The sequence below is a fragment of the Ranitomeya imitator genome, chromosome 2 (genome assembly GCF_032444005.1).
Source record: "Ranitomeya imitator isolate aRanImi1 chromosome 2, aRanImi1.pri, whole genome shotgun sequence".
Taxonomy (NCBI): Eukaryota; Metazoa; Chordata; class Amphibia; order Anura; family Dendrobatidae; genus Ranitomeya; species Ranitomeya imitator.
Genome location: NC_091283.1, coordinates 556,204,143 through 556,348,321, shown reverse-complemented (window position 1 = coordinate 556,348,321; position 144,179 = coordinate 556,204,143). Strand labels below are relative to the sequence as shown.

At 46.5% G+C, this 144,179-nt stretch overlaps 1 protein-coding gene across 9 annotated transcripts; it reads left to right on the top strand.

The window, feature by feature from the left end:
- The first annotated feature begins 75,539 nt into the window (after positions 1-75,539).
- RBM39 (RNA binding motif protein 39) lies at positions 75,540-127,609 on the top strand. Of its 9 annotated transcripts, none has more exons than XM_069752000.1 (21): positions 75,540-75,639; positions 75,755-75,837; positions 85,363-85,423; positions 85,639-85,711; positions 86,568-86,720; positions 87,083-87,132; positions 90,410-90,604; positions 96,895-96,960; positions 99,219-99,269; positions 100,025-100,142; positions 108,380-108,532; positions 111,860-111,997; positions 112,087-112,152; positions 112,239-112,443; positions 115,460-115,537; positions 115,939-115,995; positions 116,183-116,215; positions 124,082-124,211; positions 124,638-124,743; positions 126,668-126,746; positions 126,827-127,609. In XM_069752000.1, the coding sequence occupies exons 8-21, from the start codon at positions 96,920-96,922 to the stop codon at positions 126,925-126,927; spliced, it is 1,356 nt and encodes a 451-aa protein (XP_069608101.1). In that variant the 5' UTR covers positions 75,540-75,639; positions 75,755-75,837; positions 85,363-85,423; positions 85,639-85,711; positions 86,568-86,720; positions 87,083-87,132; positions 90,410-90,604; positions 96,895-96,919; the 3' UTR covers positions 126,928-127,609. The 9 variants fall into 9 exon arrangements, with proteins under 9 accessions (XP_069608101.1, XP_069608105.1, XP_069608107.1 ...); XM_069752004.1 differs by having other exon boundaries at positions 75,543-75,639; positions 85,639-85,804; XM_069752006.1 differs by lacking the exon at positions 86,568-86,720 and having other exon boundaries at positions 75,543-75,639.
- The last annotated feature ends 16,570 nt before the right edge of the window (positions 127,610-144,179 follow it).

Below are 144,179 nucleotides of genomic sequence, written 5' to 3'. Positions count from 1 at the left end.
ACTAGTAGGCCAAATGCAGTGTAATATTAACAACTACTTCATGAGAGCCTGAAAATGGAAGTTCAGGACAGGAAACCAGGAGAACAGCACGGAGCGGCATACACCGTTAGTAGACCCCAACCACACTAGTAGGCCAAATGCAGTGTAATATTAACAACTACTTCACGAAAGCCTGAAAATGGAAGTTCAGGACAGGAAACCAGGAGAACAGCAAGGAACGGCATACACCGTTAGTATGCCCCAACCACACTAGTAGGCCAAATGCAGTGTAATATTAACAACTACTTCACGAGAGCCTGAAAATGGAAGTTCAGGTCAGGAAACCAGGAGAACAGCAAGGAGCGGCATACACCGTTAGTAGGCCAAATGCAGTATAATATTAACAACTACTTCACGAGAGCCTGAAAATGGAAGTTCAGGACAGGAAACCAGGAGAACAGCAAGGAGCGGCATACACCGTTAGTAGGCCCCAACCACACTAGTAGGCCAAATGCAGTGTAATATTAACAACTTCTTCACGAGAGCCTGAAAATGGAAGTTCAGGACAGGAAACCGGGAGAACAGCAAGGAGCGGCAAACACCGTTAGTAGGCCCCAACCACACTAGTAGGCCAAATGCAGTGTAATATTAACAACTACTTCACGAGAGCCTGAAAATGGAAGTTCAGGACAGGAAACCAGGAGAACAGCAAGGAACGGCATACACCGTTAGTAGGCCCCAACCACACTAGTAGGCCAAATGCAGTGTAATATTAACAACTACTTCACGAGAGCCTGAAAATGGAAGTTCAGGACAGGAAACCAGGAGAACAGCACGGAGCGGCATACACCATTAGTAGGCCCCAACCACACTAGTAGACCAAATGCAGTGTAATATTAACAACTACTTCACGAGAGCCTGAAAATGGAAGTTCAGGACAGGAAACCAGGAGAACAGCAAGGAGCGGCATACACCGTTAGTAGGCCCCAACCAAACTAGTAACCCCACTGCAGTTTTAAAATTACGATAGGCTGAAAACCTGACAATTGCAGGTCATTTTTTTTAAGAGGACAGCTGTATAGAGTGGCACAGACAGACACTGCTAGTAGGCCTTACACCACAAATTTGGCTCAACGCAGGTTTAAAAAAGGTTACATGGGTACACGGTCAGCATTGGTGTGGTCAGTGGAGGACAATTGTAAGGAGGGACCACAGACAGACTTATTAGGCCTAAAATAAAAAAAAGGAGGCTCTATGCACTTTTAATTAGGTTCCAGGGGTACACAGGCAGCATTGGTGTGGTCAGTGGAGGTCTATTGGAAGGAGGGACCGCAGACAGACTTAGTAGGCCTAAACTAAAAAAAAGTAGGCTCTATGCACTTTTAATTAGGTTACAGGGGTACACAGGCAGCATTGGTGTGGTCAGTGGAGGACTATTTGAAGGAGGGACCGCAGACAGACTTAGTAGGCCTAAAATAAAAAAAGTAGGCCCTATGCACTTTTAATTAGGTTCCAGGGGTACACAGGCAGCATTGGTGTGGTCAGTGGAGGACTATTTGAAGGAGGGACCGCAGACAGACTTAGTAGGCCTAAAATAAAAAAGTAGGCTCTATGCACTTTTAATTAGGTTCCAGGGGTACACAGGCAGCATTGGTGTGGTCAGTTGAGGACTATTGGAAGGAGGGACCGCAGACAGACTTAATAGGCCTAAACTAATAAAAATAGGCTCTATGCACTTTTAATTAGGTTCCAGGGGTATACAGGCAGCATTGGTGTGGTCAGCGGAGGACAATTTGAAGGAGGGACCGCAGACAGACTTAGTAGGCCAAAAATTAAAAAAAATAGGCTCAAAGCACCTTTGATTATGTGGCAGGGGTACACAGGCAGCATTGGTGTGGTCAGCGGAGGACGATTGGAAGGAGTGTCTGACACAGTTAGTACTCCCAAAAAAGAAATAGATGTTAATGTCTCGCAAAACAACAAAAACCCCCAAAAAAGGGTGGCATACTTAGGTACAGGGGTGGGCTCCTCTGCTGAGTTTCAGACATAGTAGTTTGGCGCTAAGTATTTACTGGTGTCAATATAGGACACTGACCCTGACTATTTTAACTAGCATCATACATGTCAACAAATTGGTATTGTCAGTGCCAGGCATTGAAGGATGTCAGCGCATAGACTAAACATTGGTGGAGCTGTGAGAGATAATTTTGCAAGTGGTAGAGCATAGTTTGAGCTGGGGGGGGAACTCTCTTGTGGCCGGCGGTACAGGCCCAGGGCCCCTCATGTTACAACGGTGTGTCTGACGTTAGGTGCGCGCCACCACTGCCAAAGTCACTTTATTGTACTATGAGGGACCCAGTGGCAGTGCCGTCGACCAAAAGCGGGCACACCCACCTCTTCAGACAAACGGCACTCTCACGGGAGCTTGCGCCAAGTGGCGAGACCACGGCCCCGTGGGGGGAGTTAGCCCATTTAGGGAGGTGTAAACATGTCGTATGCTGGACAAACAGCTGCTGCAAATTAAGAGATTGGAACAGTCAGTAAGACCAGTCCACAAGCAAGACCTTTAAGACCTTTTCATAGGAAAGCTAGGTGTCAGCCGAGAAAGGTGGGGCAAAATAATTAGAAATCCATGAGTGGTTCATTTTAATGAAGGTTAGATCATCAACATTTTGGGTAGCCAATATTGAACCAGCAGCACTGAATACTCTTTCTGATAGCACAATGCATATTCTGCCAATTCAGGCCAGGTGTCTATTTTGGATGCCCAGTAATCAAATGGGAATGACGGTTTAGGGAGAACATCGATAAGGGATGAAAAATAGTTAGTAACCTTACTTGACATATGTTGTCTCCTGTCACTTTGAATTGATGCTGCAGTACCTGTCCTGTCTGCGGTCATTGCGAAATCACTCCACAACCTGGTCAGAAAACCCCTCTGTCCAACGCCACTTCTGATTTGTGCACCTCTAACACCTCTGCCCTGTTGCCCCCTGCAGCTCGTGTGAGAACCATCACCGGCGCTGTGTGCTGGGAATGCCTGAATCAAATGGTCTACAAGAGTTGCTTGTTTGGTTGCTAATATTTGTTCGAGGTTCTCATGTGGCATGATATTTTGCAATTTGCCTTTATAGCGAGGATCAGGGAGGCAGGCCAACCAGTAATCGTCATCGGTCATCATTTTAATAATGCGTGGGTCCCTTTTGAGGATACGTAAGGCATAATCCGCCATGTGAGCCAAAGTTCCAGTTGTCAAATCTGAGCTTGTGCTGGGTTGAGGGGCAGTTTCTGGCAAATCTACGTCACTTGTCTCCCTCAAAAAGCCTGAACCCGGCCTTGCAACGCCACCAGTTTCTATTGGCCCTGGAGAAGCTTCCTCATTCAAAAAATACTCATCCCCATCATCCTCCTCATCCTCCTCTTTGCCCACTACCTCAACCTGTAGACTGCCCTGACCAGACAATGGCTGACTGTCATCAAGGCTTCCCTCTTCCTCGGCTGCAGACGCCTGCTCCCTTATGTGCGTCAAACTTTGCATCAGCAGACGCATTAGGGGGATGCTCATGCTTATTATGGCGTTGTCTGCACTAACCAGCCGTGTGCATTCCTCAAAACACTGAAGGACTTGACACAGGTCTTGTACCTTCGACCACTGCACACCTGACAACTCCATGTCTGCCATCCAACTGCCTGCCCGTGTATGTATCAAAATAGGAGGACAATTGAGTATAACGGGTTAAAACCAGATACTTTATTATAAATCTGTCACATGACAAGCAATACAAAAAATCTATTTATAAAAACCGGAAAAGGATAGATGGACAATCCCCGGCACCATAGCCCACCATAAATATAGAAAATAGCTCAGTGGCAATACACCAACTCTCTATACATTGCAACAACCAAGTGGTTTACATAGACACAGTAGATATACCATACATATATCAGAGCGGTGCTTACCAAGGTATATAATCATATAATAGTCCTGAAGTGACGCGGAATCGTCTTCAGACCAGAGGGATCGACCACCGCCCTGGCCGCGCCAATGTCCCGAACGTGCTCACGCACCCTAACCCTGAACTCCCGAGACGTAAGGCCTATATAGATCTTAGGACAAGCACATGTGGCATAATAAATAACATTTCTTGTGCCACACGTAATGTGCTGTCTAATTTGAAATTGTCTCAGCCCGTCGGAAGTTTCAAAGGTAGAGGTGCCTTGGACATTGGCGCAAGCCGCGCAATGGCCACACCGAAAACAGCCCAAGGGGGGGCCCCTGGTGCCAAAGATGTTCTGGATAGGTGGAATATAATGACTCCTGACTAACATATTACCGATATTTGGTGCCCTTCTGGCAGTCATAGCAGGAAAGTCACCCAAACTGGCCCCCAGGGCGGGCTCGGTCTTTAAAATAGACCAGTGCTTGTTCAGAATGCCCCTGATGTTGGACCATTCATGGTTATAGGTACCAATGAACCTAATGGTATCCTTCTCACCTCCTTTTTTGTGTTTCCTAGTAGCGCATAGTAAATCACCTCGCCGAGTTTTCCTTGCTCTATCAAATCCACGTTTGATGCATCTACGGCTGTAGCCGCGTGCCTCAAATCGGGATTGTAAATCAGCCGCTTGATTATAAAATTTCTGGTCAGTTGAGCAAATTCGTCTAACCCTCAGGAACTGTCCGACTGGGACAGCTCTGATAGTGGCAGGGTTATGGGCCGAGTCCGCACGAATCAAGGAGTTAACGGAAGTTGGCTTACGAAATACATCTGTCTGGATACACCGAACACTGTCAAGTTCCAGTGTGATGTCCAAAAAGTCAATCCTAATCGGACTGAATTGGTAAGTCAACTTGATATTATATTGATTCATGTTCAACCTACACATAAAATCCCCGAGCTGCTGTGATGTCCCCGCCCATATGAAAAAAATATCATCAATATAACGAAGCCAGCACAGCACATGGTCGGCGGCCCCCGCGCCCTCGTCGCCAAAAAGGAATCTCTTCCAGTAACCCAGAAAGAGATTAGCGTACGAGGGCGCGCAGGCCGCACCCATTGCGCGTGCGCGGTGACATTTGTTGCCGCGCATGCGCATTTGGGCCTGACGCCGTCGGCCGGACCAGGACCAGCGGGATGCAGGACGCATGCGCCGCTTACGCCAACACCATTGGCCGGATCACTACATGTGACCGGCCCCACGTGATGTGATATGACGTATAAAGGGTCCTTCTCTAAGCTTTGGCGATATCCCCTTGAAAAAGCTATGTACTAGAAGAGGCGAAACGTACGTTGGGGCGTTTGCAAGATCTAACCCGGCACCACTGGCCACTGTGCTCCGCTACCTTATTTGATTATATACCTTGGTAAGCACCGCTCTGATATATGTATGGTATATCTACTGTGTCTATGTAAACCACTTGGTTGTTGCAATGTATAGAGAGTTGGTGTATTGCCACTGAACTATTTTCTATATTTATGGTGGGCTATGGTGCCGGGGATTGTCCATCTATCCTTTTCCGGTTTTTATAAATAGATTTTTTGTATTGCTTGTCATGTGACAGATTTATAATAAAGTATCTGGTTTTAACCCGTTATACTCAATTGTCCTCCTATTTTGATGCATTTATGGAGTGGGTTTATATATGGCTCTCCTTGGAGAGATATTGTCTTGTGGTATTGACATAAGACTTAGTTAACATGTGGGTGTCTGGCATTCTGATGTTACTGCCCGTGTATGTGTATCCTCCCACAAATACATAACATCACGCCTCTGTTCGCACAGTCTCTGAAGCATGTGCAGTGTGGAGTTCCACCTTGTTGCAACGTCGATGATTAGGCGATGCTGTGGAAGGTTCAAAGACTGCTGATGGTTCTGTACGGCTGGAGGGCACGGGCGAACGGCGGATATGCAAGCAACGTCTGCGCACTTTGAGGAGCAGGTCGGGTAACCCCGGAAAACTTTTCAGGAAGCCCTGCACCACCAGGTTTAAGGTGTGAGCCAAGCAAGGAATGTGTTTCAGTTGTGAAAGGGCTATGGCAGCCATAAAATTCCTTCCGTTATCACTCACTACCTTGCCTGCCTCAAGATGTACAGTGCCCAGCCATGACTGAGTTTCTTGCTGCAAGAACTCGGACAGAACTTCCGCGGTGTGTCTGTTGTCGCCCAAACACTTCATTGCCAATACAGCCTGCTGACGCTTGCCACTAGCTGTCCCATAATGGGACACCTCGTGTGCAACAGTGGCAGCTGCGGATGGAGTGCTCGTGCGACTGCGGTCTGTGGACGAGCTCTCGCTTCTGCAGGAGGACGAGGAGGAGGAGGAGGGGGGGCGAACGCCTACAGCCAACTGTTTCTTAGACCGTGGGCTAGGCAGAACTGTCCCAATATTGCTGTCCCCTGTGGACCCTGCATCCACCACATTAACCCAGTGTGCCGTGATGGACACGTAACGTCCCTGGCCATGCCTACTGGTCCATGCATCTGTTGTCAGGTGCACCTTTGTACTCACAGATTGCCTGAGTGCATGGACGATGCGGTCTTTTACATGCTGGTGGAGGGCTGGGATGGCTTTTCTCGAAAAGAAGTGTCGACTGGGTAGCTCGTAGCGTGGTACAGCGTAGTCCATCAGGGCTTTGAAAGCTTCACTTTCAACTAACCGGTAGGGCATCATCTCTAATGAGATTAGTCTAGCAATGTGGGCATTCAAACCCTGTGTACGCGGATGCGAGGATGAGTACTTCCTTTTCCTAACGAGAGTCTCATGTAGGGTGAGCTGGACTGGAGAGCTGCAGATCGTGGAACTAGCGGGGGTGCCGGTGGACATGGCAGACTGAGAGAGGGTTGGAGATGGTATTCTGGTATTTTTGGGGAGAATTGTCAAAAAATCAGGCCCAGTGTTACACACTAGGTTTTCTGTGGCACAAAATGAGAGACAGATGCCACATAAGGACTGGCACTGAGGCAGAAATGCCAATCTTAATCTCCCACTATTTTTTTGGGGGGGAGAATTGTCAAAAAATCTGGCACCGTGTTACACACTAGGTTTTCTGTGGCACAAAATGAGAGACAGAAGCCACACACAGGACTGGCACAGAGGCAGAATGGCCAATCTTAATCTCCCACTATTTTTTTTGGGGGGGGGAGAATTGTCAAGAAATCAGGCCCAGTGTTACACACTAGGTTTTATGTGGCACAAAATGAGAGACAGATGCGACACACAGGACTGGCACTGAGGCAGAAATGCCAATCTTAATCTCCCACTGTTTTTTTTTTCCTAGGAGAATTGTCAAAAAATCTGGCACCGTGTTACACACTAGGTTTTATATGGCACAAAATGAGAGACAGATGCCACACACTGGACTGGCACAGAGGCAGAATGGCCAATCTTAATCTCCCACAATTTTTTTTTCTGGGAGAATTGTCAAAAAATCTGGCCCAGTGTTACACACTAGGTTTTATGTGGCACAAAATGAGAGACAGATGGCACACACAGGACTGGCACTGAGGCAGAAATGCCAATCTTAATCTCCCACTATTTTTTTTTTCTGGGAGAATTGTCAAAAAATCTGGCACCGTGTTACACACTAGGTTTTATGTGGCACAAAATGAGAGACAGATGGCAAACACAGGACTGGCACTGATGCAGAAATGCCAATCTTAATCTCCCACTTGTTTTACTTTATTGTGGGAGAATTGTCAAGAAATCAGGCCCAGTGTTAAACACTAGGTTTTCTGTGGCACAAAATGAGAGACAGATGCCACACACAGCACTGGCACTGAGGCAGAAATGCCAATCTTAATCTCCCACTATTTTTTTTTATTTATGGGAGAATTGGCAAGAAATCAGGCCCACTGTTAGACTGTATGTTTTCTGTGCCAGAAAATGAGACACAGATGCCACACACAGGACTGCCACTGATGCAGATTTGCCAATTTTAATCTGCACCCTTTTTTTTTTTCTTAAGGGAGACTAGTGAATAAATCTGGGCCACTGTATTAGAGTATATTTTCTGTGACAGAAAGTGGCTTGAAGAGATATAACGAAAAAAAAAAAAAAAAGGTACTGTACTACAATTACTATCTCCCTGCAGTAATCTCAGCAAAGTATGGCAGGCAGCAATAACAAGGAGTGGACTGCTGCAAAAAAAAGTCAAAAGTGTGGACAAACAAACAAGATAGCTGTGCAGAAAGGAAGGAGCAACAGGATTTGTGCTTTGAAAAAAGCAGTTGGTTTGCACAGCGGCGTACAAACAGCAATGCAGCTATCAGGGAGCCTTCTAGGGCAGCCCAATGAGCTACAGTGCTGAGGAAAAAAAAAGTACCCTCCACTGTCCCTGCAAACAAAAGGTGGTGTTGGACAGTGGAAATCGCTACAGCACAAGCGGTTTGGGGGTTAATGTACCCTGCCTAACGCTATCCCTGCTTCTGACGAAGCGGCAGCAACCTCTCCCTATGCTCAGATCAGCAGCAGTAAGATGGCGGTTGGCGGGAACGCCCCTTTATAGCCCCTGTGACGCCACAGAAATCAAGCCAATTACTGCCATGCCCTTCTCTAAGATGGTGGGGACCAGGAACTATGTCATCACGCTGCCCACACTCTGCGTCCACCTTCGTTGGCTTAGAAATGGCGCTGAACGCGTCATCGAAACGCGACTTTGGCGCGAAAGTCGCGTACCGCGTGGCCAACCCCACACAGGGATCGGGTTGGGTTTCAGGAAACCCGACTTTGCCAAAAGTCGGCGACTTATGAAAATGACCGATCCGTTTCGCTCAACCCTACTGGAGACCATCCAGAAGCCGGTCAGCCAGCCTCTGGAAGGTCGCCGGGGCAGTCTTCATCCCGAATGGCATAACTCGAAACTGGAATAAGCCGAATGGGGTGACAAATGCCGACTTGGGAATAGCATCAGGACTAAGGGGAATCTGCCAGTAGGCTTTGCATAGATCGATGGTGGTCAAATACTTTGGCCCTGCCAGCCGGTCTAACAAGTCATCCACAGGCGGCATGGGATACGCATCCGTCACTGTTTTCTCATTGAGCTTACGATAGTCTACACAAAACCGTGTAGTCCCATCCTTCTTGGGCACTAACACTACGGGGGATACCCAGGGACTATCTGACTCTTCAATGACCCCTAAAAGCAACATCTCTTGTATCTCTTGTCGCACCCCTTCTCGTACAGACTCAGGGACGCGGAAGGGGGGTTGTCGCAGGGGGGTCTGATCCTGGGTCTCAACCTTGTGTTGTGCCAGGTGAGTGTACCCGGGTTTCCCCGAAAACATCCTCTGTCGCTGCCTCAACAACTCCTCCACCTGCTGTCTCTCCCGGGGACCTAAGTCTTCACCCCAGTGTACCTGGTCCCATGTTTTAGACTGAGTCCTCTCCCCTAAGACATCAGGCAAGGAAAGTCCGGTTAAATCCTCTGCTTCAGGTGCACAGATGGCCACTACCTCTCCAGGGCTCTCCCGATAGGGCTTCAGCATATTCACGTGGAACATGCGGATAACCCTGGGGTCGTCACAATCGGCGACATTATAGGTGGTGTCGGCTATATTCCCCACTACCTGGTAGGGCCCCTGCCATGCAGCTTGGAACTTGTTCTGCCTAGTGGGCTCTAACACCAGGACCTTCTGCCCTATTTCCAAGGTGCGCTCTCTGGCCCTCTGATCGTACCATATGCGCTGGCGCCGCTGGGCCACATGCATGTTCCCACGTACAGCCTGGGTCGGCTCCTGTAGGCAGTCCCGGAATTCCAGCACATAGGGTACAATAGGTACCCCTTCTATGATGCCCTCCCCTTCCCAGTGTTCTAGCACTAAGTCTAGGGGTCCCCTTACCCATCTCTCGTATACCAGTTCAAATGGGGAGAACCCCGTGGATTCTTGGGGCACCTCTCAATAGGCAAACAGGAGGTGAGGCAAGAATTTCTCCCAGTCCCTGTAGGTCCTGGTAAAAGTCCCAATGAGTTGTTTTAACGTCCCGTTAAAGCGTTCACACAACCCATTGGTTTGCGGGTGGTACGGGGCGCTTCTAATGGACTTTACGCCGCACAGCTTCCACAGTTGGTTGGTCACCTCTGCTGTAAACTGGGTACCCTGGTCTGAGATAATAATAATAATAATAATCTTTATTTATATAGCACCAACATATTCCGCAGCGCTTTACAGTTTAACACACAAAAGTCATAAGTAACAACAGGGGAAATCCAACCCGGGGAAATCCAACCCGTGAGAAAACCTGGAGCAGGGCAGCCGCCACCGTCTCTGCCAGTATGTTAGGTAACGCAACCGCCTCTGGATACCGTGTGGCATAATCTACCACTGTCAATATATACCTTTTCCCTGACAAACTGGGTTTGGCTAACGGTCCTATCAGATCGACCGCTATTCGGCTAAATGGTTCCTCCACAATGGGGAGGGGGCGTAATATGGCCATGCATCGATCTCCCCTCTTGCCAATGCGCTGGCAACTGTCACAGGTCTGGCAGTATTGACGAATATCATAGGTTACCCCCGGGCCAAAAGAAGTTTTGTGTCAGACGATGCCTGGTGCGACTGACGCCGAAGTGCCCGGCCAAGGGTATGTCATGAGAGATTCGCAGTAACTCCTGCCTATACTTCTTGGGAACTACCAGCTGTCGTTTTATAGTGGGGCTCGTCCCTGTGTGGTGCTGCTCTGTGATCCGGTAGAGGAGTCCCTGCTTCCATATAAACTGTTCCCCTTCCAGTACCCCTCTCCCCTCCTGTGCCTTCCCACGATATCCCTCCAATGAAGGATCCTCAAGTAACTCCCTCTCAAATTCATCTGGGGTGGCCCAAGAAATGTGTCTGGCTATGGGAATACGTGTAGGGCTGGGATGTCTTACCTGGGCCTCCTCTGAGTGTGATTCCGCCTCCGCAGCTCGAGCTTGTCTCCGGGTGGTCACAGGATATGTCTCAGCCAGAGGGGCAACCGAGAAGGCAGACAACATGGGCCCCAAGTCATTTCCCAGCAAAACGTCTGCAGGCAAATCCTCCATCAAGCTGACCTCAACAAGGCCATCCCCAACTCCCCAGTTCAGGTGAATCCTGGCAGTGGGCAGTCGATGTATGGCTCCCCCTGCTACACGGACTGCCACTGTCCGGTCCGTCTTCTCTTGGTCCCGGACAAGATGAGGCTTCACAAGGGTCAAAGTTGCTCCAGAATCTCTTAGTCCCTGCATGTATTTCCCATTAACCCACATGACCTGTCGATGCTGTTGTCGATTATCTGCCCGGGCTGCCTGCACAGGGTCTACTTCATGCAGCACTTCCTCCATGTCTTCCACCCCTTGGTTAGTTGTAGCCCCCAATGCCGAGTCAGCTTCGCCTTGGTAGCAGTGTACAGCGGCCCGGCGGAAGGTAGCTGTTCCTTCCTTTGGCCACTGGGTATGCTGAGTCCGGTTGGGACATTGTCTTTGCAGGTGGCCCAGCTGACGGCAGGTGTGGCATCGCGCCCCAGGGGAACTGTGGTAGGCCGGGTTTCTAGCTGGTCCCCCTACAATCTTCAGTGGTTTGGGGCCCTCCAGGTCCATGGGCGGACCCCTAGTGACCATCTTTGATCCAGACAACTGAGGCCTCCTGGCGTCATGATGTTCATCGGCCAGACGAGCGGCTTCCTCAAGAGTCATTGGCCGCCTGTCCCGAAGTAACTCGTGTGTCTCGGGGTTTAGTCCATTAAAGAATCGTTCTAACAAGAAGAGCTGGAGGACGTCCTCCTTAGTGGTTGCTTGGCTCCCTTGTACCCACTGTAGCAATGACCACCGTAATTTACAGGCCCATTCAGCGTGGGTATCGGTTACTTGTTTTATAAGTCCGCGGAACTTTTGGCGGTATGCCTCTGGTGTCAGCGCATACCGGGCCAAGATCACTTCTTTGATCCGCTCATAGTCCATACAGTCCTCATCAGGTACCGTGCGATAGGCATCCGCTGCCCGGCCTGTCAGCTTGCTGGCCAGAATCTGAACCCGTTCCTCCGCCTTCACTTGATGAAGGGCACACTGCCGCTCAAAGTCCTGCAGAAAGCCATCAATGTCTTCCTCTGCCTCCCCCAACTGTCGGAAGGCATTATACTGGATCTTTTTGTGGCTTACTGTTGAAGGTACCTGGGCGGAGGCCAGAGCTCCCCTTGCTCGCTGACTCTCCTCTCTCCGCTCTGCCATCTCCATCTTGGCCAGCTCCTCTTTGGTCCGCTCTGCCATCTCCATCTTGGTTAGCTCTATCCTGGTCCGCTCGGCCATCTCTTCCTTCAGATCAGTACGCACATCAGCCATCACCTCACGTATGATCTCTACTGCAGGGTTTGGGCCATAGAACGCCAGTCTGTTCTTTACCTCCCTCTGGAATTCAGTCTCCTCCACGTTCACATTGGGGGGCGCTGCACTGTCGTGTTCCATGATGGCTGCTATCAAATCGGCTTTTGTTTTGTTGCTGGCGATTAACCCTCGGGCTTCCACCAGATCTTTTAATGTAGTCCTCTTTAACTTCTGGTAGTTGTCTTCCATTCATTCCTTTCCTCCTGCAGAAGGGGTATCACATCCCGCTGTCTGCCACCAGTGTAACGGGGTCTACTGTGCTGTAGCACCTCTTTCAGCACCCCCCGTGTTTCAGGAGGTCCACTCTGCTTTTGCTGGATTCTGAATGAAGGACGCTGGCTGGAATTCCTTGATTACGTGAGAGCATATAAAAGCTGACTGCTACTCCATGTATTTCCAGTCTAAAAGAACACACTTTATTCACAGCACACAGAATATATAACACAGATACACAGGGCAGGCCAATAGAAAAAGCAGGCCAGACATACATTACAATAGCCGCAGGGGGCCGGAGCCGGCTGATATTTACTGTGGGAATTACAAAGGTGGGGGAGGTCAGAAGGAGAATATCTTGTCCCCTCTGACCAGGGGCGCAGCCTGTGGACTGATGCATTTCACATGGAACCTATTATACATAATATATACTGCATAACATATTCTTGGTGCTGGGGGTTCTGTAACACCCGGTATACATCTGCCGAGCCATGCTAGGCTCTGTTAGTGTTGTGGACTGTACTGCACCCTGCGCAGAAGACCCCAGACCAAGGAGCTTGTTAAAGACGCCGAGGACAAGCTGCTGCCGTCGAGATTCTAATCAAGGACACCTCCAGGATGACACCGGCTCCATTCAAGGACACCTACAGGACGACACCGGATCCATCTCGCGCTGACAATGTTGGCACCACAGTACCTATTGTGGACTCTTCAGTCAGGAAGCCGTCAGACTGATAAGTTAACACTTCAGTGCGCCGATCTGGGTCATCCTCGTTAAGATGCTGCAACAGCTGGATTTTGTAAGGGTGCCATTTGTGAGTAGATAATATCCGCCGAAGGGATGTTCGACTGATGCGCGCTAAATTTGCAGAATGGGCAAAACAAAAACTGGAACAGGACCCTCAGTTTACACAGAACATTATGTTCGGTGATGAGGCATACTTTTTTATGTGGCCCATTTATATGAATACACCTAAATGAAATGAAAATGGTGACAGTTTTCTTGCGCAGGGTGTCTTGCATTGAAATCTGCTGCAATGAACCTGGTACTGCGTTCACCAGACAGCAACACAATTTCTATCTGCTCCTCACGTGTTAACCTCTGCGACATGGTAATGGCTGTTAACAAAGAGAAACTTGTAAATAACTCATGAAAGAATAAAGTTACGTTAAAACCAAGCACACCATTGTTTTTCTTGTGAAATTCTCAATAAGTTTGATGTGTCAAATTACCCTCTTTCCATTGGAATAAAGTTGGATCCAAAGTGGCCGACTTCAACATGGCCGCCATTGTCACCATCCATCTTGAAAAGATTTCCCCCTCCCATATACTAATGTGCCACAAGCAGGAAGTTGAGATCGCCAACCTTTCCCATCTTATTTAGGCATATCCATATACATGGCCCAGCCTGTATATACACGAGTGCAGCTACGTTATATATACAGTACAGACCAAAAGTTTGGACACACCTTCTCATTTAAAAATTTTCATGACTATGAAAATTGTTAATTCACACTGAAGGCATCAAAACTATGAATTAACACATGTGGATTTATATACTTAACAAAAAAGTGTGAAACAACTGAAAATATGTCTTATATTCTAGGTTCTTCAAAGTAGCCACCTTTTGCTTTGATGACTGCTTTGCACACTCTTGGCATTCTCTTGATGAGCTTCAAGAGGTAGTCACTGGAAATGGTTTTCGCTTCACAGGTGCACCCTGTCAGGTTTAATAAGTGGGATGTCTTGCCTTATGAATGGGGTTGGGACCATCAGTTGTGTTGAGCAGAAGTCTGGTGGATACACAGCTGATAGTCCTACTGAATAGACTGTTAAAATTTGCATTATGGCAAGAAAAAAGCAGCCAAGTAAAGAAAAACTAGTGGCCATCATTACTTTAAGAAATGATGGTCAGTCAGTCTGAAAAATTGGGAAAACTTTGAAAGTGTCCCCAAGAGCAGTTGCAAGAACCATCAAGTGCTACAAAGAAACTGTCTCACATGAGGACTGTCCCGGGAAAGGAAAACCAAAAGTCACCTCTGCTTCTGAGGATAAGGTTATCCGAGTCATCAGCCTCAGAAATCGCAGGTTAACAGCAGCTCAGGTTAGAGACCAGGTCAATGCCACACAGAGTTCTGGCAGTTGGCACATCTCTACAACAACTGTTAGGGCTCCTTCTCACTTACGAGAAATACGTCCGAGTCTCGCAGGTTAAAACTCTCCTGCGGGGCATGCAGCTCCATGTATTCCTATGCGGACGCACGCTCCGCTCTGGAGTGTCGGCGCCAGAGGAGAGTTTTAACCTGCGAGACTCAGACGTATTTCTCGCAAGTGAGAAGGAGCCCTTAAGAGGAGACTTTGTAAAGCAGGCCTTCATGGTAAAATAGCTGCTAGGAAACCACTGCTAAGGACAGGCAACTATGAAAATTGTAAATTGACACTGAAGGCATCAAAACTATGAATGGAAGGCATCAAAACATGTGGAATTATATACTTAACAAAAAAGTGTGAAACAAGTGAAATTATGTCTTATATTCTAGCAGAAGAGACTTGTTTGGGCTAAAGAACACAAGGAATGGACATTAGACAAGTGGAAATCTGTGCTTTGGTCTGGTGAGCCTAAATTTGAGATCTTTGGTTCCAACCACCGTGTCTTTGTGCGACGCCATCTTCCGTTCCCAGCGATGCATTGCGAAATTACCCAAAAGACTTAGCGGTCTCGCGAGACCGCTAAGTCTTCTGGGTAATTTTGCAATGCATCCTGGAAACGGAAGATGGCGGCAGCCGCGCGCCCATCGCCACAGCGCCGTTGGATCCCAGGGGTGAGTATGTAACTATTTTTTATTTTAATTCTATTTTTTTAAACAGGGATATGTGCCCACACTGCTAAATACTGCGTGGGCTACATGGCTGCTATATACTACGTGAGCAGTACTATATACTACATGGCTGCTATATACTACATGGGCAGTACTATATACTACATGGCTGCTATATACTACGTGGGCAGTACTATATACTACATGGCTGCTATATACTATGTGGACAGTACTATATACTACATGGCTGTTATATACTACGTGGGCAGTACTATATACTACATGGCTGCTATATACTATGTGGACAGTACTATATACTACATGGCTGCTATATACTATGTGGGCAGTACTATATACTACATGGCTGCTATATACTACATGGACAGTACTATATACTACATGGCTGCTATATACTACGTGGACAGTACTATATACTACATGGCTGCTATATACTACGTGGGCAGTACTAGATACTACATGGCTGCTATATACTACGTGGGCAGTACTAGATACTACATGGCTGCTATATACTACGTGGGCAGTACTAGATACTACATGGCTGCTATATACTACGTGGACAGTACTAGATACTACATGGCTGCTATATACTACGTGGACAGTACTGTATACTACATGGCTGCTATATACTACGTGGGCAGTACTATATACTACATGGCTGCTATATACTACGTGGACAGTACTATATACTACATGGCTGCTATATATTACGTGGGACTGGCCAATATACTACGTGTCTGTGCTGTTTACTATGTGGCTCTGTGCTGTATACTATGTTGCTGTGCAATATACTATGTGACTGGGCAATATACTACGTGGCTGGGCAATATACTACGTGGCTGGGCAATATAGTACGTGACTGGGCGATATAGTACGTGACTGGGCAATATACTACGTGGCTGGGCAATATACTACGTGGACATGCATATTCTAGAATCGGGCCACCATCTAGTCAAAATAAAAAGGCTAGACTGGACTTTGCTAAAAAAAACATCTAAAAAAGCCAGCACAGTTCTGGAATAACATTCTTTGGACAGATGAAACAAAGATCAACCTGTACCAGAATGATGGAAAAAGAAAAGTATGGCGAAGGCGTGGTACAGCTCATGATCTAAAGCATACCACATCATCTGTAAAACACGGCGGAGGCAGTGTGATGGCTTGGGCATGCATGGCTACCAGTGGCACTGGGTCAATAGTGTTTATTGATGATGTGACACAGGACAGAAGCAGCCGAATTAATTCTGAGGTATTCAGAGACATACTGTGTGCTCAGATCCAGCCAAATGCAGCAAAATTGATTGGTCGTCATTTCATACTACAGATAGACAATGACCCAAAACATAAAGCCAAAGCAACCCAGGAGATTATTAAAGCAAAGAAGTGGAATATTCTTGAATGGCCAAGTCAGTCACCCAATTGAGCATGCATTTCACTTGTTAAAGACTAAACTTCAGACAGAAAGGCCCACAACCAAACAGCAACTGAAAACCACCGCAGTGAATGCCTGGCAGAGCATCAAAATGGAGGAAACACAGCGTCTGGTGATGTCCATGAGTATAAGACTTCAAGCAGTCATTGCCAACAAAGGGTTTTCAACCAAGTACTAAAATTAACATTTTATTTAAAATTATTGAATCTGTCCAATTACTTTTGGTCCCTTAAAAAAAAGGGTGGCACATGTTTAGGAGCTGAAACTCCTAAACCCTTCATCCAATTTTAACGTGGATACCCTCAAATGAAAGCTGAAAGTCTGAACTTCAACTGCATCTGAATTGTTTTGTTTAAAATTCATTTTGGTAATGTCTATAACCATAATTTGAAAAATGTTGTCTCTGTCCAAATTTATATGGACCTAACTGTACGTATGTATATAGCCGCCATCTTTCCTTCCCAGGATGGATTGCGAAATTACCCAGATCACTTAGCGGTCTCGTGAGACCGCTAAGTCTTCTGGGTAATTTCGCAATGCATCTCTGGTAACGGAAGCTGGCGGCAGGCGCAAGCGCATCGTCGGACTACGGAAGGTGAGAATAGCAGGTTTTTTGTTTTTTTTTAAATTATTTTTAACATTAGATCTTTTTACTATTGATGCTGCATAGGCAGCATCAATACTAAAAACTTGGTCACACAGGGTTAATAGCGGAACGGAGTGAGTTACCCGCGGCATAACGCGATCCGTTACCGCTGGCATTAACCCTGTGTGAGCGGTGACTGGAGGGGAATATGGAGCAGGCACTGACTGCGGGGAGTATGGAGCAGGCGCCGGGCACTGACTGCAGGAGAGTAGGGAGGGACTAATTGGACTGTGGCTGTCGCTGATTGGTCGTGGCAGCCATGACAGGCATCTGGCGAGACCAATCAGCGACTTGGATTTCCATGACAGACAGAGGCCGCGACCAATGAATATCCGTGACAGTCAGAAGGACAGACAGAAAGACGGAAGTGACCCTTAGACAATTATATAGTAGATATACACATACACGAGTGCAGCTGCGTTATACAGTGCCTTGCGAAAGTATTCGGCTCCCTGGAACTTTTCAGCCTTTTCCCCACATATCATTCTTCAAACATAAAGATACCAAATGTAAATTTTTGGTGAAGAATCAACAACAAGTGGAACACAATTGTGAAGTTGAACGAAATGTATTGTTTATTTTAAAAGTGGGGCGTGCAATATTATTCGGGCCCTTTAAGGTAATACTTTGTTGCGCCATCTTTTGCTGCGAATACAGCTGCAAGTCGCTTGGGGTATGTCTCTTTCAGTTTTGTACATCGAGAGACTGAAATTCTTGCCCATTCTTCCTTGGCAAACAGCTCGAACTCAGTGAGGTTTGATGGAGATCGTTTTGAACAGCAGTTTTCAGCTCTTTCCACAGATTCCCGATTGGATTGAGGTCTGGACTTTGACTTGGCCATTCTAACACCTGGATACGTTTATTTGTGAACCATTCCAGTGTAGATTTTGCTTTATGTTTGGGATCATTGTCTTGTTGGAAGACAAATCTCCTTCCCAGTCTCAGGTCTTTTGCAGACTCCAACAGGTTTTCTTCAAGAATGGTCCTTTATTTGGCTCCATCCATCTTCCCATCAATTTTAACCATCTTCCCTGTCCCTGCTGAAGAAAAGCAGGCCCAAACCATGATGCTGCCACCACCATGTTTGACAGTGGGGATGGTGTGTTCAGGGTCATGAGCTGTGTTGCCTTTACGCCAAACATATCGTTTGGCATTGGTGCCAAAAAGTTCGATTTTGGTTTCATCTGACCAGAGCACCCTCTTTCACATGTTTGGTGTGTCTCCCAGGTGGCTTGTTGCAAACTATAAATGACACTTTTTTTATTGATATCTTTGAGAAATGGCTTTCTTTTTGCCACTCTTCCATAAAGGCCAGATTTGTGCAGTGTACGACTGATTGTTGTCCTATGAGCAGACCGTCCCACATCAGCTGTAGATCTCTGCAGTTCATCCAAAGTGATCATGGGCCTCTTGACTGCATGAAAGTTTAGAGGGACGGTCTTGGTAGATTTGCAGTGGTATGATACTCCTATCATGTCAATATGATCGCTTGCACAGTGCTCCTTGGGATGTTTAAAGTTTTGGAAATCATTTTGTATCCAAATCTGGCTTTAAACTTCGCTGCGGATTAAAAGAAGTAGCATGTCACTGTCACTTCTTTTGTGCGGTTCTGCAGCGTTTTTGTACCTATTCCATTATAGAAATCCGCAGGGGTAAAAACGCACGAAATCTGCACAAAATCCACAGTAAATCCGCAGCAAATTCGCACAAAATCCGCATAAAAAATGCATCAAATCCGCACCTGCGTTTTCTGCCAAGAGATGCAGAATCCACACAAAAAATTCCAGAGGCAAATCCGCAACATGTGCACACAGTCTAAAGGGGCCAAATAATATTGCACGCCCACTTTTCAGTTTTTGAATTTCCACAATAAATTAAAATAATCAATAAATTTCGTTCAACTTCACAATTGTATTCCACTTGTTGTTGATTCTTCACCAAAAATTGACATTTGGTATCTTTATGTTTGAAGCATGATATGTGGGAAAAGGTTGAAAAGTTCCAGGGGGCTGAATACTTTCACAAGGTACTGTATACAGGCGAAGTGGTACTCTTACAAATACTGATTAACCCCTTTACCTCCAAGGGTGGTTTGCACGTTAATGACTAGGCCAATTTTTACAATTCTGACCACTGTCCCTTTATGAGGTTATAACTCTGGAACCCTTCAACAGATCCCAGTGATTCTGACGTTGTTTTCTCTTGACATATTGTACTTCATGATAATGGTAAAATTTCCTTGATATTACCTGCGTTTATTTGTGAAAAAAATGGATATTTGGCGAAAATTTTGAAAATTTCGCAATTTTCCAACTTTGAATTTTTATGCAATTAAATCACAGAGATATGTCACACAAAATACTTAATAAGTAACATTTCCCACATGTCATCAGCACAATTTTGGAACCAAAATTTTTTTTTGTTAGGGAGTTATAAGGGTTAAAAGTTGACCAGTAATTTCTCATTTTTACAACACCATTGTTTTTTAGGAACCACATCTCATTTGAAGTCATTTTGAGGGGTCTATATGATAGAAAATACCCAAGTGTGACACCATTCTAAAAACTGCACCCCTCAAGGTGCTCAAAACCACATTCAATAAGTTTATTAACCCTTCAGGTGTTTCACAGGAATTTGTGGAATGTTTAAATAAAAATGAACATTTAACTTTTTTCACAAAAAATTTACTTCAGCTCCAATTTGTTTTATTTTACCAAGGGTAACAGGAGAAAATGGACCCAAAAAGTTGCTGAACAATTTGTCCTGAGTACGCTGATACCCCATATGTGGGGGTAAACCACTGTTTGGGCGCATGACAGAGCTCGGAAGTGAAGGAGCGCCATTTGACTTTTCAATGCAAAATTGACTGGAATCGAGATGGGACGCCATGTTGCGTTTGGAGAGCCACTGATGTGCCTAAACATTGAAACCCCCCACAAGTGACACCATTTTGGAAAGTAGACCCCTAAGGAACCTATCTAGAGGTGTGGTGAGCACTTTGACCCACCAAGTGCTTCACAGAAGTTTATAATGCAGAACCGTAAAAATAAAAAATCATATTTTTTCACAAAAATTATCTTTTTGCCCCCAATTTTTTATTTTCCCAAGGGTAAGAGAAGAAATTGGACCCCAAAAGTTGTACAATTTGTCCTGAGTATCCTGATACCCCATATGTGGGGGTAAACCACTGTTTGGGCGCATGGGAGATCTCAGAAGGGAAGCAGCGCCGTTTGACTTTTCAATGCAAAATTGACAGGAATTGAGATGGGACGCCATGTTGCATTTGGAGAGCCACTGATGTGCCTAAACATTGAAACCCCCAACAAGTGACACCATTTTGGAAAGTAGACCCCCTAAGGAACTTATCTAGATGTGTGGTGAGCACTTTGACCCACCAAGGGCTTCACAGAAGTTTATAATGCAGAACCGTAAAAATAAAAAATCATATTTTTTCACAAAAATTATCTTTTCGCCCCCAATTTTTTTATTTTCCCAAGAGTAAGAGAAGACATTGGACCCCAAAAGTTGTTGTCCAATTTGTCCTGAGTACCACTGTTTGGGCGCATGACAGAGCTCGGAAGGGAGCCTCTAACCCAGACACACGCCTAACCCTAATCCCAACCCTATTCCCAACCGTAAATGTAATCCAAAACCTAACCCTAACTTTAGCCCCAACCCTAACCCTAACTTTAGCCCTAGCCCTAACCCTAACCCTAGCCCTAACCCTAGTCCTAACCCTAACCCTAGCCCTAATGGGAAAATGGAAATAAATGCATTTTTTAAATTTTTAAATTTTTCCCTAACTAAGGGGGTGATGAAGGGGGGTTTGATTTACTTTTATAGCGGGTTTTTTAGCGGATTTTTATGATTGGCAGCCGTCACACTGAAAGACGCTTTTTATTGCAAAAAATATTTTTTGCGTTACCACATTTTGAGAGCTATAATTTTCCCATATTTCAGTCCACAGAGTCATGTGAGATCTTGTTTTTTGCGGGACGAGTTGATGTTTTTATTCGTAACATTTTCGGGCACGTGACATTTTTGGATGGCTTTTTATTCCGATTTTTGTGAGGCAGAATGACCAAAAACCAGCTATTCATGAATTTCTTTTGGGGAAGGCGTTTATACCGTTCCGCTTTTGGTAAAATTGATGAAGCAGTTTTATTCTTCGGGTCAGTACAATTACAGGGATACCTCATTTATATCATTTTTTTAATGTTTTGGCGCTTTTATATGATAAAAACTATTTTATAGAAAAAATAATTATTTTTGTATCGCTTTATTCTGAGGACTATAACTTTTTTATTTTTTCGCTGATGATGGTGTATGGTGGCTCGTTTTTTGCAGGACAAGATGACGTTTTCAGCGGTTATTTATATCCGTCTTTTTGATGGCGTGTTATTCCACTTTTTGTTTGGCGGTATGAGAATAAAGCGTTGTTTTTTGCCTCGTTTTTTTTTTTTTTTTTTACGGTGTTCACTGAAGGGGTTAACTATTGATATAGTTTTATAGGTGGGGTCGTTACGGACGTGGCGATACTAAATATGTGTACTTTTATTGTTTTTTTTATTTAGATAAAGAAATGTATTTATAGGAACAATATATATATTTTTGGGGAGGATTTTTAAAAAAATGTTTTTTACACATTGGAATATATTTTTTTAAACACTACAACATTGCCCCTGGGTGGGGGGGGGGGCATCATGTTATAGTGTGAGATCGCTGATCTGACACTTTGCTATGTACTGTGTCAGATCAGCGATCTGACGTGCACTTTTCTTATGCTTTCCGGCGCCTGCTTTGAGCAGGCGCAGTGAAGCCACCTCCCTGCAGGACCCGGATGCCGTGGCCATCTTGGATCCAGGCCTGCAAGGAGGAGGTAAGAGACCCTCGCAGCAGCGCGATCACATCGCGTTGCTACGGGGGGTTTCAGGGAAGCCCGCAGGGAGCCCCCTCCCTGCGCGATGCTTCCCTATACCGCTGGCACACTGCGATCATGTTTGATCGCAGTGTGCCGGGGGTTAATGTCCCGGGGGCGGTCCGTGACAGCGCCTGGCACATAGTGCCGGATGTCAGCTGTGATAGGCAGCTGACTCCCGGCCGCGATCGGCCGCGCTCCCCCCGTGAGCGCAGCCGATCGCTATGACGTACTATCCCGTCGGTGGTCATACGGGCCCACCCCAGCTCGACGGGATAGTACGTCATATGTCAGAAAGGGGTTAAAATACTAATCAAATATTGACCGTGTGAATGTGGGCTTAATACAGGTATGCAGAATTCGGGTGGAATCCCACTAGTATTTGGCATCAGAGGTGATAGGCCAAGGACCCTCGGCTCTTGCTCTGCTGCGAGCGTGAGATGAGTGTCAGTGTTTAGATGCTCTTGCAACAGAGAATTGCAGCACAGGTGTGGAGGAGACAGAGAAATTAATTTCTCCATCTCCTCAATGGTCTTACTTGCCGTGTATCGGACTGCAACATCTGCTGAGAAAAAAATAACAACTGCACACGGGCAGCAAGTGAGAAGAAAGTCGCACAACTTTTCTGGATGAAAATGGAACCGATTTTTTTCATACTCTTTAAAGAATAATCTGTCACCCCAAAATTCGCCTATAAGCTAAGGCCACCGGCATCAGGGGCTTATCTACAGCATTCTGTAATGCTGTAGATAAGCCCCAGATGTAACCTGAAAGATAATAAAAACAAGTTAGATTATACTTACCCAGGGGCGTGTCCAGCGCCTCCCATCTTCATACGATGTCGTCCTCTTCTTTGCTTCCTGCTGCGGTGTAAGAAGGTGGTGCTGTTATGGACAATAAGAAACACGCTGTCACTTTAAGAGGCTGCATCCCCTTGTCTGGTGTGATGGTATGTTCTGCTTTTCTCCCCTGCTCTTATGTTTGTTATGAACTGGTCGGTGCTGTGTGCAGGGGTGGAGCTGAAGCAGCGTGTGGAGGGAAAGTTTCAGAGAGAACTGAGAGAACTCTGTGCTGTTCTGGCTGCAAGGAAGAGTTGTTGGCTGCAAGAAAGATTACACAACTTGAGACAAACTGCGTTTGTTAAATAGACTTTCCCGGTTAGAGCAAAGGGTGGCTGTTCTGTGCTAGTTTGTGAAGCCACGAAGATACTGAGAAGGGGACTTACAGTTTCCAGGAGCATCCCTAGGATCCAGAAGCAAGGAGAAGACCACGCTTTGCAGAGCTGACAGGAATCTGTGCGCACCACCGTTTTGGACTTCGGGGGCCCCCTGGGACTGGACCTGTGTCCCCAACATCACCGTGAGTTTGTTCCTGTATGGTGCACCTGTTAGGGCCTAGTGCAGGCTTTAGTAGTTAGAGCACGGTAGCCGTGTGGCCTGCGTAGTAATGGCCAGGGAGGTTATATGCAGAGTAGCATCGATATTTGTTTTATTGTGTAAAGTTGCTTGTGAGACAGATTCTGAGTTTGTAATTGTTTAAGCACTGTGCTATTTTACAGACAAGATAACTCATATGCATTATCTTTTGCTATTGTAAACCCCTGTTTGCACCTTCCTTGTCCCTTCCATTCCCTGTCTCCCAATAAATCTATCCTTTGTTGTTTGTACCTCATCTTGTGTACGGTAGTCTTCCTGCACCGTGGTGGTTCCCCGTCCATCGCTTCAGCGGCTTCTGCTCAGGCGTACTTATCTGCCCTGTTGAGTGCAGAGCAAAGAACTGTAGTGCGCAGGTGTCGGGCCTGTCTGACATTTCCCGGCACCTGCGCACTGCAGTACTTTGATCTGCTCTCAACAGGGTAGATAAAGTATGCCTGCGCAGAAGCCGCGGCAGGAAGCAAAGAAGAGGACAACAGCGTATGAAGATGGGAGGCCCCGGACCGGACCACAGCGGGACTGCTCCTGGGTGAGTATAATCTATCCTCTTTTTCTCATCTTTCAGGATACATCAGGGGCTTATTTACAGCATTACAGAATGCTGTAGATAAGCCCCTGATGCCAGTGGTCTTAGCTTCTAGGGAAATTTTGGGGTGACAAATTACCCTTAATAGTCTGTTAGGGGTCGAGTTCCCGCCTCTGCACAGGGGGAATCTCGAGCCATCTCCTCTGCGTTCAACCATTGTTCTCCAGCCGCAGTGGAGATGTCGGTCCCAGCGTCTGGCTCAGCCTGATACTGTGCGGATGGTTTCTGCTGCTTTCCCAGTCTCACGATCCAATTTTGGATTTGTGGCAGATCTGGTTTGCCTCAGTTTTAGACCTTTTCTCCTTTCTGGTCATTGGGGGTTAATGTTCCTCTGTGACGCTAACAGGGCACAGAGTGTTCTTTTCAGTGCGACTCAGTGAAGTAACTGAGTTCACTTATACCGCCTGTTACATGTTACGGAACCACTCAGCACCCAGAATATGTTGTGCAGTTATATGTATGTATAATAGGTTCCATGTGAGATGCATCAGCCCACAGGCTACGCCCCTGGGCAGAGGGGACAAGATATTCCCCTTCTTTCCTCCCCCCACCTTTGTAATCCCCACAGTAAATATCAGCAGGCTCCGGCCCCCTGCGGCAATTGTAATGTATGTCTGGCCTGCCGCTTTTCTATTGGCCTGCCCTCTGTAACTGTGTGAAATATATTCTGTGTCCTGTGTATAAAGTGTTGTCAGACTGGAAATACATGGAGAAGCAGTGAGATTTTATATGCGCCCATGTAATCAAGGAATTCCAGCCAGCATCCTTCATTCAGACTCCAGCCAAAGAAGAGTGGACCTCCTGAAACACGGGGTGGTACTGAAAAAGGTACCCCAGCTTGGTAGACCCCGTTACACCGCCATATAGTGCCGTCATCTTCTAGCAGCATGTTCTCTCCTGCACGGTGGATCCCGGGCTGCGAACGCACCAATTATAACATCTATATTAACTCGGTGCGTTCCGCCAGTCCTAACATAGTCCATGTGGCAACAATTCACTTCCATATCAGAGAATTGTTCTGTTGTGGAACTGAAACATTGCCACAAGGGCCAATAAAAAGCCCCCTGCTTTTTTCACAATTAATAGGGGTGAGATTGTATGTATGCATGTATATTACATATATATACATATATATATATATATATAATAGACGCTGAAAATTACACCATTTATACAGGACGGAAGTATGCACAGCTCCACAATATATGCTGGAATCAATTATATACACAGCTTCATATTATATACCGTGGTAAGGAATATACAGCAGTGTATATACTATATAGTGTAGAGATGTGGCAATGTATATAGTGTGAATTCCACACTATATATACAGCGCCATACTATATAAACATCTTTACACTATATAGCAGGAGTCCCCAACCTGTAGCTCGGGAGCCACATTTGGCTCGCGGTCCCATGAATTGTGGCTCGCGGCTGTCTGTCAGCTTGGTGCATTAACAGCAGGTCTAGCAAACAGATATGAGGAGAAAATCTAAAAATGGTGAATTTTGTGTGTAGCCCTGAACAGAAGAGCTGATCTGATGCACATATACTAGTTTTAGGGGTTTTAGAGATAATTTAAGTATGGGACGCTGGAGACAGGATGATAGCACCTGTCGGAGAAGGTGCCTGAAGGTAAATGTGACAGTATGTTGAGAGTGCTGGATGGGAGAATATTGAATGGGAGTATTGTGGGGGACTGCTGGATCTTGTTATAATCCTTTGGGGTGATTTCTGTTGAAAAGCTTTGGTTATCATTATAACCATAATGGGGGCTCTGGTTGCCACTACTGTGAGGGTGAGGGAGCAATATGTGGCTCACGACACCCTCTCAGAGCCGAATGTGGCTCACGACGCTCTCACAGAGCGGAATGTGGCTCTCTAGGTGAGAAAGGTTGGGGACCACTGCTATATAGTATATACAGACAACTACAATATAATTAAGACAGAATTATACTATATTATGATACATACATCACATAGTAGACACTGATAGGATAACATAGGAGGCACCGCGACTGCAGAATATATCACCTTGAAACTACTGTATATACAATACATGCTTGATACTGCAACTGCTGTAAACACATTATATAGGCGAAACTTTATATATGTAGCAGTATCATCTATATAATGTGTATATTACAGTGTCACCTGTATACACCACTGTACATACGTTATATAGGTGATAATGCTGTGCATAGTCTCAGTATATATATATATATACTGCTCAAAAAAATAATGTCACACTAAAATCCCACATCCTAGATATCACTGAATGAAATATTTCAGTTGTAACTCTTTATTCATTACACTAGATGGTGGCCCGATTCTAACGCATCGGGTATTCTAGAATATGTATGTATATAGCAGCCACATACTATATAGCTATAACTATACGTGGCTGTGCTATATACTACGTGGCTGTGCTATATACTATGTGGCTGTGCAATATACTATGTGGCTGTGCTATTTACTACGTGGGCTGTTATATACTATGTGGCTGTGCTATATATTCGGTGGCCGGCCGCGAACAATCAGTGACAGGCGCAGTCCGGCTGTGAATTGGCGCGGGATTTGAACCACGCTTCGCTAATTGGTCGTGGCCGGCCGGATCCTGTGTATTCAATGTATTATTCTAAAATCTTCATAAAAAAACTACATACATATTCTAGAATACCTGATGCGTTAGAATCGGGCTATCATCTAGTATATATATATATATATATATATATATATATATATATGTGTGTGTGTGTGTGTATATATATATACACATATATAAATATATATATTTTTTCTTTTTCTTATACTTGGATGTCATGATCCCAATGGCAGGGGATCACAAAAAGGACAAGCACAGATACAAACAAGCTCTAGGGCGATGGAACCTGAGCTGACCGCGACCCTGAACCTAACACACAAATAAAAGTAGCCGGGGAACGTGCCTACGATGATCCTAGACGTCTCGCTCCAGCCGAAGATCTAACTTCCCCTATCAGAAGAAACACAGACCTCTCTTGCCTCCAGAGAAATACCCCACAGCAAATAGCAGCCCCCCACATATAATGACGGTGAAATGAGAGGAAAGCACATACGTAGTATGAAAACAGTTTCAGCAAAATGAGGCCCGCTAAAGCTAGATAGCAGAGGATACAAAAGTGAACTGCGCGGTCAGCGAAAAACCCTTCAAAAAAACATCCTGAAATTACTTGAACTCATGTGCCAACTCATGGTACATGAAAAGCAATTTCAGCCCACTAGAGCAACCAGCAGCAGAGAATCACATATCTGCAGGCTGGACTAAAAACCAAATTAAGCAAAACACAAAACAGGAAAATCCAAACTTAGCTTGTCCAGAAGGTTCTAGGAGCAGGGAGCAGAGGTAACAAGACACACTGGATACATTGATAACCGGCGAGGAAATGCCAGCAAAGCCAGGTTAAATAGGAAACTCCCATATGCTGATGGAACAGGTGGAACCCAGAAACCCAGGAAAGACAAGTCACCCAGTACCATCAGTAACCACCAGAGGGAGCCCAAAAACAGAACTCACAACAGTACCCCCCCCTTGAGGAGGGGTCACCGAACCCTCACGAGAACCACCAGGGCGACCAGGATGAGCCCTATGAAAAGCGCGAACCAAATCATCAGCATGAACATCCGAGGCAACCACCCAAGAATTATCCTCCTGACCATAACCCTTCCACTTGACCAAATACTGGAGTTTCCGTCTGGAAACACGAGAATCCAAGATCTTCTCCACAACATACTCCAATTCTCCCTCCACCAGCACTGGAGCAGGAGGCTCAAGAGAAGGAACAACAGGTACCTCATACTTCCGCAACAACGACCGATGAAACACATTATGAATAGCAAACGATGCCGGGAGATCCAAACGAAACGACACAGGGTTAAGAATTTCCAAGATCCTATAGGGACCGATGAACCGAGGCTTGAACTTAGGAGAAGAGACCTTCATAGGAACAAAACGAGAAGACAACCACACCAAGTCACCAACAAGAAGTCGAGGACCCACGCGGCGACGGCGATTAGCAAACTGCTGAGCCTTCTCCTGGGACAACTTCAAATTGTCCACCACATGACTCCAAATCCGATGCAACCTATCCACCACCATGTCCACTCCAGGACAATCAGAAGGTTCCACCTGACCAGAGGAAAAACGAGGATGAAACCCCGAATTACAAAAGAAAGGAGAAACCAAGGTAGCAGAACTAGCCCGATTATTAAGCGCAAACTCGGCCAGCGGCAAAAAGGTAACCCAGTCATCCTGATCAGCAGAAACAAAACACCTTAAATAAGTTTCCAAGGTCTGATTAGTTCGTTCAGTCTGGCCATTCGTCTGAGGATGGAATGCAGACGAAAAGGACAAATCAATGCCCATCTTAGCACAGAAAGTCCGCCAAAATCTAGACACAAACTGGGATCCCCTGTCAGAAACGATGTTCTCAGGAATCCCATGCAAACGAACCACATTCTGAAAAAACAGAGGGACCAACTCAGAGGAGGAAGGCAACTTAGGCAAGGGTACCAGATGAACCATTTTAGAAAAGCGATCACACACAACCCAGATGACGGACATTTTTTGAGAGACAGGGAGATCCGAAATAAAGTCCATGGAAATGTGCGTCCAAGGCCTCATCGGGATAGGCAAAGGTGACAACAATCCACTGGCCCGAGAACAGCAAGGCTTAGCCCGAGCACAAACCTCACAAGACTGCACAAAAGAACGCACATCCCTCGACAAGGAAGGCCACCAAAAAGACCTGGCCACCAAGTCTCTAGTACCAAATATTCCAGGATGACCTGCCAACGCAGAAGAATGGACCTCGGAGATGACTCTACTGGTCCAATTATCCGGAACAAACAGTCTCTCAGGCGGACAACGATCAGGTTTAGCCACCTGAAACTCCTGCAAAGCACGTCGCAAGTCTGGGGAGACAGCAGACAAAATCACCCCATCCCTAAGGATACCAGAGGGCTCAGAATTTCCAAGGGAGTCAGGCACAAAACTCCTAGAAAGAGCATCCGCCTTCACATTCTTTGAACCTGGCAGGTATGAAACCACAAAATTGAAACGAGAGAAAAACAGTGACCAACGAGCCTGTCTAGGATTCAGACGCCTGGCAGACTCAAGGTAAATCAAATTTTTGTGATCAGTCAAGACCACCACACGATGTCTAGCACCCTCTAGCCAATGACGCCACTCCTCAAATGCCCACTTCATGGCCAAAAGTTCCCGATTACCAACATCATAATTCCGCTCAGCCGGCGAAAACTTTCTAGAAAAAAACGCGCATGGCTTCATCACTGAGCCATCGGAGCTTCTCTGTGACAAAACCGCCCCCGCTCCAATCTCGGAAGCATCAACCTCAACCTGAAAAGGGAGCGAAACATCTGGCTGACGCAACACAGGAGCAGAAGAAAACCGGCGCTTAAGTTCCTGAAAGGCCTCCACAGCCGCAGGAGACCAATTAGCAACATCAGCACCCTTCTTAGTCAAATCCGTCAAAGGCTTAACAACACTAGAAAAATTAGTTATAAAACGACGATAGAAATTAGCAAAGCCCAAGAACTTCTGTAGACTCTTAAGAGATGTAGGCTGCGTCCAGTCACAAATAGCCTGAACCTTGACGGGATCCATCTCAATAGTAGAAGGGGAAAAAATATACCCCAAGAAAGAAATCTTCTGGACTCCAAAGAGACACTTTGAGCCTTTTACAAACAAGGAATTGGCCCGCAGGACCTGAAACACCTTCCTGACCTGCTGAACATGAGACTCCCAGTCGTCAGAAAAAAACAAAATATCATCCAAATACACAATCATAAATTTATCCAGATATTCACGGAAAATATCGTGCATAAAGGACTGGAAGACTGAAGGAGCATTAGAAAGTCCAAAAGGCATTACCAAATACTCAAAATGGCCCTCAGGCGTATTAAATGCGGTTTTCCACTCATCACCTTGCTTTATTCGTATAAGATTATACGCACCCCGAAGATCAATCTTAGTGAACCATTTAGCCCCCTTAATGCGAGCAAACAAATCAGTCAACAATGGCAAAGGATACTGATATTTTACGGTAATCTTATTCAAAAGACGATAATCTATACAAGGCCTCAAGGAACCATCTTTCTTGGCCACGAAAAAAAAACCTGCTCCCAAAGGGGACAAAGATGGACGGATATGTCCCTTTTCCAAGGACTCCTTAACATAATCCCGCATAGCAGTATGCTCTGGCACTGACAGATTGAACAAACGACCTTTAGGAAATTTACTGCCCGGAATTAAATTTATAGCACAATCGCAATCCCTGTGAGGAGGAAGCGAACTGAGCTTAGGCTCCTCAAAAACATCCCGATAGTCAGACAAAAACACAGGAATCTCAGAAGGAGTAGATGAAGCGATAGAAATCGGAGGTGCATCATCATGAACCCCCTGACAACCCCAGCTTAACACAGACACTGATTTCCAGTCAAGGACTGGATTATGAGTTTGTAACCATGGCAGACCAAGTACTAGAACATCATGCAAATTATACAGTACCAGGAAGCGAATCATCTCCTGATGAACGGGAGTGATACGCATGGTCACTTGTGTCCAGTACTGAGGTTTATTCATAGCCAAAGGTGTAGAGTCAATTCCCTTCAAAGGAATAGGGACTTCCAGAGGCTCCAGACTAAACCCACAGCGATTGGCAAATGACCAATCCATAAGACTCAGGGCAGCGCCTGAATCCACATAGGCATCGACGGAAATGGATGATAATGAACAAATCAGAGTCACAGACAGAATGAACTTAGACTGTAAAGTACTAATGGCAACAGACTTATCAACCTTTTTTGTGTGTTTAGAGCATGCTGATATAACATGAGCTGAATCACCACAATAAAAGCACAACCCTTTTTTCCGCCTATACTTTTGCCGTTCACTTCTGGACTGAATTCTATCACATTGCATTATCTCAGGTGACGGTTCAGACGACACCGCCAAATGATGCACAGGTTTGCGCTCCCGTAAACGCCGATCAATCTGAACAGCCATAGTCATAGACTCATTCAGACCAGCAGGCGCAGGGAACCCCACCATAACATCTTTAATGGCCTCAGAAAGGCCATCTCTAAACTTTGCAGCCAGAGCGCACTCATTCCACTGAGTAAGTACCGACCACTTCCGAAATTTTTGACAATAAATTTCTGCTTCATCTTGCCCCTGAGAGAGGGCCAACAAAGCTTTTTCAGCCTGAATCTCTTGGTTAGGTTCCTCATAGAGCAAACCCAATGCCAGAAAAAACGCATCTGCATTAAGCAACGCAGGGTCCCCTGGTGCCAATGCAAATGCCCAATCCTGAGGGTCACCCCGCAGGAAAGATATAATTATCTTGACTTGCTGAGCAGGGTCTCCAGAGGAGCGAGATTTCAAAGAAAGAAACAACTTGCAATTGTTCCTAAAATTCAGAAAACGAGATCTATCTCCAGAAAAAAACTCTGGGACAGGAATTCTAGGTTCAGACATAGGAGCATGTACAACAAAATCCTGTATATTTTGAACCTTAGTGGCAAGATTATTCAGGCTGGAAGCCAAACTCTGGACGTCCATGATAAACAGCTGAGATCAGAGCCATTCAAAGATTAAGAGGAGGAGGAAGTAGCCAGGCTGCAATAAGGCTAGGCAGCAAACTCTGAGGGGGAAAAAAAAAAAAAAAAACTTCCTCAGACTACTTATCCTCCTACTTCAGCCAATACAATTAACACTTTGTGGGCCGGTTATACTGTCATGATCCCAATGGCAGGGGATCACAAAAAGGACAAGCACAGATACAAACAAGCTCTAGGGCGATGGAACCTGAGCTGACCGTGACCCTGAACCTAACACACAAATAAAAGTAGCCGGGGAACGTGCCTACGATGATCCTAGACGTCTCGCTCCAGCCGAAGATCTAACTTCCCCTATCAGAAGAAACACAGACCTCTCTTGCCTCCAGAGAAATGCCCCACAGCAAATAGCAGCCCCCCACATATAATGACGGTGAAATGAGAGGAAAGCACATACGTAGTATGAAAACAGTTTCAGCAAAATGAGGCCCGCTAAAGCTAGATAGCAGAGGATACAAAAGTGAACTGCGCGGTCAGCGAAAAACCCTTCAAAAAAACATCCTGAAATTACTTGAACTCATGTGCCAACTCATGGTACATGAAAAGCAATTTCAGCCCACTAGAGCAACCAGCAGCAGAGAATCACATATCTGCAGGCTGGACTAAAAACCAAATTAAGCAAAACACAAAACAGGAAAATCCAAACTTAGCTTGTCCAGAAGGTTCTAGGAGCAGGGAGCAGAGGTAACAAGACACACTGGATACATTGATAACCGGCGAGGAAATGCCAGCAAAGCCAGGTTAAATAGGAAACTCCCATATGCTGATGGAACAGGTGGAACCCAGAAACCCAGGAAAGACAAGTCACCCAGTACCATCAGTAACCACCAGAGGGAGCCCAAAAACAGAACTCACAACACTTGGATATAAATATATATACTTGATGGTGGCCCGATTCTATGGCCCGATTCTAACGCATCGGGTATCTATATATATAAGAGGCATCGTGATTACTCGCTAATCCTGCCCCCTGAACAGTAGCTCCGCCTCCCACATCACCACACACAATCCCTCCCCCCACCACATCACCACACATAATCTTGCCCCTAACACATCGCCACACATAATCCCGCCCCCCACCCCATTACCACACACAATCCCGCCCCCACCACATCACCACACACAATCCCGCCCCCACCACATCACCACACACAATCCCACCCCCCAACACATCACCACACATAATCCCGTCCCTCAAAATATCACCACACATAATCCCGCCCCCCACCCCATCACCACACATAATCCTGCCCATCACATTACCACACATAATCCCGCCCCCTACCACACATTATCCCCCCAACACATCACCACACATAATCCCGCCCCCCCACCACATCACCACACATAATCCCCCCAACACATCACCACACATAATCCCGCCCCCCCACCACATCACCACACATAATCCCACCCCCCACCACATCACCACACATAATACTGCCCCCCACCCCATCACCACACACAATAACACCCCCCACCCTATCACCACGCATAATCCCGCCCCTCACCCATCACCATGCATAGTCCCGAACCCCCAACTCATCACCACGCATAATCCCACCCCCCACCACATCACCACGCATAATCCCGCCCCCCACCACATCACCACGCATAATTCCGCCCCCACCACATTACCAAAGATAATCCCGCCCCCCCACCACATTACCACACAATCCCGCCCCCCCACCACATTACCACACATAATCCCGCCTGTTACAGAACCCCCAACACCAAGAATATGTTATGCAGTGTATATTATGTATAATAGGTTCCATGTGACATGCATCAGTCCACAGGCTGCGCCCCTGGGCAGAGGGGACACGATATTCTCCTTTGTCCTCCCCCACCTTTGTAATTCCCAAGGTAAATATCAGCAGGCTCCGGCCCCCTGCGGCTATTGTAAAGCATGTCTGGCCTGCTTTTTCTATTGGCCTGCCCTGTGTATCTGTGTTATATATTCTGTATGCTGAAAATAAAGTGTGTTCTTTTAGACTTAAAAAAAAAAAAAATTCTCTCAGATAATAACTATTATAAGAAAAGTTCCTTTAATAACTATGCATCCTCCATACAGAAATATAATGATCTTATTGCAGAAGGATTGACTCTAAATATTTTTAGTAACAAAGAGAAAAGTTTTTTATGCGTAAAAAACCCCAGTATCCCATTTTTTTATCATTTGCCAAAAATACACAAAAATATACAAAATCCCCCAGGCAGGCCCATTATTGCAGGTATAAATTCACTGACTTCCAATCTTGCACAATATATTGATCGAATTATGCTTACACATGTTTTTAATCTTAATAGCCATCTTCGTGATTCCTCCCATTTATTAGTGCTTTTACAGAAAGTTTTAAGGAAACCTGAGTACATCTTTCTTACTATGGATGTTTCAGCACTGTACTCAAACATCCCACACGATGTTGGACTACTATGTTTTGATTACTTCCTTAAATTTGATAATAGGCTCTCCTCAATTAAAAAAAACTTTCTAATTAAAGGATTGGATTTTATACTAAAAAATAACTATTTTACCTTCGAAAATGAATTTTATCACCAGATCAAAAGGACCGCAATGGGCTTGAAAATAGCACCTACTTTCGCAAATCTTTTTATGGGGGTTTTTGAGGAATTATTTATTTTAAATGAAACATGGCAGAAACAAATTATTTTTTATAAAAGGTTTATAGATGACTTGATATTTATTTGGGATAACACAGAAAATAATGTTGATAATTTCATCCAGCAAATTAATAATAATAACTGGGGTCTTTCATTTACTGCCCTTTATGATAATAATAACATCAATTTCTTGGATGTTACACTCTTTATAAAAGATGGCAACATCTGTAGCAAAACATTTTTTTAAAAAGTTGATGCACATAGCTACATTCATTTCAGCAGTGGTCATTACTCCAAATGGTTAAACAATATTCCAAATAACCAATTCCGTCGAATTAGAAAGAACTGCACTGCTGATATCGATTATAAGGAACAATCCACCATATTGAGTAAAAAATTTCGTGCTCAGAACTATCCCGCAAATCTAGTAAAACGAGCCTTTGATAATTCTATGAAATTAAATCAAGGAGCACTACTAGATAATAGAGTAAAAATTCCCGATGATAAAAAATTTAAGATGAATTTTATAACACAGTATAACAATGAACATAAAGAAATACGTGATGTTCTGCAAAAAAACTGGTACATTCTATTAAATGACCCCGTTCTGAGTAAAGTTCTCTCTAGAAATCCTAAGATTACCTTCCGCAGAGCACCTACCATCAGGAATATTATAGCACCGAATCGTCTGAAACCCTTAAACAATCCAAGGGATAATCATATTACCAACATAATCAGAGGGATTTATAAATGTGGATCAAAAAACTGTCTATGCTGCCAAAGCATCAAACATAAAGCAGACAGCATTATCTCTTTTGCCACCAAAGAGAAATTTATGATCTCTCATTTTCTGAATTGCAATTCAGAATATGTAATTTATGTAATTGAGTGCCCTTGTGGCAAACAGTATGTTGGTAGAACCACTCAACCACTCCATCTACGGTTAAATTCACACAGGTACAACATAAAAAAGGGCCTCCTTACCCATGGGCTATCTAGACATTACACTTTTATACATAATAAGGATTTTAATAATTTAAAAATCAGTCCCATTGATCACATCCCTGAAAAAGTTCCCAACAGAACCATGAAATTAAATAGAAAGGAGGTGTATTGGATGTACAAACTAGGGAGCTTGAAACCGCAGGGTCTGAATGAGATCACTGAGGCTTTCATTTAATTTGGTATTATATATACAGAATTGATTTTGTAATCTCTATATTTTATAAATGCTAACCTATATATATATTTTTAATTCATGAAAATGATCAAATAATTAGTTTGATGTATTTATTGTCCCTTGATATGAACAATGTTTTTAATTATTTAATTATTTATTTTTTATAATGTAATCTATATATCCTAATTCATGAGAAATATATTTAGTAAATAATTAGCCTAGTGTGTATATAGCCCCCTGATGTGGTTGATGGTGTCGATCTCCTGGATTGGAGTGTGGGCATATGTTTTTGTCTGGAGATCAGTGCCATGTTGCTCCCAATTGAGTTAAATTACTTCCAATGTTGCTCTGGTGTTTTTTTTTTTTGTTTGTTTTTTTTTTCCCTCTTGTCTACAGCAGCAAAAAGACTTTTTGCTGTATCTCAATCCCGATATTATAGAATGGAACACCCCCAAAAAGGAAATAGAGACAACCTGTCCAGGAATTTATACATATATATATATTTATTTTTTTAGTAGTTGTTTTAATAATAAAAGATTTCTTTTTTTAATAATACATTTTTGTTTAAGGTGGAATTCAAATTTAATAATCGATAGCTTTTATACGCAAATAAATGAACAGTGTGGCTCAGTAGCCTGTGCATTATGCAGCAGAACTTGGTAACTGGGGAATCTCACCTCACAGGTTCTTATCAGCTGTTTTTTTTTTTTTTTCTGTTTTTTTCTTTTTTCATTGAAGAGACATTTAATCGATTAACTTAACCAACTGATTACCATCTCTTTTAACTTAATATTATCCTGTAAATATAAATTAATGCAAGACTATCCTTCAATGAATTCTGTGTCAACAAAGTTGTATTAACCTTTTGTAAAAAAAAAAAAAAAAAAAAGAGAGGGTGTTGTGCTGTCAACTTTTACTTGGTATTTAAACGATGTAAGCACATTGTATCTGTATGTTGTATGTGGAATTTCCTGAAGAAGAGGTCGCACTGACCTTGAAACGCGTTGAATAAACCACCTTTTAAATTTATTATCCTTGGAACTTCATCATTAAGGCAGCACAGATTTAACCCACACCTCCTGCACAGTTTATATTGTCATACGGCCGTTGATCGGCTTGTGGATCTGCAGCAGCCAAAATCGCTACATGCTTTTCATTCAACAAAATCAGGTGAGCAATTCTAAGAAAGCTCTCGTGGTTATCTAGAGGATAAGACCCTATTTTGCGCTTTGTGTCTCCATTTTTTTCCTATAGCAGCTTTTAGACTGGAAATAAGTGGAGTAGCAGTCAGCTTTTATATGCTCTCACGTCATCAAGGAATTCCAGCCAGCGTCCTTCATTCAGAATCTAGCAAAAGCAGAGTGGACCTCCTGAAACACGGGGTGGTACTGAAAGAGGTACCCCAGCTTGGTAGACCCCGTTACACCGCCCCCAACACATTACCACACAATCCCGCCCCCCACACATTACCACAGATAATCCCACCCCCCCACCACATTACCACACATAATGCTGCCCCCACCACATCACCACACATAATCCCGCCCCCACATCAAACTCGTTAATCCCGCCCCCTGTACAGTAGCTCCGCCCCACCACATCACCACACATAATTCCGCCCCCCACCCCATCACCACACACAATCCCGCCCCCCACCCCATCACCACACATAATCCCACCCCCAACACATCACCACACATCATCCCGCCCCCCCCACCCCATTACCACAGATAATCCTGCCCCCCACCACATTACCACACATAATCCCGCCCCCCCACCACATCACCACACATAATCCTGCCCCCCACCACATCACCCCGCCCCCTAACACACCACCACACATAATTCCGCCCCCCCACCCCACACAATCTCGCCCCCCACCCCATCACCACACATAATCCCGCCCCCCAACACATCACCACACAATCCTGCCTCCCCACCCTATTACCACAGTTAATCCCGCCCCCACCACATTACCACACATAATCCCACCCCCCATGACATCACACTCACTAATCCCACCCCTGCACAGTAGCTCCGCCCCATCACCACACATAATCCCGCACCCCACCACATCACATAATCCCGCCCCCCAAAACATCACCACACATAATTCCGCCTCCCCACCCCATCACCACACACAATCCCACCCCCACCCCATCACCACACATAATCCCGCCCCCCAACACATCACCACACATAATCCCGCCCCCCACCCCATTACCACACATAATCCTGCCCCCCACCACATCGCCACGCATAATCCTGCCCCTCACCACATCACCACGCATAATCCCGCCCCCCACCTCAATACCACACAAACCCGCCCCCACCACATTACCACACATAATCCCGCCCCCTACAAATTACCACAGATAATCCCGCCCCCACCATATTACCACACATAATCCCGCCCCCCACCATATTACTATACATAATCCCGCCCCACCACATCACCACACATAATCCCGCCCCCACCACATTACCACACATAATCCCGTCCCCCCACCACATTACCACACATAATCCCGTCCCCCACCACATTAACACACATAATCACGCCCCCACCTCAACACATCACCACACAATTCCGCCCCCATCACCACACAAAATCCCGCCCCCCCACCCCATCACCACACAAAATCCCGCCCCCCCACCCCCTCACCACACATAATCCCGCCCCCCACCACATCACCACACACAATCCCACCCCCCACCCCATCACCACAAATAATCCCGCCCCCCACCCATCACCATGCATAGTCCCAAACCCCCAACTCATCACCACGCATAATCCGGCCCCCCTACCACATCACCACGCATAATCCTGCCCCCCACCACATCACCACGCATAATCCTGCCCCACCACATTACCAAAGATAATCCCGCCCCCCCACCACATTACCACACAATCCCACCCCCCACCACATTACCACACATAATCCCGCCCCCCAACACATTACCACACAATCCCGCCCCCCACACATTACCACAGATAATCCCGCCCCCCACCACATTACCACACATAATCCTGCCCCCACCACATCACCACACATAATCCCGCCCCCACATCAAACTCGCTAATCCCGCCCCCTGCACAGTAGCTCCGCCCACACCACATCACCACACATAATTCCACCCCCCACCCCATCATCACACATAATCCCGCCCCCAACACATCACCACACATCATCCCGCCCCCCACCCCATTACCACAGATAATCCCGCCCTCCCACCACATTACCACACATAATCCCACCCCCCATCACATCACCACACATAATCTCGCCCCCCACCACATCACCCCGCCCCCTAACACATCACCACACATAATTCCGCCCCCCTACCCCACACAATCCTGCCCTCCACCCCATCACCACACATAATCCCGCCCCCAACACATCACCACACAATCCCGCCTCCCCACTCCATTACCACAGATAATCCCGCCCCCACCACATTACCACACATAATCCAACCCCCCACGACATCACACTCACTAATCCCGCCCCCTGCACAGTAGCTCCGCCCCCAACACCACACATAATCCCGCACCCCACCACATCACCACATAATCCCGCCCCCCAAAACATCACCACACATAATTCCGCCTCCCCACCCCATCACCACACACAATCCCACCCCCACCCCATCACCACACATAATCCCGCCCCCGACCACATCGCCACGCATATTCCAGATGGGGGCTGGAACAAAGCGCAGCTGGGTGGAGGCCCCCCATGACTGCTTTGAGCCGGGCGGTCTTTTTAAATAATGCTGCGGCTGGGGATAGGAGAATGGAAAGGGGGGGAGGAGTTAGGAAGGGGGAGGTAGTAGGGAAAGTGCGGGAAAACCGCCATTCCCTACCTTAATTCAGGAAGAAGAAGACGTGCAGGATGGCGTCGGCTGAGTCCATGATGTCCCAGCTTCGAGAGATGGCCAGGTCCAGGAGAGGGGGCTGGTTTGAGGCCCAGCTGGCCTCCATCATTGGTGCTGCAGGAGGATCCGGGCAGAGCTCACGGGGCATGAGGACCAGGCCCCCAGAGAGACTGTCTCCCGAAGTCACGGCGCGTGGCAGGCGCAGGCTCCGGAGCCCCTCCAGGGACCCTGCGGGCGGTGAGTCCGGCGGCGCTGCCCCCTCCGGTCGCTCCCGCTCCGGCAGAAATCCAAGTACCCGGCCTGCAGGCGCCGGGCGTCGGGCCCAGGACACCGCCGCTGCTGCCGTGAGCGCCGGACCGGAAGTGCGGCCTGCGCAATCCAGGCAGAGCGCAGCCGCAGCTTCCCCCGCTCCTGTCAGGTCCCCTGCTCTCAGGGGGCGCGCGGCCGCCGCTCCACCGGCTTCTCCTGTTGTACCGGTGTCCAGAGGGAGAGTGGCTGCCGCTCCCCCTGCCCCCAGCAGACCCACAACGCTCAGGGGGCGCGCAGCGGCAGGAAAAGGCAGATCAGCGCTGCCAGGAAGAGCAGCACAGCCAGGAAGAGCTGTACAGCCAGGAGGAGCAGCACGGCTAGGAGGAGCAGCACGGCCAGGAGGAGCAGCAGCAGCCAGGAATCCGGACCCTTTACCTGCGGCAGGCACCCACAGCCCATCACCTCCCAGGGTGCCTGCTGGGATGACCACAAGGAGTACACAGGCGGCGGACGGTCAGCGGTCGGGAGATCTTCTACGTCCCGCTTGTACAGAACGGCGCAGCGGAGGGAGAGATGCAGGCAGCAGTGTCGAGCTGCCTGCCCAGGAGCAAAGAATGTTACACGACCGGGCGGGCTCGCCCGGGTTGGAACACGGGGATCGGTCGAGGTCGCCCAGGAGGTCTCCGGAACACAGAGCAGCGTTTACCCGTTACCCATCGGACGGTGAGGTGGCGGGAGATACTGACCACGGACGGAGGAGTGGGTCGGTACAGCAGCTACAGCACGCTCGGGTCCCCCCTGGTGACGAGGAGGCCAGGGGCGCGGGCCTGGGGCAGAGAGGGCTAGCGGCGCAGCAGTTCCAACACGCTCGGGTCCCCCCTGGTGACGAGGAGGCCAGGGGCGTGGGCCTAGGGCATCGACGCGGCGAGGAGGTGTCGGAGTCCAGCGGTGATCGTCAAGTGAGGTCGGAGCGACAGGGATCTGGAGGTCCGGCTGGCGGGGACACAGCACCCGCGCAGCGTTGTGAGTATGAGTCTATGTCTGGTTTGTCGCCCGCAGGGGCCGGGTTGCAGGAAGCTAGGGGGGGTCGGGTGGCGGTGTGTGAGGAACGGCAGAGGAGTGGGCCGATTGTGGCAGAGGTGCCAGGTATGCAGGATTTATTGCAGGGTATGTCGCAAATTTTGCGTAGATTGGAGGGAGGGTCGGCAACTGGGGTTGCCGCATCGCCGGTTGAGGCGTGGTTGTCTGGGCGAGGGGTGGAACCCCCGTCCGGGAGTGGGTTGGTAAGTCCTGGTCGGGTATTGGAGGTTGCATCGTCAGGTGTATCGGTTTCGGTTTAGACAGAGAAGGAAAAAGGCGATACGGTCAAATTAGATGACAGAGCGAAAGGGGAAGTTTATGTGTGCTTTGAAGGGCCGTTGGGAGCGCATTTAAAAAAGGAGGTGAAGGAGAAGATTTGGAGAGACGAGTACGTGGAAATTTTTTCTCTGCTTCTGTTGGAGAAGTTTAACTTGGATAAAGGGAAAAAAGACGATAGCAAAAAGGAGGAGGAAGAAAAGCGGAGGTGGCGGCTAATTCCGCAGACATTTGTGAATTGGTTGCAGGCATTTGCAATATTGGCGAGCGTAGTGGGGGAGAAGGCGCCCGAGAATTGCTCGGGTTTGTTTTGCTATTTAGACTCGATTGGGGAGGCGCATCGTACATATGGCGGTCAGACGTGGCTGCGGTATGATGAGCAGTTCAGGCAGCGAAAGGCGGTAAGGCCGGAAATTAGGTGGGACCAGAAGGATATAGGCCTTTGGCTGAAGGTTATGGCCCCAGCTAGACATGGGCAGTCCTTTCATGGGTCCGGGGGTGGTGGCAGCCAGCAGGCGGGACACGGAAGCAGTAGTCAGGGTGCACAGGGAGCAAAGGAGAAGTCTTCAACCTGCTGGCAGTTTAATGACGGTCAGTGTAAATACGGTAACACCTGTAAATTTAAGCATGTGTGTTCCCACTGTAATGGAAGTTCACACGGGGCTTCAAAGTGTTTCAGGAAGGGAAAAGGAAAGCCAGCTTTGGGTGCCGGTCAAGGGGGAGAGCCCGGTGAGGCTTCACGAGATGGCCCCCTTTCTAAATAGGTACCCCGATCAGGTGAAGGCAGGTATTATTTTTAATGGTTTTGCGGATGGTTTTAGGATTCCTCCCCCGAGTCACGAGGTTCCTTTTTCGATTAAGAATTTGCGGTCGGCAATGTTGCATGCCGATGTTGTTGATGTTAAACTCAAGAAAGAAGTGGAGTTGGGAAGGATGTCGGGGCCGTTTTTGAACCCGCCGACTGAGGGTATGGTGGTTTCCCCTTTGGGGGTGGTGCCTAAGAAAGAGCCGAATAAATTTCGGTTGATTCAACATTTGTCGTATCCAAAGGGTCGGTCGGTAAATGATGGCATCGCCCAAGAGCTGTGCTCTGTTGAGTATACATCATTCGATGCAGCGGTGCAGTGGGTGAGAAGGCATGGCCCGGGGGTGCTGTTGGCAAAGACGGATATTGAATCGGCCTTCCGTTTGCTTCCGGTGCATCCGGACAGCGTTCCGTTGTTAGGTTGTTTTTGGAATGGTGGTTACTATTTGGATAGATGTTTGCCAATGGGCTGCGCCATTTCTTGTTCCTTGTTTGAGACGTTTAGTACTTTCCTGGAGTGGGTGGTTAGGGACGTGGCGGGAGTTCAGTCGGTTATCCATTATTTGGATGATTTTTTGTTTATCGGGCCGCCTGATTCCGTAGTATGCCGTAATACGTTAACGGCTATGTTTTGGGTCGCAGAGCTTTTTGGAGTTCCATTAGCGGCGGATAAGACGGAAGGTCCCACTACGGTGTTGAGTTTTTTGGGAATTTTAATTGACTCCGAGAGAATGGAGTGTCGGTTGCCGGAGGATAAGTTGGCCATGCTGCAGCAGGAGGTTGATAGAGCTAGAAGGAGGCGGAAGCTGACTTTGAAAGAGTTGCAGTCTCTTTTGGGTAGATTGAATTTTGCATGTCGGATCATACCCATGGGCAGGATATTTTGTCGCAGGTTGTCGGTCGCGACGGCAGGTGTGAAAGAGCCGCACCATTTTATTCGCCTGAGCAAGGAACACAAAGACGACTTGCTAGTGTGGCAACGTTTCTTGTGCAATTACAACGGGCGGTCGTTGATTCAGCAGGAGGTCTTAACAAACTTTGATTGCGAGATATATACGGATGCAGCCGGTTCGGCTGGTTACGGGGCCTATTGCGGTGGTCGTTGGTGTGCCGGACGGTGGCCGGGCCAGTGGAGGGAGTTGGGCCTTACAAAAAACCTGGTTTTGTTGGAATTGTTTCCTATCGTGGTGGCGGTTTCCATTTGGGGGGAAATGTTTGCTAAGAGGAGGATTCGTTTTCATTGCGACAACATGAGCGTCGTGTCGGTGATGAACAGTTTATCGGCCTCATCCCCCCCGGTGATTAAGTTGGTGAGGGAGTTGGTTTTCCGGTGCTTGGAGCTGAACGCTTGTATTTCGGCGGTGCATGTGCCGGGTGTGCAGAACTCAATAGCCGATGCATTGTCTCATTTCCAGTGGGACCGTTTTCGGGAATTGGCGCCGGACGCGGAGATCTCGGGAGATTAATGTCCTTTGCATCTTTGGAGCGTGATTATGGACGAGCGGGCCGGTTGATTCGGGAGTCTGTTATGAGCCAAACCTGGGCATCATACGAAGCCTCTTGGAGGGTATGGCAAAGTTGGGTGTCGGTGTGGGGCCAGTTGGTGTCTGACGAAGATAGGATGTTGGCGGTGTTATTCTTGATCGGTAAGGCGGCCGAGGAAGGTTCTTCGATTTCGAAGGTAAATAAATTTGTTGCTGGATTGGCTTTTGCTTTTAAGTTGCAGGGGTTGGTGGACGCGACAAAACATTTTTTGGTCAGACAAGCACTTAGGGGTTTTAGGAGAGGTAATCAGACGATTGACCGTCGCCGCCCCATTTCGTTTAGAACGGTTGGGCGGAGTCTTGGAGATTATTTGTGGTTCGAGTTTTGAGTTGGCGTTGTTTCGTCTCGCTTTTTCATTAGCATTTTTTTGGGCAATGCGCGTTGGGGAGCTGGTGTCGAGGTCCAAGGTTAGAGCAGGGGGTTTGTTGGCGGAGGATGTGGAAGTCTGGACGGGGGGTATCGTTTTTTGGATTCGGCGTTCAAAGACTGACCAAATTGGGAGAGGAAAACGTGTGGTGCTGGGGAGGGTTAACGGGTCTCTGATGTGCCCTAGAGGTTGTCTGGAAGCATACTGGCAGTTATGGTCAGGCAGATCCGGCCCTTTGTTGTGTCACGCAGAGGGGTCCTTTTTGTCACGCTTTCAGTTCATTGCGGTGTTAAGAAGGGGCTTGCGGGAGTTAGGCCTTTCTCCGGATTTGTTTGGGTCGCATTCATTTCGTATCGGGGCGGCATCAGAAGCTGATAGTTTGGGTTTGGGCGCGGAGGACATTTGTAGAATTGGCAGGTGGACTTCCAATCGTTACTTAAGTTACGTCCGTCATTAATTTAGTGGTGTGGTTATGATTTTGTATTTGACCCCAGTGTTTTTTCTTCATGCATCTTGTTGCAGGTGTGTCCCCTTACTTAGCCTGGATCTTCGGACATTCGTTCGTTCATTGGGGGGCGCTGCGGGCCGAGGTCAGACCGGACGGTAGGCAACTGGGGTTTAGTAGGCGTCAAGTTGTCATTCGGTGGTTGGGATATAGGGGGATGGTGTGGAGCAGGGCCCTTCCTGAATTTTCTAAGGCGGTTCGTTTAGATAGACAACCTGACATTTTAATTGTGCATTTGGGAGGGAACGACTTGGGTGTGCGGCCTGTCAGGGAGTTGATTAGGGACATACGGTTCGATTTGTTGAGGTTGCAGGTATCATTTCCTGGGGTGTTGATTGTGTGGTCAGATATTGTGCCTAGGAAACGGTGGAGGGGGGCTAGATCTTTGAAGGGTATTAATAGGGCTAGGGTCAAGTTGAATAGGGCAATAGCGGGTTTTGTTTCCAGAAACGGGGGGATTAGCGTTAGACATTTTGAATTGGAGTCAGGGCTTGGTAACTACTGGTTGGAGGACGGAGTTCACTTAAACGCGATTGGGATTGATTTGTGGACTTTGGCATTGCAAGAAGGAGTTGAACGGGCGTTGGTGGCGTTGGGGCACTCACGAGCCTGAGGTGGTCAGGGCTGTTCGTGTGTGGTGGGGGTTCTTGGAGTTGACGCTGATTGGTTGGGGGAAGGAATTGGAGCATAATTACAGGCAATTTAAAATGTGGTGGGGTTTGATCTGGCATTTTGGTATGGGCTCTGGACGGGGTTTTACCCTGGGAGCTGTTGGTGGTTTTTTCTCTTCCCGGAACGGGATGTACGGTACCCTCGAGCTGGTTTCCACGGCTGAGGGTAATATGGTGGTCGATCTTCTTTTGTGGGGTTTTGCCAGATCTTTTTAGCTCCAAGAACCCTCCCCTCGAATTTATACTGTTGTATTTATGTTTATGTTAATTTTGTTAATAAAAGTTGGCCGCTGTGGCCAAAATATCCAAAAGAATAATTGGTTATGTTTTTATTTAAGGAAAGGGTTGGGTCGGTGGGCAGTTTTTGGTGGTTAGGTTACATACGTAGGAAAAGACCGTACTCGGCATACGCGGTCAAGATGGGGGCTGGAACAAAGCGCAGCTGGGTGGAGGCCCCCCATGACTGCTTTGAGCCGGGCGGTCTTTTTAAATAATGCTGCAGCTGGGGATAGGAGAATGGAAAGGGGGGGAGGAGTTAGGTAGGGGGAGGTAGTAGGGAAAGTGCGGGAAAACCGCCATTCCCTACCTTAATTCAGGAAGAAGAAGACCCACCCACCCTCCCTTGTTGGCTTGTGCTTAGGGGGTTTTTTAATGAGGGGGGGGAATTGTCGTGAAGAGTTTATATATCGATATGGCGAGGGAAGTTATATATATATAAAAAAAAAATTGTGGGTTTGGGATTACACTTTGTATGCGGGTGTTTGGTTCATTATTTACATTTTATTCGTTTATTGTCACAGTGGCAGTGGGGGAGTGGGGGTTCTTGGAGTTGACGCTGATTGGTTGGGGGAAGGAATTGGAGCATAATTACAGGCAATTTAAAATGTGGTGGGGTTGGATCTGGCATTTTGGTATGGGCTCTGGACGGGGTTTTACCCTGGGAGCTGTTGGTGGTTTTTTCTCTTCCCGGAACGGGATGTACGGTGCCCTCGAGCTGGTTTCCACGGCTGAGGGTAATATGGTGGTCGATCTTCTTTTGTGGGGTTTTGCCAGATCTTTTTAGCTCCAAGAACCCTCCCCTCGAATTTATACTGTTGTATTTATGTTTATGTTAATTTTGTTAATAAAAGTTGGCCGCTGTGGCCAAAATATCCAAAAGAATAATTGGTTATGTTTTTATTTAAGGAAAGGGTTGGGTCGGTGGGCAGTTTTTGGTGGTTAGGTTACATACGTAGGAAAAGACCGTACTCGGCATACGCGGTCATGCCCCCCACCACATCACCATGCATAATCCCGCCCCCCACCTCATTACCACACAAACCCGCCCCCCACCACATTACCACACATAATCCCGCCCCCTACAAATTACCACAGATAATCCCGCCCCCACCATATTACCACACATAATCCCGCCCCCCCACCATATTACCATACATAATCCCGCCCCACCACATCACCACACATAATCCTGCCCCCACCACATTACCACACATAATCCCGTCCCCCCCACCACATTACCACACATAATCCCGCCCCTCACCACATTACCACACATAATCCTGTCCCCCACCACATCACAACACATAATCCCGCCCCCCACCACATTACCACACATAATCCCGCCCCCCTACCACATTACACACATAATCCCGCCCCACACCACATCACCACACATAATCCCGCCCCCCCACCACATTGCCACACATAATCCCCCCACCACATAATCCCGCCCCTCAACACATCACCACACAATTCCGCCCCCCACCCCATCACCACACACAATCCCGCCCCCCCACCCCATCACCACACACAATCCCGCCCCCCACCCCATCACCACACACAATCCCGCCCCCCCACCCCATCACCACACATAATCCCACCCCCCACCCCTTCACCACACATAATCCCGCCCCCCCACCACATTGCCACACATAATCCCCCCACCACATTACCACACATAATCCCGCCCCCCACCACATTACCACACATAATCCTCCCACCACATCACCACACATAATCCCGCCCCCACCACATTATCACACATAATCCCGCCCCCCACCGCATTACCACACATAATCCCCCCACCACATTACCACACATAATCCCACCCCACCACATCACCACACATAATCCCGCCCCCCACCACATTACCACACATAATCCTGCCCCCACCACATTACCACACATAATCCCGCCCCCACCACATTGCCACACATAATCCCGCCCCCCACATCACACTTGCTAATCCCGCCTCCTGCACAGTAGCTCCGCCCCCACCAAATCACCACACATAATCCCACCACATCACCATATAATCCCGCCCCCCAACACATCACCACACATAATTCCACCCCTCCACCCCATCACCACACATAATCCCCCAACACATCACCACACAATCCCACCCCCCACCTTATTATTACAGATAATCCCGCCCCCCACCCCATCACCACACATAATCCCGCCCCCCACCCCTTCACCACACATAATCCCGCCCCCCACCACATTACCACACATAATCCCACCCCCCACCATATTACCACACATAATCCTGCCCCCCACATCACTCTCGCTAATCCCGCCTCCTTCACAGTAGCTCCGCCCCACCACATCACCACACATAATCTCGCCCCCCACCATATCACCACACATAATTTTGCCCCCACCCTATCACCACACACAATCCCACCCCCCCAACACATCACCACACATAATCCCACCCCCACCCCATCACCACACACAATCCCACCCCCCACCCCATCACCACACACAATCCCGCCCCCACCCCATCACCACACATAATCCCGCCCCCCACCACATTACCACACATAATCCCCGTGCATCACATCACCACACACAATCCCGCCCCCCACCCCATCACCACACATAATCCCACCCCCCACCCCATCACCACACATAATCCTGCCCCCCCACCACAATACCACACATAATCCCGCCTGTTACAGAACCCCCAACACCAAGAATATGTTATGCAGGATATATCATGTATAATAGGTTCCATGTGACATGCATCAGTCCACAGGCTGCGCCACTGGGCAGAGGGGACACGATATTCTCCTTTGTCCTCCCCCACCTTTGTAATTCCCACAGTAAATATCAGCAGGCTCCGGCCCCCTGCGGCTATTGTAATGCATGTCTGGCCTGCTTTTTCTATTGGCATGCCCTGTGTATCTGTGTTATATATTCTGTGTGCTGAAAATAAAGTGTGTTCTTTTAGACTGGAAATAAGTGGAGTAGCAGTCAGCTTTTATATGCTCTCACGTTATCAAGGAATTCCAGCCAGCGTCCTTCATTCAGAATCCAGCAAAAGCAGAGTGGACCTCCTGAAACACGGGGTGGTACTAAAAGAGGTACCCCAGCTTGGTAGACCCCGCTACACCGCCCCCAACACATTACCACACAATCCCGCCCCCACACATTACCACACATAATCCCACCCCCACCACATCACCACACATAATCCCGCCCCCACATCAAACTCGCTAATCCCGCCCCCTGAACAGTAGCTCCGCCCCCACCCCATCACCACACATAATCCCGCCCCCCACCCCATCACCACACATAATCCCGCCCCCCACCCCATTACCACAGATAATCCCGCCCCCCCACCACATCACCACACATAATCCCGCCCCCCACATCACCCCGCCCCCTAACACATCACCACACATAAAAGCGCCCCCCCACCCCACACAATCCCGCCCCCCACACCATCACCACACATAAATCCGCCCCCCCAACACATCACCACACAATCCTGCCCCCCCAACCCATTACCACAGATAATCCCGCCCCCACCACATTACCACACATAATCCCACCCCCCACGACATCACACTCGCTAATCCCGCCCCCTGCACAGTAGCTCCGCCCCCACCACCACACATAATCCTGCACCCCACCACATCACCACATAATCCCGCCCCCCAACACATCACCACACATAATTCCACCTCCCCACCCATCACCACACACAATCCCGCCCCCACCCCATCACCACACATAATCCCGCCCTCCAACACATCACCACACATAATCCCGCCCCCCCACCCCATTACCACACATAATCCTGCCCCCCACCACATCGCCACGCATAATCCTACCCCCCACCACATCACCACGCATAATCCCGCCCCCCACCACATTACCACACAAACCCGCCCCCACCATATTACCACACATAATCCCGCCCCCTACAAATTATCACAGATAATCCTGCCCCCACCATATTACCACACATAATCCCGCCACCCACCATATTACCATATATAATCCCGCCCCACCACATCACCACACATAATCCCACCCCCCACCACATTACCACACATAATCCCGTCCCCCCACCACATTACCACACATAATCCTGCCCCCCCACCACATTACCACACATAATCCTGCCCCCACCACATTACCAAAGATAATCCCGCCCCCCCACCACATTACCACACAATCCCGCCCCCCCACCACATGACCACACATAATCCCGCCCCCCAAAACATTACCACACAATCCCGCCCCCCACACATTACCACAGATAATCCCGCCCCCCACCACATCACCACACATAATCCCGCCCCCACATCAAACTCGCTAATCCCGCCCCCTGCACAGTAGCTCTGCCCCTACCACATCACCACACATAATTCCACCCTCACCACATCACCACACTCAATCCCGCCCCCCACCCCATCATCACACATAATCCCGCCCACTAACACATCACCACACATCATCCCGCCACCCACCCCATTACCACAGATAATCCCGCCCCCCACCACATTACCACACATAATCCCACCCCCCCACCACATCACCACACATAATCCCGCCCCCACCACATCACCCCGCCCCCCAACAGATCACCACACATAATTCCGCCTCCCCACCCCATCACCACACACAATCCTGCCCCCACCTCATCACCACACATAATCCCGCCCCCCAACACATCACCACACATAATAACAACCTCCCACCCCATTAACACACATAATCCTGCCCCCCCACCACATCGCCACGCATAATCCTGCCCCCCACCACATCACCACGCATAATCCCGCCCCCCACCTCATTACCACACAAACCCGCCCCCACCACATTACCACACATAATCCCGCCCCCTACAAATTACCACAGATAATCCTGCCCCCACCATATTACCACACATAATCCCGTCCCCCCCACCACATTACCACACATAATCCTGCCCCCCCACCACATTACCACACATAATCCTGCCCCCCCACCACATTACCACACATAATCCTGCCCCCCACCACATTACCACACATAATCCCGCCCCCCCACCACATTGCCACACATAATCCTGCCCCCACCACATCACCACACATAATCCCGCCCCCACATCAAACTCGCTAATCCCACCCCCTGCACAGCAGCTCCGCCCCCACCACATCACCACACATAATTCCGCCCCCCACCCCATCACCACACATAATCCCACCCCCCACCCCATCACCACACATAATCCCGCCCCCCACCCCATCACCACACATAATCCCGCCCCCCACCCCATCACCACACATAATTCCGCCTCCCCACCCCATCACCACACACAATCCCACCCCCACCACATCACCACACATAATCCCGCCCCCAACACATCACCACACATAATCCCGTCCCCCCCACCACATTACCACACATAATCCTGCCCCCCACCACATCACCACACATAATCCCGCCCCCCACATCATTACCACACATAATCCTGCCCCCCTACCACATTACACACATAATCCCGCCCCACACCACATCACCACACATAATCCCGCCCCTCAACACATCACCACACAATTCCGCCCCCCCACCCCATCACCACACACAATCCCAACCCCATCACCACACACAATCCCGCCCCCCACCCCATCACCACACACAATACCGCCCCCCACCCCATCACCACACACAATACCGCCCCCCCACCCCATCACCACACACAATACCGCCCCCCCACCCCATCACCACACATAATCCCACCCCCCACCCCTACACCACACGTAATCCCGCCCCCCACCACATTACCACACATAATCCCGCCCCCCACCATATTACCACACATAATTCCACCCCCCCACCACATTGCCACACATAATCCTGCCCCCCACATCACTCTCGCTAATCCCTCCTCCTGCACAGTACCTCCGCCCCCACCACATCACCACACATATTTCCGCCCCCCACCCCATCACCACACATAATCCCACCCCCCAACACATCACCACACATAATTCCGCCTCCCCACCCCATCACCACACGCAATCCCACCCCCACCACATCACCACACATAATCCCGCCCCCAACACATCACCACACATAATCCCGTCCCCCCCACCACATTACCACACATAATCCCGCCCCCCACCACATTACCACACATAATCCTGCCCCCCACCACATCACCACACATAATCCCGCCCCCCACATCATTGCCACACATAATCCTGCCCCCCTACCACATTACACACATAATCCCGCCCCACAACACATCACCACACATAATCCCGCCCCCCCACCACATTACCACACATAATCCCCCCACCACATAATCCCGCCCCTCAACACATCACCACACAATTCCGCCCCCCCACCCCATCACCACACACAATCCCAACCCCATCACCACACAATCCCGCCCCCCACCCCATCACCACACACAATACCGCCCCCCCACCCCATCACCACACATAATCCCGCCCCCCACCCCTTCACCACACATAATCCCGCCCCCCACCACATTACCACACATAATCCCGCCCCCCACCCCATCACCACACATAATCCTGCCCCCCCACCACATTACCACACATAATCCCGCCTGTTACAGAACCCCCAACACCAAGAATATGTTATGCAGTATATATCATGTATAATAGGTTCCATGTGACATGCATCAGTCCACAGGCTGCGCCCCTGGGCAGAGGGGACACGATATTCTCCTTTGTCCTCCCCCACCTTTGTAATTCCCACAGTAAATATCAGCAGGCTCCGGCCCCCTGCGGCTATTGTAATGCATGTCTGGCCTGCTTTTTCTATTGGCCTGCCCTGTGTATCTGTGTTATATATTCTGTGTGCTGAAAATAAAGTGTGTTCTTTTAGACTGGAAATAAGTGGAGTAGCAGTCAGCTTTTATATGCTCTCACGTTATCAAGGAATTCCAGCCAGCGTCCTTCATTCAGAATCCAGCAAAAGCAGAGTGGACCTCCTGAAACACGGGGTGGTACTAAAAGAGGTACCCCAGCTTGGTAGACCCCGCTACACCGCCCCCAACACATTACCACACAATCCCGCCCCCACACATTACCACACATAATCCCGCCCCCACCACATCACCACACATAATCCCGCCCCCACATCAAACTCGCTAATCCCGCCCCCTGAACAGTAGCTCCGCCCCACCACATCACCACACATAATTCCGCCCCCCACCCCATCACCACACACAATCCCGCCCCCCACCCCATCACCACACATAATCCCGCCCCGCAACACATCACCACACATCATCCCGCCCCCCACCCCATTACCACAGATAATCCCGCCCACCACCACATTACCACACATAATCCCGCCCCCCCACCACATCACCACACATAATCCCGCCCCCCACATCACCCCGCCCCCTAACACATCACCACACATAATTCCGCCCCCCCACCCCACACAATCCCGCCCCCCACACCATCACCACACATAAATCCGCCCCCCAACACATCACTACACAATCCTGCCCCCCCAACCCATTACCACAGATAATCCCGCCCCCACCACATTACCACACATAATCCCACCCCCCACGACATCACACTCGCTAATCCCACCCCCTGCACAGTAGCTCCGCCCCCACCACCACACATAATCCTGCACCCCATCACATCACCACATAATCCCGCCCCCAACACATCACCACACATAATTCTGCCTCCCCACCCATCACCACACACAATCCCGCCCCCCACCCCATCACCACACATAATCCCGCCCTCCAACACATCACCACACATAATCCCGCCCCCCCCACCCCATTACCACACATAATCCTGCCCCCCACCACATCGCCACGCATAATCCTACCCCCCACCACATCACCACGCATAATCCCACCCCCCACCACATTACCACACAAACCCGCCCCCACCACATTACCACACATAATCCCGCCCCCTACAAATTATCACAGATAATCCTGCCACACCATATTACCACACATAATCCCGCCCCCCACCATATTACCATACATAATCCCGCCCCACCACATCACCACACATAATCCCACCCCCCACCACATTACCACACATAATCCCGTCCCCCCACCACATTACCACACATAATCCTGCCCCCCCACCACATTACCACACATAATCCTGCCCCCACCACATTACCAAAAATAATCCCGCCCCCCCCCACCACATTACCACACAATCCCGACCCCCCACCACATGACCACACATAATCCCGCCCCCAAAAACATTACCACACAATCCCGCCCCCCACACATTACCACAGATTATCCCGCCCCCCACCACATTACCACACATAATCCTGCCCCCACCACATCACCACACATAATCCCGCCCCCACATCAAACTCGCTAATCCTGCACAGTAGCTCTGCCCCTACCACATCACCACACATAATTCTGCCCCCCACCCCATCACCACACTCAATCCTGCCCCCCACCCCATCATCACACATAATCCCGCCCACCAACACATCACCACACATCATCCCGCCCCCCACCCCATTACCACAGATAATCCCGCCCCCCACCACATTACCACACATAATCCCACCCCCCACCACATCACCACACATAATCCCGCCCCCACCACATCACCCCGCCCCTCAACACATCACCACACATAATTCCGCCTCCCCACCCCATCACCACACACAATCCTGCCCCCACCTCATCACCACACATAATCCCGCCCCCCAACACATCACCACACATAATAACAACCTCCCACCCCATTAACACATAATCCTGCCCCCCACCACATCGCCACGCATAATCCTGCCCCCCACCCCATCACCACGCATAATCCCGCCCCCCACCTCATTACCACACAAACCCGCCCCCCACCACATTACCACACATAATCCCGCCCCCAACAAATTACCACAGATAATCCTGCCCCCACCATATTACCACACATAATCCCGTCCCCCCACCACATTACCACACATAATCCTGCCCCCCCACCACATTACCACACATAATCCTGCCCCCCCACCACATTACCACACATAATCCTGCCCCCCACATCATTACCACACATAATCCTGCCCCCCTACCACATTACACACATAATCCCGCCCCACACCACATCACCACACATAATACCGCCCCCCCACCACATTACCACACATAATCCCCCACCACATAATCCCGCCCCTCAACACATCACCACACAATTCCGCCCCCCCACCCCATCACCACACACAATCCCAACCCCATCACCACACACAATCCCGCCCCCCACCCCATCACCACACACAATACCGCCCCCCCACTCCATCACTACACATAATCCCGCCCCCCACCCCTTCACCACATAATCCCGCCCCCCAGCACATTACCACACATAATCCCGCCCCCCACCATATTACCACACATAATTCCACCCCCCCACCACATTGCCACACATAATCCTGCCCCCCACATCACTCTCGCTAATCCCGCCTCCTGCACAGTAGCTCCGCCCCACCACATCACCACACATAATTTCGCCCCCCACCCTATCACTACACACAATCCCACCCCCCCAACACATCACCACACATAATCCCGCCCCCCACCCCATCACCACACACAATCCCGCCCCCACCCCATCACCACACATAATCCCGCCCCCTACCACATTACCACACATAATCCCCGTGCATCACATCACCACACACAGTCCCGCCCCCCACCCCATCACCACACTAAATCCCGCCCCCCACCACATTACCACACATAATCCCCGTGCACCACATCACCACACACAATCCCGCCCCCCACCACATCACCACACATAATCCCGCCCCCCACCACATTACCACACACAATCCCGTCCCCACACTTTAAATTGTACCTGGTAGAAGTCAAGGAAAGATCTTTGAAAATAACTATACATTTAAATGTGTTTACAGAGAAATTTTAACTTAATTTATGTTTCGTTATCAAATTTGTTTAAAAGCTGGAATGAATAAAAAACGCACATCTTACTGAATCCAGTTTGTTTTTGTTTTACACTGTGAATAAAATGTATTTTTAGTATTATTCAGATTTGTAATGATTATTATTGTTATTAACTTCATTTTAAGTTAATTTACCACCTGCGTAAGCGCTATTGAATGTTGTCATTATTTACTTTAGTTTAATCACCAGCAGTGTTAATTAGATAGCAATGAGCGTGCCGAGCGTTAGCTGGCTGCAAAACAGCTAGTTCTAGAATATGTATGTAGTTTTTTTATGAAGTTTTCAGAAAAATGCAATTTAGATACAGGATTTGGCTGGCCGGGGCACGACCAAATAGCGAAGCGTGGTTGAAATTCCACGCCAATTCACAGCCAGAATGCACCTGTCGCTGATTGGTCACGCCCGGCCGAACAATCAGTGAAGCCAGGGCCTGCTGCAGGTTTTTGAGGGCCCCCCTCTTTAACACATACCACAATTCATGATGCACAGATACAGCAGAGAAATATACCACAGCCCACGTAGAATATAACACAGCCCACGTAACATATAACACAGCCCACGTAGCATATAGCACAGCCACGTAGCATATAGCACAGGCCACGTAGTATATAGCACAGCCACGTAGCATCTAACAGCCCACGTAGTATATATCACAGCCCACGCAGTATATAGCACAGCCCACGCAGTGTATAACATAGCCCACGTACTGTATAGCACAGCCCACGCAGTATATACCGCAGGCTACTTAGTATATAACACAGCCCACGTAGTTTATAGCACAGCCCACGCAGTATATAACACAGCCCACGCAGTATATAACATAGCCCACGTAGTATATAGCACAGCCCACATAGTATATAAAACAGCCGACGTAGTATGTAACACAGCCATGTAGTATATAACACAGCCACGTAGTACAGTTAGGGCCAGAAATATTTGGACAGTGACACAAGTTTTGTTATTTTAGCTGTTTACAAAAACATGTTCAGAAATACAATTATATATATAATATGGGCTGAAAGTGCACACTCCCAGCTGCAATATGATAGTTTCCACATCCAAATCGGAGAAAGGGTTTAGGAATCATAGCTCTGTAATGCATAGCGTCCTCTTTTTCAAGGGACCAAAAGTAATTGGACAATGGACTCTAAGGGCTGCAATTAACTCTGAAGGCGTCTCCCTCGTTAACCTGTAATCAATGAAGTAGTTAAAAGGTCAGGGGTGGATTACAGGTGTGTGGTTTTGCATTTGGAAGCGGTTGCTGTGAGCAGACAACATGCGGTCAAAGGAACTCTCAATTGAGGTGAAGCAGAACATCCTGAGGCTGAAAAAAAAGAAAAAATCCATCAGAGATATAGCAGGCATGCTTGGAGTAGCAAAATCAACAGTTGGGTACATTCTGAGAAAAAAGGAATTGACTGGTGAGCTTGGGAACTCAAAAAGGCCTGGGCATCCACGGATGACAACAGTGGTGGATGATCGCCGCATACTTAATTTGGTGAAGAAGAACCTGTTCACAACATCAACTGAAGTCCAGAACACTCTCAGTGAAGTAGGTGTATCTGTCTCTAAGTCAACAGTAAAGAGAAGACTCCATGACAGTAAATACAAAGGGTTCACATCTAGATGCAAACCATTCATCAATACCAAAAATAGACAGGCCAGAGTTAAATTTGCAGAAAAACACCTCAAGAAGCCAGCTCAGTTCTGGAAAAGTATTCTATGGACAGATGAGACAAAGATCAACCTGTACCAGAATGATGGGAAGAAAAAAGTTTGGAGAAGAAAGGGAACGGCACATGATCCAAGGCACACCACATCCTCTGTAAAACATGGTGGAGGCAACGTGATGGCATGGGCATGCATGGCTTTCAATGGCACTGGGTCACTAGTGTTTATTGATGACATAAGAGCAGACAAGAGTAGCCGGATGAATTCTGAAGTGTACCGGGATATACTTTCAGCCCAGATTCAGCCAAATGCTGCAAAGTTGATTGGACAGCGCTTCATAGTACAGATGGACAATGACCCCAAGCATACATCCAAAGCTACCCAGGAGTTCATGAGTGCCAAAAAGTGGAACATTCTGCAATGGCCAAGTCAATCTCCAGATCTAAACCCAATTGAGCATGCATTTCACTTGCTCAAATCCAGACTTAAGACGGAAAGACCCACAAACAAGCAAGACCTGAAGGCTGCGGCTGTAAAGGTCTGGCAAAGCATTAAGAAGGAGGAAACCCAGCGTTTGGTGATGTCCATGGGTTCCAGACTTAAGGCAGTGATTGCCTCCAAAGGATTTGCAACAAAATATTGAAAATAAAAATATTTTGTTTGGGTTATGTTTATTTGTCCAATTACTTTTGACCTCCTAAAATGTGGAGTGTTTGTAAAGAAATGTGTACAATTCCTACATTTTCTATTAGATATTTTTGTTCAACCCTTCAAATTAAACGTTACAATCTGCACTTGAATTCTGTTGTAGAGGTTTCATTTCAAATCCAATGTGGTGGCATGCAGAGCCCAACTCGCGAAAATTGTGTCACTGTCCAAATATTTCTGGCCCTAACTGTATATCTGATGGCACTAAAGGAGTTCATCTGACCAGGTATCACCAGCACACATTACACTTCACACTCCGGCCACTAGGGGGAGCAAAAGGTTTTATTTATTAGGCCACTCCTCACACTGGTAAAACTAGGGGTTGGATAGAAAGTTAGGCAGAAGCTGACTGGGTTTTGTTCAGGCAACATCCCGTGGCAGGGGGTGTTGCGGGGGGGAAGATTCAGGGGGGTCCCTGTCAGGCGTGGGAACCTGGCAGGTACCTAGCGACAAGGATAGAACGTTACGGAGCCGTGCCTGCGCTATCTGCGGCGGCATCCAAAGAAAGGACACGAAGCGAAGGATATTGTGGACAGTGAGAAACGAGATCAAAGCACAAAGGAGAGCCAGTAGGAGTCGTGCCCGGAGAACGGCAACATCCTACTGAGGCGCGTAGCCAGGGCCCGGAACACCGAGGAAGTAACTGACTTTATGCCTTACTTCAAATACCGCAGGACAGTTAATTATAGGTTGGATGTCTACCTTACATCACCTAAGCAGACATAGGGGGCAACGCGTGGAGAGGGGCGTCTCTAGGGTCCCGGAAGAGCTCCGAGCCTTCCCGTCAAACGGGTGCATCCTAGCCATAACAAACCTGGGGGACGGAGAATAGAAAGAACGAGAAAGAACTAGAAAGAACGAGAAAGAACGAGAACAGAAGTTGTGAGGACTATCCCGAATGCTCAGCAGGGAAGCACTACAACACACAGTCGCTAGTAGTAGGCCACGATTTCCACCTGCAAAGGGAACTCTGGATGTGCCATCGGACCGGCCGGTCTCAGACAGCCCTGTTAACTGTGCTCTGGATTGAGGATCCTGAAGTCACCAGTAAAGAGGTAAAGAGACTGCAACCCTGTGTCCTCGTTATTGTCTGCACCTCACACCATCACCATCCACCTTACTGGGAAGCCCTGGGGACTCACTTCACCTGTGGGAAGGTTTACCTTCTAGCTGCCATCACATCACCCCAGTGGGCCCCAAGCAGCGTCGGTCATCCTGACCGAATACCACAGGTGGCGTCACAAAACCTTGACAAACTCGTATCACCTTTCATTGGACGCCCCTTAGCAGGGTCACGGACCGGGTCCAGCCACCGTGACAACCCCAGAACTGAGACTGAGAGGACCGGTACCGAGTAACCCGCGGCCCTGCGTCTGGGGGCGTTCCAGTCATGCGAGATGATGACGTAACAGTCTCACGAGACTGCACGTCATTATCTCGCGAGACCGCAATGCATGGGCCCAAGCGTCGCGAGGAGCGGGAAAGGCGCTGGAAGGTGAATATATAAAGATTTTTTATTTTTTTGATTATTTTTAACATAAGATTTTTTTTACTATTGATGCTGCATAGGCAGCATCAATAGAAAAACGTTGGTTGTTACGTGTTACGGAACCCCACAGCACCCAGAATATGTTGAGTTATATGTATGTATAATAGGTTCCATGTGAGATGCATCAGCCGACATGCTGCGCTCCTGGGCAGAGGGGACAAGATATCCCCCTTCTGTCCTCCCCCCACCTTTGTAATTCCCACAGTAAATATCGTCAGGCTCCGGCCCCCTGCGGCTATTGTAATATATGTCTGGCCTGCTGCTTTTCTATTGGTCTGCCCTCTTTATCTGTGTGATATATTCTGTGTCCTGTGAATAAAGTGTTGTCAGACTGCAAATACGTGGAGAAGCAGTGAGATTTTATATGCGCCCATGTAACCAAGCAGTTCCAGCCATCGTCCTTCATTCAGACTCCAGCCAAAGCAAAGTGGACCTCCTGAAACACGGTGTGGTACTGAAAGAGGTACCTCAGCACGGTTTTCCCCGTTACACTGGTCACACAGGGTTAATAGCAGCATTAACGGACTGCATTACACCGCGGCATAACGCGGTGTAACGCAGCCATTAACCCTGTGTGAGCGCTGACTGGAGGGGAGTATGGAGGGGGCACTGACGGAGAGTAGGAAGGGGAAAATTTGCGGCCGGACTGTGCCCGTCGCTGATCAGCGATGCAGAGTTTTCGTTACAGACAGACAAACAGACGGAAGTGACCCTTAGATGATTATATAGATAGATACATACACTGTATGCAGAATTATTAGGCAAGTTGTATTTTGATCACATTATATTTTTATACATGTTGTCCTACTCCAAGCTGTTCAGGCTTGAGAGCCAACTACCAACTAAGTAAATCGGGTGATGTGCATCTCTGTAATGAGGAGGGGTGTTGTCTAATGACATCAAAACCCTATATAAGGTGTGCTTAATTATTAGGCAACTTCCTTTCCTTTGGCAAAATGGGTCAGAAGAGAGATTTGACGGGCTCTGAAAAGTCCAAAATTGTGAGATGTCTTGCAGACGGATGCAGCAGTCTTGAAATTGCCAAGCTTTTGAAGCGTGATCACCGAACAATCAAGCGTTTCATGGCAAATAGCCAACAGGGTCGCAAGAAGCGTGTTGGGCAAAAAAGGTGTAAAACAATTGCCCATGAATTGAGGAAAATCAAGCGTGAAGCTGCCAAGATGCCATTTGCCACCAGTTTTGCCATATTTCAGAGCTGCAACGTTACAGGAGTAACTAAAAGCACAAGGTGTGCGATAGTCAGTGACATGGCCAAGGTAAGGAAGGCTGCAAAGCGACCACCTTTGAACAAGAAACATAAGATAAAACGTCAAGACTGGGCCAAGAAATATCTTAAGACTGACTTTTCAAAGGTTTTATGGACTGATGAAATGAGAGTGACTCTTGATGGGCCAGAGGCTGGATCAGTAAAGGGCAGAGAGCTCCACTCCGATTCAGACGCCAGCAAGGTGGAGGGGGGGTACTGGTATGGGCTGGTATCTTCAAAGATGAACTTGTGGGACCTTTTCGAGTGAAGCTCAACTCCCAGACCTACTGCCAGTTTCTGGAAGACAACTTCTTCAAGCAGTGGTACAGAAAGAAGTCGGTATCGTTCAAGATAAACATGATTTTCATGCAGGACAATGCTCCATCACATGCCTCCAACTACTCCACAGCGTGGCTGGCCAGTAAAGGTCTAAAAGAAGAAAAAATAATGACATGGCCCCCTTGTTCACCTGATCTGAACCCCATAGAGAAAATGTGGTCCCTCATAAAATGTGAGATCTACAGGGAGGGAAAACAGTCCACCTCTCGGAACAATGTCTGGGAGGCTGTGGTGGCTGCTGCACACAATGTTGATCGTAAACAGATCAAGCAACTGACAGAATCTATGGATGGAAGGCTGTTGAGTGTCCTCATAAAGAAAGGTGGCTGCATTGGTCACTAGTTTTGGGGGGTTTTGGTTTTGCATGTCAGAAATATTTATTTCTAAATTTTGTGCAGTGATATTGGTTTACCTGGTGAAAATAAACTAGTGAGATGGGAATATATTTGGTTTTTATTAAGTTGCCTAATGATTCTGCACAGTAAAAGTTACCTGCACAAACAGATATCCTCCTAAGATAGCCAAATCTAAAAAAAAAACCACTCCAACTTCCAAAAATATTAAGCTTTGATATTTATGAGTCTTTTAGTTTGATTGAGAACATAGTTGTTGATCAATAATCATCATCGCTGCATGACCAGCTCTACCCTCACCCACTGTATCCTCACCCATCCCTTGTAGATTGTGAGCCCTCGCGGGCAGGGTCCTCTCTCCTCCTGTACCAGTTGTGACTTGTATTGTTCAAGATTATTGTACTTGTTTTATTATGTATACCCCTCCTCACATGTAAAGCGTCATGGAATAAATGGCGCTATAATAATAAATAATAATAATAATATTAATAAAAATAATCCTCTAAAATACGTGCCTAATAATTCTGCACACAGTGTATATATACAGTACAGACCAAAAGTTTGGACACACCTTCTCATTTAAAGATTTTTCTGTATTTTCATGACTATGAAAATTGTACATTCACACTGAAGGCATCAAAACTATGAATTAATACATGTGGAATTATATACTTAACAATAAAGTCTGAAACAACTGAAAATATGTCTTATATTCTAGGTTCTTCAAAGTAGCCACCTTTTGCTTTGATGACTGCTTTGCACACTCTTGGCATTCTCTTGATGAGCTTCAAGAGGTAGTCACCGGAAATTGTTTTCATTTCACAGGTGCACCCTGTCAGGTTTAATAAGTGGGATGTCTTGCCTTATGAATGGCGTTGGGACCATCAGTTGTGTTGAGCAGACGTCTGGTGGATACACAATCTTGAAGGAGTTCCCAGAGATGCTTAGCACTTGTTGGCCCTTTTGCCTTCATTCTGCGGTCCCGCTCACCCCAAACCATCTCAATTGGGTTCAGGTCTGGTGACTGTGGAGACCAGGTCATCTGGCGCAGCACCCCATCACTCTCCTTCTTGGTAAAAAAGCCCTTACACAGCCTGGAGGTGTGTTTGGGGTCATTGTCCTGTTGAAAAATAAATGATGGTCCAACTAAACGCAAACCGGATGGAATAGCATGCCGCTGCAAGATGCTGTGGTAGCCATGTTGGTTCAGTATGCCTTCAATTTTGAATGAATCCCCAACAGTGTCACCAGCAAATCACCCCCACACCTCCTCCTCCATGCTTCATGGTGGGAACCAGGCATGTAGAGTCCATCCGTTCACCTTTTCTGCGTTGCACAAAGACACTGTTAGGTGTCGAGTTCCCACCTCTGCACAGGGGGAATCTTGAACCATCTCTGCTGCGGTGTCCCATTCTTCTCCAGCCGCAGTAGAGTCTGCTCAGCAGAGACGTCGGTCCCAGCATCTTGCTCAGTCTCACTCTGTGCATAGGGTTACTGCTGCTTTTCCATCTTCTGCCTTTGAAGCCAGTGCTGGGCAGCGGCGAGCAGATGGTTTCGGGACTAAGTCCTGCTTTTCCCCTTCTGAGCATACCCAGGGCAAGATCTCCCGTTGGAGATCGAGGGTCACATGCTCAGATTCTGCAGCAGATCCCATTGGTCCTCCAGGAAGGTCCTGAAGGTGCTCAACTTCTGTGGCAGCCTCCCATTGGTCCTTCTGGGATGGTCATGTACATGCTGCAGCTATATAAGGTTCGCATGACCGCACGGCCATGCGCTAGTGTACATTTGTAAACGTGTGTGTGTTGTGAGTGAAAGTCATTCTTTAAAATCCCCTCCCTATTGGATGACTGCTCGTGGAAGGTGGATGATTGCTATCTAGCGCCCAACTAAGCCATCATCACATTACACACCATACAGCGTCTAATTGCTGTGACCGCCAGTGCGGCGCCGTGTGTTTTCACAGCGCTTTCCTGACCCAAGCTTGGGTGGTTAGTAGTGCGGCACCGCACGCACTCTTGTGCAGCTTTAATTATTACTTTGGTTACGCTGACACCCCATTAGCGGTGTCGAGCGCAAGATGTCTAGACTGACTCGGATCCCAAGTCTTGGGACTGAGCTCGGTGACTTCCTTGCTTGCGCTCTGGTGTGTGGTACCGCGGCCCTGTGACTTAACAGGGTTCGCTTCCTTCACACAGGGTGAAGTTAACTCGTGTGTGTATTCAAATTGTACCGCCATATAGTCCGTCATTATTTGGCAGCAGGTTCCATCTCTGCACGGTGGGCCCCGGGCTGCGAACGCACCTTATTCTATCTTTCTTATTTGGTGCGTTCCGTTAGCCCTAACATTACACTAGCGCCAGGGTCTGGCTAGTAATGATGGACAAACAGCAATCCTTGTGGTACATCCAGCAGCTGGAGGGTAGGTTGGTGGCTCTCGAGAGCACAACCTCAGCTGTGGATGTAACCGCAGTTGCTGTTCAGGCTGCTAGCGTGGCTGCAGCCACCTTGTCCACACCCCTGTACCGACTCTATCTCGCCTCCCGCTGCCAACATTTTTTTCTGGTGATAGTAAGTCTTGTAGGGGTTTCGTGAGTCAGTGCTCTATACATCTCGAGCTTCTGGCCTCTCGTTTCCCTACAGAGTGGGCCAAGTTGGGGTTTATTGTGTCTCTCCTGTCGGACAGGGCGTTAGAGTGGGCTACGCCGCTGTGGGAGCGTGGTGATCATGTGGTGCAGGGTGCTTCGTTGTTCCTGAACACTCTGAAACAGGTCTTTTTAGGACCTCGTGTCACCCATGATATGGCGCTCCAACTTTTGGCATTGACTCAGGGCTCGTCCTTGGTCAGCCATTTTGCCGTCCACTTCCGCACTCTAGCATCTGAGCTGGAGTGGTCGGATATAGCCCTAATTCCAATATTTTGGAGGGGGCTGACTGACCACGTGAAGGACGCCCTGGCCACTAGAGAGATTCCCGCCACACTGGAGAAGTTAATAGCAGTGTCCACTCGTATTGACCTCCGTTTTCACGAGTGGAGGTTAGAGCGAGCCCAGTGTAGGCAGAGGTTTTGGCTGGCTCCCACCTTCGCCAAACCTTTGGAATCTCCAGTCCAGGCTCCTGAGTCACATGAGGCCATGGAAGTGTCACGAGCGGGATTTAAGTCCCGGACCGCTCGTGCACTCCAGGTTTGTCATGTTTGCCAGCAGTCAGGACATCTTGCCACCAGATGTCCCCAGCGGTCGAGGAAATGTCAGCGTCTAGTGGTAGTAGGTAGTACACTAGACACAGCGACGTTTGCCTCCAAATTGTCCTTTAAGGGGACAATAACAATAGGCTCATTCACTCACTCAGTAGAGCTCTGCGTGGATTCTGGGGCGGAGGGCAATTTCATGTCTTCTGCCTTCGCCCAACGTCACGCAATACCCCTGGTTATGCTAGCTCAACCAGTAACGGTACGAGTGGTGAATGGGTCGACACTGCCCTCACAGATAACACCCCAGACCATCCCTTTTACTCTGTCCATGTTGCCATCCCATCAGGAGATTATATCTCTGCTCGTCATTCCTGAGGGAATTGATGAGATCCTGTTGGGGATACCTTGGCTACGGTACCACTCTCCTCATATCGAGTGGTCCTCAGGCAGAATTCTGGGATGGGGTGAATCTTGTGGGGGTAGGTGTCAGAGGGAGTGCGTTCAGGTTGCTACTACAGAGGTATCCGCAGATCTATCCTCTCTCCCCAAGCAATATTGGTCCTTGGAGACCCTTCCGCCCCATTGCCCCTATGACTGTCATATTGATCTCTTGCCTGGTGCTGAGCCTCCCCGGGGTCGAGTCTATCCGTTATCTCTCCCGGAGATGGAGGCAATGTCTCAGTACATTCAAGAGAATCTGGCAAGAGGATACATCAGGAAGTCAGTGTCACCTGCTGGGGCATAGTTCTTTTTCGTGCAGAAGAAGAATGGGGAACTACGTCCATGCATAGATTATAGGGGTCTTAACGCCATCACCATTAAGAATAAGTATCCTTTGCCCCTGATATCTGAGCTTTTTGATAGGCTACGGGGAGCAAGGGTATTTACTAAATTAGATCTGCGGGGTGCTTACAACCTGATTCGCATCCGTGAGGGGGACGAATGGAAGACGGCTTTTAGCACCAGGGATGGGCACTATGAATATCTGGTGATGCCCTTCAGGCTCTGTAATGCCCCAGCTGTTTTCCAAGACTTTGTAAACGACATCTTCCGGGATATGCTTTCCACCTCGGTCGTAGTTTATCTGGATGATATTCTCATCTACTCTCCAGATATCGACTCCCACCGGAGAGATGTTTGCAAGGTCTTCGACCTCCTACGGGCTAACTCCCTCTATGCCAAGTTGGAGAAGTGTGTGTTTGAGCAGGAACCCTTGCCTTTCCTCGGCTATATCATCTCTGCCCAGGGATTGGCTATGGATCCTGCCAAGCTCCAGGCTGTGATGGACTGGCAGGAACCCCATTCTCTCAAAGCGGTGCAGCGCTTTATGCGGTTCATTAATTACTATTGCCAGTTCATTCCCCACTTCTCAACTTTGGTAGCTCCCTTGGTTGCCCTCACCAAGAAGGGGGCAAATCCCAAGTTGTGGTCGGAGGAGGTCTCCAAGGCCTTTCTCTTGATTAAGTCACACTTCGCTAGCGCTTCCATCCTGCATCGCCCCGATGTAGATAGGCCATATATTATGGAGGTGGATGCCTCATCCGTTGGTGCTGGAGCAGTCCTCTTCCAATAGGATGCTCAAGGTCGGAAGCATCCTTGCTTCTTCTTCTCTAAGACCTTTTCACCAGCGGAGAGGAATTATTCCATCGGGGACAGGGAGTTGCTAGCTATGAAGTTGGCTTTCTCAGAGTGGAGACATCTTCTGGAGGGAGCTCGCTTTCCCTTCCAGGTGTTCACAGACCACAAGAACTTGGTGTATTTACAGACAGCCCAGCGGCTAATTTCTCGTCAGGCTAGATGGTCCATGTTCTTCTCCCGCTTCCATTTCACCCTCCATTTTCTTTCCGGGGTGAAGAACGTTCGTGCCGATGCTCTATCTCGCTCTGTAGTATCATCATCAGAGGCAGAACCTCGGCTTATTGTCCCTTCAGAGAGCCTGAGAATGGTGGCTCCGGTTTCGCTAGAGTCTGTGCCCCCAGGCAAGACTTTCATTCCATCTAATTTGCGACCAGAGGTTCTCTCTTGGGCTCACTCGTCCATGGTGGGTGGACACTTTGGGACCAAGAGGACATCTGAGCTCTTCGCGAGGATGTACTGGTGGCCGCATATGGCTCGTGACGTCGCAGACTATGTTCGGGCATGTGTCTCCTGCGCCAAGAACAAGTCTCCTCGGCAACGTCCAGCTGGGTTGCTTTACCCCATGCCGGTGGCGGACAGGCCCTGGGAGATGGTCGGGATGGATTTTGTGGTGGGCTTACCCAAGTCCCTTAACTGCACTATTATCTGGGTGATCACCGACCATTTTTCCAAAATGGTGCACTTGGTGCCTCTTCCACGGCTACCTTCTGCATGGGCTCTGGCTGTGTTGTTCATCAAACATAACTTTCGCCTACACGGTATGCCAGACAAAATTGTTAGTGACCGGGGTCCCCAGTTTGCGCCTCGAGTCTGGAGAGAGCTTTGTCGCCTACTCAGTATTGAGTTGAATCTCTCTTTGGCATATCATCCCGAGACGAATGGGTTGGTAGAGAAGGCCAACCAGACCCTGATCACATATTTACGACATTTTGTTTCTGCCAGGCAGGATGACTGGGCATCCTTGCTACTGTGGGCAGAGTTTGCACTTAACAACGCCGTAGCTGACTCCACCGGTCAGACTCCATTCCTCCTAAATTACGGCCAGCATCCGCGTGTCCCTGTGCCCATGCCCGTGTCTTCCGCCGACTCCAGGGTGGCAGACTGGGCTGTGGAGGCACAGGACATTTGGGACCGCACTCAGGATGCCATTCGGGCCTCCAAGGAGAGAATGAGGTCCTCCGCCGTTGCTCATCGGCGCCCCTCTCCGACCTTTGCTCCTGGCGACTTAGTATGGCTCTCCGCCCGTAACATCAGGCTGCGTGTTGAGTCCACTAAGTTTGCACCTCGCTACTTGGGTCCCTTCAAGGTCCTCGAACAGGTTAACCCTGTGGTCTACCGTCTGGCCCTTCCTCCACGCTTGGGTATCACCGACACCTTTCATGTGTCCCTCTTGAAACCCGTATACATGTCCCGGTTTTCCGAGTCATCTGCCGGGACATCGGGTTCGTCTACGGATGATTACGAGGTGAACGCTATTTTAGGGTGCAAGGCGGTACGTGGCAAAAAATTCTATTTGGTGGATTGGAAGGGTTATGGCCCAGAGGACAGGTCCTGGGAGCCTGCTGAACACATTCGAGCTCCACAGCTCATTGCTGCCTTCGAGCGTAGCGAGGTCCAAGGAGGGGGGGGGAATGTTGGGTGTCGAGTTCCCGCCTCTGCACAGGGGGAATCTCAAACCATCTCTGCTGCGGTCTCCCATTCTTCTCCAGCTGCAGTGGAGTCTGCTCAGCGGAGACGTCGGTCCCAGCGTCTTGCTCAGTCTCACTCTGTGCATAGGGTTACTGCTGCTTTTCCAGCTTCTGCCTTTGAAGCCAGTGCTGGGCAGCGGCGAGCAGATGGTTTCGGGACTAAGTCCTGCTTTTCCCCTTCTGAGCATGCCCAGGGCAAGATCTCCCGTTGGAGATCGAGGGTCACATGCTCAGATACTGCAGCAGATCCCATTGGTCCTCCAGGAAGGTCCTGAAGGTGCTCAACTTCTGTGGCAGCCTCCCATTGGTCCTTCTGGGAAGGTCATGTACATGATGCAGCTATATAAGGTTCGCATGACCACACAGCCATGCGCTAGTGTACATTTGTAAACGTGTGTGTGTTGTGAGTCAAAGTCGTTCTTTAAAATCCCCTCCCTATTGGATGACTGCACGAGGAAGGTGGATGATTGCTATCTAGCACCCGACTAAGCCATGAGCACATTACACACCATACAGCGTCTAATTGCTGTGACCGCCAGTGCGACGCCGTGCGTTTTCACAGCGCTTTCCTGACCCAAGCTTGGGTGGTTAGTGGCGTCCGCCATTGCGGCACCGCACGCACTCTTGTGCAGCTTTAATTATTACTTTGGTTACGCTGACACCCCATTAGCGGTGTCGAGCGCAAGAAGTCTAGATGGACTCGGATCCCAAGTCTTGGGACTGAGCTCGGTGACTCCTTGCTTGCGCTCTGGTGTGCGGTACCGCGGCCCTGTGACTTAACAGGGTTCGCTTCCTTCACACAAGGTGAAGTTAACCCGTGTGTGTATTCACATTGTACCGCCATATAGTCCGTCATTACTTGGCAGCAGGTTCCATCTCTGCACGGTGGACCCCGGGCTGCGAACGCACCTTATTCTATCTTTCTTATTATTTGGTGTGTTCCGCTAGCCCTAACAGACACGGTGGTTGGAACCAAAGATCTCAAATTTGGACTCATCAGATCAAAGCACAGATTTCAACTTGTCTCACGTCCATTCCTTGTGTTCTTTAGCCCAAACAAGTCTCTTCTGCTTGTTGCCTGTCCTTAGCAGTGGTTTCCTAGCAGCTATTTTACCATGAAGCTCCCAGGCTTTCTAGGAAAGTTCCCACGATCTATGAACATCCAGCAGAGGGCGCCTCACCGCAAATGAAGCTAAATATAGATCATTGATCTATATTTAGACTCATTCCCCGGGGTTTTGCAGCGAGGAGTAGCATTGCATTAGCAAAGCTCCTTGTTGCAAAATGTTTTAACCCCTTCAGAAGGATTTACATCGTTGGACGTTACAGATCTGCGGAGGGTAAGTATATTGTTGGTTTATTATGTTTTTTCTTTCACAGAACGAGGGTCTTCAGTGACTGGATTGGGCGTAGAATAAAATACTCCAACAACCATTGTTTTTATTTCATTGAAATAATTTTAAATAATGTGTTTGTGTTTTATTTAACCCTTTACTACAATTGGATTAATAATGGATAGGTGTCATAATTGACGCCTCTCCATTATTAATTAGGCTTAATGTCACCTTACAATAGCAAGGTGGCATTAACCCTTCATTACCCCATATCCCACCGCTACACGGGAATGGGAAGAGAGTGGCCAAGTGCCAGAATAGGCGCATCTTCCAGATGTGCCTTTTCTGGGGTGGCTGGGGGCAGATATTTTTAGCCAGGGGGGGGGCCAATAACCATGGACCCTCTCCAGGCTATTAATATCTGCCCTCAGTCACTGGCTTTACTACTCTGGCGGAGAAAATTGCGCGGGAGCCCACGTCAATTTTTTCCGCCATTTAACCCTTTATTTTAAGAGCTAGAACGGCCAAATTTTGCAGATACACACTACTGACATTAGTAGTGTTGAATCTGCAAAAAAAATGGAGAGAAGACATGGTTTACTGTATGTAAACCATGTCTCAAATCATGTCGGGTTTTAGGAAGGAGAAAGAAAAAGCCGGTAATTGAATTACCGGCTTTCAAGCTGTATAGCGCTGGAAAAAATAGTAATATATATACATATATGTGTCTACTGACATATATATATATATATATATATATATATATATATATATATATATATATAGACAGTATATATATATATTTTTTTCTTTTTGGGACACATGGATCATTTCTATAGCGGTATGTTGGTTTTGCAAGCCTGCGAGAAAACCACGCAGTACGGATGCCATACGGATTACATACGGAGGATGCCATGCGCAAAAAACGCTGACACACCCTGCCTACGGAGGAGCTACGGACCACTATTTTCGGGACATTTCAGCGTATTACGGCCGTAATATACGGACCGTATTTTCATACGCTGAGTGTGAAGCCGGCCTAACAGTTGTTGTAGAGATGTGTCAGCTGCTAGAACTCTGTGTGGCATTGACCGGGTCTCTAATCTGAGCTGAAGTTAACCTGCGATTTCTGAGGCTGGTGATACGGATAAACTTATCCTCAGAAGCAGAGGTGACTCTTGGTCTTCCATTCCTGGGGCGGTCCTCGTGTGAGCCAGTTTCTTTGTAGCGCTTGATGGTTTTTGCCACTGCATTTGGGGACACTTTCAAAGTTTTCCCAGTTTTTCAGACTAACCTTCATTTCTTAAAGTAATGATGGCAACTCGTTTTTCTTTACCTAGCTGCTTTTTTCTTGCCATAATACAAATTCTAACAGTCTATTCAGTAGGACTGTCATCTGTGAATCCACCAGATTTCTGCTCAACACAACTGATGGTCCCAACCCTATTTATAAGGCAAGACATCCCACTTATTAAACCTGACAGGGCACACCTGTGAAGTGAAAACCATTCCCGGTGACTACCTCTTGAAGCTCATCAAGAGAATGCCAAGAGTATGCAAAGCAGTCATCAAAGCAAAAGGTGGCTACTTTGAAGAACCTAGACTATAAGACATAATTTCAGTTGTTTCACAATTTTTTGTTAAGTATATAAATCCACATGTGTTAATTCATAGTTTTGATGCCTTCACTGTGAATTTACAATTTTCATAGTCATGAAAATAAAGAAAAATCTTTAAATAAGATGTGTCCAAAGTTTTGCTCTGTACTGTAAAAATTTATAGACACACACACGTGCAGTTACACTATACAGGGCCGCCATCAGGACATTACAGGCATCACTGCAGTATGGGGCCCGGTGATGAGGAGCAAAAAGGGGGGCCCGAGCGAGCAGGCTGGCAGCCGGTCCGGTCCACGCTCCGCTCGGGCCCCCCCTGACATTTTTATTCAGGCTGCGGCTGCGCGGCTGCCACTGTGCCTAAATGAGCCCTGTAGCTTTAAGGCGGCCGGGCCCGCGGTGCATCATGGGCCGCAAGTTCGTGACGTCAAACGCTGCCCTGCTCCACTGCCTCATTCCGGAGCAGAGCAGCGTGCGGTGTGCCACCACGTGGCTGCGCCTGCGGACGGCGGAGGAGCAGACGGCAGAGGGAGCAGAAGAGGCAGGCGGCAGCGGGGGACCACCGGACGACGAGGGACCCGGCGGAGGACCAGACGGCGGAGGAGAAGAGGCAGGCGGCAGCTGGGGACCACCGGAGACACTGGGGGCAGAATGCTGGAGACACTGGGGGCAGAATGCTGGAGACACTGGGGGCAGAATGCTGGAGACACTGGGGCAGAATGCTGGAGACACTGGGGCAGAATGCTGGACACACTGGGGCAGAATGCTGGACACACTGGGGCAGAATGCTGGACATACAGGGGCAGAATGCTGGACACACAGGGGCATAATGGTGGACACACAGGGGCAGAATGGTGGACACACAGGGGCTGAATGCTGGAGACACTGGGGCAGAATGCTGGAGACACTGGGGCCGAATGCTGGACACAGTGACAGGGGCAGAATGCTGGACACAGGGGCAGTATGCTCGACACAGGGGCAGACTGTGAGACCCGGGGCAGAATGCTGGACATTGGGGCAGAATGCGAGACACGGGGCAGAATGGAGATACGGGGCATGATGGGAGACACGGGGCATGATGGGAGACACGGGGCAGGATGAAAGACATGGGGGCATGACTGGAGACAGATGGGGGAGGATTGGAGACAGATGGGGCAGAATGGAGACACAGGGGGCATGATTGGAGACAAGTGGCAGGATTGCAGACATGGGGGCATGGTTGGAGACATGGGCAGAATTGAGACATGGGGCATGATTGGAGACACTGGGGGCAGAATTGGAGATAGATCGTGCAGGATCATGGGGCAGGATGGATATGATGGAGACAGATGGGGCAGAATGGAGAGATCACATGGGGCGATCATATGGGGCAGGATGGGGAGATCATATGGGGCAGAATGGATACTCATGAGGGCAGGATGGGAGAACATATGGCTGACGCCAGAAATGAGACACACGGTGGCCAGGATGGGGAATATTATTACCATAGGGGGTAATTTAGGGATATTATTACTGCAGTGATGTATTTATTTTATTTTTTGAGGACACGGTTTTAAATGGGGGGGCGGTCCTGTTACTGTGTAGAGTGACACTATGTCACCTCTTTTTCTTCATGTGGTGTAATGTAGAAGTTGGGACAAATTAAGTAATGTATTCTACAAGTGGAGCTCGAGATAACTGTGTTGTTTCCTGCAGAGAGAAGTCCTGGCTGGATGAAATGATGGCGGTCTGTGCTGGATGAAAGATGAAGGACTTCACCTAGAGACGTCACTGGTGAGTCAGTGTGTTACCTATACACGGACACTATACACTGTATACAGAGCTCCTGTGCATAATGTCACTGGTGATCACTGTATTACCTGTACACAGACACTGCATACTAAGTACAGATCTCCTGTGTATAATGGCACTTATGGTGATAGTATGGTGCTTTTTTTTTTAATTACTGATCAGAATTGTAGTATTCAGTCACTATGTGGTGGTAATATGTGGTCTGGTCATGGTGTAGCGGTATTTGTTCTTTGTATGTGATATTAATCGATCACTGTGGTGGTAATATGTCATCTGGTCATGGTGTAGCGGTATTTGTTCTTTGTATGTGATATTATTCGATCACTGTGGTGGTAATATGTCATCTGGTCATGGTGTAGCGGTATTTGTTCTTTTTATGTGATATTATTGGCCATTTTAAAAATTGAAAAATAAACAAAAATATACCTAAATTGTATTGCATATTTTAACAAATATTTAATAGGTTACAGTAGAGTTACAGGCCAAATAGGTTACAGGCCAAAAGTGTCTACCGTGTTATGGTGGCGGCTTAAAAAATCTTTTGGCCAAAACAAAAGCTGCTGGCTATGTATGTGATCTGGTGATGGGAACTGTCAATGTGTGATAGGTGAGAAGTGGAGTTTTTCCAAGAGAGAGAGGTGGGACTGTGGACAGTTCGAGGGGTGGAGCGTGGAGGCGGGGCTGGGGTGGCCCCGAAAATGTTGCCAGTATGGGGCCCCGAAATTTCTACGGTAATATATATATACTAGATAGTGTTGGAGTTGTTGTTGGAGTCCCCCAAGGCTCTGTTCTAGGACCCCTACTCTTCTCAATCTATACACTTGGCTTGGGACAACTCATAAAGTCCCATGGATTCCAGTACCACCTCTATGCTGACGACACTCAGATCTACCTCTCTGGCCCAGACGTCACCGCTCTGCTGTCCAGAATCCCAGAGTGCCTATCAGCCATATCCTCCTTCTTCTTCTCTTGCTTCCTCAAACTCAATGTGGACAAATCTGAACTCATCATCTTTCCTCCATCCCACAAATCTTCCTTACTTGACCCATCTATCTCAATCAATGACATCATGCTTTCCCCTGTACCCGAAGTCTGCTGCCTCGGAGTAACCTTCGACTCTGCCCTGTCCTTCAAACCACACATCCAAGCTCTTTCCACCTCCTGTCGCCTCCAGCTCAAAAATATCTCCAGGATCCGTCCTTTCCTCAACCCCCAATCTACTAAAATGCTTGTGCACGCCCTCATCATTTCCCGCCTTGACTACTGCAACATCCTTTTCTGTGGCCTCCCTGCTAACACCCTTGCACCTCTCCAGTCCATCCTTAAAGGGACTCTGTCACCTGAATTTGGCGGGACTGGTTTTGGGTCATATGGGCGGATTTTTCGGGTGTTTGATTCACCCTTTCCTTACCCGCTGGCTGCATGCTGGCTGCAATATTGGATTGAAGTTCATTCTCTGTCCTTCGTAGTACATGCCTGCACAAGGCAAGATTACCTTGTGCAGGCGTGTACTATGGAGGACAGAGAATGAACTTCAATCCAATATTGCAGCCAGCATGCAGCCAGCGGGTAAGGAAAGGGTGAATCAAACACCTGAAAACTCCGCCCATATGACCCAAAACCAGTCCCGCCAAATTCAGGTGACAGGTTCCCTTTAACTCTGCTGCCCGACTAATCCATCTCTCTCCTCGCTACTCCTCTGCTTCCCCTCTCTGCAAATCTCTTCACTGGCTCCCATTCCCTCAGCGTATCCAGTTCAAATTGCTAATACTGACCTACAAAGCCATCCACAACCTGTCTCCTCCATATATCTCTGAACTAATCTCTCGATATCTTCCCTCACGTGATCTCCGGTCCTCCCAAGACCTCCTACTCTCCTCCACACTTAATCGTTCCTCATCCAACCGCCTCCAAGACTTCTCCCGAATATCCCCCATCCTCTGGAACTCTCTGCCCCAACACGTCCGACTATCAACCACAGTCGGATCCTTCAGACGGAACCTGAAAACTTATCTCTTCAGGAAAGCCTACAGCCTGCACTGACACCGCTGCTGCCTCATCACTATCGAAGCTACCGCCTCACCAACACCGGAGCTACCGCCTCACCAACACCGGAGCTACCGCCTCACCAACACCGGAGCTCCTGCATCCCTCAACCTACTGTCTCCTTCCCCATAATCCTGTAGAATGTCAGCCCGCAAGGGCAGGGTCCTTGCCCCTCTGTATCAGTCCGTCATTGTTAGTTTGTTTACTGTAAGTGATATCTGTAACTTGTATGTAACCCCTTCTCATGTACAGCACCATGGAATCAATGGTGCTATATAAATAAATAATAATAATAATAAATAGTGGCCCGATTCTAATGCATCATTATATATATATATATATATATATATATATATATATACACGAGTGGTTTTATATATATATATATATATATATATATATATATACACAAGTGCAGAATATAGAAAAAGAAAACAAAATGCAGCACCAAAAGAAGACAAAGGGTGCAAAAAATCCTTCCATGTACTAAACCTCATGCTATTATCCAGAAAAATGAAGGCAGCACTCCAACAGAAAAAATAAGTGTGGTTTATTGGCCCATGTGCAACGTTTCAGTCCAGGATGTGGACCTTTCTCAAGGCTTGAGAAAGGTCCACATCCTGGACTCGCTCATGGGCCAATAAACCACATTTATTTTTTCTGTTGGAGTGCTGCTTTCATTTTTCTGGATAATATACACGAGTGCAGCTGGGTCGCACACAGCGAACATTTCCCCAACTGGACGTGTCGGAGCCGCCGCGGCCACATGCTGCTGCCGGTTTCCTCAGACAGAGGCGGGCGCAGTCTCTCAGACAACCGGTGACGAGCAGGAGTGCTGGTAGCCACGCCTCTCAGTGATCGTCACGCTGCCCCTGGTTCGTTGTGTTGGAAACCCCGTGCTGTGTAAGGAGACTGCTGGCGGCCGCCATTTCGGGGAGTCGCAGGTTTGCCATTACACGGCCGTGATCTTCCCGCCTTGCAGGTCCCGTTATAGCGTTGCGGTCCCGGCTGCGATCTCCTTCTTTGTCCTCCTGTTTCTCCTCTCCATCCTGTGTACACGCGTTGTTCGCCAGTAACGACGCCCTGTTCTCTTGTAGATTCGACGCCATTTCTTTCTCGGCACAAACAAGGCCGAGGCCTAGTATCGATCAGCCCTAAGAGCATCCGGGGCTCTCCTCAGGTAAGTCCGCACGCCTGTCCTCACCCGGCCCCAGGTAGCTCAGACTTGTCGTGTACCGTCTGTGTGAGGCGTCAGCTGGGTCGCCCGTACGTTATATGAAGGGAACGGCCGCGGCCTCCGGTGATAACGTGCTGAGGGGGTCGCCAGCTCCTGTAACGTGCTGAGGGGGTCGCCGACTCCTGTACCGTGCTGAGGGGGTCGCCGACTCCTGTACCGTGCTGAGGGGGTCGCCGACTCCTGTACCGTGCTGAGGGGGTCGCCGACTCTTGTACCGTGCTGAGGGGGTCGCCGACTCCTGTACCGTGCTGAGGGGGTCGCCGACTCCTGTACCGTGCTGAGGGGGTCGCCGACTCCTGTACCGTGCTGAGGGGGTCGCCGACTCTTGTACCGTGCTGAGGGGGTCGCCGACTCCTGTACCGTGCTGAGGGGGTCGCCGACTCTTGTACCGTGCTGAGGGGGTCGCCGACTCCTGTACCGTGCTGAGGGGGTCGCCGACTCCTGTACCGTGCTATGGAGGTTGCCGGCCTCTCTGGTGAGGTTGTGCGTTAGGTGGCGGTCGTCGGCCTCTCTGGTGAGGCTGTGCGCTAGGTGGCTGTCGCCGGCCTCTCTGGTGAGGTTGTGCGTTAGGTGGCGGTCGTCGGCCTCTGGTGAGGCTGCGCGCCAGGTGGCGGTCGTCGGCCTCTCTGGTGAGGCTGCGCGCTAGGTGGCGGTCGTCGGCCTCTCTGGTGAGGCTGCGCGCTAGGTGGCTGTCGCCGGCCTCTCTGGTGAGGTTGCGCGTTAGGTGGCGGTCGTCGGCCTCTGGTGAGGCTGCGCGCTAGGTGGCGGTCGTCGGCCTCTCTGGTGAGGCTGCGCGCTAGGTGGCGGTCGTCGGCCTCTCTGGTGAGGCTGCGTGCTAGGTGGCTGTTGCCGGCCTCTCTGGTGAGGCTGCGCGCTAGGTGGCGGTCGTCGGCCTCTCTGGTGAGGCTGCGCGCTAGGTGGCGGTCGTCGGCCTCTCTGGTGAGGCTGCGCGCTAGGTGGCGGTCGACGGCCTCTCTGGTGAGGCTAAGCGGTAGGTGGCGGTCGCCGGCCTCTCTGGTGAGGCTGCACGCTAGGTGGCCATCAGGTGGGCTTGGAGTTGGCATTAAATTTGTCAGACAGCTGTTGGGGTTATCTGTTGCTCATGTAAGGGTCTCGCAGTATCTGGCATGGTGACTTCAGAACTGGAGATGAGCACCCAGAGGAGTCTGACATTGGCTGACCGGGCCTCTCTGACCTTTCTGGCGCCTGCGCACTGCAGTACTTTCCTCTGCCCTCAACAGGGCAGACAAAGTACGCCTGCGCCGGAGCCGCGGCGTGAAGACCAGAAGAGGACGTCATGGAATGAAGATGGGAGGCGCCGGAGCGGACCTGAGACGCCCATCACAGCGGGACCGCCCCTGGGTGAGTATAATCTAACGTCTTTTTCTCCTCTTTCAAGTAACATCGGCGGCTTATCTACAGCATTACAGAATGCTGTAGATAAGCCCCTGATGACGGTGAGCTTACCTCACCATCGATTTTGGGGGTGACAGGTTCCCTTTAACATTAGATCTTTTTACTATTGAGGCTGCATAGGCAGCATCAATAGTAAAAAATTTGGTCACACAGGGTTAATAGCAGCGTTAATGGAGTGCGTTACACCGCGGCATAACGCGGTCCATTAGCACTGCCATTAACCCTGTGTGAGCGCTGACTGGAGGGGAGTACAGAGCGGGCACTGTCTGCGGGGAGGAAGGAGCCGCCATGTTGCCGCCGGACTTCGCCCGTCGCTGATTGGTCGTGGGCGGTTTGCCACGACCAATCAGCGACTTAGTTTCCATGACAGACAGAGGCTGCGACCAATGAATATCCGTGACATACAGACAGAAGGACAGACAGAAAGACGGAAGTGACCCTTAAGGTACCGTCACATTTAGCGACGCTGCAGCGATCTAGACAACGATGCCGATTGCTGCTGTGTGGTCGCTGGAGAGCTGTCACACAGACAGCTCTCCAGCGACCAACGATGCTGAAGTCCCCGGGTAACCAGGGTAAACATCGGGTTACTAAGCGCAGGGCCGCGCTTAGTAACCCGATGTTTACCCTGGTTACCAGTGTAAATGTAAAAAAAAAAAAAAAAACACTACATACTTACATTCCGGTGTCTGTCCCCCGGCGTTCTGCTTCCCTGACGTCGCCGCTGTGTTTTACGGCCGGCGCTCAGTCAGTGCAGGGAAGCAGAACGCCGGGGGACGCGACAGACACTGGAATGTAAGTATGTAGTGTTTTTTTTTTTTTTTACATTTACACTGGTAACCAGGGTAAACATCGGGTTACTAAGCGCGGCCCTGCGCTTAGTAACCCGATGTTTACCCTGGTTACCAGTGAAGACATCGCTGAATCGGTGTCACACACGCCGATTCAGCGATGTCTGCGGGAGATCCAGCGACGAAATAAAGTTCTGGCCTTTCTGCTCCGACCAGCGATCTCACAGCAGGATCCAGATCGCTGCTGCGTGTCAAACACAACGATATCGCTATCCAGGACGCTGCAACGTCACGGATCGCTAGCGATATCATTGTTAAGTTGTTCAATGTGAAGGTACCTTTAGACAATTATATAGTAGATAATACCTTCTGTCAGAATGTAGTGCAGCTGTGAGCACTTCACTTCAGGAGCTCTCCTAATCTGTAGGGTTATCTGTGTACTGTCTGTTTTTTCTAGTAGTATTCAGCAAAACTGGTTATGTTGCTGTTGACTATTATGCAATTTGTAAGTGTCTGTAAGGGTATGTTCACATGTAGCTTCTTTGTAGTGTTTTTTTTTTTCCCCATAAAATAAGCAGCGTATTGGCAGGAAAAATGCTGCATACATTACTTTTTTTTTTTTTTTTTTTTAAAGCCATTCTAAGTCACTTCCTCACTCTACCCCCTCTGGATGATGCAACATCCTCCTACGTTTAAAAAAAAAAAAAAAAAAAAATCTGGTAAACTTCTAACATTTTTTTTAACCCATACTAACCACCAATATGTCTTTACTAACCTCACATATTGGACAATCGCATCCCCGATTAGTGAAAATGCAGCAGCTATCGACTGTACACTATGGCTGGCACATTGCTATATCAGTATTGATTGGTTTTGGCACCAACCATGGCTTTTTAACCCCTTAGACGCTGCTGTCAATAGTGACTACGGCATCTTAATGGTTAAGAGGGTGGGCGGGGGGGTCCTTCCTTAGGCTGGATTCACATTGCGCTATGGCAGTCCGTTAGAGCAGGGGTCCCCAACTCCAGTCCTCAAGGCCCACCAACATGTCATGTTTTCAGGATTTCCTTAGTCTTGCCCAGGTAATAATTGCATCACCTGTGCAATGCAAAGGAAATCCTGAAAACATGACCTGTTGGTGGGCCTTGAGGACTGGAGTTGGGCACCCCTGCGTTAGAGGGACTACGTTACACCGCGGCATAACGCGGTGGTAACGTAGTCCTCTAACGCCGCCATAGACTCCAATGTCGGACGCATCGCTAGCGCACGCCCACAATGGGCGTGCGCTAGGGATGTGCCGTCATTGAGTGACGGACCCCGAGACGCGAGCTGCAGCGTTTCCGGGTCCGTCACTGCTAGTGCAGATAGAGCTAGCAGATGCTCCATCTGCGCTAGCGATGTGCCAAAGTCGGTACTTGCGTTACAACAGCCCGTTTAACGTATGTGTTAAATGGGCTGCTGTAACGCAGTGTGAACCTAGCCTTAATTACATCGGCAACCGGAGATCAATGGTTGTGGGGTCTTGGGCTATGTGCACACGTATTCTGGTCTACTGCGGATTTTTCAGCAGCAGATTTGATAAATCCGCAGTGGAAAACCGCTGCGGATTTACCGCGGTTTTTCTGCGGTTTTCACTGCGGTTTTACAACTGCGGTTTTCTAGAAGAAGTGACATGCTGCAGAATGTAAACCGCTGCGTTTCCGCAGCATGTGCACAGCGTTTTTGTTTCCTGTAGGTTTACAATGAACTGTAAACACATGGGAAACTGCTGCGGACCCGCAGCTCCGGAAACGCTGAGGATCCGCAGCAAAATCCGCATCGTGTGCACATACCCTTGATGTTTGCCATGGCAGCTCAAGGCCAATTAACAGCCTTAGTCTGTCAGCTATAGAAGCCTGTTCAGAACATAGGAACATTTAGGTGGTAAAAATAATTTTTCTTTTCTTTTGGCATGCCACTTTGTCTTAATTTCTGAAAAGCAACTGAATGATTAATAAACTACCTGACAGCAGTTTTGAATATGTGGGCATGATCACATGATTTACAAGAGCCAGCGCTATACATATCTTGTGCATGCGCGCGGCTTTTTTCCCTCACTGAGCCTGTGAAGCCGAATGTACGCGGTCAGCTTCAGAGAGGCGCACTTTGCATGATCGGCAGTGCAGAAGACTTCTATTCATGTGCAGCAGGGCTGTGGCGTCCGTATGCCAAACCCCCCACTCTTCAAGTTCCTTGAGTCCCAACTTTGCGACTCTTGACTAGAGATAAGCGAATACAGTCAGCTCCCTCCTTATTTGGCAAGCTATATCGATTACCGAATATGCTGCATCGGGAACCTGGCTAACTGGAGCGCTCCCGATAATCAGCTGTTCCGAGCTGCAGCTACATGTGTTGCAGCTGTGTGACAGTCAAAACACATGCATGGAGAGCCTGTTTGTTGGGCTGCCCATGCATGTTTGCTTGTCAAGTCAGCCGTGACACATGCAACTGAAGCACCAGACAACTGATTATCGGGAGCGCTCCGGTTAGCCAGATTCCCAATGCCGCTTATTCGGTAAGAATTTATTTGCTAATCTCTACTCTTGACTCCACAGCGCTGCGTACACTACTAAGCATGTACATAAAGTGCAGCACAGATTCATCTAGACTAAAAGCTTAGATCCTTAAATCAGGAACAGACATTTTATAGGACGTTTCATAATATTCCCAAAATCCTATGAAATAATTTACAACACATGCACTGAACTACTGCACCCAATTTATTACATATTTTCACAGTCTGTGCATATTGAACAGACTACACCAAATAGACTCTTACTCCACAGGCCTGAATTGCGCAGTTTACCTCTCCGAAGTCGGAACGCGTACACCTGGCTTCAGAGGCTCAATGATGTGCTGGTACTAAGCTATGTGAAAGTGCGAGATTTGTATAGCTCTGACTGACGCCGCCTGTTGTAAGTAATGTTATCACTTACACAGGGAATTTAGATGGGTAGACACAACTGCTGGTGGTTCTGGGGGCATGGGGGACCTGACAGGTTTTCTTTAAGAAAAGAGTACAACTGCCACAGACATGAATTTAGTAAATATGACATAACAAAAGCAGCCAAAAATCTAAGTTTCCACTATAAAAGACCTGACTTTCTAGCAAAAGTCAGGTCCAAACTTCTGGGATTCTCTCATGCGGAGCGTGATCTCGCATCCCTCTGGGGCCCCCTCCATTGCAAAAGCAATTGTGTTATCGCAGTATCTCGCTCTTTGAACTAAGTAAAGGTACTGTCACACATAACTATATCGTTAACGATATCGTTACTTTTTGTGACGTAGCAACGATATCGTTAACAAAATCGTTATGCGTGACAGCGACTAACGATCAGGCCCCGTTGGTCGCTGGGGAATGATCAGGACTTTATTTCGTCGCTGGATCACCCGCTGACATCGCTGAATCGGTGTGTGTGACGCCGATTCAGCGATGTCTTCACTGGTATCCAGGGTAAACATCGGGTTACTAATCGCAGGGCCGCGCTTAGTAACAAGATGTTTACCCTGGTTATCATTGTTAAAGTAAAAAAAAAACACTACATACTTACATTCCTGTCACGTCCTTCAGCGTCAGCTTCCCTGCGTCCCCCAGTGTCAGCGCCGGCCGGCCGTAAAGCAGAGCACAGCGGTGACGTCACCGCTCTGCTTTCCGGCCAGCGCTTACACAGTGCAGGGAAGCTGACGCTGGGGGACGCGACAGGAATGTAAGTATGTAGTGTGTTTTTTTTTTTTTTTTTACTTTTACAATGGTAACCAGGGTAAACATCGGGTTACTAAGCGCGGCCCTGCGCTTAGTAACCCGATGTTTACCCTGGTTACACGGGGACTTCGGCATCGTTGGTCTCTGGAGATCTGTCTGTGTGACAGCTCTCCAGCGACCACACAACGACTTACTAACGATCACGGCCAGGTCGTATCGCTGGTCGTGATCGTTGGTAAATTGTTAAGTGTAACGGTACCTTAAGTGACCAGTTTCCAATCTGTACAGATCTGAAATTGCTTGGGCTAAAGAACACAAGGAATGGACATTAGACACTACCGTGTCTTTGTGTGACGCAGAAAAGGTGAACGGATGGACTCTACGTGCCTGGAGATGCTAAAGCCCACCTTTGTGTTCTTTAGCCCAAACAAGTCTCTTCTGCTTGTTGCCTGTCCTTAGCAGTGGTTTCCTAGCAGCTATTTTACCATGAAGGCATGCTTTACAAAGTCTCCTCTTAACAGTTGTTGTAGAGATGTGTCTGTTGCTAGAACTCTGTGTGGCATTGACCTGGTCTCTAATCTGAGCTGCTGTTAACCTGCGATTTCTGAGGCTGGTGACTCGGATAACCTTATCCTCAGAAGCAGAGGTGACTCTTGGTCTTCCTTTCCTGGGACAGTCCCCATGTGAGCCAGTTTCTTTGTAGCGCTTGATGGTTTTTGCAACTGCACTTGGGGACACTTTCAAAGTTTTCCCAATTTTTCGGACTTACTGACCTTCATTTCTTAAAGTAATGATGGCCACTCGTTTTTCTTTACTTAGCTGCTTTTTTTCTTGCCATAATACAAATTCTAACAGTCTGTTAAGTAGGACTATCAGCTGTGTATCCACCAGACTTCTGCTCAACCCAACTGATGGTCCCAACCCCATTTATAAGGCAAGACATTCCACTTATTAAACCTGACAGGGCACACCTGTGAAGTGAAAACCATTCCCGATGAGTAGCTCTTGAAGCTCATCAAGAGAATGCCAAGAGTGTGCAAAGCAGTCATCAAAGCAAAAGGTGGCTACTTTGAAGAACCTAGAATATAAGACATAATTTCAGTTGTTTCACACTTTAAGTATATAATTCCACATGTGTTAATTCATAGTTTTGATGCCTTCAGTGTGAATTTACAATTTTCATGGTCATGAAAATACAGAAAAATCTTTAAATGAGGTGTCCAAACTTTTGGTCTGTACTGTATGTGCTTGTGGTCACGTGACCACTCTCTCACGCCAATACTGGAGAATCTTTGCTGCGAGCGATGTGTGCATTCTCAAGTCTCCAGTCACTGTGAGTGACTGCAGACTTTCATGATAATCCTGTACAACCGTTTTAATTAGGCAGCATGGAAATAAGTTTGCGACTGACTTGCCTTTATCTGCTGTTATTTTCCTGTTTTGAGAGCTTTTCTTTCATGGTGTGAAGTTGATATCTTGGCTATTATCACCTGCCCAGAGCTTGGCCAATTGTGGGCAGTAGTTACATTCCAGGAGATGGGTTAACTCCTATCATCCCAGTCTCTCTAGCCAATTGATTTTAATACAGCCATTAGCTGCTCACTAGTGATGAGCAAACATGCTCGTATAAGGTGTTATCTGAGCACAATCGAGTCCTAATCGAGTATCTTTGTCATGCACGGAAAAAATACTCTAGTTACCATAGCTGCTTGTCTCGTGGTTGTCAAGCATTTTTTTTTTCCCCCGAGCATTCCGCAAATACTCTATTAGGACATGGGCGTGCTCGCTGGGTAAGAAATAAACTAAAGTTACAGAGCCTTCAGATTTACCAAGCTCTTTATCCTCAGTAATGGAGAAACAGACTGGCCATCTAAAGGTATTGCTGGTCTTATTTTTGAAAAAACTACATGCGCATATAAATAGTTTGGGGGGGAAGGTGGATGAAATCCTGTTGACAATTCTCTTTAAGTTGCTAAGCACGTAACCATGACACAACAGGAAATAATTTGAAAGCATAGTTACCACAGATTCTGCCGTCTCTGATGTATATGTAAACTTGCATATCTCCTGGTACTATACAATACCCTTGGACTTTGCTGGTGTTACACAAACGTCATCATTAAAATTGTTTATTTGTAATATCTTGAAGAATAATCTTAACATCCAACACTTGTCAGCGGAAGTATCCTGTAACGATTGAATTGCAGAACTTTTGTAAGATAAACTTAGCATTCACCTGTGGAGTAAATGGGCATGTATGTTGTCTTACAGGGAATCTGTCAGTTGGATCAACCCTTTTAAGCCATGTAAATGAGCTTTTAAGAACTAATAGGCCAGACAGATCTCACTGAGAATCTGCCTAGAGAGCTTTTATCTAGGGGTGAGAAAACATCGGCTTCCTCCTTATTTGGCAAGCTATGAACACAGCTCCTCGAGAATCTGCCCCAAGAACTTATTTTCCTATGAAAGGGGTCGTTATCAGTGTGAGACATGTAGATCAGAAGAGCAGACTGTCTATTACATGTCTCACACTGGTAAAAAGTAGAGATGTTCGAAAATCGTCGGCCCCCTCCTTATTCGGCAAGTTATAGCGCTTACCGAAAAAGCTGCAGGTGTCCGGGTTTCCACTGCAGCTTTTTCAGTAAGCGCTATAGCGTGCCAAATAAGGCTACTTTCACACTAGCGTCGGACTCGGCCCGTCGCAGTGCGTCGGGCCGAGGTTCCGACGCTAGCAGTGAATGCGCCGCACAATGGAGGCAGCGGATGCATTTTTCCTGGGCATCCGCTGCCCCATTGTAAGGTGCGGGGAGATGGGGCGGAGTTCCGGCCGCGCATGCGAGGTCGGAAAAAGCGGTCCGATGGCAGCAAAAAAACGTTACATGTAACGTTTTTTTACTCCCGGCGGTCCGCCACAACATGGCGCAACCGTTGCACGACGGTTGCGACGTGTGTCAATGCGTCGCTAATGTTAATCTATGGGGCAAAAACGCATCCTGCAAACAACTTTGCAGGATGCGTTTGTTCCCATAAACGACGCATTGCGACGTATTGCAAAAAACGCTAGTGTGAAAGTAGCCTAAGGAGGGAGCCGACAATTTTCGAACATCTCTACTTTTTACCAGTGCGAGACATGTAATAGACAGTCTGCTCTTCTGATCTACATGTCTCACACTGGTAGCGCCCCCTTTCATAGGAAAACATACCCTTTAATGACTCCCCTTCTAAAATGTTAAAATTTATCAGATATAATTGCTTCCAGCAAAGACTTCTACAAATGCCAGCAATCCACATGCAATCTTCCTGAGTTTAAAACATTTCTATAGTTATCCATTCTAAAACGCTTGACTTTCCTTACAGGAAAGTACATCTTTGTACCGTGTTAGCCAGTAGATGTAAAAATATATAGAAGTGAGAGTCCTCAGTGGTTGATACCTTTTAATGCTAACTGAAATCACTTTCCATAATCTTTGAAATTGCTCAGAAGCAGAAATTACAAAGACTTTTAACTTTTCTTTTCAGAGTGACCAAAATGGCTGATGACTTTGATATAGAAGCTATGCTTGAAGCACCCTACCGGAAGGTGAGAAAGATCTGTCACATGTTTTTATTTTTCAAGCTTAGTTAATTTTTGAAACTGCTGCAAAAAATGTTAAACTAACACCCCTGGAGCTCGTGACTTATCCCTTGGAGATGTTACATAACTTGAAAAGTAAATATTTACTGTTGATGTGATGATTTTGTGCAGTAGTTTGACTTCAGCGTGATAAATAAATGCCCATCTATCTCTTTTTGTAGACTTGCCTAACGATATATCACCTCTACTCCCATGAATTCACCTTTGATTCCAGTGTGAACTGTCAATCATAAGGTAGTAATTGAGTGACGTATCGCTGTACCGTGGTCCCCTAGGTAAAAAGACTTGCCTATGAACTGCTGAGCTTCGGTTTGGCTTAGCAACAAGGTGAATAGAGTGGTTTGGGGAAAGAAGTGGGGTTCCAAGAATATCCTCTTTCACCAGCCAAGATCAGGACCGTTCAAGCAGATTTTACACTGCACGTTTTACTATATTTTGTAAATATATATATATTTTTAATTTTATATATATTTTTTTTTTTTGTTGAAAGTGGGGAAATAACTGGTGGGAAGTTTCCAGCCGTACAGTAAATAAACCTGACCAGATTCTTGAATTTCCCACTAAAGCATTTTTTTCCCCCTCTTTTATCCCTTTTTTTGTGAAATTACTTGGCTATTATGCTGATCTGTACTTGAGGTTCAGCAAAGTTTTGTAGTATTGTAACACAGACTTCGTGTATTGTGTATTTTGTTTCTGTGTTGCCTTAATGCAAATTTCCATTTTGGAAATGTAAAATCTCCCTATCCTCACAATGTCTAGGGAATTAACCAGTAATTTGCATGCAAAAGCATAGAAAGGCTCAGTATGACTGAGACCTCGTTGTAGGCATTTGAAATATTCAAGTTTGAACTTGGATTGTGGTTCATTTACCACATAATTTCTCTACTCTTGTTTATGTGTTGAGTTATCTCTTCATAATAAAGATACTGGTCATAGTGTAAAGGCTTCCTGAGCCTTAATTAAACTGGATATTTCCATGTTACTAGGAATGGAAGTAGGAAAATGTTTAGGTTTGACAGGTACATATTTGATGATTTTTTTTCTTGGGAGTCGACGTTACTAAAGCAGTGTGAATCCCTGTTTGCTTCAGGGCGAAATGTGTGACAGAGGTGGCATCAAGCTCTTACAGTCCCAACCCACGAACGAAAATGGGCGAAGATCACAGGAATGGCATCGATCAAAGGAATTGGATAGTGGTTGCTGCTAGCGTGGCCACTTTGGGCTTAGGCAAACGATAGCCTTGGTACTGACCAGAAGGACCACAGCACCTAACCAATGTTTAAATCAATACAATTTTCCACATGTAGGCAAAACTACAGCATTTTACAGTCACAGGATGCTCTACGACATGAACTGTTTAAGTACAGACAAATAAACCAAATTGCACTAGTTAATTTTAGCGTTTATAGATTTGACATTGTAGTGGAACTCTTTCACAAGTTCCCATGTATATATATATATTTTTTTTTTTAGCCTTACACACACATTTTAGTGATTTAGTCATTAAATTTTTGTTTATTCTCTCATTCCAATCCCCTTTACCCTTTGCCCACTTGAATTATTTCCTCTTCGCCCTCATGATGTTCTTCTATCAACCCTGCTTAGGACGAGAACAAACTGAACAGTGCAAATGGACATGAAGAGCGTAGCAAGAAGTAGGTGTCACTGTATATTCTAATATACTCTGTATCGTGCTATTGTTCATGTGTTTCCAATAACTTGCTTGTCTCTTATTGACAGTATATATAGTACACAACTTCTTGTTGGAAATTGCAAATTATTATATAAAAGTGTGTGACTTACCAGACTTGCATTATCTGCTCTAAAATCTTGTGATGAAAAATAATTCATAGTTAACAACCAGAAAAAAATACCTGCATTTGTTACATGTATAGGCAATTTATGTGGTAGGCACTGCTGCTCAGCGAGCTCCATACGTGGTGGGTGTAGGCTGATACTATCCTACAGCTTCTTTGATCACAATATTTAAAGAGTAAGCATCATTTTTATTAGTTGAATCAATGGTACATATGAAAATAAGCAACTTTGTAATACAATTTATAGGAGAAATCTGCTTTCTCTATCAGGACTGATCTTTCATTTTCAAAATTCTCAGTACACAGCTAAAATCTATTCAGTGAAGAGCTACTTTCCCATTACTGAGATGGATGACAGGTGCTACTGATAAGATTCTAGATAGAAGTCCGCGGAAGGAGGAGAAAAAAGGCAAAGCTCCTCCCTATCATCTGCATAGAATCTTATCAGTAGCAGCTGCCATCTCCATTTCAGTACTGAGAAAGTCTTGAATTCAGAATTTTAACAATGCTCAGTCTTTGTGGAGGAAGTAATTCCCTGATATTACAGAGTTGCTTATTTTCATGTGTACTAGTGATTTATGAAAAAAATAAAATGACTTATTGTTTAACATCTTACAAACTACCCATCAAAAAATCACCTTTTTTTTCTAAATATTTCTTTTGTTAAAGGTATTTGCATACCATGGGAAGGGCATGCAAATGGTATGCAGTTTGCCTACTTTCTGCTGAAAGCTGCCATCAGTCAGTTGGAATAAAAGTTTCCAGCATGCAAAGCAGGCCTATATAGATCACTTCTGTGCTGCAGAGCTATCGTAGAGCTCATTTTCAGTTCTGTAGCATCATGTGTGCCCTGCTGTCGGGACCATAGTTTTACTTTTTAGTTTTCACTGCCGCTCAGCAACTCTTCACTGTTCATGGCGGTCTTTCTTCTTTCTGTTCTAATCAGTGTTTTCACATCGATAAGCAGTATTATTGTGATGGATGTTAAAGTGATGCCAAGTAGCAGAGAAAACTCCTCTAATAAAGTAAATCTATGGCCCGACAGCAGCACGCACATTTATCAGTCACTTGATATCACTGAACTATCCTCTCGGCACCAAGTGGTGATGATCTCTCAAACTTGCTGTTTAATGAGGAGAGAATGTGGTGGGATGATGAACATGCTGGTGTTGGGACATAGTTATTTCATTACAAGCGTTCTCATTGCTGCTCCACAGCATTTCTGTTCATGCATGTCACTGATTTGAGAACAAGCTTATTGACTCCTTACCGACATCCGCTGCATATGTACAACACAAATCAATAGCCGGTATATGGAGTGGGCTCACAGGGTGAGCTTGCACCATACTCTGCAGATAATGGCTGTGTTACAACATTTGTGCTAATATATTGCGACTTTTGGCATTTATTCACCAGTTGTGCCAGAACAGGCAGGAGGGTTTGTGAATACGCCTGCTCATCAAACAAATCATAAGTTACACTGCTAAAATATCATTAACTTCAGCCTTGCATGGCAGTAGTGCATACTGAGTATCAAACGCTCCTGATCCATTAAAGGGGTTGTGCCACCATAAAGAATACATTAAAGGTGGCAATAAATGGTTTTGTAATTCAGTTATTAAAAATTATGCTCCACTCAAAAAAAACAAACACACACAAAAAAAAACAACTTTCATCTACTGAAGTATGCTACCTGGCGTTATTCCATTCCATCCTCTCAGTGGCTGAGCATTAGCAGTTCTTGTCGTCAGGAGTTCCCACCCCCAGTGTGCATTACTCATATTGCTGTAATAGCACGGAAGCATGTCAGTGATATTCTTAATTGTTTTAAATGGACCATATTTTATAACTGTAAATTACAAAACCATTTATTTACAAGTTTTCTGTTTAGTTAAATGTATTTTATGGTGGCATAATCCCTTTAAAGGGAACCTGTCACCCCAAAAATCGACGATGAGCTAAACCCACCAGCATCAGGGGCTTATCTACAGCATTCTGTAATGCTGTAGATAAGCCCCCGATGTATTCTGAAAGATGAGAAAAAGAGGTTAGACTATACTCACCCAGGGGCGGTCCAGCTGCGGTCCGGGTCCGGTGCCTCCCATCTTCTTACAATGACGTTCTCTTCTGGCCTTCACGCTGCGGCTTCGGAATGCTGTTGATAAGCCCCTGATGCTGGTGGGCTTAGCTCATTGTCGATTTTGGGGGGTGACAGGTTCCCTTTAAGCAGTGCATGCCATTAATTCAGTTCAGTGTGCTCCAGCAAGTGCTTCATCACTTGTTGCACTACCCCAGTATTAATGAATTGCCACAGTTATCCCCAACAAGCAGTGTGTTTCTTTTTTTTTTTTCTCTCCAGCCTCTGCATGTGCTTTAGAAAGGTGCGGTGGATGGCAGCATACTTTCTTTAAAAAAAATTAAACCAGTATCTAAAAGCCCTTGTTTATGCAAAGCTCAGCATCTAATTTAGTGTTTCTCAACTCCAGTCCTCAAGACCTCACAACAGGTCATGTTTTCAGGATTTCCTTAGTATTGCATAGGCGATGGAATTAATTCTTGAGCAGGTGATGAAATTATCACCTGTGCAATACTAAAAACACTGATCTAAGTAAACACATAAATATATAACTTTTTTTTCTTTCCTTATGTTTGTGTTGATGGGTATTCTTCAAATCCTGTGACCGTATCAGCTAATCAGTTACCCGTAAGGTGGGACCTACTATGTTTTGACCAATCACCAAGTTGGACTGCCCACTAGATTCCTAAGTACAGGATGAGAAGGAATTGTTTTGCAAAATTGCAAGTTTTGTAGGAAAAGCTTTAATCATTCTGCTAGCCCCTGTATACCACGCTGTACACAAATTGGACTATGTTAAATGCACAGGATTTGTCAAAATACGGTAACTCAAATTTGCTGAAAACTGATGGTTATCTCATCATAGATCTTGGCACATCATTAGGACATGTCACCAATGTCTGATTGGCCTGGGGGCTGAGAACATCCTAATGTCTGTCAATTTTTTTTTGTTTGTTTTTATCGCAATGGTAAATAAATAAAATATTAATAACATGTCTGAAATTGCGGCACCTTTTAAATTTTGTTTACTAATTTAAGGCGAAAGAAAAGTAAAAGCAGAAGTCGCAGCCGCGAAAGGAAGCGTAGCAAGAGCAAGGAGAAGAAACGCAGCAGGGAGCGTGAGAGGAAAAGAAGTAAAAGCAGAGAAAAGAAGCGTAGTCGCAGTAAAGAACGGAGGAGGAGTCGGTCAAGAAGCAGAGATCGGAGGTTCAGAGGCAGATATAGAAGTCCATAGTACGTATATATACCTGTGTAGTATGTCATAATCTCATTGAAGAAATTAACCTTAATGCCCTCTGCATCACTCTTCTAACATAGATTGATACTTGCTGGATACTGTTACCATGGATGAAGCTGCTGTAAGACTAATGTACCAGATATGGTCTGCTATCATGTTTATAGTGCACCTCCTCTAAAAATGGTTTTGGCAGCATTCTGTTTCTGTACTACGGAGCACCAACTCTTTCAACCCCCCCCCCCGTCCCCTTTCAGAAGTTAGGCCAATACAGGTGCACTTGTACTGCAGTCACTTGAAACTTCTTGAATGCAGGTGATCTGCATTTGAATTGCTACTTCTAAAACACATTGACCGACCCAGTGATGATTAATTTGTGTCATAGTAACATGGGTGAGTAGTAATGTATTTAATTAATGTTTTTAGGGGTCACATTGATATTTGTTGTGTATTTGACACTTGCATCTAAATAAGGCTCAATTAGTGGTGCTACCTACAAAGGCACTGGTTTATGAAACCATCCAAGAACTCATCACATGTTGGAGGCATAGCATATTTGTTGTCTATGCGTAGTGTTTTGCAGGTAATTGCCAGTCACTACAATGCCTTTTAAAGTATTCACGCATTGGATATTTAATCTTTCAAGTTTAGATTTCCCTTTTTTGCTTTGAGATTTACACTAAAGTGAACTCTGCATTAGTGTAAGAAATTCAGGCAGGTTATTTATGTGTGATTGCTTTCACTAGGTTAAAAAAAATAGAGCTGTGCAAACTATTTTAAAGATTGTGACTGCAGCACTAGCCAAATTGGCTTGGTAATTATCAGGCAATTAAATACAATTACAGACAAGTGTCGTAATTCTTTGCCAATTTTAGCAACTTTGAATTCATTTTTCCCCACTTTTCTTAATGCATGAATTAGCACAGTGGATGTTTCTCAATGTATAAAACTATTTTTCTTCATCGCTTCATTGGGGGACACAGGTAACCATCGGTGTATGCTGCTGTCGCTAAGAGGCTGACACTATGCAAAAAAAAGGAAAATAGCTCCTCCTCTGCAGTATACACCCACCAACAGGCAGGAAGTACCTCTGTTTAAGCTTAGTGTCTGTAGGAGGCGGACCTGGATCTGTTCGCAGCTAATCCTTTTTTCCTTACAGGTATTGTTGTGTTTTATTAACAATTTTCCTTGTATCTTTCAGAAACAGTTTCAGGGAAACGGTGTAATTTCTCACTCTGCCTTCCCATATTAGGCGGCTGAGCGAGCAGTGTGGTGTCACCCACATCGCAACTTTCAGGCCTGCTGGCAGGACTTTATCCCCTGTCACCTTCACGGGTGCTCCAGGGCTGATTCCGGTCGCCAGTCCTTGCCATTTCCCTCCTCACCCCTCTCCATGGAGAGGGCTGAGAGGAAGACGGTGGTCACCAGCGGTGGCCTCCCCTTGTAAGGGGTTGATGCCGTCTTCTGCACCGTCCGGAGACAGTGCGGGAAGGAGGATCCCGGTTTCCAGTGACCCTCACCCTTCCTGAGGGCTCCTGATGTGATCCTCGTCAGTGAAGAGGAATTCGGGACTCACCTTTTACAGGTATGTCCTTTTCTCTGTCCCTGGCAGTTACCCGCCTGCCTCACCGTTTACCCGCGGAACGCTGCACAGAACATGACGTCACTGAACAACAACGGCCATCTTTTCTTCAGCCTGTGCTTCGTTAATGCCCTCCGCATTAAGCGCACATATTTATTGTGCGCTTTTCTCCTTATCAAGGGGCCTCCTCCCCCCTACCCGGTGCATTCCTCTGGAGGCACAGTCAATGGAAGGGCCTCTACTCCCACCAGACACAGACTAGGACCTTCGTTTACCGGCCCTGCCACTGCGGGTGCCGAGACTGCGCATAATTCCATGTCCTTTGCTCAAAAGGCGTCCATCATTAACCTACTGGTTCTGGGGACACTGCAGCCTGAACGTTGACAGCCATCTCTATTATCAGGTAGGACCAGCTCAGACTGGTTATTTTCTCTCTTCACAAGGGCTTAGCTCTCCCAGCTGTACCCCTAGCCTATTACTTATGCCCTATCTCAGGGAGGCCCATTCCTGTCCCTATAATCCGCGATGCTTGTGCCATCCGTACAAGAGCAGTGGCATTCAGATAAACCCTCTAACACCTGGAATGAGAGCACTCTCCTCCTTCCAGAGTGGGCTGTTGCCAGGCCAGTCGTTCTCAGATCTGACCAAACTCTCACAATCCCTGGTCCAGGTCCTGGAGCGCCCTTCACATTTGTCTTCTGCCACCAGTGCTCCGAACACTTCTCACGGTGATTCGCAGGCACCTGACCGTGACCTTCACAGGGACAGATCGTGTACAAAGCAAAAGAACCGGCTGGTCCCTCTACTTTATCCTGGATGCATTCCTCATCCCATGCCCCTCCTCGGAGGCGGTTTTTGGGTCGGATATGGATTCCCAGTCTGAGTCCGATATGGACCAGACCTGAAAGATTCAAGATATGCTCAATAACCTCATCTTGGCAAAATACCATATTTCTGAACCTACGGGAGGATAAGGCTCCTGCTCACGAGCACTCCGTTACTTTCAAATGGGTAAAAAAAAAATTCCCAGAATTTTCCCTGATCAGGGAACTTGTCATAACTATGTCTAAACACTGGGAACGCTCTGAAAAGCGCCTCCCAGGTAGGAGGAAGCTACACATCCTCTACCCCTTTAGACCAGGCCTCCTTGATAAATGGGCAGAATCCCTAAGGTGGATCTGCCTGATTCTCGTCTGTCTTCCAAGACAGCCTTTTCTCTACTCATCAGTGCATCCATTAAGGATTTTACAGATAGACAGATTGAATCCTTGGTTAAGTCAGCCTTGGAGGCAGCTGGCGCCCCTCTCTCTCTCTCTGTACCACATTTGCCTACACCTAGATGTCAAATTCTATGTCTGTCGGGGCAAGAATACTTCGTCAAGATATTCTAGCGGCCGCTCCTCCGGATGGGAGGCCAGATCTGGCTGATCAGATTGCCCATGCCAGCAAATATCTCTTGTCCGCTCCCCTTTTGATGCAGCTGGTTGTTCCGTCACGACTACCGGCAGCATCGTTGCCATACGTCGCATTCTCTGGCCTCACTGAATTTGCCTTCCAAGTCTCTAGATCTTTTGGATCCAAGTTGGATCAATAGTTTCAGATGCCACTGGCTGGGAAAAACACCTTGCTTTTCTGGTCCAAACCTAATGTCCTTTAAATAGGAAAAGCTTGCTTCAACCTCGAGATAGATAGCGACTTCTGGCTACAATATCGACCGTTCTTCTCCCCCAGGAAGAAGTTTCCTTTTTTTTTTTTTTCGCCTGTCAAGACATATGTCGCAAGCCCCAGCAGTTCTTCAGGCAGTGTTTACCTGCCATTCACAGAAGTGATCGTACCCGTCCCCAGGAACGTACCGTTCTCGGCGTTCTATTCTATTCTTTCTTAGTCACGAAGAAAGGCGGTTTACCGGTCACGTTCGGTCCTGTCTTTTCAGGACGATGTAACTAAGTTCGGTAATCACTTTCATGGACTCGGGAGCATTTTCCTCGCATTCTTGTTTGTGTTTAGCTTCAGAGGCTCCTATGATGTGCAATCCAGGAGGGTCCTTATCAGTTCACGGCCCTCCCCTTCATCCTAGCCTCTGCTCCCAGACTATTTACGTCATGGCAGCGGTCAGGGTCATTCTTCTATCCAAGGGTTTTTTCATATTTCCCTTCTTAAACGATCTTCTGATCAATGAGCCGTCCTGCTGAGACTGCAACCAGAGTTTTCAGTTTACTCTACATATCCGGGTCCATCTCAGCTAGATTATAAACAGAGAAGTCCTCCCTCACCTTTGCTCAGTACTTGGTGTTTCTAGGTATGGGTTCGACATGACCCAAACCCGTCTCTTCCTTCCAAAGGAGAAGGTTTTTCATCCCTCTACCAGGGGTTTCTGTACTCTAAAGCGATCTGCTTCTCTTCTCCTATGGTCCTGCATAGGAGTTCTAGGGGAAATGGATTGTCGCCTCGGAAACCGTTCCTTTTGCCCAGTTCCATGCCCGCCCCCTTCAGCGGGCTCTCTGGTCGTCTCCACGGACAATCCTGTGCTTCTTCCTCTGAGTGAGGCAGTGTTTCATCTGGTGACGCAGTTGACATCAGTTCTATAAAGGAAGTTCCTCTTCCTCTCTTCTGGCAGGTTTCCACCAACAACGCCAGTCTCATCTTTTGCGGAGCCGTTTTTTCTTCGTCACACAGCGCAGAGCCACTGGAACGCCCATGAGACAATGCCGCGGCCGAGGTTTACATAAACCGTTAAGGCGGTACTTGCATCAAACAAGTGAAGTCAGAGTTAATAAGGATTCTGCGAGAGGCCGAGTGTAATGTTTCCGCCATATCAGCCATGCACATTCCGAGGGTGGGAAACCGGGCAATCAATTTTCTGAGCCATCTGGGTCTCGCTTCGGGCAGCCAATAGCGTCTTCATTCATATATGCTGAAATAAGGCTCTCCGGATGTTGTCCTCGTGGTGTCTTGGATAAACCACAAGGTTCCTTGGTTCGTAGCCAGATCCCGGGACCTGCTAGCCACCTGTTGCAATTCTGTAGTAATATCGTAGTCACAATTCCATCTGTTCTCTCCTTTTCTGTCTCTCCCCTCGGCCCGAGAGTTGTGAAAAGGATAAAGGAAGAAGGGATCCCTATATTCCGGTTATCTTCGGATTGGCCAAGAAAGGCCTGGTGAATATGTTCATAGACGCCCCTAGGAAGCTTCCAGGCCGTCCAAATCCTCTCTCTCAAGGTTCCCTCTTCCACCAGAGTTCAGTGTCTCTGTGTTTAACAGCATGGCCGTTGAGGCCATAGTCCTGGGGGAGGCTGGTTTTCCCCCGGCTGGTCATTCAGACCATAATTAAGACCGGGAAACCAGCTTTACTGCAAATACTGAAAGGCCTTCTTTTGGTGGAGTAAGGACAAGGGTCTGGTCCCCATGTCCGTTTTCCTTTCATTCTTGGTTTTCTTCAAGGAGTCGCCCCCCTGGCTCCTCCTTAATGTCCTCCAATAAATCCATGGGATTTTAATCTTGTCTTAGGCATGCCGCAGCGCGCCCCTGTTTTAGCCCATTCAACACATGACATTTCTCTTGGTTAAATTGTCCATCAGGAGACTTTCCAAGTGAGCGGCATTGTCCTGCCATTCCCCACTCCTGATCCTATATCAGGACAAGGTGGTTCTCGGGCCTGGCCCTTCCTTTCTTCCTAAGGTGGTTTTTTCCTTTCTCATTAACAAAGTCTTTGTCCTTCCTTCTGTGTCTCTCTAGTCCATCCCCTGGAGAAGTCCCTCTACAAGCTGGATTCCGTCACAGCTCTCCGAGTCTACCTTTCAAGGACTGCTCCCTTTCGTCAATCTGATTCCCTGCTCATCTCTGAAGGTTGCCTTAAAGGGCTCCTAGCTTCTAGTTTCTCTATTGCCGTGAGGCAGTCCGCTTCCAGGACAAATCGCCTCTTCCGACGGTGCAGGCTCCTCTGGGGCTGAATTCTCACTCCGCCCTGCGGTAGGGACCTCCTAGGCTGTTTGTCACCAGGATTTGGCTTTCCAGACTGTAAGGCCGCAACCTGGTCATATTTGCCCTCTTTTGTTAGTCTTTACAGGGTTGATACCATGCCTAGTCTGATGCAGGCCTGGGAAGGGAGGTGCTGAAGGTGGCGGTTTTGCACCGACCGACCTGAGCCCATTTATTCCTTGAATCTTCCTGTGTCCCACCCTAGGGACTGCTTTGGGATGTCCCATGGTTACCTGGTTCCCCCAGTGAAGCGATAAAAGAGGGATTTTTGGTACTCACCGTAAAATTTTTCTTGGAGCCTTCGTTGGGGGACACAGCACCCTCCCTAACTGTTTGTACCATTAATGTGCCTTTGTTGTTGCATTGGCACATATGTTGTACCATTATTGATTTATGTGTCTTCATGTTGGATTGGTACATATGTATGTTGTACCATTATTTGGTCTATGTGCCTCCGTTGTTGGATTGGTACATATGTTGAGTTTTGGTTGCTTCTCCTACTGCTTTAACACTGAGGTACTTCCTGCCTGTCGGTGGGTGTATACTGCAAAGGAGGAGCTATTTTCCTTTTTTTTGCATAGTGTCAGCCTCCTAGCGACAGCAGCATACATCCATGGTTACCTGTGTCCCCAATGAAGGCTCGAAGAAAGAGATTTTACGGTGAGAACCAAAATCCCTCTTTTTTTGTTTGCTTGTTTTGAAACTAATGTGATTTTAATCTGTTTATAGTTCTGGACCAAAATTTGGTAGTTCCATGCGTGGGAAAATGGGAGTACAGCACAACGTGAAGATAAGGTAAGCAAACTGCTTAATGTCTGGCTTTAAGGGTACCGTCACACAGTGCCATTTCGATCGCTACGACGATACGATTCGTGACGTTCCAGCGATATCATTACGATATCGCTGTGTCTGACACGCAGCAGCGATCAGGGATCCTGCTGAGAATCGTACGTCGTAGCAGATCGTTTGGAACTTTCTTTCGTCGCTGGATCTCCCGCTGTCATCGCTAGATCGGTGTGTGTGACACCGATCTAGCGATGCGATCTAGCGATGCGTTCGCTTGTAACCAGGGTAAACATCGGGTTACTAAGCGCAGGGCCGCGCTTAGTAACCCGATGTTTACCCTGGTTACAAGCGTAAACGTAAAAAAAAAAAACAGCACATACTTACATTCCGGTGTCCGTCAGGTCCCTTGCCGTCTGCTTCCCGCACTCACTGACTGCCGGCCGTAAAGTGAAAGCAGAGCACAGCGGTGACGTCACCGCTGTGCTGTGCTTTCACTTTACGGCCGGCAGTCAGTGAGTGCGGGAAGCAGACGGCAAGGGAAAGACACCGGAATGTAAGTATGTGCTGTTTGTTTTTTTTACGCTGGTAACCAGGGTAAACATCGGGTTACTAAGCGCGGTCCTGCGCTTAGTAACCCGATGGTTACCCGGGGACCTCGGCATCGTTGGTCGCTGGAGAGCTGTCTGTGTGACAGCTCCCTAGCGACCACACTACGATTTACCTACGATCACGGCCAGGTCGTATCGCTGGTCGTGATCGTAGGTAAATCGTATAGTGTGACGGTACCCTAAGAGTGCCTTTAGGGTACTTGCCTGCGATCAGCAATTGCTATGGGTTGAACGTTGTGTATTTATGCAATGTCAAACCTGCAGCGGCCAGATATGACAGCATAGTGGATGGGATTTCTAGAAATCCCATGTCAACTGTGTGCATCTGCGCCGGTGGATCACCCACGGAGACTGAGATGCAGCATGTCTTTCAGAACCGCAGCATGTCAATTTCTCTTGTGGAGATGCTAGTTTCCACAACAGGAATTAAATCAATAGAATGTATTGAATGTGGTAAGCACATTGAACACATGCAGATTTACCGGAGTTTGTAGAATGCTGCGTCCAAAGCGCTGCTACTTCCGGAAAGTGGGCACGTAGCCATACTCGAATAACCAATTGTCAGAATAAGCTGTTTGTGTGCCTAAGAAATAAGTTTCTGGCCTTTATTTGACTTGTGTTCTACATTTTTCACTAGTTTTCCCCTCTGTAGGCTCAGTTTTGCATTTGTCTCTGATCTGGTGGAGGGTCACTAGCTGCTATTTCTCTGGGCATGGTAGACATACTAAAGAACTGAGCAGTGTAGCTGTTAATCCTGTGCTGGGATATTGCTTGTAATATTGATTCTTATGAAGTCTATTGAAAGTATAGTGTCAGTTTACAGTGCAGTCAGCATCTTTTATAAAGTGATAGATTGCATATTCTAGTAGGCGATTTGATCAGGAGCACCACTGTGCAGGGAAAAAAAATAGGAGGATGCTTTGATGCAACTCCTTTATTCTCCTTATAATTGGTGATTCCAGAGATCTACCCCTTTCTGATCATAGGGATGTTTCCATTTTTTATACAATTTGCTTAATGCTGTTTCTCTGATTTTTGTGTTTTAAGGGGTTTGGGGTTTGAGAATTTCTGTTCTCTGGCTAGATTGTTTTCTAAAAACAGAACCAAAACAAAATTGTTCTCTAGTTACCCTCCCTGGTCCAGCATGGATTCTCCCGGTGTTTCATTCTCTGTCTGCAATATCTGTGAGCTCAGCAGCTCAGGCAAGAGCCGCTGAGCTCACTGATTTGACAGCAGCAGTATTAAAAAAACAAAACAAAAAAAAAACAGTTGTTTAGTTGTTCAATAGGCTTTCAACACTTTTGTTCTAAGTTGAGACAGCATCTGTACTTAGGATTAGCATGGAGCCAAGTTGGTGAGTTTAATGAAGTGTGGATGTCAATATTGTAATTATTTGTATATTTTATAACAGGGGTGTCAAACTGCATTCCTCGAGGGCTGCAAACAGGTCATGTTTTCAGGATTTCCTTGTACTGCACAGGTGATAATTTAATCACCAACTTATTATTTGTGTATGTGATTAAAATCACCTGTGCAGTACAAGGAAATCCTGAAAACATGACCTGTTTGCAGCCCTCGAGGAATGCAGTTTGACACCCCTGTTTTATAAGACACAAAGTGTACACTGTTAATGCTATTTATTTTTTATTTTTTTTAAAGGCGTCGTTCAAAGAGCAGAAGTCCACAGAAAAGAGAAAAAAGCCCTGTAAGGTATGAAACTTTTGTGCTTCAAATTCCTTCTGATTTGGTGAGTTGTTTCGCAGAAACCATAAGAAAGCCTGTGGGACCCATATTAAAGTGAACCTGTCACCCCCAAAATCGAAGGTGAGCTAAGCCCACCGGCATCAGGGGCTTATCTACAGCATTCTGGAATGCTGTAGATAAGCCCCCGATGTATCCCGAAAGATGAGAAAAAGGAGTTAGAATATACTCCCCCAGGGGCGGTCTGGTTCGACGGGCGTCGCAGTCCTGTCTGGGGCCCTCCCATCTTCATATGATAACGTCCGCTTGTCTTCACGCTGCGGGTCCGGCGTACTTTGCCCTGTTAAGGGCAGAGCAAAGTACTGCAGTGCGCAGGCGCCGGGAAAGGTCAGAGAGGCCCAGCGCCTGTGCACTGCAGTACTTTGCTTTGCCCTCAACAGGGCAAAGTACTCCTGCACCGGAGCCGCAGCATGAAGACAAGCAGACGTTATATGAAGATGGGAGGCGCCGGACCGCGACAGGTGCCCAGGTGAGTATAATGGTTAATGTCAAGGTGCAAGTCCAGTGCTGTCCAGACACGTGCCACCATATTCTCAAATATGGACTCCACTGTTTTAGTGATGCCTTGTTTCAGATCAATTAAAATGTGCACCATTGTATTTGAATCTCCCTGTGTTATACTAGGCTATACAACTGTAAAATAAAACTGTCTGTCATACTAACTGATTAATATTTTCTCCCTTTTCGACAACTTTCTTTTTCAGAGGTCCAATTGATAATTTGTCACCAGAAGAAAGAGATGCCCGCACTGTGTTTTGTATGCAACTGGCAGCAAGGATCCGCCCAAGAGACTTAGAAGAATTTTTCTCAACGGTTGGCAAGGTAAGCACTATCTTCCTTAACCTCTTTCTGACATCGGACGTAATTGTATGCTGATGTCGGACTTCTTCCCTTTGATGTGGGCTCTGGCGCTGAGCCCACATTTCTCCCGACACATGTCAGCTGTTTTTTTGTTTTTTTTTAAATTCATTTATTAAACAACAAAATTAAGACATACATGGTTGGCATATATTCAGATCAGAACATACACAGTCAACCTAATATCTATGAAGAAAACAATAAAAGTAGCACAAGATATTACAGTATGTCTAAAGTTGTTACCTAAGACTTAAAACAATCCTATTGCCATAACAATTTCCATCTCATTAATAATTCAGTATTAGAACGTAGTGCGAGCCGATGCAAAGTCCATCTTAAACTCTATCAAATTGGAGCAAGGCCATTACCCATGTGATGACATAGTGAGGTACGACGAGTTCCATACCTCCCAAATTTTATTAAATTTCCCTAAGCAGCCCCGATTCTGGTATAAAGTTCGTTTATAAGGTATGACTGAGTTTACCAACTTCACCCAAGCTCTGAGAGATGGATGTGTGTTGTCCATCCAGCGCAGGGCTATCATTTTTCCTTGACAAGAAGTGTGTCTCTCTTAAAAAGATTTGTATGTTGTCCCCATATCTCCTCTTCCAAAACTCCAAATAAACACACCAATGGATTCAAAGCAACGGGAATGTGTACAAGGGAGGACAACAACGAAGTCACCTCTTAGAAAGATAGGATAATTGGACAACCCCATATCATGTGTATAAAATCTGCATCTAAGGCATTCTGAATATTGTTCAGAATAGGATGGTCTCAATCTTAATGGGGTCAAGTATGATTGGTGTATCATATACATTTGGATCATTTTATTGTTGGCCGAAGGGGATACTTTGGTTGGGGACTCAAGAATTGTTTCCCAGTCCTCATCTTGAAGGTCAGGAACCAGAAGTTTCCACTTTTCTTTAATTGTAAGTACAGCAGAGTCAGAGCCCGTGGACAACATATATGTATATAGTGCAGAGATAAGACCGCGGGGTCCCTGCGATTTAAGGATCCCGATCAATGGGAAGGATGATATTTGTTGCGTCACATTTGGGCTGCCGTCACACTAGCAGTATTTGGTCAGTATTTTACATCAGTATTTGTAAGCCAAAACCAGGAGTGGAACAATTAGAGGAAAAGTATAATAGAAACTTATTCACCACTTCTGTATTTATCACCCACTTTTGGTTTTGGCTTACAAATACTGAGGTAAAATACTGACCAAATACTGATAATGTGACGTCAGCCTTATACTGTGCATATATGATTGGATCGCTGTCCTAAGCTGCAAATAGCGATAGAATTGGGACTTAGTGACATCATATTTAATTTACATTTGTTCAAAAGACATCAGAACGCCCTGTTAATATAAATCATTAATTGAAGAAACACCATATGATATCCAGAACTGAGTGGAAGGATGATTCAATAACCCTGGGAAATCTTCATTGTTCCATAGTGGCATTTCGGCTACAATTCCATCAAAGTGGATTACTTTTTTAACCTGTTTCCAAATCAATCGCGCCAGTCGGAGTAGCGGTAGTAATTTAGGGGAATTAGTTTTATTTACAGTATTTCTAAAAAAAAAAAAAACAGCAGGCAATCAATCCTTGCAGCTTGAGCCAAGTGGCTCTGAGTTTGGTAAATAACCCCCAGGCATCCATTTACCCAAAGCTCTAAGTTGGCCAGCCACATAGTACAGAAAAGTCTGGTAATGCCACTCCTCCCATTTGTTTGGATCTATGTAGGGTAGATAACTTAAGTTTAGGTCTAGCCTTCACCCATATAAAGGATGACGCTAGAGAGTTTAAGCTTGATAAAAAGGATTTAGGGAACGGTGCACCGCTATGTTGGAGGGAATAACTGAGCTTCGGAAGTAATATCATTTTAACTAGATTTAAGCGTCCAGAAACAGACAATGGCAATTTACTGAACTTGTGTTTGACTAGGTCTAGCAACGGGAAAATATTAAGTTGTAGATAAAGTCCGCTGCATTTTGAAATAATTATTCCCAGGTATTTAAAATTAGATACAACTGGTAATGGGGATAACATTTCAAGATGATCCGTTGGGACATGGAAGGAAAGGCATTATAGCTGATTTATCCCAATTGATGTATAACCCGGAGTGCGTACTAAATCCATCTATAGTAGTGATCACATGTGGCAGTGTCTCCTCTACTTCATCCATAAATACTGCCATATCATCCGCATATAGACCAATAATGTCTGTGCGGTCTGCTATTCTAATACCCTGAATAGATGGGGTGGATCTCATACGTAGCGCAAGTGCTTCAATCGCAAGGGCAAAGGGGGCCGGAGAGAGAGCCCAGAAGTGTTCTCTTTTCCAAGGAGAGTGTTTCAGATACAGAATTATTAATAATTATCTGGGCTTTCGGTTTCAAGTATATTGCGTGAATCCATTTTTTAAATTTAGGGACAAATCGATACTTCTGTAGACATGCAAATAGGAAAAGGCCACTCAAGAGAGTCAAAAGCCTTGGCCGCGTCCAGCGAGGCCATGGCCCACTTGTTTTCTGGTACCAACGAACTGTATTGGGCTACTGACTGAACTCTCCTGATATTAATAGACATACTCTTACTCGGCATAAATCCAGTCTGGTCTGGGTGTATTATGTCCAATATTACCGTAATTAACCTAGTGGCCAGAATTTAAGTAAACATTTTGTAGTCCACATTTACAAAGGAGATGGGGCGATATGATCCACACTCCAGAAGGTCCTTCCCATCTTTTTTTTTTAAACTATAATAGTTGCTTCATAATAGGAGTTTGGTAAGGAACCCCCCCTCTAAATCCCCTGAAATACTTTCAAAAGGATTGGCGCTAAATTGTCTCGGTATTTCTTATACAATTCTATGGGAAATCCATCTGGACCGGGTGCTTTTCCAGAAGCCAGATCTGCTATGGCCACATTTATCTATTCAAGAGTAAAATCTGCATCTAAGAAAGCCCGTTGTGTAGGACTGAGTAGGGAATTCTATGTCTGATAAATAATTTAGACAGTCCATAGTATGAAAGTCCCCCTTGGAGATGTATACTTCTTTATAATAGTTTTGAAAACATTGAAGTATGCCGTCTGTCAAAGTAACTGTTGAACCATCTGGTTCCCGAATTTTAAGTATAGTGTTGGATGCGTTGTGTTGACGCACCATAAATGCCAGAAGGTTACTAGACTGGTTTCCTAGTTCAAAATACGACTGTTGAGTAAAAAACAGCTTGCGCTTAGATTTAGTGTCAGTATACTGGCCATGTAGTCTATAAGAAAGTAACCATTCAGCTCTGTTTGCACTTGTTTGATTAGCTATGTAGACTGCTTCTGAGTCTCTCAACCGCCTCTCCATATCGTCATCCTCCTGTGAGATCTTACGTTTAATGTATGAGATTGTAGAGGATAAACAACCCCTCAGGTATGCTTTAAGAGCATCCCAAAAAATATTAATATTGTGTGGGTCTGGATGGGACGAGTCGAAACAGTCCATCTGGTCTGTAGTTCTGTTATTGGGCCCTATCAATTTAAGCCAAAATGGGTTTCATTTCCATACTATGCTGTTATTCGTATAACTAAATCTAAGTTTAAGAATTACCGGGCTATGATCCGAAATACCTCTACTCCCATGTTTCACCTCCCCCACCCATATCGCCAAATTACTGGATCCAAATATGTAATCTAACCGGGACAGAGTGCGTCTAACGAATGAATGACAGGTAAATTCTCTAACATCTGGATGGTGCGTTCTCCATAAATCTGACCAACCAGTTCCTTCCATAAGTAGTGATAACAGAGACGGAGAAGAGGTCACTTCCGAGGCCACGTTGTCCAATCTGAGCCTATCCAAGCAATCGTCCATAACCCAATTGAAATCTCCCATACACATAACATGTGCGTCTACATAATTTAAAGAAAAACTCACCACCTTTTTAATGACTGACATATTAGCAAGGGGGGATTATATATACGCATTATAACAGTCTTTCAAGTTCACCGTCGCATGTACAAATATGAAACGTCCCTCCGAACCTCTCTAACCTCCCATCTAACATCCTTGTGGATTAACAAAGAAACCCCTCTAGAGTAACTTGTATGGAATGCATGTACAGACCACTGCACCCAGGGCTTTTCCACATAACAAGTTGAGTCCCTGGTCAGATGTGTCTCAACCAGAGCTATAACATGGGGGTGATAGTGACGTATCTGAGAAAATACTTTAACCCTCTTTCTAGGTGTTCCGAGGCCGCTCACATTCCAAGTCTTCCATGTAATATCAGACGCCATGCCCCTTCATCCAAACATAGTATGCATTGTCACACTGATCACATTTCTTACAAATAATGGAGAAAATCATGGCAGCAATTTCTATAAGAACAACAACAACAATAATAACTGACACATTTTGAACAAGAAAAAGCAAAAAGTGCTTCAAAAGGGAGCAAAGTTTAATGCTCCAATTGTGGTCCAACAAAGAGGGTACCATCTCTGAACACAGAGTCCGGTATAGGTGTTATCTTGGACATTAACGGGAAGAGCTCCATTTACCAAAAAATAAAGGAAAAAGAAAAAAGAGGGGAGTTAAAAGGAAATAATCTCAACCCAAGATGAGGGAGCTCCATTTCCATTGTATCCAAATATAGTGACGGCAAACAATTCAGGATTTCTTACCTAAGCCCCCACATGAGAGCGCATCCATTCCTCGGCCTCCGCTGGGGACGCAAAAAAAAGTGGAGCCCTCATAAACAACTTGAAGGAGGGCCGGGTAGATCATTGAATAGAGTATGTTATTTTCTCTGAGTTGCTTCTTTATCTCCATGAACTGAGCCCATTGCTTTTGAAGTTCATTTGAAAAATCAGGAAAAATTGAAATAGTGGCATTGTTAAATTTGATGGGCCTTGCCTTTCGAAGTATAGCATCTCTGTCCCTGCAGTTGAGAATACGCGCCAAAAAGGGTCTCTGTGGAGCGCCCGGAGGAAGAGGCCGTGTAAGAACCCTGTGGGTCCTCTCCACAGAGAAAGTTGAGGAGAATTCATCCCCTAGTGTATCTTTGAGCCAATTCTCCAAAAATTGCTCAGGTTGTTGACCTTCTGAGCGTTCAGGCAGCCCAATAATACGGACATTGTTACGATGTAGTCTGTTTTCTAGATCATCCGCCTTCTGCTTCCAAGCATTTATAGAGCCAGATACTTTGGTCAGTTTAGTCTCCAAAGGTATGGAATTGTCCTCCAGGCGAGATATCCGTGATTCAACTTCCGTAAACCGGCCACTCATGGTTTGCATACCTTGCCGGACGATAAAGCTTGCATCAGCTGTTCAGATGCTGTTTTAAAGTTAAATCCTCTTGTTCCTCTCCCTCCTCACTATCATAGGAGTGGTTTTTCCGCTGGCCTGTAGATTTGACCCCAGATGAGCTGTCTTTATGCGATCTCGCAGGTTATCAGAGGGGTCAGGTCGCACATATTTTTTCAGCTTCTCAGATGCACTTGAATTTCTTGAACGGTTCATAATTAAAGTCTTGAGATTACAGTATGTAACACTTAAGTAGAATATAGACAGTATAAGCCTGTCGTGCCAGCATATAATAGTATAAATAATTGCACTCAAAGCCCCCATAAAGCTTGCAAGCTCTTTGCAAAGCAATACCCTGCAGGGTCAGTAAGTTATTGCAACAGTTACAATTATGGCTTGAGGGGAGGGCTCAGGATGCAAGGCTAAGGGTACTTTCACACTAGCGTTTTTTTAATCCGTCACAATGCGTCGTTTTTCAGAAAAAACGCATCCTGCAAAAGTGCTTGCAGGTTGCGTTTTTTCCCCATAGACTTCTATTGACGACGCATTTGTGACGGATTGCCACACTTCGCATCCGTCTTGCGACGGATGCGTCGTGCTTTTGGGGACCGTTGGGAGAGAAAAACGCTACATGTAACGTTTTTTTCTCCTGACGGACCGCTTTTTCCGACCGCGCATGCGCGGCCGGAACTCCGCCCCCACCTCCCCGCACCTTACAATGGGGCAGCGGATGCGCCGGAAAAATGCATCCGCTGCACCCATTGTGCAATGCAGCAAACTCTAGCGTCGGAATCTCTCCCTGGACGCATTGCGACGGGGAGATTCCGACGCTAGTGTGAAAGGAGCCTAAGAGCCAAAGGAGTTCAGCATGAAATGTGGCATACACCACTCCTTATTTATCTATATTCAATGCCTTTTCCTCTTCTTAGGCAGCGTAATAAAAGATTACTGTAGTTCCAGCGTGGCGAGTAATAAGCTGGATCACCAGCTAATCCAGCCCTGGCCTGGGCAGTGGGAGCAGAGGGGAGAAGCACATGTAATGGTGCAAACGCTGGAGCCGGCCGGCGCTTTATGTGATTAGTGAGGGGAGCGTGGGGCCAGTTTCTCCGGGCTCACACCGCGCGATTCTCTCCTCATAACTCCAAGTAATCAGCCTGCTCGTCCTGAGCCGAATGCCCATGCTCTGTGTCTTCCACTCCTTAGGAGCGCGGCAAGAAAATGGCCGCCCTCTCCTGCAGACGCTGCCCTCCACCTGGAAATCCCAGGATTATATCCGACCGGAGCCGCGGTTCGGACCTCCTCAGGAGCTGGACACCTCCAGGTGCCCAGGGGAATGCAGCGATACCCGGATAGAGCCTCTTGGGTGAGATAATGGCAAGTTATTAATCAGGATGATCGGAGTTCCAGCCTAGCACGTCCTTCTTGCTCCACTACATCGCCACGCCCCCTTTCCCTTATGTCAGCTGTTTTGAACAGAATCTCGATCCTCCCGCGGCTGTTAACTTTTTAAATGCTGCTGTCAATCTGACAGCGGCATTAAACTCATGCTTCCAGCAAGCGCATCGGAATTCCCGCCCATCGGTGACCCCGTCATTTGATCGTGGGTCACCGATGGGTTGGTATGCCAATCAGGTCTTTAGCAAACCTCTATGGATGTCACTGTCTGATTACTATGAGCTCATAGCAGGTGAGCATTTCTGCTATATACAGTTGATCTGATCATCGCCTGTATGTAGCAGAGCCGATTGGATTGTGGCAGCTTCTAGTCTCTAATGGAAGCATGCCAAAAGGGGGGGGGGAAAAACAAAGTTCAAATCGCCACCCTTTCGCCTTATTCAAAATCAAGCAAAAAAATAAAATCAAACAAACACAAATTTGGAATCACCCGATCTATTGATATAAAAAAAAACAAAAACGATCGCTAAACGGCGTAACAAGAAAAAAAGTCAAAATGCCAGAATTACTTTTTTTGGGTCGCCGCAACATCTATCTAATCTATCTAATCTATCTAATCTATCTCCATCCATCCATACCCATTTATATGGATAAACCTAAATATAAATGGGAATGGTTGGTGACCCAGATCGGCGCGCTGAATTTGCAGAATGGGCAAAACAAAAATTGGAACAGGACCCTCAGTTTACACAGAACATTATGTTCAGTGATGAGGCAAACTTTTTTGGGTGGGCCACTTATATGGATACACCTAAATAACATGGGAATGGTGACAGTTTTCTTGCGTAGGGTGTCTTGCATTGAAATCTGCTGCAATGACCCGGGTACTGTGTTCACCAGACAACAGCATAATTTCTATCCGCTCCTCACGTGTTAACCTCTGCAACATGTCAATGGCTGTAAACAGAGTATCTTGTAAAGAACTCATGAAAGAATAAAGTTACGTTAAAACCAAGCACACCATTGTTTTACTTGTGAAATTCTCAATAACTTTGTGTCACATGACCCTCTTCCCATTGAAAAAAATAAAGTTGGATTCAAAATGGCCGACTTGAAAATGGCCACCAGGGTCACCACCCATCTTGAAAAGTTTACCCCTCCCATATACTAATGTGCCACAAAAAAAAAACCTGTGGGATTGTACTTTCTTTTGAAATTTCACCGCACTTGGAATTTTTCCCCATTTTTCCAGTACACAATATGTTAAAACCAATGGTGTCTTTTAAAAGTACAACTTGTTGTCCCGCAAAAAACAAGCCCTCACATGGCCCTTTTGACCCAAAAAATAAAAATGTTATGGCTCTGGCAAGAAAGGGAGCAAAAAATGAAAATGCAAAGCAAAAAAGGCCTCTGGTCTTTAAGGGGTTAATAAGCATTATTTCTCACCATTTCATAGTTTGTAAAATCCATAATATGTATATATGTCTTTGTGTTTCTTAGGTCCGTGATGTAAGGATGATCTCTGACAGAAATTCCAGGCGTTCTAAGGGGATAGCTTATGTTGAGTTTGTTGATGTTAGCTCTGTACCTCTGGCAATTGGTTTAACAGGACAGAGAGTCTTGGGCGTTCCTATAATAGTGCAGGCTTCTCAGGTAAGTTAATATGCCTGCAGTATGATTTGACTGCTCTTTTTATGATTTAACTACACATGCACCCAAATGAAGCAAACAAGTTTGAGTTGACCAAACTTGAATGAGACAAATGCATTAATGGCTTTTAAATGTTAAATACTTTGTTTTTCAAGAGTCTTCTACACAATGAACTTTTCAAATACAATTAATCATCAAAAATGCTTGTTTTTTCTATTGCAGAATTACTTAAATAGACTGATCCCTGAAATTATTTGCATTAATATATATTTCATCCAGCAGCAAGCGTCTCTTCTGGTTGAGCATCTGTAGATGACAGAGTTGTGTGCAAGTTCTGGGGAGCCAACATAATTTATTTTAAGTAGTGCTCCCAACACTGCCAAAAGGGGAAAATCAAAACACTCATATGAGACCGGTATTGTTCTATGCAGCTGCCTGCCTGAGATCCTTCGGTGACTGAGCATTCCCACCACAAGATTCTATATAGCTATCTGGCTGCACTATGGCTGAGACCCGACAGTGACAGTGAGCATTCCTGATGCACGGATTTATATAGCTGTCTGCTTGCACTATGGCTGAGACCACACAATGACGGTGACCATTCCCACTGCACAGTTCTATACACAAGTGCTTCTCGCTTAATTAGAATATCATCAAAAAGTTAATTTCAGTTCTTCAATACAAAAAGTGAAACTCGTATATTATATAGACTTTACAAACAGTGATGTATTTCAGGTGTTTATTTCTGTTGATGATTATGGCTTACAGCCAATGAAAAACCCAAAAGTCATTATCTCAGTAAATTAGAATACTTTATAACACCAGCTTGAAAGATGATTTTAAAATCCTAAATGTTGGCCTACTGAAATGTATGTTCAGTAAATGCACTCCGTACTTTGTCGGGGCTCCTTTTGCATCAATTACTGCATCATTGCGGTGCGGCATGGAGGTGAGCAGCCTGTGGCCTGCTGAGGTATTATGGAACTGCTGAGGTGTCTGCATTGTTGGGTCTGTTGTCTCTCATCTTCCTCAATCAAGCACAGTGATGCTGTGTTTTTTTAAAGCAGGTATTGGTACTTTTGGCAGTGTGGATAGGTGTCAAGTCCAGCTGGAGAATGAAATTTCTATCTCCATAAAGCTTGTTGGCAGAGGGAAGCATGCGCTGCCCTGACTCTGGTCTTGATAATACACAGTGGACCTACACCAGATGATATAGCTCTCTAATCCATCACTGATTGCGGAAACTTCACACTAGACCTCAATCAGCTTGGATTGTGGCCTCTCCACTTTTCCTTCAGACTCTGGGACCTTGATTTCCAAATGAAATACAAAATTTGCTTTCATCTGAAAACACCTTGGACCATTGAGCAACAGTCCAGTTCTTTTTCTCCTTGGCCCAGGTAAGACGCCTCTGGCATTGCCTATTGGTCATGAGTGGCTTGATACAAGGAAGTGACACTTGTAGCCCATGTCCTAGATACATCCGTGTGTGGTGGCTCTTGAAGCAATGATTCCAGCAGCAGTCCACTCCTTTTAACCCTCCCACCCCCCCACCCCAATTTTTGAATGGCCTTTTCTTAACAATCCTTTCAAGGCTGTGGTTATCCCGGTTGCTTGTGCACATTTTTCTACCACACTTTTTCCTTCCACTCAACTTTCCATTAATATGCTCGGATACAGCACTCTGAACAGCCAGCTTCTTTAGCAATGACCTTTTGTGGCTTAGGCCACTTTCACACTTGTGTTTTTAGCAATTCGTCATTTTGGGGAATAAACGGATCCTGCAAATGTGCCCGCAGGATGCGTTTTTTCCCATAGACTTGTATTAGCGACGGATGGCAACACAAGGCATCCGTCGTGCAACGGATCCGTCGTGTTTTGGTGGACCGTCTGCACGAAAAAACGTTCGAGTGAACGTGTTTTTTTTTTTTTGTCCTTCATTTTCTACCGCGCATGCGTGGCTGAAACTCCACCCCCTCATCCCCGGACTTTAGACAGGGCAGGGGATGCGTTGAAAAACTGCATCCGCTGCCCACGTCGTGCATAAATTTCACAACGTGCGTCGACCCGACGCATAGCGACGGACCCGTACCGACGCTAGTGTGAAAGTAGCCTCATTGTGAAGTGTCAATCACTGCCTTCTGGACATCTGTCAAGTCAGCAGTCTTCCCCATGATTGTGGAGCCTACTGAAACAGACTAAGGGACTTTTTAAACACTTAGGAAGCCTTTTCAGGTGTTTGTTAATTATTTAAATTTATTGAGATGAGTTTTGGGTTTTCATTGGCTGTAAGCCATATAATCATCAACATTAACAGAAATAAACACTTGAAATAGATCACTTTGTTTGTAATGACTCTATATAATGAGTTTCATTTTTTTGTGTTGAAGAACTGAAATAAACTCACTTTTTGATGTGAGAATCACTTGTAGCTGTGTGGCTGAGACCAGTGACAGTGAGTATCGCCACCACATGTTTTTTACAGCTATCTGTCTAGAGCTGAGATCTCATAGTGATATTGAGCAATTCCACCGTACGGTTCTATATGGCGGTCTGTCTGCACTATGGCGGAGACCCCATAGTGATGGTGAGCATTCCCACCACCGTACTGTTCTATATAGCGGTTTTTCTGCACGGTATAGGCCTCGAATCACAGAAGTCCCAACTGTGAGTTCTTTGCCATAGTTCAGGCAGGCAGCTGCATAGAACTAAATCAGCTGAGCTCACGATCATGAACGTTCTGATTTGCACCCTAGTGTTATGAGCATTATTCAAAATGTGCTCTCTGCTTCCAAAATACAATACAACTGTTAAGTGTGAAGCAGCTGCTGCAGATAATTTCAGATCTGCTTCTTTTCTCTGCATTAGAATACAGACACTTGGTAGAAAAAACACCATACACTTTCTTGATAAGCATCAATTAGTGAAAGATAAGGTACCGTCACACTCAGTGACGCTGCAGCGATATAGACAACGAGCCGATCGCTGGAGCGTCGCTGTTTAGGTCGCTGTAGAGACGTCAAACACAATTACTCCAGAACGATGCAGGAGCGATCCAGTGACGTAACGGCGACTCACTTATTGTTCTCGCTGGTTGTTAGCTCCATGTAAAACATTGCTGGCATTGTTGCTTTTGATGTCAAACATGACGATACAAGCGCTGCTGCGTGTCAAACACAACGAGATCACTATCCAGGACGCTGCAACGTCACGGATCGTTGCCGTTCTCGTTGTAAAGTTGCTGAGTGTGACGGTACCTTTAGAAGTAAGTGCAATTAAGGGGAAACATGACTCTTTCTAATTGCGTGTATTTTGTTTTTTTTATTACAGGCTGAAAAGAACAGAGCTGCCGCAATGGCCAATAACTTACAGAAAGGCACTGCAGGACCAATGAGGTTATATGTTGGATCCCTTCATTTTAACATAACAGAAGACATGCTGCGTGGAATATTTGAACCGTTTGGCAGAGTGAGTGTACAAGTAAAAAAAATTGCCACAATTTTCTTTTTCTATATTGCTATGTTTTCTCTAATTGTATTTTTTTTTATTTAATAAAGATTGACAGTATTCAGCTTATGATGGATAGTGAAACTGGCCGCTCAAAGGGATATGGATTTATTACTGTAAGTACTACATTTACTTGTTTTCAGAACAGCGAGTTAAAGCATTCAGATTTTAAAAAAAAAACATTTTTCTTTATCAATTTTAGTTTTCGGATTCTGAATGTGCCAAAAAAGCTCTGGAGCAGCTGAATGGCTTTGAACTGGCTGGGCGTCCCATGAAGGTTGGACACGTGACAGAACGCACTGATGCTTCAAATGCTAGTTCATTTTTGGATAGTGATGAGCTTGAGAGAACTGGAATAGACCTTGGTACTACTGGTAGACTTCAGCTGATGGCAAGGCTTGCGGAAGGTATGAATCATCAGAAATTCACATCAGCCTTCTCTTATTTTTACATTTTTATTAAAAACCCATATCAGTTTTACTTTAATTTAATATTGAAACATCACAATAAAGTCAATGTATAGCCAGAAAGTCACCAAACTGTTTTTCTTTATGTAAGGCTGTGTGCACACGTTGCGGTTTTTCGCTATAAAAAACGCATACGTTATACATCCCATCATTTAGGGTATGTGCACACGTATTCTTGAGGTCTGTGGATTTTTCCGCAGCGGATTTGTGAAAACCGCAGGTAAAAGGCACTGCGTTTTACCTGCGGAATTACCACGGTTTTTGTGCAGATTCCTCCTGTGGTTTTACACCTGCAGTTTTCTATTATGGAGCAGGTTTAAACCGCTGCGGATTCCTCACAAAGAATTGACATGCTGCGGAATGTAAACTGCTGCGTTTCTGCTCGTTTTTTTTCCGCAGCATGTGCACTGCGGATTGCGTTTCCCATAGGTTTACATTGTACTGTAAACGCATGGGAAACTGCTGCGGACCCACAGCTGCGGATCCGCCGGAAAAATTTGCAGCGTGTGAACATAGCCTTAGAATGCATTCCGCAATTTTTGTGCACATAATGCGTTTTTTTCTTGCGAAAAAAACGCATCGCGGTAAACGCAGCATGTTCATTAATTTTGCAGATTTTTTGCGTTTTCCCCACTATTTAATAAATTGTGAAGCTCCGGAAAAAATCGCGTAAAAAATGCTTGCGGATTTCTTGCAGAAAATGTTTGTTTTTGCTCATGAAATTTCTTTTCCAAAGATTTTATTTGGATTTTAAAATAGCAGGCAAGAAAAGGGAATAAGGGTGGGATAGGAGGATGGTGGGGGGGTGGGGGTGGGGGGGAGAAAAAGGGGGTAATAAGGGGGAGGGGAAAGAAGGGAGGGGCATAGGGAAAAAATAGCAATGCAACATTATAGCAACAGTGGTATACACTTATAGGGTACATAATGTCCAGTTAATGTTTAAATGAAACAACTGCGAACCAACACATAGACAAATAAACAAACGAGAGATTGCAAGCCAATTAAGGCCAATCATATGTGAGCAAATATTTAACCAGGATTGAACCGTTAGATAGTACACGGAATATACAATTAAATGGTATTGCACCTAGAATTTGGTGGTGAGGGAATTAAGTAATGGGGGACGGAAAGGCCATGTCCCATTTGTTCCATTTTTTTGTAAAATCTTGCAAACTGATTGCTAATCAAAGCAAATTTCAGTTCATGTGATCTGTGTTGCTGGACTAGGTGTAGGATAACCTCTGGATTTGGGAGTATTTTGTTTTTCCAGTGGAAAGTGATGAGATTTTTTGCTACAAGACAAAGATGAATAAAAATGGGTTGGAGTGCCAAGTCTAGTTCGTCCAAGTTAAGGGAAAGAAGGGCCATTTGAGGTGTGAGGGTTAAAGTTTTGTTAGAGAGTTTATTGAGAGTGGTAGAGATCCAAGACCAGACTATTTTGACTCTAGGACATTCCCAAAGCATATGTAATAGGTCTCCCTTGAAGCCGCAGTCTCTCCAGCAAAGGGGTGAGGATGAGTTTGAAGGACCGAAGTGTGCTAATTTTGCCGGGGTAAGGTACCAATTACTAATAGTTTTAAAGTATGTTTCTTGAAGTGGGAATGAGATTGTGGAGTTGTACGTTTTGGAGAGAGCTTCTTCCCATTGCTCAGGAGAAAAGGTGGATTTTAGGGTTTTTTCCCAGGTGATCATATAAGGGCTTTTTGACAAACTATCGTCATTGTTGAAAGAGTCATAGAGAAAACCATGACTCCAGAAGATTTTATGGTGAGGATTGAGTAAGACTTTTATTGAGGAGTGGGTAAAGTTCATTTTTGAATTAAGAAAAGCGAGGACATTATCTTTTAAGAGGATGAATTCTAAGAAAAAGGAGTGAGGAACGTTAAAGTTTTTCCTCAGGGATGAAAAGTCTAAGAAATTGGAGCCGTTGTGGATATCTCCCAATTTAGTGATTTTAAATTCTGGCCAAATTGTAGGGAGGGTTATATTAGAGAGACTAAAGATAAGAGTAAGGGGTATGTTTTTAAGAATGGAGAATTTGTGTGTCCGTCTGCTTGGTTTGGAGAATTTACGCCAAGATTGGGCAATGGCCTGGAATAGAGGGTGAGCGTTGAAGTTAGGAAGATGGTTTGAGATTGCTTGAGTGATGATATTACTTAACTGTTTGCCATTATTTAAAAATAATTCCAAGTCAAACCAGGCCGGAGGTTCACGTTGGGAAATCCAATGGACACTTTGTTTAATCAGAAGGGTTTGATAATGGGCAATAATGTTAGGAAGGAATGTTTCTGCAAGAAATCCTGAACGTGTGCGCACAGCCTAAAACAGGACAAGAATGGTTGGTAGTTTAAATACGGGGTGAGAGAACGTATTGGTCAGCTGAGACCATTAGAGGAAAAAAAAAGTTCAATTTAACAATATAAATAACTGGGCATTGTTTATTTTTTCTCTATTTTAATAAGTCATTTTGTGAAAAATGGCATTCCCCAAATCTTAACAATTCAGACGTAAAAAAGTGTGGAAGATAGGAAGTTTGATACTGATAGGCAGGATGCATAGTACGGAAATGACAGCGGGGCAAGTTCTGTTCATACAGCGAGGTATAACCTGCATGACACTCTTGGCAATAGTAAAGTTAGGACCTCTCAGTTTTGAAGACAACTTGATCATGTGTAAAATCTGGGGCGCGTGAGGGGGCAGGATAATGCCGCTCGGTAAACCTGAACATGTCACACTGAAGAGCATTTCACTGTCTCTATCAGACACTCCACTGTTACATGCAATTTTCTAGCTGGAATAAAAGCTCGCTGCTCTGCATAGTGGTGCAGGTCCCAGCGGTCTGACCCCCCTCTCCCCCCCACAGGGTAGCTTGTAAACTGGTACTTTCCACTATATCCATAAGTGTGTAGTTTTGTTTTTCTTTTTGGTTAACTTATTTTTTTTTTTCTTTTGACAGGCACTGGATTGCAGATACCTCCTGCTGCACAGCAGGCGTTGCAGATGAGTGGTTCTTTGGCTTTTGGTGCTGTTGCAGGTATCATCTCTTATAATCAATTGGGCTTTTAAAGGGTACCTTAAGTTGAATAGATGCAATAAAAATTTATTTGCATAATTGTGCTATTTTGATACTGGCCCATGAGGTCCTAAACTGCAGCACAGACTGGGCATGGTCCTTGTGGGCTACTTATTACCCTGTAGCAGGAGATGGTTGCCAGTACATGCAATATATACAGTATATATATATTATTTATATTTTGGGGGGGTTTTACTTTACCCCCACAACCCCTTTTTGTAGGGGATATTTTACCATATAATGTACTGAAAAATATGAGAGATTCCGTGTTGTAAAAAGAAAAATAATTCTGCCATTGCTTTTTTGGGTTTTGTTTTTATTGCTTTCATTGTTGGAATAAATAACTTTGCAATATTTTCCAGGTGATTTTGGTGATCCCAAACTACTCAATTATGGAGCTGTGGATTTTATAAATAAAGGTACAGTTTGGCATATCTAACAAAAAGCCACATGACCATGGAAGTAGTTTCTGGGGGGGGGGAATGGTGATAGGGGGTGAAGGGATTGAGATGCTTATTTTACATTGCGATGAAGCTTTTATGTTTTATAATTGTTTTTGTTTTTTTTTTTTTGTTTTTTTTTGTTTTTGTTTTTTTAAACGTACAGATCTTCAGTCAAGAATTTCACAACAAAGTGAAGGTTTGTATCCCCCAGCCTTTTTCCCCTCTTTCTCTTCCTCTTCTCCTCCTCACTTTACTCTTTAAGCTCCATTGTAGTTTGTTGTGTGCGTTATATGGCCAATTTTAGGTGTCAGATCTGTAAGATGTATGAAAAATAGGACTTTCAGCACACCATTGACATATTGTGGACTTGCCACACATTTGTCATGGATGTAGATTGAAATCTGCATGAAGTACCTTCTATTGTTGGTTTGTTTGTTTTTTATCCTTCATCCAGTGATGTTTGTACATCTTGCTGAATTATAAATGTGCGCTTTTGATTTGACCCTTGGGCGATTTCCCCCCCCTCCCCCTCCAAGAGCCATAATTTTTATTTTGCCATCCGCATAGCTTTGAGGGCTTGTTTTCTTGCGGGAAGAGTTGTGCTTTTGAATGGCCTCATTCAGTTTATCATTTGATGCACTGGAAAGCAGGAAAAAAAATCCAAGTACAGTGAAATTGCAAAATAGTGCAGTTCCACAATTGTTTTTGGTTTTATTTATAATGTTCTCTGTACAAAAAACTGTCCTGGCAATATAATTCTCCAGGTCAGTACAAGTACGCAGATACCAACCGTATAGTTTTTTTTTTTAAGTGGTGAATAAAAATTTGCTTGTCACCATTTTGAGACTCAAAGCAATTTAAATTTTCGTGCGATGGGGCTGTGTGAGGGCTTAGTTTTTGCTTCCAAAGCTGACATTTTTTACTGAAACCTTTTTGAAGTGGATATGATTAAATCAGTCATTTGTCGGGAAAGATTTGGGCTCTGTGTGAGTGCTCTAATCAAAGGCAGACACACAACTTTTGACTAACATGTACATCAAAGGTCGTGAAGGGATTAAAAGATGAAAACTAAAACAGAGCCAATAACCAGTAGAATTGGGTAGTCATTGAGTTGGGGGAAAAATATGTGTAAATGATTATATCAGGAGTCAATGACACAGAATGGATGAATGGCTAGGTAATGTGAGCGTAGACTGCAGTTTTACATGCACAATTTCTATGTACCATGCATAGGCAAAAACAGGATTTTTGGTTGCTTACCGTTTCTCTGAGCCTTCATTGGGGGGACACAGGAAACCATGGGTGTATGCTGCTGTCACTAGGAGGCTGACACTATGCAAATAAAAGTTAGCGCCTCCTCCGCAGTGTACACTGACAGGAAGTAGTATATTCAGTTAGGGAGAAAGCAGTAGGAGAAGCAACATGTAAAAGAGAAAGAAAACTAACAATTGATATAACACAACAGAGCTGTTCAACTTGGGAGGGTGCTGTGTCCCCTAATGAAGGCTCAGAGAAACAGATTTTACGGTAAGCAACCAAAAATCCTGTTTTCTCTATCGCTTCATTGGGGGACACAGGAAACCATAGGACATCCCAAAGCAGTCCCTGGGGCGGGAACACCAGTCATCTCCAATCAGATCGGAGAAAATAACCACCGTCACCTGCAAGGTCTTTCTACCTAAGCCGGCATACGCCGAAGCCAGGCATGGACTGAATTTTTTTAATTTTTTTTTCCCTTGGGCGAACAAGTGGAGGACCGATCATCGCTCTGTAGAAGTGCAGGGCGGAGGTCCTATGTGTAATGCCAGGAGGCGCCCACTGCCCGGGTAGAGTGCACCTTAAACCCGGAAGAAGGAGCTCTGCTCTGACCTAGTAAACCTAAAAATTGCTGACCGTATTTAGCGAGCATTTGTTGACCTGGGGGCCGGAGGGCCTCTCTACATCGAGCCCGTATACTGAAAAGGGGGAGGGGCGGCCTTAGCTGGATAGACGCACGTCGCCCTGGCCAGGTAGCCTGATGAGAACGCTTCGAAGGATGAGTCTGAGCCAGATGAAAGGAAGGTGATGAAGAATGATGGGCAGAGCCATGGAGAACCTCGGCAAGGTAAGGGAAGAGCACCGAACCTGTGATCCACAGAATGTGCAAAACTGCTGCCACAGACTCTGCGAGACTCTGGAAGTGTTTGAGAGCATGAAGGGAAAGCTATAAAATGAAAATGGACCAGTCCCTCGCAAAAAAAGCAAGAATCTCCGATGTCCTGAAGAAATGAGGACCTGGATAAAGGCTTCCATAGGACAAAGGAAAACCTATGTGGTTCTCAGGAAGCAATTACTGAACGAAGAGATTTCATCCTGAAAGACAAGGATGGACTCCTCCGTTAAATCCCGATGAGTCACGCTGAGGAAAAAAACACCAGGAAAACGACGAGGTTTAGTCTGAGGAAGAAGAGAGCTTGTCCCTCCGGAGACCACCTTAATAATTTGGTTCAACTTGGAGCCAAACCGACGGGAACCCTGGAAAGACAGGTTGGTGAGGAACTTCTATGAGGATAAGTTCGCCTGCCATGCCTTAAGTGAAATGGTCCTTCGGATGGCCACGATATTGCTGGATGTCCAAGTAGCACCTGCAGCGGCATCCGAGGAGGCGGGTACCATGTACTTCCCTGAAGAGTAAATTGGTCCGTGAGGACAGCCATTTCCTCCGATCGGAGTCCAGAAAGAAAGCCCAGATGGAGCCGCTTAGCCCATGCGTCTATAAACTTTGCTGCCCAGGTGGAGACAAAGGCAGGGCACAATGTAACGGTGGACACTTCAAGGTTGACCTTGCCAAGGACTATTAGTATGCCTTTGGTATCCTTGAGGGTTGCTCTCTCTGGGAGAGGACTGTATTGGTGGAAAATCTGTAAACTGGAGGGTCCATAGATGGAGAAACGGTTCAGTTCGCAGTGAGCTCAGGAGAGGGGGAATAGAGGAAACGGAGAAGCTTCCCTCTTTTGAAACGGCTGGACTAAGGATTCCGAGAAAATGACAAGGAAAGACCATTAAATTGAATTGACAAGGAAAGACGAGAGTAGGGTACTGTGAACCTGCTAGAGAGGAAAACGCTGAAGACTTACTGAAGGGGACCTCGGGTGTAACCCTGCCTCTCAACCCAGCGGTGTAGGCCCTGTTGCATCAACAAAACGGCTCAGAAAAGGAGAACTTTTTGAAGAGACAACCTCTTGCCCGTCTAAGCAGATAGAACATAACTACCAGACGACTCTGCAGACTCAGATCAATCAGGAAGCTAAACTTAAGCATACAGGGATGAAGATGGTTATAAGGGACTATGGAAAAAGTTGTCTAGATGGGCATTGGGAGGCAAAATAGAGTATGAGCAGTCGAAGGAGGAGAGTCCATGGAAAACCTGGAGTATGTCAACTCCATGGAAAGTTGGCCCTAGGAAGAAGTACATAGGCCCCGAAGAAAACTTGATTGACAAAAGGAAGATCCTTCCCTATGACGACATGAGAACCTATCCGTCCCGGACCCTCTGGAACGGGGAGAGGACTGTAGTGTGTGGATCTACTTACCGAAGTATAAGACACCACACAAACGAGGATAACAGAGAAAAAGATACAAATCCTGCTGAAGGAACGTGTTATCACAAAACTCTTCATTGGATCCAGGCCTGGAGCAGCCTTCTACACTGGACGATGCTTGCGCAGAGTAAGATCCAATTCCTGTACAAGGAGGAAGAATTCATTCCTGCCACAGTCGGCAATAAAATCCCGGAGCTGCTCGAGACTTTATCCAGTGTCTGTAATAAAGAGGAAGTAAGTACTGATAAATGAATAGGGAGGGAGCTCTGGTATTGCGGTAGCTCAAGCACCCCTAGGATAGTGCAGTGAACAATCATGAGTCAAAATATATGGGTTCTGACTCTGTAAGAGACAGCCAGAACATATAAACTGTAAATCATTTATGATAGGAGTAACGCACTGGATAATGCAGATAGCCTGAGGACAGCACTGTAAACTGACCTACTGGATAGTTAGTGGTAGGCCCGAATAACCAGATGGTGTGGAAAGGCCCCTGGGGAGCAACACGCAATTAAGGCCCAGTGCGTGGCTGAAGAAAAAACTGCGACCATGCCATTTTCCTACCATTTCCTTCCTGAAAGTGGACTGGCCACTTATGCTGCCACTGAGATCCACCCTGTGGTACTGAGATCAATCCTGTGGTACGTGGTAGAATTTCTGTTTAGCTGTTAATAGACTACAGATGTTGTTGGCCATGAAACACGCGGCAGAAGGTGCACCTCTGACTCGCCTAAAAACGGACTGTAACCGCTGCGGCAGCAAACCAGAAGTGATGAATACTGGGCACCTCTCTCTGAGCGGTGACTAGATCGGAGACTAGGCAGATGCTGCAAAAGACCCTGAAGTACGTGATAGAGGGCGCTTCTGACTTACCTGACTCTGGGGCAGAAGAGCAGGACCAATGCAGCAATCGACCTCGGGCACGTCTAAACCACTGGAAAGGCGGTAGGCATTGACTAAATGAGTCTGGAAGAGGACGCATCTAAAACCTGGATAGCGGATAGAGTACTGCTGCAATCGAACGTGGAGTAGAGTACGTCTGACTTACCTGAATACAGTACAGAACACCAGTACCACTGCAGCTGTCAATCCAAGACACTTCTGATTTGGTGAAAATTCAACAGTTTCAAAATACCTTACTGTACCTGGAAGGTGGTGCATGTGAAACCTGGATTGCAGATAGAGTGCTGCTACGATCGGCTCTCAGTATCCTGCGACTTAAAGGGAATCTGTCACCCCCCCAAAATCAACGGTGAGCTAAGCCCACCGGCGTCAGGGGCTTATCTACAGCATTCTGGAATGCTGTAGATAAGCCCCCGATGTATCCTAAAAGATGAGAAAAAAGGTTAGATTATACTCACTTGGGCCGGCCGTCCGATGGCGTCGCAGTCCGGGGCTTCCCATCTTCTTACGATGACGTCCTCTTCTGGTCTTCACGCTCCGGCTTACTTTGTCTGCCCTGTTGAGGGCAGAGCAAAGTACTGCGGTGCTCATGCGACGGGAAAGGTCAGAGAGGCCCGGCGACTGCGCACTGCAGTACTTTGCTCTACCCTCAACAGGGCAGACAGTACGCCGAAGCCGCAGCCTGAAGACAAGAAGTGGACGTCATCTGATGAAGATAGGAGGCGCGGGACCGGACCAGCAGCGGGAACGCCCCTGGGTGAGTGTAATCTAACCTCTTTTTCTCATCTTTTAGGATACATTGGGGGCTTATCTACAGCATTACAGAATGCTGTAGATAAGCCCCTGATGCCGGTGGGCTTACCTCACCCTCAATTTTGGGGGTGACAGATTCCCTTTAATCAGCATGGAGAGAACCCTGGAGAAGGGTATCGGAGAGAGCAGAATCTGTGTTGCGGTCTAGGTCTGGGTACCTGACGGCATTAGGCAGAATAACAATCTCATGTGTAGTAAGCCGCACCACAAAGCCTGTCCCAATCTGTCTTCTGTCCTGAGGGAAGAACAGTAGGCGTGGAATCAGAGGGAGACTAAACTCTACTCTCTGTTGTGCACTTGGGTTCAGACCCTTGGGCCTGCGATTTGTGGTTGTCTTCTTTGTCTACTGAGCCACAGCAGGCCATGCTGGAAAATACAGACTTTACCCAGCTGGAGGTTGGTCCCAACACTACAGTAGTGAAGGGGAAGGAGCAGCTGACCTCTCTGCTATATGCCAGACCTCTAGAATCATTGTTTTTAGAGTAATGGCTGAACCTTGCTCTGCTGAAACCAAGGCACAGAAATGTAATAGGGGAAAAACACAACAGAAGTGTGATGTAGTGAAAAACGTGCAAGTCAAACATTCTTCAGAGCAAACGGTGTACGGCAGGATTTATAATGCCCATCTCCCTGTGGAGGGCGCAGAGCGTGCAGTGATACAGATGACGGCAGTGTGGAGTGCACTGCTCAAGAGCACTAAATGCACCAGTGACTGCACTGCGCTAGAGTATTTATTACACCCGTCACTGCATGGCTAAAGAGCACATGATACACCAGTGACTTTATTACCCCAGTCACTGCACTGCTCTAGAGCAGATATTACGCCAGCACCGTTGGGTTGATGGCTACTCTCGCCCTTGAGCCTGAAGAGAGTGCAGTCCCTCAGCTTTATTTCGCTGTGCCTGGCTTGTGCACTAGCAGGTGCCATAAGGTTAGAGAGAAGATAGAGGTAATTCTGCAGCGCAGCTACTCACAGTAGTTGTCCTGTTTTCAGCTTCCAGGCTACAGGACAGCTGGAAGAGGAAGGTCCCACAGGAAAGGCACTATTCGGTCCCAGGAGGTGGAAAATGGTGGCCGTGAGGATACCCTGGCTCCGGAGGGTAAAAGCGCGCGTTACAGGGACACACGCTGAAAAACCCCACTCTGTGCAAGGAGACTGACAGGCCTGGAAGAGGGGCAGAGCCAAGCGCTGGGTTCAGGAGGCTAAAGATGGCGCCGGCTCCGAGGCAGAGAGATGAAGCCGGGGGGGGGGAGGGGGGTGCTATAACAGGCCGGGTGTGCCAAGCTACACAGGCCAGGAGGAACTGAGCAACAGGCAGGAAAAAAGCCCGCCTGGAGAGCAGGAAGAAAGGGGCGGAGCCAGCGCTGCAGCTAGGCCCTAGTGAAGCCGGGATCTAGATTACTGCTGGTGACATCTGGAGCATGGGGGAGCAGTGCGGAGGATATAAAAATGCCGCAAAAGAATGCCTGGAGCCCCCAATACCCCCCAAATTTAAGGGGGGTAATGTCCATAATGCCCAACTCCGCAGCTAGGCCCGGAAGAAGCCAGGATCTAGATTACTACTGATGAACGCCGGAGCATGGGGGGAGCGGCGTGGTCACTATTAAAATAAAGGAAAAATTGCTCGCTCTTCTTTGATCTTATCGTCTTTCCTTCTTCGCCGCACCTGGGGGGGGAAGAGAGAGAAAGTACCTCCCCATCCAAGAAAGTTCGGACGTCTGATAATCCAGCGTTGTGGGACATCAGAGTCTCCTGAAACCGACAGGCTCTGGTGGTCGAGTGGGTGGGAGACTGAGGCAGGACAGACTATCAAATCACCTCCACACGCTTCTGTGTTAGGGGCTGGGGTCCTGCTGAATAGACGTATGAGGATACGGGGTGGCAGTACATGCCGTACTCATAGTCTTTGTGGGAGTACAGTAGTGACCGTCCCTCCGTGGTACCTGAAAAGGAACGATGCACACTGAGGTAGATATATGGGTCTAATGAAAGACCCGTGTCCACCTCCTACTGACACGAAGCTAAACTGAATATCCTACTTCCTGTCGGTGGGGTGTACACTGCGAGGGAGGAGCTAACTTTTTTTATTTGCATAGTGGCAGCAGCATACACCCATGGTTTCCTGTGTCCCCCAATGAAGCGATAGCTATGCAGCCAGACATCTTCGTCTTCTTTCACACTAGCGTCGGAATCTCCCCGTCGCAATGCGTCGGGGAGAGATTCCGACGCTAGCGTTTAACGCTTTGCACAATGGGTGCAGCGGATGCATTTTTCCGGCGCATCCGCTGCCCCATTGTAATGTGCGGGGAGGTAGGGGCGGAGTTCCGGCCGCGCATGCGCGGTCGGAAAAAGCGGTCCGTCGGGAGAAAAAACCGTTACATGTAGGGTTTTTTTTCCCCGACGGTCCGCCAAAGCACGACGCATCCGTCGCAAGACGGATGCGAAGTGTGCAAATCCGTCGCAAATGCGTCGCCAATAGAAGTCTATGGGGAAAAAACGCATCCTGCAAGCACTTTTGCAGGATGCGTTTTTTTCTGCAAAACGACGCATTGTGACGGATTTACAAAAAACGCTAGTGTGAAAGTACCCTTCCTTGTCAGTATTTGCATTGAAGGAGACTTTCTGGAGATTGTTTTGCTCAGTCTATAAGTCTGTTAGCATGTTGCATATCAAAAGGGTGTTCACACCGTTTATCGTTTAAGAATTTAATTTATTGCAATTTTTATGTGCTCTGTAAAAAAACATAACATTTTGTACTTTACAGCCCTTGCTGCTGCCGCCGCTTCTGCTGCTGCCATCTCATTGACGTCATCCACTTTACCAATCCCTGCTGCGGCTACTCAGCCACTTGCCACACAATGCTTCCAGCTGTCAAACATGTTTAACCCACAACAGTAAGTAACTTTGCTTTATATTACTCAGGTGTGTCCACTGAAGCAGAGGTTTTGCATGTTAGTTTTACTAATATACTGTATAATACACTCTTTATTTTAGAAAATCATTAGATTCCACAGTTTGACCATAATCTGAAAAATATAGTACACAGACGGAATGAAAAAAAGAATATGTATTAACATTATATAATCTCACTGCATTTTCTCTTCTGCATTCTGGATGGGACTCTCATATTGAAGTTTAAAGTCTATAGACAACAAAAAAAAATTGCAGATGGATATATTTACATTAATATGTAAAACAGTTTATGTACATTCTAAAATGTTTATGTATAAAAACCAATGTCATACAGACATAGCTCACGGATGGCAATACTAGTCTAACCCCAGCCTAAAACCTTTTGTTACACGTTCTTGTTTTTTTAGGGAAGATGAGCCAGGTTGGGACACTGAGATAAAAGATGATGTAATTGAAGAATGCAACAAACATGGAGGAGTTGTTCATATTTATGTAGATAAGAGTTCACCACAAGTAAGTTCCTGACTTTAGAAAATAATTTGTGTGTGAACACTTATAATGGTGGTCATTTTGTAATAGGAAAAGACAAAAGCATACCGGCGCTGCCAATAGTTTGTTGACCGTGCAGTATGTATTGAATGGACAGTTCTGTGTCCAGCTGGCAGTCAGCACAAACGGGTAAGAAGTCCAGCACAAGCATCCATCGGTTAAAAAGTAATCTTTTATTAGTAATCCATTAAAATTCAAGTAAAAGTTAGTAAATGCTATGATTTAACACCTTCAAGACGCAGCCCATTTTCGTTTTTGCGTTTTCGTTTTTTGCTCCCCTCCTTTCCAGAGCCATAACTTTTTTTATATTTCCGTCAATATGGTGATGTGAGGGCTTATTTTTTGCGGGACGAGTTGTACTTTTGAACAACACCATTGGTTTTACCAAGTCTTGTACTAGAAAACAGGAAAAAAATTCCACGTGTGGTGAAATTGCAAAAAAAGTGCAATCCCACACTTGTGTTTTGTTTGGCTTTTTTACTAGGTTCACTAAATGCTAAAACTGACCTGCCATTGTGATTCTCCACATCATTACAAGTTAATAGACACCAAACATGTCTAGGTTATTTTTTTATCTTAAGTGGTGGGGGGAAAAAATTGCGCAATTTTCTGATACCCGTAGGGTTTCCATTTTTGGGATCTTGGGTCTGGTGAGGGCTTATTTTTTGTGTTCCAAGCTGACGTTTTTATTGATACCACTTTTGTGCAGATACGTTCTTTTAATCGCCCGTTATTGTATTTTAATGCCTTGTCGCGGTGACAAAAAAAAACGTAATTCTGGCGTTTTGAATTTTTTTATTTTATTATCTTTTATTATTTTTTTATTGATAGATCGGGCGATTCTGAACTCGGCGATACCAAATGTGTTTGATTTTTTTTTATTTTATTTTATTTTGAATGCGGCGACTGGGGGATGGTTTAAACTTTTATTTTTTTTTTTTTTATTTTTTTTTTTACTTTTGCCATTCTTCAATAGCCTCCAAAAGCTGGCATAGCCTGGTTGGCTCTGCTACATGTAAGCAATGCTCAGGTCACTCCTATGTAGCTGAATCCCTGCATTGCTATGATCGCCGACCACAGGGTGGTTCTCACAGCAATCCGGCATCAACAACCATAGAGTTCTCAAGGAGACCTCTGGTTGTTAAGCCGATGCATCGCTGACCCCCGATCACATGACAGGGGTCGGCAATGCGTGCATTTCCGGCCCGATGGCCGGAAGCGGTAGTTAAAGGACAGCGGCATTTAACTAGTTAATAGCAGCAGGTGGATCGCAATTTCAGCTGCCGCTATTGCGCGCACATGTCAGCTGTATAAAACAGCTGACATGTCGCGACTTTGATGAGCCCACATCAAAGGGGGAGACACGACATGCGCCGTACTAGTTCGGCGCATGTCGTGAAGGGCAGTTCAGCTTAAAACGCTTGAGTTTTTTTTATTCACTTTTTTCTTATTTTAGTGGATTGCTAATGAAATGGAATAATTTTTTACAGACTGATGGTAGCGCTGGACTTCTTTCTTAGGCGTTCATTTTCGTTGGCATTTCTGACCTATTAATGTCCTTGGTTATAGGAGTTCGTGCGAGAGCACAAAAGGAGCACCTGTTGCGCTATCTTAAAAACCCCAATAACCAAGGACATTAATGTAAAATAATGAAATTTAATCTCCTCAGCCTTTTACTCACATGGGAGTAATGTTTTAGTTGTTTTTTTTTTTGTTTTTTTTTGTTGTTTTTTTTGCACATTGATGCTATTGTTCCTAGTTCGCATTTTTTTAAACTTGCAACACAAGGTGCATTCATAGCTTGGTGTAGTAATTCAGCGTCTTGCCTGTAAGTGGTTTCGCATTGTCCTAAGAATTTCTTCATTAACCTTTCCCACTCACTTTACAGGGTAATGTTTATGTTAAATGTCCAACCATCACATCTGCAATTGCAGCAGTAAATGCTTTGCATGGAAGGTGGTTTGCTGGTAAGTTAAGTTGCTCGTCAATGTTAGAAGTAGTTAAACTTGTAAGTTACTTAAATTGATCAATTTTTTTTTCTCCATAGGTAAGATGATTACTGCTGCATACGTCCCTCTTCCAACTTATCACAGCCTCTTCCCGGATTCCATGACATCTACTCAGCTTCTGTTTCCTGTTCGTCGATGATTCTGACCCAGACTATTTTGTACATAGGATATACTATACTTCTCAAAAAGTGTGTTGTAGGGATTCTTTTATTTAGATGCAGTTGGAAGGGAATGGGTGTACTGTATTTTTGTGTACAAATCTAAAACCTTAATGCAGTGTATTGGCTAAACTGCATTCAATCTGTTAATTTGCTGTGCTGCCTTACTGTCCAAAAGGAAATAGGACAGCTAAAATTAAAGGGCAATGAAATAAATACCTGAACTGTTATTGTGTTGAGGATAAAAGTACAAATCACGAAACCTGTTACAAAAGTAAAAAAAAAAAGTGCTTTAACATGTGTCTCAGTTAGTAAACGAGTAAAAGTAAAGAACTGCAGTTTAAGTCTCAAATGATTACATTTTATGTATCTGTGAAATTTATTTTGTACATAGTTCTGGTATTTCTTCTATACCAAACAAAATCTCAGAAATGTTCCCAGGCAGGAAATGTAAGCGTTTGTGTTAAAAGCCTGTCGAGGAATGCATTGACATTTTGCTTGGCTGCATATAATCTTTTTTGCTCTTTAAGCTCTGTGAGCTCTGAAATTTATTTTTTGTTAATTTAGTGTGTTTGACAAGACTGCTTAATATTTCTATCCAACAACTTTCATATTTCAAGTATCTTTGTAAAGAAGCTCTCAAATAAAATTCTTTGAAACAAATGTCATTTTGTTCTTATTAATTTTTAATAATTCTGTAACTATTAAGGCTTTTTACGGCTTTCAGCAGTTGGGCGACTGATCTGTATTCACAGGGTTGACTGCAGGCGAAAATACATCATTTTAATTCTGTCCTTTGCGCCTATAGCGTTTTAATGAAACTGGAACACTTAACGACTGTCATTAAGGGGCCTTACTCCTCAGCGATCAGATCATTTTTATTTGATTTTATAAACCATGACATACATTATAGTACAAACACAATGAACTCAAAACAAATTTAACCCTTAAAGTAGTCCTATACCTGCCAAGGTAGTCCATGCCAAACAATGTTATCAATTTTGTCCAAATGAAGATTTTCCCAAAGAATGATGCGTTATTAAATAAGGCGATAATGCCAAAACTAGTATTGGTTGTATGCTTACTAACAACATGTTAACGAACAGAAAATAATTGATGCTATGTGTCCTCAACATACAATATTTAAAAAGCCAAAATAGCCAACCTGTCTAGTACAGTTATTCTAAGTGGGTCCATAGATGCCACCTCAGGGGTGACCAGCCACCATTCCCATATATTAACCCCTCTGTGACCTTAGACGTACTATCCCGTCGAGGTGCCCTGGGCTTATCTGACCCTGGACGGGATAGTACGTCATAGCCGATCAGCCGCGCTCACGGGGGGAGCGCGGCCGGGTGTCAGCTGCTTATCGCAGCTGACATCCGACACTATGTGCCAGGAGCGGTCACGGACCGCCCCCGGCACATTAACCCCTGGCACACCGCGATCAAAGATGATCGCGATGTGCCGGCGGTGCAGGGAAGCACCGCGCAGGGAGGGGGCTCCCTGCGGGCTTCCCTGAGCCCCCCGCAGCAACGCGATGTGATCGCGTTGCTGCGAGGGTCTCCTCACCTCCCTCCCTGCTAGAGCCCCGGATCCAAGATGGCCGCGGATCCGGGTCCTGCAGGGAGGGAGGTGGCTTCACAGAGCCTGCTCAGAGCAGGCACTGTGAAGCAGCCTGCACTCCTATCAGATCAGTGATCTGACAGAGTGCTGTGCAAACTGTCAGATCACTGATCTGTGATGTCCCCCCCTGGGACAAAGTAAAAAAAAAAATTTCCAAATGTGTAAAAAAAATAAAAAAAAATATTCCAAAATAATGAAAAAAAAAAAATATATATTATTCCCATAAATACATTTCTTCATCTAAATAAAAAAAAAAAAAACAATAAAAGTACACATATTTAGTATCGCCGCGTCCGTAACGGCCCGACCTATAAAACTGGCCCACTAGTTAACCCCTTCAGTAAACACCGTAAGAGAAAAAAAAAAAAAACGAGGCAAAAAACAACGCTTTATTATCATACCGCCGAACAAAAAGTGGAATAACACGCGATCAAAAGGACAGATATAAATAACCATGGTACCGCTGAAAGCGTCATATTGTCCCGCAAAAAAAGCCGCCATACAGCATCATCAGCAAAAAAATAAAAAAGTTATAGTCCTGAGAATAAAGCGATGCAAAAATAATTATTTTTTCTGTAAAATAGTTTTTATCGTATAAAAGCACCAAACCATAAAAAAATGATATAAATGAGGTATCGCTGTAATCGTACTGACCCGAAGAATAAAACTGATTTATCAATTTTACCAAACGCGGAACGGTATAAACGCCTCCCCCAATAGAAATTCATGAATAGCTGGCTTTTGGTCATTCTTCCTCACAAAAATCGGAATAAAAAGCGATAAAAAAATGTCACGTGCCCAAAAATGTTTTCAATAAAAACGTCAACTCGTCCCGCAAAAAACAAGACCTCACATGACTCTGTGGACCAAAATATGGAAAAATTATAGCTCTCAAAATGTGGTATTGCAAAAAATATTTTTTGCAATAAAAAGGGTCTTTCAGTGTGTGACGGCTGCCAATCATAAAAATCCGCTAAAAAACTCGCTATAAAAGTAAATCAAACCCCCCTTCATCACCCCCTTAGTTAGGGAAAAATAAAAAAAAATGTATTTATTTCCATTTTCCCATTAGGGCTAGGGTTAGGGCTAGGATTAGGGTTAGGGTTGGGGCTACAGTTAGGGTTGGGGCTAAAGTTAGGGTTAGGGTTTAGATTACATTTACAGTTGGGAATAGGGTTGGGATTAGGGTTAGGGGTGTGTCAGGGTTAGAGGTGTGGTTAGGGTTACCGTTGGAATTAGGGTTAGGGGTGTGTTTAGATTAGGGTTTCAGTTATAATTGGGGGGTTTCCACTGTTTCGGCACATCAGGGGCTCTCCAAACACGACATGGCGTCCGATCTCAATTCCAGCCAATTCTGCGTTGAAAAAGTAAAACAGTGCTCCTTCCCTTCCGAGCTCTCCTGTGTGCCCAAACAGGGGTTTACCCCAACATATGGGGTATCAGCGTACTCAGGACAAATTGGACAACAACTTTTGTGGACCAATTTCTCCTGTTACCCTTGGGAAAATACAAAACTGGGGGCTAAAAAATAATTTTTGTGGGAAAACAAAAAGATTTTTTATTTTCACGGCTCTGCGTTATAAACTGTAGTGAAACACTTGGGGGTTCAAAGTTCTCACAACACATCTAGATAAGTTCATTGAGGGGTCTAGTTTCCAATATGGGGTCACTTGTGGGGGGTTTCTACTGTTTAGGTACAGTAGGGGCTCTGCAAACGCAATGTGACGCCTGCAGACCAATCCATCTAAGTCTGCATTCCAAATGATGCTCCTTCCCTTCCGAGCCCTCCCATGCGCCCAAACGGTGGTTCCCCCCCACATATCGGGTATCAGCGTACTCAGGACAAATTGGACAACAACATTTAGGGTCCAATTTCTCCTGCTAACCTTGGAAAAATACAAAACTGGGGGCTAAAATATAATTTTTGTGGAAAAAAAAATATTTTTTATTTGCATGGCTCTGCGTTATAAACTGTAGTGAAATACATGGGGGTTCAAAGCTCTCACAACACATCAAGATGAGTTCCTTAGGGGGTCTACTTTCCAAAATGGTGTCACTTGTGGGGGGTTTCTACTGTTTAGGTACATTAGGGGCTCTCCAAACGCAACATGGCGTCCCATCTCAATTCCTGTCAATTTTGCATTGAAAAGTCAAATAGCGCTCCTTCCCTTCCGAGCTCTCCCATGCGCCCAAACAGTGGTTTACTGCCACATATGGGGTATCAGCGTACTCAGGACAAATTGGACAACAACTTTTTGGGTCCAATTTCTCCTGTTACCCTTGGTAAAATAAAACAAATTGGAGCTGAAGTAAATTTTTTGTGTAAAAAAGTTAAATGTTCATTTTTATTTAAACATTCCAAAAATTCCTATTAAACACCTGAAGGGTTAATAAACTTCTTGAATGTGGTTTTGAGCACCTTGAGGGGTGCAGTTTTTAGAATGGTGTCACACTTGGGCATTTTCTATCATATAGACCCCTCAAAATGACTTCAAATGAGACGTGGTCCCTAAAAAAAAATGGTGTTGTAAAAATGAGAAATTGCTGGTCAACTTTTAACCCTTATAACTCCCTAACAAAAAAAAAAATTGGTTCCAAAATTATGCTGATGTAAAGGAGACATGTGGGAAATGTTACTTATTAAGTATTTTGTGTGACATATCTCTGTGATTTAATTGCATAAAAATTCAAAGTTTGAAAATTGCGAAATTTTCAAAATTTTCGCCAAATTTCCGTTTTTTTCACAAATAAACGCAGGTACTATCAAAGAAATTTTACCACTATCATGAAGTACAATATGTCACGAGAAAACAATGTCAGAATCACCAGGATCCGTTGAAGCGTTTCGGAGTTATAACCTCATAAAGGGACAGTGGTCAGAATTGTAAAAATTGGCCTGGTCATTAACGTGCAAACCACCCTTGGGGGTAAAGGGGTTAATAAACTTTTTTTTTTAAGTTCCTTTTAATGTTCCAGGTATATGGTATTATTAATTTTAACATTTATTTCCTCCAATGTTGGGTGATTATGGTCTAACCAGTGCAATGTTAACAATTTCCTGGCCAGAAACCGTATTTTCAGAATGGCCGTAGTCACATGGGATCTTAAATCTACTCCCAGCCCCAGAAGGCCCAGTATGCACACCCTAGGATCAGGTTGTATCTGTTTCCCGAATACTCGTTTAATCAGAGAGGTCACCCCCACCCAGTATTGGCCTATATCAACACATTCCCATAGCATTCATACCGTATCTCGGACATGAGTTTTCAGTCCGAGCCCCAATTTTAATCAATATATTAGGTGTCTTACATACCCTGTGGATATGGAAAATTTGGGACATTCTTTGTGACTCTGATAAATAGTATAGGTGTTGTTTCTTGTATTTCATTCCATTGTTCTTCAGATATGGGGCCGAGATCCTCTCCCCACTTTGCTCTGACCAACATGGGATGCTTATCTTGATATACAGTTGTGCTCAAAAGTTTACATACCCCGGCAGAATTTTTCCTTTCTTCGCTTTTTTCAGAGAATATGAATACCAACATTTTCTGGTTAGTAGTTGAGTGAAGCCATTTATTGTCAAACTACTGGCTTCCATTTTTAAATCAAAATGACAACCCAAAACATCCAAATGACCTTGATCAAAAGTTCACCTACCCCTTTTCTTAATATGTATTGCACCCTCTAACATCGATGACAGCTTGAAGTCTTTTGTGGTAGTTGTGGATGAGGTTCTTAAATTTTCTCAGATTGTAAAGCTGCCCACTCTTGGCAAAAAGCCTCCAGTTTCTGTAAATTCCTGGGCTCTCTAGCATGAACTGCATGCTTGAGATCTCCCCAGAGTCGCTCAATGATATTGAGGTCAGGAGACTGAGATGTCCACTCCAGAACCTTCACTTTGTTCTGCTGTAGCCAATGACAGGTTGACTTGGCCTTGTGTTTTGGATTGTTCTCATGTTGGAACATCCAAGTATATCCCATGTGCAGCTTCCAGGCTGATTGCAAATTTGTCTCCAGTATTTGCGGAAAATGTGCCGCATTCATCTTTCCTTCAACTTTGACCAAGTTTCCTGTGCCTTTTGTAGCTCACACATCCCCGAAACATCAGCGATCCACCTCTGTGCTTTACAGTAGCAATGGTGTTACTTTCATCATAGGCCTGGTTGACCTCTCTCCTCTCTAACATTTATGGTTGTGGCCAAAAAGTTAAATTTTGGTCTCATCACTCTAAATTACCTTGTTCTAGAACATTTGAGGCTTGTCTCTGTGCTGTTTTGCGTATTGTAGACAAGATACTTTTTGGCATTAGTGCAGTAATGGCTTTCTTGCGACTCAACCATGCAGCCCATTTTTCTTCAAGTGTCTCCTTATTGAGCATCTTTAAACTGTACACCACTAGTTTTCAGAGTCCAGTGTTTCAGTTGATGTGGTTTGTGGGTTTTTGTTTGCATCCCGAACAATTTCCCTGGCATTTGTGGACAACATTTTTGTTGGCCTACCTGACCGTGGTTTTGTTTTGAGTCCCTGATTTTCCATTTGTTAATCCCAGTTTGAACGCTGCTGACTGGCATTATGAATTCCTTGGATATCTTTTTGTATCCCTTTCCTGTTTAATACAGTTCAACTACCTTTTTCCGTAGATCCGTTGACAATTCTTTTGCTTTCCCCATGACTCACAATCCAGAAATGCCAGTGGCTGGATGAAAGATGCAAGTGTCTGTCTGGATCCCAGAAACTCAGCTTTTATGCACACACACTGATTACAAGCAAACAGGTCACAGGTGAGGATGTTACCTTTAGTAGCTATTCATACCCATTTGTGACAACTTCTGTGCATGTTATCAGGCCAAAATCGCCAGGGTATGTGAACTTTTGATTAGGGTCATTTGGATGTTTTGGGTCGTCATTATGATTTAAAAAGAGAAAACACAGTAGTTTGACAATAAATGGCTTCACCCAACCACTAACCATGAGTCAAGAAACCGTTTTGGTGTTATCTTTCATATTCTCTGGAAAAAAAAAGCCAAGAAAGCAAAAATTCTGCTGGGGTATGTAAACTTTTGAGCGCAACTGTAAGTGGTCAGTTGTACCTCAGCCATGAAACTGCTGTAGCTGTGAGGCTATGAAGTATAACGAAGTGTTTGGAACTGCTAGGCCCCCATTATTCTCTCCTCTTTGCAAGGTTTCAAGTTTAATTCTGGGTTTCTGTTTTTTCCATAGAGTTCCCAAAATAGTATTTTATGAAAGACACTAGAGCAGACAGTGGCCCGATTCTAACGCATCGGGTATTCTAGAATATGTATGTATGTACGTCACGCTTAGCACAGCCACGTAGTATATAGCACAGCCACGTATATAGCAGCCACGTAGTATATAATAGTGATCTCCCCATCCTGCCCCATCTGATCTCCCCATCCTGCCCCACCCGTCTCCATCTATCCATCCTGCCCCATGATCCTGCAAGATCTGTCTCCAATCATGCCCCCATGTCTTTCATTCTGCCCCAGCGTGTCCAGCATCCCTGCCCCAGCGTGTCCAGCATCCCTGCCCCAGCGTGTCCAGCAGCCCTGCCCCAGCGTGTCCAGCAGCCCTGCCCCAGCGTGTCCAGCATCCCTGCCCCGGGGTCCCCTGGTTCGCCGCTCTAAAAAAAAAAAAAACCCAAAAAGCACGAGTTCTTACCTGGCCGCGCTCCTGCGGCGGGCGAAGCTCACTCCCTCCACGCAGGTGAAGCGCGCATCGCCGGCGGCTGACAATGACGTCAGACGCCGGTGAAATGCGCGCTGCGGCTCAAGTCAGCTGCCAGCCTCCGACATGCGCGGGCCCGCATGTCAATAGCTTGCCGCAGCGCCTGTAGGGGGGGCCAGGTGAGCAGATGAGACGGTGCGGGCCCCCTCTGCCCACCGGGCCCCATACGGTGCCCTGATGGCGACCCTGCTTGTGCACCAGGCGGCAGCTCTTCCCTCTGAGCTATTCAGTTTGCTGGACAGTTCCTTACTAAATCAGATACAAGGTACCTGTGGTGTTCCTGTTGTCCCCAACCTGAGTTCCTGATCTCTCCACCCCAAATCCTGATTGGCTTACCCTGTGATCTCTTGATTGAGCACCCTACTTAAACCTCGCACTGCACTTCCTTCATTGTGAGATCATTGAGCTCTCAGCCTTTAGTCTAGCTTCTTCCCACCTGCTGCTTATCATCGAGATCCTATTGTTGCTCCGTGTACCGACTTCTGGATATATCCTGACTACGATTCCTGCTTATCCTTCCAACTACACCGCTGCTCCATGTACCGACCTCTGGCTATATCCGGACTATGCTACCAGCCAGTGCTGCCCCTAGTGGTTGCAATATCACTACTCCAACTCAGGTCAGTCATTAACAGAATAATCTTGCACACAAAATGTAGTCTGTTGCTGTCCAACTTAGTCAACAAGTTGCTGGACTTCAGAATTTTGGTGCCACATACTAAGAAAAAATTTAAAGTTGCAAACACAGGTGTTGGGTCAGCAAAAGGTAATTACTTAGTTGCAGAGGAAACTTCTGGATTTGCGCAACTCGGGCTCAGAATCAAACGCATGCATACCGCTGCATGCAAAATTCAATGGGGATTATCATTATCGTGGAATCCTTAATGTCATGTTTATTTCCAGATGCACCCTTCTCCATTTACCAATGATAGGAAAAGGTTCTTTTCATCATTAATCTCTTGACTGATGAGGCTCTGGCATGGACCTCACCTTATGTGGAAAAGAACTCTGACCTCTTAGATTACTTAGTTTCTTTCATCGCTGCTATGGATCAAGTGCAGGGGTGTCAAACTGCAATCCTCAAGGGCTGCAAACAGGTCATGTTTTCAGGATTTCCTTGTACTGCACATGTGAGAGTTTAATCACCTACACACAATGATTACAGCATGTTGTGCAAAGATAAGGAAATCTTGAAAACACGCATGGTTTGCGGCCCTCGAATGCATTTTGACACCCCTGATCAAGTGTTTGATGACACAAATTGATGTGCTACAGCTGAAACCAAATTGCATAACCTACCTGAAAGGCAGCGCTCTGTAGCTGAATATACCTCAGAATTCCACCGCTGGGTGGCAGACACCACATGGAATTTAGCTGCCCAGAGGAGTCAATTTCAATGAGGATTATCAAAGCTAATTGAGGATGGACTTGCATGGGTTGAGACCTCTGATAATTTAGAGGACATTATTCAACTATGCATCTGAATTGATCAGAGACTCATTGAACGAAGAAAGGAAAGACTGCGAGTATTTGGAAACAACCCTAACTACTCCTTTACTCAATCAGCCTTAAAACACCAACAGGAAATGGAAAGTGTGCCTGAGTCTATGCAAATTGATGTAATTCATAAACCTCTCTGTAGTAGAAAAGGAGAGTCAACATACAGAAAATGTATGCCTCTATTGTGGGGGGCACTGGACATTTTATCATCAGCTGTCCTAATAAAAGGACCATAGCTTTCACAAATGCCAAAACTGAAAGCTATTTAGACCTTTTTGAACAGCCAGATCCGGTTATGCAGGCCATCTTATTTGCAATGCAGGATTAAGGCTACGTTCACATTTGCATTGTGTGGCGCTGCGTCGGCGACGCAACGCAAATATGAACGCATGCACAAACGCGTTTTGCGACGCATGCGTCGCTTTTTACATGGTTTTGGGCGCAGGAAAAACTGCATCATGCAGCGTTCCCTGCGCCCTGACGCATGCGCTGCAGCGACGCATGCGTTGCCAAACGCAAATGCAACGCATGTCCATGCGCCCCCATGTTAAATATAGGGGCGCATGGCACGTGCGTTGCCACGGCTGCGCCGCAAATGTGAACGTAGCCTAAGACAAAGAGCAATCACCATCGTTTCATTTTGTCATTCCCATACAGGTCATAATTGGGAGCCAAAAAATACAATGCTCTGCCATGTTAGATTCTGGAACAGGAGAAAATTTTATGGACTTACAATTTACACTTGATAATAACATAGTAAGAAGGACTAAATCCATGCCAATAGATTAAAAAAACTGTGGATGGATCACCTTTGTCTTCTAGACCTGTTACGAGTAGTGTTGAGCATTCCGATACTGCAAATATCGGGTATCGGCCGATATTCGCTGCATCGGAATTCCGATACCGAGTTCCGATACTTTTGCGATATCTGATACCAGAATTGGAAGTTCCTATAGTGCAATGATACACTATAATGGAGTGTGGGCGGAGACTGCATGTGTGTGCGGGCGGGGTCTGTGCGTGACCGTGGAGGAGTCTGTGCGGCGTGCCGGGGGCTCTGTGCGGCACTCTGCGGCGTGCGGGGCTTTGTGCGTGTGCCGGGGCTTTGTGCGGCGTGCGGGGATTACCTGCGGCGTGCGAGGCTCTGTGCGTGTGTGCCGGGGCTCTGTGCAGGCTACGCAGACAGCTGCGGGCTGATATTCATAGCAGGCTACAGATATTGCTTCCTCGGCCGTCGGCTTTCCCTCTCTGGCGCAGAAAATTGCGCGGGAGCCCATGCCGTTTTTTTTTTTTCATTTTTTTTTTTTTGAAAATTCGACGCTCATTAAGGCCTCTTTCACACTTGCGTCGGTACGGGTCCGTCGCTATGCGTCGGGCCAATGTACCGACACACGTGAAAGTTGTGAAATTTGTGCACGACGTGGGCAGCGAATGCAGTTTTTCAACGCATGCGCTGCCCATTCTGAAGTCTGGGGAGGAGGGGGCGGAGTTTCGGCAGCGCATGCGTGGTATAAAATGGCGGACGCGACGGACAAAAAAACGTTCACTTGAACGTTCACTTGATGTTTGCCAAAACATGACGGATCCGTTGCACAACGGATGTGACGTGTGACTATCCGTCGCTAATACAAGTCTATGGGTAAAAAACATCCTGCGAGCACATTTGCACGATCCGTTTTTTCCACAAAACGGTGATTGCTAAAAACGCAAGTGTGAAAGTAGCCTTAGAAACATCGGCCTTTCTATTATATATGTATATATCTATCTATAGATATATTTATAGATAGATATATCTATAGATACATAGGTGTATCTATCCATATATCTGGCTGCTTTCACACACAAGGTTTTTGCCGTCGGGCACAATCCGGTGAGTTTTGAAAAAACTGGATGTTTTTTCCGACGGATCCGTTTTTTTTCCACTGGATCCGTTTTTTCCACCGATCCGTTTTTTCTGCAGGATCCGTCTTTTTCCGCTGTATCCGTTTTTTTCTGCCAGATTAGTTTTTTTCTTCCGGATCCTTTTTTTTCCGCTGGTTCCGTTTTTTTCCTCCGAATCCATTTTTTTTCCGCCAGATCAGTTTTTTCAAAACTCGCCGGATTGTGCCTGACTGCAAAAACCTGATGTGTGAAAGCAGCCAGATATATGGATAGATACATCTATGTATCTATAGATATATGTATCTATAAATATATCTATAGACGGACCCGTACCGACGCAAGTGTGAAAGGCCTTAATGAGCGTTGAATAAAAAAAAAAAAAGGATATTCATAGCCTAGAGAGGGGCCATGGATATTGGCCCCCCCTCGGCTACAAATACCAGTCCGCAACCTCCCCAGAAATGGCGCATCTGTAAGATGCGCCAATTCCGGCACTTAGCCCCTCTCTTCCCACTCCTGTGTAGCTGTGGGATAGGGGGTAATAAGGGGTTAATGTCACCTTGCTATTGTAAGGTGACATTAAGCCGGGTTAATAACGGAGAGGCGTCAATAAGACGCCTATCCATTATTAATCCAATACTAGTAAAGGGTTAATAAAACACACACATTAGGAAAAAAGTATTTTAATATTCTTCATTTAACCATACTTACCATACTTCAGCACCTGCAAAAAAAACGTAAAATAATAAACCGTATACTACCTGTCCGCCGTAGTCCAATTAATAACGAGTGTCCCACGACGATCTCCCTTATAGAACAGTGACATCGGATGATGTCACTGCTCTATAGGACCCTCAGTGACACTGACAGGAGACAATGGCTCCAGCAGTGCATCACTGAGGTTACCTTAGGACAAAGTCTCACTTTATGGCAATTGCTGCATGGGAAAATTTCTCACACAGCAATGCCAAAAGTGAAACTAGGGACTATTTTTTTTATACAGCGATGGAGGAATACAGTGCGGAAGGATACCTTCCTCCCGTCATTATGTTCCTGGAGCCCCTAGAGAGCGGTCGCATGAGCTGATGCTGCCGTTCTCCACGGGAGATCGTCCTGGGACACTCGTGGATTTCTGGGGACAGGGAGTATATTGGTTGTTTGTTATTTTCATATTTTTTTACAGATGACACTGGCTTCGGGGAACAAAGTGACAAGTAATGGTGAGTATGAACTCTGTTTAATGTACTGTATGTCTGTATGTATATACTGTATGTAATATGTGAATATACTGTATGTAGCATATATGTATGTATGTAGCATGTATGTATGTATGTAGAATGTATGTTTTTTTTTTTTCATTCAACACAGCCGGATGATGGAACTACTACTGTCACATCATTGGCTAATGTGTCAATCACTGTCACTGTAGTAGGCATCGTCCAATGGGACTTGTAGTCCCATCGGACGATGCCTGCACACAGGCACAGAGCCCCGGCAGCCCGCACAGAGCCCCGGCAGGCCCGCACAGACCCCCGAGAGGCCCGTACAGGTCACCGGCAGGCCCGCACAGACCCCGCCCGCACACACAGACATGCACAGTGTCCGTTCATGCCCCGCCCACACTCTTCCCCCCCCCTGCAGAACAGGATGTAGAAGGACAGAAAGGGCTTATTTACATTCCGATATTTGTGTCCCATTGACTTGCATTGGTATCGGTATCGGCGATATCCGATATTTTTTGGATATCGGCCGATCCAATCCGATACCGATACTTCTGGATATCGGAAGGTATCGCTCAACACTATTCACGAGACAATTGAACTTGAAAACTTTAATTTTGTATTGAACTGAATCATCGTGAAGCTGTTAGTTTCCATCAAATTCCTCTCCAAAATTTCCAGTGATTCTAGGAATCCCTTGGTTTTCAATCCATAATTAGTGTTGAGCATTCCGATACTGCAAGTATCGGGTATCGGCCGATATTCGCGGTATCGGAATTCCAATACTGAGTTCCGATACTTTCAGTGTATCGGAAACCGGAATCAGAAATTCCCATCATGCAAACTCCCGGGTTTTTATGAATCAGCCAATGAGGAATGATTTGAAGTGTGGGCACATCCTGTTCTGCATGCTGGGCATGTAACTACTGGCATGGCTGTGATTGGCTGCTGAAATGATGTCACGACGCCCTTTAAAAGTCGCCCCCGCCATTTTGCGATCACTCTGCTGTGAATTCAGTTAGGGACAGGACGCTGTGTTCTGACTGAGGGCCAGTTTAGAGATTGCGATTTGCTTAATTGTGCTTCATCCAGGCTAAATTAGCAACCGCTGTGTGTTCACCTTGCTTTTGCCTTGCAGCGCTGTTCACAGCTGTCTGCAAGGTCTGTGTGTGAGTGCAGCTCACTCTGCTGTCTGTCCATAGCCATAGCCGGTTGTGGTCAGCTCAGGGTGCTTCACTGCCTCATATTGCTAAATCCTTTTTTTTTTTTTGCAATTAGTGCAGCCTGCTACACATTTTTTCAAATATATCCTATATTAGTGGCTTTCCATCTGTATCCTGCTAGATTGTGGAAAATCACTATATTGGATTACATAGAGGAGCTTTGTTTGGCCTTGCAGCGCCGTTCGCGGCTGTCTGCACGGTCTGTGTGAGTGCAGCTCACTCTGTAGTCTGTCCGCAGCCACAGCCGGTTGTGTTCAGCTCAGTGCGTCACTGCCTCATACTGCTGAATCCATTGTCCTAAATTGTAATTCGTGCAGCCAGCTGCACCTTTTTTTCAATAATATCCTATTAGTGTCTTTCCATACGTATCACGCTAGATTGTGGAAAAACACTATATAGGATTAGATAGAGGAGCTTTCCTTTGCCTTGCAGCGCCGTTCACGGCTGTCTGCACGGTCTGTGTGCAAGTACTGCACTCACTCTGTAGTGTCTGTTCTGCAAAACAAACCCAAAGTTCACCAAACACTCCACTTTACTGTTGTGTAGGCCACATAAGTGCATAATAAAGTCTAGTCCACACTCCCTAAAATAAGTGTTTCTTATGCCAGTTAGCAGCTGTTCAGGAATAAGCACACTAAGTCGTTAGTACTTTTCTGCCTATCTTTATCACTCAGTCTATCACGATGAAGAAGGCAGGGAGTAAGGCACGTGGGCGTGGAGCAGGGAGAGGATGTGGGGATTCTGTGCCAGCTGCGGGTACCGGTGACTCATCCCCCAGTTTCAGTAGGGAGCAGACCTTCATGCGCAGCTTTGTCGGAGCTCGCCGTACCCCGCTGCTGCGGGACGAACAAATTGAAGCCGTTGTCGGATGGATGGCAGCTAACGCATCAACTTCAATTAGTGCCACATCCTCTCAGGCACAGAGCACTGAAGAGCAACCACCTGTCTCTTCACCACCTGCATAATTGCCCAGGCAGTCAGAGAGCCCAGGACAGGAGCCATCTCTACTTCTGTTCTCTGAATCTCTTGGCTTGGAAACAGGGGGCCAGCCAAGCAGCATTCGAGAATCAGAAGAAGAGGCTGTATGCAGTGATGCGCAACTGCTTTGTCTCTCTGAATCAGAAGAGGCGGGTGGGACAGTGCCTCCAGTTACCACTTCTCAGTACGCATCAGATGAGGAGACCCAGGTGCCAGTTTCTGGGGCGTACTGTGCTGCCGAGACTACCCAGGAGAAGCAGTTGGTGGCAGAGGGTAGCGTAGATGATGAGGTCCTCGACCCATCATGGCGTGAGGACCAGGAAGGTGGTGGGAGCAGCTCTGAGGAAGAGATTCCCTGAACGGCTGGGAGAGGGAGGGGGAAGACTGCGGCGCCTGGAGCCTCCATTTCGGCACCCATTAGGAGCATGCCTCTTCCAAAATCCAAAGCGGGCGCTCCCAAGACTTGCACTGCCTGGTCCTTTTTTGACACAGTTGCAGATGACATTTGCTTTGTCAAATGCAAGCTGTGTAGTCAGAAAATCAAACGAGGTAAAAATGTCAGCAACCTCAATACCTCAAACATGTGGAAACATGTGCGGAACAAGCACGCGGTGGAGTTACAAAAACACACTGAAGACCTAGGCCAACGTACAGCGGCACCTACCACCTCTTCAGCTCGTGTTGTTGCCTCTTCCTCCAACTCACACACTGCTGGTTCAGCTTCCTCACAGGATCACCATGGAAGAACCTCTGGCACTGTTGTCCAGAGACCCAGTATAATTCCACCCACAGCACCACGTTCCCAGTCATCCTCACACTCCCTGCCCAGTCTACAGCCATCAGTAGCACAGGTATGGGAGAAAAGGCGGACATTCTCGGCAAACCACCCACTAGCACAGGCTCTGAATGCAGGCATTGCCAAACTTCTGTCACTGGAAATGCTCTCATTCAGGCTGGTGGAGACTGACAGCTTCCGTAACTTGATGGCATTGGCAGTCCCACAATACAATGTGCCCAGCCGCTTTTATTTCAGCAGGCAAGCCGTCCCTGCCCTGCAAAAGCATGTGGAGGCAAACATCAAACATGCGCTACTAAACGCCGTTAGTAGCAAGGTCCACCTCACCACCGATGCGTGGACCAGTCACCATGGACAGGGACGATACCTTTCCCTCACTGCCCATTGGGTCAATGTTGTGGAGCCGGGTACAGACATGGCGAGTGGCGCTGTACGTGTACTGCCAACGCCAAGGATTGCAGGAATCCAGTCTGTGCACATTGACTCCTCCTCATATTCCAGTTCCCCAGAATCATCGCTGCAGGAGCCGTCACGGTCTACCTCCACCTTGACCCGTGAACGCTTACCTGTTACAACTGATATGAGCACAGCTGTGGCCAAATGTCAACAGGCCGTACTTAAATTAATTTCTTTTGGGAATTGAAGCCACACAGCGCAGGAGCGCTGGAATGCCATCAATTCTGAGAGCGACAAGTGGTTTGCGTCAGCGAATCTCCAGACAGGCATGGTAGTGTGTGACAATGGCCGAAATCTGGTGGCAGCTTTGGCCCTTGGCAACCTCACTCACATCCCATGTCTGGCACATGTGCTCAATTTAGTTGTGCAGAGTTTTCTGAGGGAATATCTGGATCTTGATGCACTGCTGCACAAGGTCCGCCTAGAGTGTGCTCACTTGCGGCGTTCCAGCATGGCCAGATCGCGCATTGCAACTCTGCAGCGCCGATTCCGTCTTCCGGAACATCGCATCATATGTGACCTCCCCACCAGGTGGAATTCCACGTTACATATGTTGGAGCGGTTGTGTGAGCAGCAGCCAGCAGTAATGGAGTACCAGCTGCATCAGTCGCAAAGAAGTCGCAGTGCACGCTGTTCTGACTTCACAACCACTGAGTGGGCCACTATGAAGGACATCTGCCAGGTTTTGCGGGCCTTTGATGAATCCACGTGGATGGCGAGTGCAGATGATGCACTAGTCAGCATGACTGTCCCCCTTATCTGCCTGCTTGAAAGAACCCTGCAAGCGCTAAGGCATGAGTTGGTGGAAGAGGTTGAGGATGAGGAGTCAGAAATGCCATCGGCTTCTGGACAGTTTGCGCGACGTGGTTCCTCACAAAGGAATAGGCAGGGGCCCTTTGGTGAGGAGTCAATGGAGGAGGAATACATCTTTCCAGAGGAGGGAGTTACACAAATCTCCAGTAGTCAGTATGTAGAGCGAGGGTGGGGTGATGCAGAGCAGGCAGACATCACGCCTCAAGCAGGGGGCAGTGTTTCTTGGCCAGTTGGCAGTCTGCAGTACATGGTTGATTTCATGCTGCAGTGCCTGAGAAACGACCGCCGCATCACCCACATTCTTACCACGGCTGATTATTGGGTGTACACCCTCCTCGACCCGCGCTACAGGGCCAATATGCAAACCCTTATACCACCGTTGCAGCGGGAGCGTCAAATACGTCTGTACCAAGACACACTGGTGCAGTCCATCATCTTCTCCAGTCCAATCGAGAGAAGTGCTGCGCCTGCTAGTGCTTTACAAAGCAGCTCTGTGCGTAGAGGCAGTGGAGGAATCTCTGCACAAAGAGGTAGCAGGAGCAGTGGCCCAACAGAAGCCAAGACCAGTCTGTTCCAACAGTGGCAAAGTTTTGTGTGCCCACCACAAATGTCTACACCATCTCTGACGGTGACGGATCCAGTCAGCAGGAGGCCCCGTTTCCGTCAGATGGTGACAGACTACATGTCTTGCACTCTCAGCGTACTCCCAGACGGCTCTTCTCCCTTCAAATTTTGGGTCTCTAAGCTGGATACATGGCCAGAGCTTAGCCAGTATGCATTGGAGGTGCTGGCTTGCCCTGCTGCCAGTGTATTATCGGAACGCGTATTTAGTGCTGCAGGTGGTGTACTAACAGACCGTCGCATGCGACTATCATCCGATAACGTTGACCGGCTTACTTTTTTGAAAATGAACAAGGCCTGGATCTCACAGGAATTTGCCACTCCTCTTACCGATTAAATAATTGGTTGCCAACACTATCCAGGTCTCCAGCTGT

Bases quoted from the DNA above. Each gene is read 5' to 3' on its own strand.
- RBM39 (XM_069751998.1), top strand. From the start codon at position 85,373: ATGGCTGATGACTTTGATATAGAAGCTATGCTTGAAGCACCCTACCGG. The intron at 112,444-115,459 runs GTATGAATCATC...TTCTTTTGACAG, and splicing joins GATGGCAAGGCTTGCGGAAG to GCACTGGATTGCAGATACCT. The intron at 116,216-124,081 runs GTTTGTATCCCC...TGTACTTTACAG, and splicing joins AATTTCACAACAAAGTGAAG to CCCTTGCTGCTGCCGCCGCT.